The sequence below is a fragment of the Pelodiscus sinensis genome, chromosome 1 (genome assembly GCF_052426305.1).
Source record: "Pelodiscus sinensis isolate ZL-2025 chromosome 1, ASM5242630v1, whole genome shotgun sequence".
In the NCBI taxonomy this organism is placed as follows: Eukaryota; Metazoa; Chordata; order Testudines; family Trionychidae; genus Pelodiscus; species Pelodiscus sinensis.
Window position 1 is genome coordinate 350,894,192 of NC_143052.1, and position 132,933 is coordinate 351,027,124.

General features: G+C 48.7%; 13 protein-coding genes across 13 annotated transcripts; 10 read left to right on the forward strand and 3 right to left on the reverse strand.

Annotated features, from left to right (window-relative positions):
- Positions 1-11,002: 11,002 nt before the first annotated feature.
- LOC102460468 (olfactory receptor 51G2-like) lies at positions 11,003-11,941 on the forward strand. The gene has a single exon (XM_006132540.4). It carries the CDS (start codon positions 11,003-11,005, stop codon positions 11,939-11,941), a length of 939 nt encoding a protein of 312 aa, XP_006132602.3.
- Positions 11,942-17,702: 5,761 nt separating this feature from the next.
- LOC102460226 (olfactory receptor 51G2-like) lies at positions 17,703-18,638 on the reverse strand. The gene has a single exon (XM_075921578.2). It carries the CDS (start codon positions 18,636-18,638, stop codon positions 17,703-17,705), a length of 936 nt encoding a protein of 311 aa, XP_075777693.2.
- A 17,106-nt stretch (positions 18,639-35,744) lies between these two features.
- On the forward strand, positions 35,745-36,680 carry LOC102459740 (olfactory receptor 51G2-like). The gene has a single exon (XM_006132537.3). The coding sequence runs from the start codon at positions 35,745-35,747 to the stop codon at positions 36,678-36,680; it is 936 nt and encodes a 311-aa protein (XP_006132599.3).
- A 5,805-nt stretch (positions 36,681-42,485) lies between these two features.
- LOC102459511 (olfactory receptor 51G2-like) lies at positions 42,486-43,502 on the forward strand. The gene has a single exon (XM_006132536.3). It carries the CDS (start codon positions 42,486-42,488, stop codon positions 43,500-43,502), a length of 1,017 nt encoding a protein of 338 aa, XP_006132598.3.
- A 6,315-nt stretch (positions 43,503-49,817) lies between these two features.
- On the forward strand, positions 49,818-50,825 carry LOC102459266 (olfactory receptor 51G2-like). Its single transcript, XM_006132535.4, has one exon. The coding sequence runs from the start codon at positions 49,818-49,820 to the stop codon at positions 50,823-50,825; it is 1,008 nt and encodes a 335-aa protein (XP_006132597.4).
- Positions 50,826-59,640: 8,815 nt separating this feature from the next.
- On the forward strand, positions 59,641-60,576 carry LOC102459028 (olfactory receptor 51G2-like). Its single transcript, XM_006132534.4, has one exon. The coding sequence runs from the start codon at positions 59,641-59,643 to the stop codon at positions 60,574-60,576; it is 936 nt and encodes a 311-aa protein (XP_006132596.3).
- A 7,116-nt stretch (positions 60,577-67,692) lies between these two features.
- LOC102458791 (olfactory receptor 51G2-like) lies at positions 67,693-68,628 on the forward strand. The gene has a single exon (XM_006132533.3). It carries the CDS (start codon positions 67,693-67,695, stop codon positions 68,626-68,628), a length of 936 nt encoding a protein of 311 aa, XP_006132595.3.
- Positions 68,629-75,898: 7,270 nt separating this feature from the next.
- Positions 75,899-76,834, forward strand: LOC102458556 (olfactory receptor 51G2-like). Its single transcript, XM_006132532.3, has one exon. It carries the CDS (start codon positions 75,899-75,901, stop codon positions 76,832-76,834), a length of 936 nt encoding a protein of 311 aa, XP_006132594.3.
- A 10,618-nt stretch (positions 76,835-87,452) lies between these two features.
- LOC102458312 (olfactory receptor 51G2-like) lies at positions 87,453-88,388 on the forward strand. Its single transcript, XM_006132531.3, has one exon. It carries the CDS (start codon positions 87,453-87,455, stop codon positions 88,386-88,388), a length of 936 nt encoding a protein of 311 aa, XP_006132593.3.
- Positions 88,389-95,261: 6,873 nt separating this feature from the next.
- LOC102458071 (olfactory receptor 51G2-like) lies at positions 95,262-96,197 on the forward strand. The gene has a single exon (XM_006132530.3). It carries the CDS (start codon positions 95,262-95,264, stop codon positions 96,195-96,197), a length of 936 nt encoding a protein of 311 aa, XP_006132592.3.
- Positions 96,198-105,596: 9,399 nt separating this feature from the next.
- On the forward strand, positions 105,597-106,532 carry LOC102457816 (olfactory receptor 51G2-like). The gene has a single exon (XM_014578282.2). The coding sequence runs from the start codon at positions 105,597-105,599 to the stop codon at positions 106,530-106,532; it is 936 nt and encodes a 311-aa protein (XP_014433768.2).
- A 7,195-nt stretch (positions 106,533-113,727) lies between these two features.
- Positions 113,728-114,663, reverse strand: LOC102457561 (olfactory receptor 51G2-like). Its single transcript, XM_006132528.3, has one exon. It carries the CDS (start codon positions 114,661-114,663, stop codon positions 113,728-113,730), a length of 936 nt encoding a protein of 311 aa, XP_006132590.3.
- An 8,438-nt stretch (positions 114,664-123,101) lies between these two features.
- LOC102457306 (olfactory receptor 51G2-like) lies at positions 123,102-124,037 on the reverse strand. The gene has a single exon (XM_006132527.3). It carries the CDS (start codon positions 124,035-124,037, stop codon positions 123,102-123,104), a length of 936 nt encoding a protein of 311 aa, XP_006132589.2.
- Positions 124,038-132,933: the final 8,896 nt, after the last annotated feature.

A 132,933-nucleotide genomic window follows, 5' to 3' on the forward strand; every position in this document is an offset into this window, starting at 1 on the left:
AATTGACAGGTAATTAATTACCTCACCCCCTCTTCTTTTTCTATTATACATTGAGAGGTTCCCTCCTTTTCTCTGCACTCTTCTCATCTGATGACGGGAGTTTTGTGAATGAAAGCTCATGATACTATCTATCTATCTATCTATCTATCTATCTATCTATCTATCTATCTATCTATCTATCTATCTATCTATCTATCTATCTATCTATCTATCTACATTTGTTAGTTGCTAAGGGTACATCCACACAGCACTCTAAACTTTTCACTCAATGAAACAGATGAGGAATGGAGTTAAAAATGTTGCAGGTGTGGGGGGAGTTTAACATATGAGCCCACACTTGATGACTGTCTCAGCTTCTTATTTCAAATCCATGTCAAGCAAACAGGGCAGGAGAAGGGAAGATTTTGGTGTATTTCCAATGTGGACCACTTGAGAAATTCTGACTGAGGTTATCAGGGTTTTAACACTGAGCTTTGTTTGAGTGCCAGATTTCTGTGCAGCTTAAATAACCTACTGTCAATCCTGGGTATATAGAGGGTAGGGTTCCCGAGCTACCTAGTGCTGCTGCCCTTCAGCCCCATCACTGAGTCACCCCAACAGCCCAGCTGAGTCCTCTGTCGCTGCACAGAACATCTACCAATGGAAACAGCCAGCAGCCTTTGCCCTGCACTTGCCAACGTATCCAGTTCCTGCTAGAAGGGAGCCGCTGGCACCACAAGTCCTAAAGCACAAGGAGTCACCGGAGAGGTTGCACGGGCAGCAGGCAGTGTGTGTTCAGATAGGGAGGCAACTGCCTTTATGCAGCATGTTTGTACCTTCCCTTGGGGCCACTTAGCCTTCGGGGAGTCTCGGCTGTTTGGCTTTGTGTTCACCAGCTTTAACTCCGTCATGTCCAATAGTGAACTACAGAGGCCAAATCCCAGTGGATGCAACCTTACTGCAGGCTCCATTCTTGTTCTTATGGTTCTGATGGGACACATGGGTCCCTGAGTTGTAGTGATGCTATCAGAGATCTGACCTTGGTGAATTAAAATACAATATTATGTCTACACTGCAAGGTTTTTGTGCAAAAAAGGCCATTTTTGCAGAAAAAAACAGCGGCGCATCCACACCTCAAGCGTATTTTTGCACACACAAAAAATACAGTAAATCGACAGGACAGAGGGCTTTTGCCAGTAAAGCTTTTCCTCTCCCCATGAGGAATAACTCCTTTTTTGGCTACAGCTCTTGCACAAAAGGTCACGTGTGGACTCTCCGCAGAGGTTTCTTGTGCAAAAAGAGCCTATCAGAAAAAGCACATGTGCTCTGATGGCCATTCTGTTAATTGCAATCAGAACTTTCTTGCACAAGAGTGTCCATGCAATGTGGATGCTCTCTTGTGCAAAAGAACATCACTTTCGCAATGCGCTTTTGAAGTGCGGACACCCTTTTGCCCAAGAAGATTTTTTTGTTGAAGATCTATTCCGCAAAAAGCTTCCTGTGCAAAAACCCTGCAGAGTAGACAAAGCCTATAAGAATAAGAATAAGAATAAGAATAAGAATAAGAATAAGAATAAGAATAAGAATAAGAATTGACCAGATTTCTCCCCGGAAGCCTCATTTCCTGCATTACAAACCCAACGTGCAGGCTGGTGGAGGAAGATTCCACAAGGTTCCCTGTATGGAAATTTCCCTTGGATTGTTCCAAAGGGGGAGGTGCTTTCTTTTCTCCCTGAAGATTGAAACAGAGGACCCAGGACCAGGGCCAGATTAAGGCATGGGCTAGCCGGGCAGCTGCCCGGGGCGCCAACCTGTGGCGGGCGCCTGATGGCAGCTGTAAGGGACACGCAACGCCCCTTATAGCTACCATCAAGCGCTGCGCGCCCGGCTCCCGGCTCCCGGCTCCCGGCTCCCAGCTCCCAGCTCCCGTATCGCGGGCTTCAGCAGCTCCCAGCGGCCACCCTGCAGTGGCCACCTGGGATGGGGGCCGCGTTAACCCCTGCAGCACTGGCCAGCAGCACCCTTGCCCTCATGGCTGCAATGTCATGCATGGCCAGCCTTGTCCTGCCCTGGGCGGCCCCGGGTTGCGCACCATCAGTGGTAGCTGGGCTGGGCTGGGCACATGCGTCCTGCCGCTGCCAGCTCCGCGCGCCCTCCCCCACGCATCAGCAGGGGGTGGGGCCGCGCATGCTCCCTTCCCCAACCCGGGGCACAATTAAACTTTGTACCTGGGGCACAGGAATGGCTCAGTCTGGCCCTGCCCAGGACCCAGGGATCCCTAAAGTTAGGAAGAGGCCTCAGTTACCCATTGGTATTTACGCTCCACTGCCCAGTTTTTCTGTGATCTCTCACTGTGTGGCATCTTCTCCAGCTCTTCAGTCAATCTTTGTGGTCTTGCTTCGTACCCTCTCCAACTGTCTAATACATGGACTGGACCTGTATGATGTAGTCCAGCATTGGTGACACCAATGCTATGTACAGAAGATCACCATCCACCATCTATTCATTACAGCCTTGTTTAGACAGCCAAGGGTAAGTTGGAAACCATAGAGGAGGAAAAGACCTGGGTGTATTAGTCCATCCTAGGATGACTAAGCCACCAATGTGATATGACTGTGATCAAGGAGCATGAGATCACTTTTGAGGTGCGGATGCGCTTTTGTGGAAGATCTCTTCCACAAAAAGCTTTTTGCACGAAAACCCTGCAGTGTACACAAAGTCTATAAGAATAAGAAATGACCAGAATTCTCCCCAGTAGCCTCATTTCCTGCATTACAAACCCAATGTGCAGGCTGGGGAAAGAAGATTCCACAAGGTTTCCTGTACAGAAATTTCCCTCGGATTGTTCCAAAAGGCGAAGTATTAATATCCTTATACCAGGCAATGGTGAGACCTCAGCTGTGGAACAGTATACAGTTCTCATAATTCCTATTCAAGAAACATGAATTCAGACTGGAACAGCTAAGACGTGTTCCTATGATGCTATAGACTACAAAGACAAGGCAGATGAGGCTTTCTTTGGCCAGCTAACAGAAGTTCTAGATCAATAGTTGGCAGCTGATTTCAAATGGAATGCCTGTGGGGTCATTGGGGCCAATTTTGGTTAACATCATCAGTAATGATCTAGATGGTGGGCTGGACTGCACCCTCAGTGTTGGAACTGAACGTTTTATTCTTTTTATATTTGTATTTTAGGTTTAATAGGATAGTAATGTAGTTTAATGATGTAGCAATATACGGTGCATGTTAATACACATTTAATATTTCATTAAATGAAGTCCTTTTAGTTAAATGTCTATTTCTTTGTCCTAAAGTTGAGTGAGTTTAGTAAATGGGCCTAAGTAAAAAGATAGTTTTTGATATTGTGTCTGTGTTAATGAGACTAGAAAAATGTTGAAGGCTAAAGCCTTAATTGTTTGATTTACAGCGCCTCTTTGCTTTGCCCAGTGTAGATATTGATGCTATGCCCTCCCTTGAGAAGTAAAGATTGTAAAAGATTGTTTATGTGTGAAAGAAGAATATATGTGTTGAGATAAATGTGCAAAAGTTATTGCTCAAAACCAGATGGCCAAAGAAGGAGGGGTAAGCATGGGCGAAAATGAGACGGCCCGGCGTCAAAGAAAAACCATCTATAACCATCGATGCATACCCCTACTCACAAGACGATTGGCTATTGGCAGATTGATGGCCTTAAAGTGGAGTTATCACCTTTGAAAGATGATTGATTACAGGATGAGCTTTGGAAAATGTTTTGGGAACACTGACACCAAAGAGATAACACTCCGGTCACGGGTTGATACAGTGAAATCCATAGACTTCAACAGAGAAAAGGATTATAAAAGCAGGGTGCTTTGCTATGGAACTTTGGGTTTGTCTTGCCACCAACTCCAGAAGAACATCGAATCGGTCGACTGACAAAGGCCCTGCTCTCCCTCTGTGTTCAATCTAGCTCGCCACTAGACTGATACAGAATCTGGACTGGTAACTATAACATCGTCTGGCGGGACTGTGTGTGTGTACGGTGTTTGTGTGTGAGTGGTTGAAAAGCATATGCAACTGTTGTATTCTCAATAAATGCGACATACTGCCTATAAAAGATCCTGTGTGCTTCATTTAAGCAGATAACATCAGGAGGTTTGCAGATGACCCTCAGCTAGGGAGAGACAAGAAGCTGGATATGAGTCAGTGTACCCTTGTTACCAAGCAGACTAATATATTGAGGTGCATTAGGAAGTGCATTGCCAGGAGATCAAAGGAAGTGATTATTCCCCTCTATGTATGTCTACACTGCCATCCTAGTTCGAACTAGGGTGGCTAATGTAGTCATTCGAACTTGCAAATGAAGCCTGGGATTTAAATATCCCGGGCTTCATTTGCATGTTCCCGAGCGCTGCCATTTTTAAATGCCTCGTAGTTCAAACTACCTGCCCGCGGCTACAAACGGGAAGAATAACGGTAGTTTGAATTAGGAGCTTTAATTCGAACTACCTAGCCCATGCTGCGTGTAGTCGTGAGCTGGAGTTCGAACTACGGGGCATTTAAAAATGGCGGCTCCTAGGAACATACATATTTAAATCCCAGGCTTCAATTGCAAGTTCGAATGACTACATTAGCCACCCTAGTTCGAACTAGGGTGGCTAGTGTAGACATACTCTATTAAGCACTGGTGAGGCCACATCTGACCAATTACTTCCAATTCTGGTTCTCCTATTACAGAAAGAATGTAGATAAATCAGAGATAGTCCAGCAGAGGGCAACAAAAATAATGAGGAGACTGGGGCACATGACTTATGAGGAGAGGCTGAGGGATTTGGGCTTCTTTAGTCTGCAGAAGTGGGAAGGGGGATTGGATAGGAGCCTTCAACCCTCTGAAGGGAGGGTTTCAAAGACAATGGAGTCAGATTGTTCTCATAGTTGGCAGATGACAGAATAAAAAGCAAAGGTCTCAAGTAGCAGTGGGGCAGTTCTAGGCTGGATATTTGGGAAATGTTATTTAGGGGAAGTGCTGGGGAAGGAAGTTCCCTAGGAGGGGGTCGAATTTCCATTGCTAGCGGTTTTTAAGTCCCATCTTGACAAAGCCCTGGCTGGGATGATTGAGTTGGGTTTAGCAGGGAGTTGGAATCATTGACCTCCTGAGGTCTCTTGGCCACCCTAATCTTCTACAACTTTGTCATGGACTGAGGAGATCTTGCATGGTTTAACCTAAAACAACACAGGCTGAACAGGACTCAGATTTCTCTTAGAAGCTATAGGATTAACCCCAGCATAATTTTTGAGTAAGATCTGCGTTATATATTGACCTAGCTGTGTGGCTGGTCCATTGCGATTGGAAGGACCTTTTGTGAGACTGGTTGTAAAGAGCCACTCACCTTAAAACCAGTGGTTTGGGGGGGATACAACGCTGGACTGCCCCCCAAAAAATTGATTTTATGACTTCTTGTTAGTCCGTGTGGTGAGACAGAAGTTTATTTCTGTGATAGAAATATAGCCATGTTCGTCTGGTGTAGCTGAAACAAAAAACAGGACTATGTAGCACTTTAAAGACTAACAAGATGGTTTATTAGGTGATGAGCTTTCGTCAGCCAGACCCACTTCCTCAGATCAAATAGTGGAAGAAAATTGTCACAACCATATATACCAAAGGATACAATTAAAAAAATGAACACAGACATTTACATCCCCCCCCATTCCCCTTCTGTTCTGAAATTGTCTCAACGACTTGATTACCTGCATCCTGCTTCAAAGGCCTTTTAAGACTTCACTTGAAAGAGAATCCTCTGAACTGTCATTCATGCTTAAATTCGACACTTTTCGCTCAAGTTTGAATAAAGACGCTAATTATCTTACCCATTACAAAGATAGCTTCCCCAATTATCACCTCTAATATCATTAGCTCACAGACATTTACCTCCCCCGCCATCCCCCTTCTGTTCTGAAATTTGATTTGTCCTTTTTATATGTGTTCATTTTTTTAATTGTATCCTATGGTTGTGACAATTTTCTTCCACTATTTGATCTGAGGAAGTGAGTCTGGCCTACGAAAGCTCATCACCTAATAAACCATCTTGTTAGTCTTTAAAGTGCTACATAGTCCTGTATTTTGTTTATTTTTGTGACTGATTTGGCATACCTTGGGGTGTATTTCCCTACTTCTAAGCAGTATGGCCTTTAACTTGGTGTCTCAGTTGTGAACCACAAAGGCCCCATGACAGGAGCCTTGTGGAATCGCCCTTCCCTGAGTTTCTAATGCAAGAAAGGAGGCTGGTGGGGGAAAATCTGGTTCCATTCTATTCTATTTGTTGGCAGCATCTCCGTTACCATTCAGCTGCCCTTGAGAGAACCTTGTGACTAATCAGAACCATATGAACAGTAATAACCTTGGATTCCAGGAATGGAGCCTGCAGCAGGGCTGGTGCTGCAGGCCAGTTGTTTAGCATCATCCCCCATCCACTGGGATTTGGCCTCCTGCCGTTTGCTGTTGGCCATGATGGGAGTTAATGCTGGTGCACACGAAGCCAAGCAGTCAAAGTTCCCTGATGACCAAGTGGTCCCCAAGCGAAGGTACAAACATGCTGCATAAAGGCAGTTGCCTCCCTACCTGAACCCTCACTGCCTGCTGCCCGTGCAACTACGCTGATGGCTCTTTATTCATTGGGGTGAAGACCTCTGATGCCAGCGGCTCCCTTCTAGCAGGAACTGGGTACGTGGGCAGGTGTCACTGTCTGTAACATGCCAAGTGCAGGGCGAAGGCTGCAGGCTGTTTGCATTGGCAGCTGTTCTGTGCAGCGGCAGAGGACTCAGCTGGACTGTTGGGGTGACTCAGCGATGGGGCTGGAGGGAAGGCAGCTCTAGGGAGCTTGAGACCCCTCCCCTACATTTGCCTGTTACCCACGTTGGGTTATTCATCTTACACAGAAATCTTCCCTTGCAAGTGAGCTTGGGGTGCAAAACTCATTGCATGAGTCAGGATGTTTCACGTTTTCCCATTTCTGTGAGTGCCATGGAACTGATCCTGTTGGGGCGATGAGCGAGAAGAGACCCCACAGAATCTTAGCGACTTCAGATTTATCAGGTGCCGGAAATTTAATCAGCAAATGTAATTTCCAAGGTTTTATTCTCTGTATGGATTGTGAAGTCAGGAACTCAGAGCTGCATTGTTCTGTGGTAACAGGCCTGACAGAGCATATTTCTTTGTCTTTGTCTCTAGCACTTCGCTGTACCCACCCCTCAGAGTTATAGGGCTACGTGCATTTCTGTCCTTCTTTGGTCTGCCGGTGACCGTGACAGGCCTCGGAGCATCCCTTCCTATGGGGTGGAATCCCACAATAGTCCCTGGGCTAGAGCACACTGCGGGTCGACTGTGTTTGCCCAGCAGCTGTGAGTGAGTTTGGCACTTGTGGATCTTTGGGAGGCTGTGACGAGTGGGGAGGTGAGTGACCAGCCAGCCTTCTCGAACCAAAATCCTGTTTATTCCGGCTGTTCAGATTAAAGTGTAACATGGGAGAACAAGAGGGTTTTCAGACAACAGTCCGTGCAGGTCTCTGCCCCCAGGCTGCCCCCCACTCTGACAGGGACCCAGGCAGGCCAAGGGCCTTCAAACTTCCCCAGCGGTGTCTGTGCCTGTCAGTCTGAAGAGCTGCTCAGCAACAGCTGCCCCCCCTCTAGACAGACTCCCAATGCTGGCAGAACAAGCTGGGTAACAAGGCTGGAGCCTGGAAATTGGCTCTTCCCAGCTTGTAGCTCTGGTCTCTCAGCCTCTCTGAAGTGCTCACTGAGTGACGGCTTTTCTCGAGCGGTTGCTTCCCTTCCTGCTTGTTTTCCAGCTGCCTGCTCTTAAACCAAGAAGAGACACGATGGCTTCCCCTAATACAGCCCTAACATCAACATCCCAATAGTTAACCCAATATAGCTAAGCAGCAAAAATCCCAGGGACTGGTTTTAATAGCCACACTCAATATGGTGGCACAGTGCCATGCCTTTGACAGTGCCATTCCTGGATTTATGAACTCTATGAGGAAGAGGGATGGCTCAGTGGTTTGAGCATTGGCTTGCTAAGCCCAGGATTGTGAACTCAATCTTTGAGGGAGCCATTTAGGGATCTGTCAGGGATGGTACATAGTTATGCCATGAGGGCAGCGGACTGGACTCAATGACTTCTTAAGGTCCCTTCCATTCCTATGAGATAGACATATCTCTATATTATTATGAATATTTAAGAGAGGGAGAGCAACAGACCACTCTCATGTCAGAAATGAAGTTCCATTTCTGTTACACTCAGGCATTTGACTCTGAAATTCATTTCTTGCAAACCCGCATCGTGCCTGAATACTAGGTACTGGGGTCACTATGATCTAGAGAGGGAAAGCTCAAGGAATTAATATTTTATGTACTGGGAAGACTGAGAGGGGATATAACAGCTTTCAAGTACGTAAAGTGTTGTTGGAAGGAGGAAGGAGAAAAATTATTATCTTTAACCTTTGATGCTAGGATAAGACACAGTGGGCTTAAATTGCAACATAGGAGGTTTAGGTTGAACATTAGGAAAAACTTCCTAACAGTCAGGGTGGTTAAGAGCATTGGTCAGGCAAAACCCTTCAGCTTGTCTCTGAGAGATTTTTGGTATCAGAATGTATCCTAGATAGCCTTTGGTAAAGGGAAATTAATAGAACCTGATTCTGATCAAATTTATGCATGTAAATCAGAAGTGACAGCGTTGACGTAAATGTTAATGAATTAGGAAACAGGCCCCCAGAATTAAAGAGGGAGTGGCATACTTTGAAATCTCAGGGATGGAGAAAAATTATTATATACAAAATGAGGCAATAAAACACATTTATAATTAGCTTAAAGGGAAGACAGTTCATTTGACTTGTGTTTATTCCACATGCCATGAAACAAGGGGCCATACTCAGAAATGGAGACCCAGAAAGGGTGCCTGTGGGAAGGTCACAATTGTAACAATGCACGGTGCTCAAGTAGTCTGCAGGATTACCACTGCAAGATCTCAATGGGGCAAAGAGCTTAGCAGGACTCAAAGTTATGTCTACACTGTGCAATAATTTTGGAATAAGCTATTCCATAAGTACATGAGAACATAAGAACGGCCGTACTGGGTCAGACCAAAGGTCCTTCTAGCCCAGTATCCTGTCTGCCGACAGTGGCCAGCACCAGGTGCCCCAGAGAGGGTGGACCGAAGACAATGATCAAGCGATTTCTCTCCTGCCATCCCTCTCCAGCCTCTGACAAACAGAGGCCAGGGACATCAATTCTATCCCCTGGCTAATAGCCTTTTATGGACCTAACCTCCATGAAATTATCTAGCTTCTCTTTAAACTCTATTATAGTCCTAGCCTTCACAGCCTCCTCTGGCAAGGAGTTCCACAGGTTGACTACAAGCTGTGTGAAGAAGAACTTTCTTTTATTAGTTTTAAATCTGCTACCCATTAATTTCACTTGGTGTCCTCTAGTTCTTCTATTATGGGAACTGATAAATAACTTTTCTTTATTCGCCCTCTTCACACCACTCATGATTTTATAGACCTCTATCATATTGCCCCTCAGTCTCCTCTTTTCTAAACAGAAAAGTCCCAGTCTCTCTAACCTCTCTTCATATGGGACCCATTCCAAATCATTTTAGTTGCCCTTTTCTGAACCCTTTCCAAGGCCAAAATATCTTTTTTGAGGTGAGGAGACCATATCTGTACACAGTATTCAAGATGTGGGCGTACCATAGTTTTATACAGGGGCAGCAAGATATTCTGGGTCTTATTTTCTATCCCTTTCTATCCCTTCTATCCAGAAGAAATACTCTGAAATAGCTTATTTCAAAATAGTGCGTCTACACTACAGGAAAGCCTAGGAATTAGTCAGAGGCAGGCTCCCCTAATGTGGACGTGCTACATCAATTTGGAGCCCCAGGAAGCACTGGGCAGTAATTACTTTGAATGGCCTGGGGGAGGAGCTATTTAGAAATAGCATCAGTGGAGCATCCACACTACTGCTATTCTGAAATAGCTATTTCAGAAAAGATGCTATTCCTCATAGAATGAGGTTTATGAATGCCAAAATAAGCTGCCCGTTATTTAGAAATTATTTTGAAATAATGGGCTAGACGAGTAGACATACCCAAAGAGATTCTGGATAATTATACGGGAAACTAGAAAATCCAATTGCAATAGTGAGGATTGTTATAAACAAATCTTAGAAGGACTCTAACCTTTCCTGATTTATACCATGGCTGTGTCTAGACTGGCAGGTTTTTCCGCAAAAGCAGCTCCTTTTGCGGAAAAACTTGCCAGCTGTCTACACTGGCCGCTTGAATTTCCGCAAGAACACTGACGATCTCATGTAAGAAATCAGTGCTTCTTGCAGAAATACTATGCTGCTCCCGTTCGGGCAAAAGTCCTTTTGCGCAAAAGCTTTTGCACAAAAGGGCCAGTGTAGACAGCTCAGATTTGTTTTGCGCAAAAAAAGCCCCAATTGTGAAAATGGCGATCGGGGCTTTTTTGCGCAAAAGAGCATCTAGATTGGCCACGGATGCTTTTGCGCAAAAGCATCCGTGCCAATCTAGATGCCTCTTTGCCGCAAATGCTTTTAACGGAAAAGCTTTTCTGTTAAAAGCATTTGCAGAAAATAATGCCAGTCTAGAGGCAGCCCATGAAAATATGTCTAATTTTGAGTGTTAGGGGAAACTTTCCCTGGGAGCAGGTTATCTCATAGCTGCCTGCATTAGGGCTTTCTCCATCTTCCTCGGAAGCCAGTGCTGGCCACAGGATACGGAGCTAAGTAAGCATTGCCAGAGTGGATCAGACCTCTTGTCTATTTCCCTATTGCCAATGTAAATGCAAGACTATGTTTTTGCTGAATTTCTTGTGCTCCTGGTCTTTGCTGATCTTCCATGAAATACTTGGTGTCTCTAGACTTGTACTGAGAGCAGAAAGATGTCTCATTAAATATCATCTAGTCTCCTCTTCTGTTTTGTTTCAGCAAGGACATTTCAAAACTCCTTGGATGTGTCCAGTACATGATGTCAGCTGTTAATGACACCAAATCGAACCCCACAGTGTTCTTTCTCACTGGGATACCTGGGAAAGAAGACATCTATCTCTGGATCTCTATCCCATTCTGCTTAACATATGTTATCTCAATAGTAGGAAATTCAGTCATTCTGTTCATTATAAAAACAGACGCAAGCCTCCACGAACCCATGTACATTTTCCTTTCCATGTTGGCCATCACAGACCTTGCCTTATCAATAACCACCATACCGACAATATTGGGTATATTTTTGTTTAACTCTAGGGAGATTAGCTTCAATGCCTGTTTTGCCCAATTGTTTTTCATCCATTCACTTTCATACATTGAATCCTCCGTGCTCTTGTTAATGGCCTTTGACCGCTTCATCGCAATCTGTAACCCGTTGAGATATGCTTCCATCTTAACTCTGCCAAGAATAGCCAAGATGGGACTGGTGTGTGTGCTAAGAGCGGTGGCCCTAATATTCCCACTCCCCTTTCTCCTGAAACGGTTCCCATACTGTCGAGAAAAAGTCCTCTCCCATTCCTACTGTGTGCATCAAGAGGTCATGAAGTTGGCTTGTTCAGACATCATAGTCAACAGCATCTATGGCTTGTCTATTGCTCTCTTATCAGTGGGGTTAGATTCATTGCTCATCTTCCTCTCGTATGCGATGATCCTCAAAACAGTGTTGAGCATCGCATCCCGTGGGGAGTCCCTTAAGGCCCTGAACACCTGCATTTCTCACCTGTGTGCTGTCCTGCTCTTCTATATACCCGTCCTGGGTTTGCCTGTGACACACAGATTTGGGAATAGCTCTTCACACTTTCTTCAGATAGTCTTGGGCTACATCTACCTGCTGATCCCGCCCCTGATGAACCCGATCGTGTACAGTGTGAAAAGCAAACTCCTGCGCAGGAGGATAATCAAGGTGTTTCTCAAGTAAAGTTCACTGCCCACCTCTAGCACTGGTGACACAGAAGCTGAAAAAACACTGGCCCATGGCCAGCTATTCTATCCGGGACCTTGACGGAAAATAGTATGAGGCACTCTCCACTCCACAGAGAGGTTTGCAGAAGGTTCAAGGGCTGGTGCAATGGGAGAGGGGCTGTCCCCACCCACTGGTGAGGTAGGGACCATGCAATGGGGGAAGGAGACTGACCAGGCATTTACAAAGTGACTTTCTTTGTGGAAAGCCACAGGCCCAGTGGGATGTTGACGCAAAAGAAGCCATGTCACTGGCTGCTCCGAATTCAGAATTCCTGTTGATACATTCAATAAAGAGAAGACATGTCGATGTTGTCACTGTCACTGTCCCATCTTTGGTTAAAATGTATGGACCATGGAAGAGTTGTTCTCCAGTGGCAGTCTTAGCCCTTCCTGAGCACCCTGGGTGCTGTGCGATGCATGGGGCTGCCCCAGCTGTGACCAGGGGCTATTCAGGGTTCACAGACACCCACCCTTCCCCCACGCCCTCAGCCAGGTGCTTGTGACTGGGTCATGTCAGAAACATGGTTAATTCAGGAACCCAAGGAGCAGCATTTCAGGCAGCCTCCTCCCGCACATCGATGGCTTTGCACAGCTGCTGACCCCACTTATGAAGGGTAGAGCTGCATGTTTGGTGTCTGACACAGAGAATTCCTGGAAAGATACCTAGATCCAGGGATTTGCTTTGCTGCCCTGTTCTCCCCCCAGCCTGAGGGGCTGCATGGATCTCCACTGGGTGGCAAAGGCTTTGAAGAGTGGAAACCTCTCTGACCAAGACCCTGCAGATGAGGGTCAACCCAGAGTGCCCCCTTGTGCCCTGAGGTAGCCCGGCAGGTGCCCTGCCATTTAAGCTCCTTGCAAAGACTGACTCTCAGCCTAGGGTGCTCAAAACAAGAGCCCCCTTTAAGAGGTTACTTTAAATCAGCCAACGCAGGCTCTCCTAGCCTCTGGCCCCATCCTCCTCCATTACTCAAGAGCCCACCACCTCCTGGCTTTCTGGGTGTCTACATTGGTGGAGACCTGCAAATTCACAGATTTCCACTTTATTTCCATGCATCTCCATGGATGAAGATAGCACACACCATTTCCGGAGATAGCAGCACGGATGCAGATACAAAACTTTGTATTCTCACAAGGCTCTGAAAGTCAGGATCCTCCACCTGTCCGGGGTGGAAGGTTTGTGGGGTAGGGATAGGGGCTGCTTTGGCTCCATGCCCAGAGCAAGTGGAGTGTCTGCCATAGTTCTGCACAATTGTATGTGTGGCTTTCCCTGACTGAGCTCCATCTGGGTATGGGGATGGTTAGATGGCTCAGAGCTGCAGCAAGGCCATAGTAAAAGCTGGGAGGGTAGCAGTGCGGAATCATGGTGAACTCTGCATCTACTCTGGGAGGGGGTCCTGAACAGCCGTTAGGTCACTCCCCACCCCCAGAGCCAGTCCAGAATGGAGCCCAGACAGGAAGCTGCAGAAGACCCTCCACCTGCTCATGGAGGGCGGGGGGATTCGAGGGGTGGCAGAATTCCCTGCCAGTGTCTTCATGTCCTAGGCTCCCTGCCCAGCTGAGAGCGGGACAACTTCAGATGGGCTCCCCCCAACTGCTCATGTGGCTCCCCTCACTGGGCTCTGCAGCTGGTTGTGGGAGTGTGTGCTTTGGAGGCTCAGTCTGGCCCCAGGTGCAGAGCCCTTCAAGTGGAAGTTAGGAATCATTAAAACAGGGATAGAAATTAAGACAAAGAATATCTTATCACCAAAACTACGTACACCAGCATCTTGAATATTGTGTACAGATGTGGTTGCCTCATCTCAAAACAGATATCTTAGCATTGGAAAAGTTTCAGAAAGGGTAACAAAAATGATGAGTGGTTTGGAACGGCTGCCATATGAAGAGAGATTAAAAAGACTTGGACTTCTCAGCTTAGAAAAGGAGACTAAGGGGGGTTATGATAGAGGTCTATAAAATCAAGGCAGTTATGGAGAAAGTGAATAAGGAAAAGTTATTTACTTGTTCCCATAACATAAGAACTAGGGATCACCAAATTAAATTAATAGGTAGCAGGTTTAAAACAAAGGAAGTTTTTCTTCACAGAATGCAGTCAACCTGTGGAACTCCTTGCGAGAGGATGTGATGAAAACTAGGAAAATTCAGGGAGGATAGATCCATCAATGGCCAGGATGGGTAGGAATAGCCTCTGTTTATCAGAGGATGGGAATGGATGACAGGAGAAGGATTATCTGTTCAGTTCATTCCCCGGGGGGTACCTAGTATTGGCCACTGTCAGAAGATGGGATATTGGGCTGGATGGACCTTTGGTCTTACCCAGTATGGCTATTCTTATCTTCTTATCTGTGGATCTCATGGAGATCGGGAGAGGTCCCAGATGATTGGAAAAAGGCAAATGTAGTGCCCATCATTAAAAAAGGGAAGAAGGACAATCCAGGGAACTACAGACTGGTCAGCCTTACCTCAGTCCCCTGAGGGGATCCTCAGGGAATCCATTTTGAAGTACATAGAAGAGGGAAAAGTGATCAGAAATAGTCAACATGGATTAACCAAGGGAAGTCATGTTGACCAACGTGATGGCCTTCTATGATGAGGTAACTGGTTCTGTGGACACGGGGAAGTCAGTGGATGTGATCTGCCTTGACTCTAGCAAAGCTTTTGATAGGGTTTCCCACAATATTCTTGCCAGCAAGTTGAGAAAATATGGACTGGATAAATGGACTGTAAAGTGGACAGAAAGCTGGCTACATTGTCAGGCTCAATGGGTAGTGGTCAACAGCTTGATGTCTGGTTGGCGATTGGTTTCTAGCGGAGCGCCCCAAGGGTCTGTTCTAGGGCTAGTTTTGTTCAACATCTTTATTAATGACCTGGATGAGGGGATGGATTGCACCCTCAGCAAGTCTGCAGATGACTAAGCTGGGGGAGAGGTAGATATGATAGAGGGTAGGGGTAGGGTCCAGAGTCACCTAGACAAATAGGAGTGGTCCAAAATAAATATCATGAGGTTCAAGAAGGACAAATGCAGAGTTCTGCACTTGGGTCAGAAGAATCGCAAGCACTGCTAGAGGCTGGGAACTGACTGGTGAGGCAGCAGTTCAGCAGAAGAGGACCTGGGAATTACAGTGGATGAGAAACTGGGTATGAGTCAACAGTGTGTTCTTGTAGCCAAGAAGGCAAATGGCATATTAGATTGCATTAGGAGGAGCATTGCCAACAGATCCAGAGAAGTAATTATTCCACTTTATTCGACACTGATGAGGCCACATCTGGAGTATTGTGTCCAGTTCTGCCTCCCCCCCCCCACCCTGTACAGAAAGGATGTGGATGCTTTGAAGAGGTTCCAGCAGAGGGCAACCAAAATGATTAGGGGGCTGGAGCACATAGCCTATGAGGAGAGGCTGAGGGATTTGATAACAGCTTTTATCTACCAGAAGGGAGGTTCTAAAGAGGATGAAGAGAGGCTGTTTGCAGTAGTGACAGATGGCAGAATGAGGAGCAATGGTCTCAAGTTACAGTGGGAGAGGTCCAGCTTGGATATTAGGAAAAACTATTCCCTTAGGAAGGTGGTGAAGCACTGGGATGGGTTCCCTAGGGAGGGGGTGGAATCTCCATCCCTAGAGGTTTTTAAGCCCTAGCTTGATAAAGCCCTGGCTGGGTTGATTTAGTTGGAACTGGTCCTGCCTTGGCCAGGGGGCTGGACTCGATGACCTTCTGAGGTCTCTTCCAGCCCTAGGATTCTATGATCTCTGATAAATATTGTAGATCACAGATTGCATGAGGATACACGTTTGTGAATGTGCCCAAACATTACTTCAGGATTGCTGCACTCCTGGAGACTCCAGTCCTACTGTATCTGATCCCACTGGGTCTTTCCCCCAGCTCATCCACTTCCACCAAGGCCCCGTGTGCAGGGCCTGGAAAGGGCTACCCAGGGAGCAAAGGACCCAGACTCTGCATTCTGATAATGCATTTTGCATTCATGAACATAAGAACGGCCGTACTGGGTCAGACCAAAGGTCCATATAGCCCAGTAGCCTGTTTGCCAAAAGTGGCCAAAGGCAGGTGCCCCAGAGGGAGTGAACAGAATATGTAATCATCACATGATCCCTCTCCTGTCATCCATTTCCAGCTTCTGACAAACAGAGGATAGCAACACCATTTCTACCCATCCTAGCTAATCACCATTGATGGAGCTAACCTCTATATCTAGCTCTTTTTTGAACCCTGTTAATGTCCTGGTCTTCACAATATCCTCTGGCAAGGAGTTCCACAGTTTGACTGTGCACTGTGTGAAGAAAAACTCCCTTTTGTTTGTTTCAAACCTGCTACCTATTAATTTAATTTGGTGACCCCTAGTTCTTATATTGTGGGAACAAGTAAATAATTTTCCTTATTCACTTTTTCCACATCAGTCATGATATTATAGACCTCAGTCATATCCCCCCTTAGTCTCCTCTTTTCTAAGATGAAAAGTCCTAGTCTCTTTAATCTTTCGTCCTATGGGACCCATTCTAAACCCCTAATCACATTTGTTGCCCTTTTCTGAACCTTTTTCAATGCCAAGATACCTTTTTTGAGATGAGGTGACCACATCTGTACACAGTATTCCAGATGTGGGTGGGCCATGGTTTTATATAGAGGCAATAAAATATTGGACACAAGCTGGGGTGGGGGGGTCTCACAGGTGCACCCAACCCACTGACCACCTCAGGCTCCCTGGGCACCTCTTACCATTGACCAGCCCTGTCCTGGAGAGCGTAAGGAGGCTTGGGTAATGAGAAGGAACAGGGGATGGGGTTTTGGGGAGGAAGACATGGGGAAGAAGGAGGGATAGAGGGGAAGTTGCTGCCTGTATGGGCTTGTCTGTGGCTGGACTAGGAGTTACCCATGGTGGAGGGCGGGGGAGACCAAGGACTATTCCACCTCTTACTGAGCAGCTGAGGCAGCCCAAATGGGGTGGGGAGGTGTGAGAGAATCTAGGTTTCAGTCTCTGCCTAGGAACATTGTGTGTCAATGCTCGCTCTGCGCTACTGTAGGCTCCTTAGGCATGGTGTATGCAGAGCGGTCAATGGGGCTGGGAGGGAATGGGGTGGGGGTGGGCTGCGTGAAAGGCTTCTCCTGTGGCTCCTGCATAAATCACGTCTCTGACACGACTCAGTCACAAACACCTGGCTGGGGGGGAAGGGTAGGTGTCTGAGCCCCTTGAATAGCCCCCGCCCTCAACTGGTACAGCCCCATGGGTCACGCAGCACCCAGTGTGCTCAGGAAGGACCAGGACTATGACTGCAGAACAGCCCTGCAGCTTTTTCGTTTGTTTGTTTGGCTTGTAGATGTTTAACCATAGATGTAACAGTAACAGGCCAGATGCCATGGAAAACCAGAGCCACATCCCTTTTCTTTATTGACAAATCAAGAGGAATTCTGAGATTGGAGCAGCCACCAACATGGTCTTTAAGGGCCAACATCCCACCAGTACCATGACTCTCTGAAAACTCACTCACTTTCTAAATGTTGCTGCCTGACTTTGTCTCCTTCAACCAGTTCACTGTTGTCCCTCACCAGCAAGTAAGGACATCTCCTCTTCCATTGCGTAGACCCCATCCGAATCTCTATAGCTCATGTTATCTCAGGTGGAAGGGTGCAGACTGGGACAGGCAATCATAGACTGTATTTTTGTCTTCTGTGTGACTAGTGCTGAAGCCATGTGATGAACTGACCCTTCACTTGATGAACACCCTCATTATCCTGGCACGGAGGTGTTTGCTTTTCACGCTGTACACGATCGGGTTCATCATGGGTGGAACCAGCAGGTAGACGTAGCCCAGGAGAATATGAAGCAAGGGAGAAGAGCTAATCCCAAATCTGTGTATCACAGATAGGCCAATCATTGGTGTGTAGAAGAGCATGATAGCACAGAGGTGTGAGACACAGGTGTTCAGGGCCCTGAGGCGCTCCAGATAGGATGCGATGCTCAGCACTGTTTTGAGGATCATCACATAAGAGAGGAAGATGAGCAGCGTATCTAACCCCAGTATTAAGAGTGTATTAAACAAGCCATAGATACTGTTGACTCTGACATCTGCACAAGCCAACTTCATGACATCCTGGTGCAGGCAGTAGGAATGGGAGAGGATGTTGGCTCGACAGTATCGATACTGTTGCAGAAGAAGAGGCAGTGGGCATATTATGGCTACTCCTCTTACCACACACACCAGTCCCATCTTGGCTATTCTCGGCAGGGTTAGGATGGAAGCGTATTTCAGTGGGTATCGGATCGCGACGAAACGGTCAAAAGCCATCAACAGGAGCACAGAAGATTCAATGCATTGAAGTGAGTGGATGAAGAACAGCTGGGCAAAACAGGCATCCAGGCTGATCTCCCTAGAGTTAAACAAGAATATGCCTAGAGTGGTTGGCATGGTGGCTATCGATATAGCAAGATCTGCAACAGCCAACATGGAGAGGAAAATGTACATGGGCTCATGGAGGCTTGGGTCTGTTTTTATAATGAAGAGAATGACTGAATTTCCTATTATTGAGATAGCATACGTGAAGCAGAATAGGACAGAAAACCAGAGAGGGACGTCTTCCTGCCCAGGTATCCCAGTAACCAGGAACACTGCATGTGTGAATTTGGTGTCATTGACAGCTGACATAATGAACTGTGTAAGTCTGAAGAGATTTGAGTTTTCGTTCCTGAAAGGAAAAAGAGAAGAGTAAATAGTATGTAATGAGACATCTTCTTTCTGCTCTTGGTGCAAGTCTAGAGACTTCTACTAGCTCAAGAAGGATCAGGATACTCATTGACTTGGATTTGCACAACCAATAGGACAGTCGGCATTGCTGGTGGAGGTCAGACTTGAAGTCCATCTAGACACTTCCTGCTGTTTCAGAAGAAGGTAGAAGAAGTCCTGTAATAGGCAACTTTGAGAAAACCTCCTCCCACTGATAGTTTCCCCTGGCAACCACTAATCAAACATATTTTGTGGGGTAAATCAGGAAAGTTTAGAGCTATTCCAAAAAACCTCCCTATATCATTGGATATTTTGGTTACCCATATAAACACCCAATCCCTCTGTGAATATTGCTACACTCTTTGTGCCATAATATCTTGTGCCTGGGAGTTCCACAGCCTACTTGAGCACTGTGCGATTTTACAGTTGTGACCCTTCCACACTTTTTGAACCCTTCACTTCTGACATATTGAATATATGGCAAGTGCACTATTGAATGATCTCTTCTGCAATGAAGCTATTTATAAACCTGCCTCATTGCCGCATTACATATGTACTTTTTATACTTTCACCACTCATGAGAGTCCAAATTATGCCACTGCCTCTTTGCAGCACTCAGGATGAATTGTATGGACAGGTTTCTCAATTCAGTATCATTGACTTCAACTAAGTCACTCCAGATTTAAACATGTCAGTTCTATCAGAGCCAGGCTGTATCAACCTCCACTTATCATTGCTCCCAGTAACACACTCGGATTCAGAAGAATCCCTCCCAGAGAAGCTGAAGGGCTTTCCCTTGCCAGCATTGATGGAATCTGGGATGTTCAATCATCCTGCAGGCTCCTATATATATAACACCTGAATTAATTACTTCACCTGGCAAGGGCACACAAGGATGACTAATGTGAACACAAGGCATACACTAATACCCAGTTGATTGAACAAGCTACTTCACCCTCGTGTATGTGTAACAGGTGATGGGTATAAATAATTTACACTATTTCACTCCCCTTTCCTGCACCTCATCTCAACTCTTGGCTGAAACACAAATCAGCAGTTCTGTGCTCCTGACACGGAATATGACTGTTAGAAACCACTTCTGGGGAGTTACCAGGTGACAGTATCACACAACTATACACTGAACAGAGTTACTGGTACAAACACATTGCATACTGTATTCAGGGTACTTCTGTAATACAATCAAAGCAAAAGGCACTAAGCCGCAAATGTATCACTGCTCCTTCCTGTAGAGATCTGCTGGCTTTCGAGATACACATCCGGAAGGTTTAGTTACCAATAATTGTATTATTAGGAAAAGTTTTGCCATATGATTTACACATCTGTTCTTTAGCACAGGCATGTCGACCCATTTTCCCCTCTGATCGTCTTTCAGAGACAATTTCTCAGCCCTCATTCAATCACTTGTCAGTGATTAAATCTAGTAACTGTTCTGTCCAACAGCTGACTGGCACTTGTTGGGTTTTGCTCTGTCAGTCTATAACTTACAAGTAAGGAGCCTTTATCTGGGGCATGGTACAGAGACTTGCAATCAGTGCATAGTACGCAGTAACACCAGCACCTGTTCTTCAGGCATGAGGAGGTTTTGCAGGAAGCGGGTTTCAAAGTCAAATGCCTGAGAATTCATGGAAATGGAACTTTATTAAACACATGAAAATAACCTATTGCTCCATCTCTCTCTCTCTCTCTTGCTCTCTCTCTCTTCTGTATTCATAACACCCAAATTCCCTGAGAACTGCACGGTGACAGACATGGAGCTGAGCTGTCAGACTGGATGTGTACGTCAGATACAGTCCATGGGATATTTGCTGTAAAGCTACATTAGATTCACTATTGGGATGCTGATGTTATCATTGTATTAGGTGAAACCAGTCTGGCCCATCTTAGTTTAAGAGCAGGCTGCTGCAAAACAAGCAGGAAGGAAACAAGAGCTTAATAAAACCATTGCTCAGTGAGCACCTCAGGGAGGCTGACAGACCACACCGGAGCTACAAGCTGGAAAAAGCCTGTAGCTGGGCACCAGCAATATTATCTAGCTTGTTCTGCCAGTGCTGGGAGTCTGCCCAGAGGTGGGGCAGCTGTTGCTGAGAAGCTCTTCAAACTGACAGGCACGACACAGCCCTCAGCCTGCCTGGGTCCCTGTTAGAGTTGGAAGGGCCTGAGTCAGAGACATGGACAGGCTGTTGTTTGAAAACCCTCTTATTCTCCCTTCCTGCTGTTCAGATTACACAGTATTTAGGTTGTAGAAGGCTGGCTGGTCACGTCTACTCACAGAGGAAAGAACCCATGGGGGCTGAACCCACTAGGGCCTGCTGGGTAGGTCCAAGCAAGCTGTAGCCAGAGCCCGATCTCTGGGTGGGAGGCTCGTGAGATTCCCCCCATAAGAAGGCAGGATACAAGATCAGATACTCACAGACCAGAGCAGGGCAGTGATGCCGGTAGCCCTGTGCCTCTGAAAGGTATTTACAAGGCAGAAAGCCTGGAGCCCTCCGCTAGTCAGGAAGAGAAATGTCTTACCACAGCAGAAGGAAGCTCTGAATTCCGAATGAAGCCGGAGAGCGAAATCTTTGAAAAGGCATTTGATAATGAGATTTCTGGGAGTCAACAATCCTGAGGCAATTTTGGAACCAATCAGTAATATTCTCTGGGTCTCCTCTCATGCAGCTCCATGGTAGGATCTCGCCCAGAGCACATGGCCCTTCTAGAAATGGGACCCATCAAGAAATCCCAACTCGGGACATTGGCGGTTTAACACTCTGAGCTGGCTTTGAATGTCAGATTTGTGTGTAGCTTGAACAAACCACTCTGGGGCATGAGCAGAGGTAGGAGAGGGTTCCCAAGCTACCTAGTCCTGTCTGCCTCCAGCCCATCACTGAGTCACCCCAACAGCCCACCTAAGTTCTCTGCCACTGCACAGAACAGCTGCCAATGCAAACAGCCTGCAGCCTTTGCCCTGCACGTGGCATGTTACAGACAGTGAAACCTGCCAACGTACCCAGTTCCTGTTGGAAGGGAGCTGCTGACACCATCCTAAACGACAAGGAGTGATCAGAAAATAGCACGGGCAGCAGGCAGTGTGTGTTCAACTAGGGAGGCAGCTGCCTTTATGCAGCATGTTTGTACCTTCCCTTGGGGGCCACTTGGCCATTAGGAAGTCTCAGCTGTTTGGCTTCATGTGCACCAGCTTTAACCTTGTCACAGCTAATGGCAAAAAGCCGAATCACAGGAGATGGGGGGTGATGCCAAACAACTAGCCTGCAGCGCCAGCCCTGCTGCAGCCTCTGTTCCTGGAATCCGAGCTCATCAGCACTGTTCTTATGGGTCTGATTAGTCCCCTGGCCATAAACCCACAATCTCTGGGCCTCCACGACTGCTCTAGGACACTCTCCAACTCCTGGTTAGGGCAGGCTCGTCAGAGATGTGCTACCAGGGCTTGTCACAGTAGGCACTGCCCACACGATCTGCTGAAGGGGTTGTATACATGTTGGAGCATGCTACATTGAGATGGGAAGGCTGGTTAGAGTAGCTTGGGTCACAATCCCCAGCCAGTGTCTGGTCAGGAGGGTTGGAGAGTGAGGTACCACCTGAAAACCCATACGTTTGAGTCCTTTATGGTGCTGATCCATCGGTAGGGGTGTGTGGTCTGTAATGAGCCCAAAAGTGCGTTAGGGCCTCTATTGACCACTTTGCCATCAAGGCTTCCTTTTCAGCAGTGGAAAGTTTCACTTCACGGGGAAATAGTTTTCGGTGTAGGTAGAGTACAGGGTGTTCTTCCCCCTCTCATGGCCTGCCGCCCCACTTCCGAGGAGTCTGTAAGATGACTGGTTTTGAGATGTTTGGTTGAAATAGGACCGGCTGTTGGGTAACTTGCTCCTTCAAGTCTCTTTCACACTCCTAAGACCCCCAGATGTTCTGTGGTCCAGAGTTGTTCCTGTGGTTGGATTCCTTGAAGAGTTAAACCAGAATATGCCCAAGGTGGTCGGCATGGTGGCTATCAAAATAGCAAGATCTGTGACAGCCATCATGGAAAGGAAAACATACATGGGCTCATGCAAGCTTGGATCTGTTTTTATAACAAATAGAATGACTGAATTGTCTGTTATTGAGATAGCATACAGGAAACAGAATAGGACAGAGATCTAGAGATGGACTTCTTCCTGCCCTGGTAGGAAGTGAGTAGGGTCACTGCCGAGTTGAATTGGGTGTCATTGACAGCTGGCATCCTATACTTGGCAAGTCTGAAAGGAGAGAAAATAGAAGAGTACCTAATAGCTAACAAGACATCTTTCAGTTCTCAGTGCAAGTCTAGAGACTTCCACTAGCTCAAGGAAGATCAGCAAAATCATATTCTTGGTTTTACACCACCTATAGGATAATTGGCACTTCCAGCATGGGTCAGACTTGCAGTCCAATCAGACAATTTCTGCTCATTCAGAGGAAGGTGGAAGAAGTCCCGCAATAGACAGCTTTCAGATAACTTGCTCCCAGGGATAGTTTCTCCTGACAACCACTAATTAGACATAATTTGTAATGTAAATCAGGAAGGTTTAGAAAAAAACAGCAAGCAAATGGTCTGGTAGCACTTTATAGACTAACAAAACATGTAGATGGTATCGTGGGCTTTCGTGGGCACAGCCCACTTCTTCAGATAACTGGAGTTATGACTAGGGCTATGTCTAGACTGCAGGCTTCTTTCGAAAGAGCCTCTTTCGAAAGATCGCGCCTAGACTGCAGGCGGATCTTTCGAAAGAGAAATCCGCTTTTTCGAAAGAGAGCACCCAGCGAGTCTGGATGCTCTCTTTCGAAGACGGCCTCTTTACATTGAAGAACGCCTTCTTTCGAAAGAGGAACTTTCGAAAGAAGGCGTTCTTCCTCGTAAATTGAGGTTTACCGCCATCGAAAGAAAAGCCGCGTTCTTTCGAAATAATTTCGAAAGAACGCGGCTTGAGTCTGGACGCAGGGGAAGTTCTTTCGAAAAAAGGCTACTTTTTTCGAAAGAACCCCTGAGTCTGGACACGGCCTAGGGGATAAGAAAACTCGAAATAAATAGGAGAAGGGAAGGGAGGGAGAGAAAGATGCTCTGTCGCCCACCCACCTACCTCTATACATATCCGCTACGTCTACACTGGCCCCAAATTCCGGAAAAGGGATGCAAAGCAGGCAAGTCAGAATAGGGAAATCCGCGGGGGATTTAAATATCCCCCGCGGATTTAAATAAACATGTCCGCCGCTTTTTTTCCGGCTTGGGGAAAAGCCAGAAAAAGCATCTAGACTGGCGTGATCCTCCGGAATAAAGCCCTTTTCTTGAAAGTAGGAATAAGAGATCCTCTGGAAAAGGGCTTTATTCCGGAGGATCGCGTCAGTCTAGACGCTTTTTTCCGGCTTTTCCCCAAGCCGGAAAAAAAGCGGCAGACATGTTTATTTAAATCCGCGGGGGATATTTAAATCCGCCGCGGATTTCCCTATTCTGACTTGCCTGCTTTGCATCCCTTTTCCGGAATTTGGGGCCAGTGTAGACGTAGCCAAAGTATCAGGAGAAAGGGTGCTAAACCTGAGTAGATAAAGATCAAAGTCAGTGGATGGATTGCTAAGGCAGGAAGGATACCATTCAGAAAGCTGTTAGTACCTTTAGTGATAAAGGGTCCACCACTTCATAGCTTGATTAAGTCCATTAGTAATTGAATTGAATTTGCATATGTATTGTCATTCCAAACTTTCGCTATGTATTTGGCTTGAGGAGCTGGCCTGTAACAAGACGGCCACCTTCAGATCTGTGAGATTTTGGTTAGGTAAACAGAAATGTTCTGCCACTGGCTTCTGAGTATTTTCTTGACGTATATCCGATTTGTGTCCATTGATTCTTTCCCGGAAGGTTTAGAGCTGTTCTAACACATTAAAATAAACCCTCACTACTGCCATTGGATGTTCCGGTTGCCCATGTGAACACCCACCCCCTCTTTGAATCTTTCCAAGTTTCTTGTGCCATTTATATCTTGTGGCCGGGAATTCTGGAGTCCACTCGATCACGGTGTGATTTTACAGTTGTGACTTTCCTACTGAAACCTTGTCTAGCCTTTCGCTCCTGCGGGTGGCATATTGTGTTATGGTGTGTGGTAGATACATGGCATGAGCACCATTGTACTTATCTGTCCTTCACTGAAGCATTTCCAAATGTGCCTCATTGCCTCATTATATAGTCGTGTTTTTATCTTCTCTGCAGCCATAGGCTCTGTCAGTGAAACCTTTGTTACAGGGTAGCTGAAATGAAAAACCTATGGGGATCCAGGCAGCGGTAGCTGGGCAGCCTCATGGCAGTCGAGCTTTCAGAGGAAAAAGGATCCATTTTCTATGCAAATTCAATCCAGAAAATGGATGAAAAGGAAACACTTTCATTTGAGTCTATATTGTACCTTTTGGGGGGGGGGGGACTCTGTTTTCCAGCTTAGTTCTCAGTCAAACCACGAGCCTCTGTTCCCCATGCTATATGATCATGTCCTGATGTGGGAACACTCCCCACATTGGCCTGCACCACTTTGCAACCTCTTAGAGTGACCGTATTTCCCAAAGAAAAAATGGGAGACACCGAGTCATTGTCTCAAATATGCCCCTCCTTTCTGTGACTCTGTCACCCTCACTTGAACCTGGAGGCTTCCCCTAAGGTCTGAGGAGGCTGTCACCTAGAGCTGTCCCCTCTAGGTCTGCCTCAGAGGCTGGTATCTCGACTAGCCAGCCCCAAACATTCCTCTGCTCGCTCCCCTCTTTTCCATTTTTTCACAGAGTTGGGCATTAGTCTCATTTCCTCTTCCTGGCTGAGCGAGTCAGCAAGGGCATAAGACCATAAGAACATAAGAATGATTAAAGGTCTAGAGAACATGACCTATGAAGGAAGGCTGAAAGAACTGGGTTTGTTTAGTTTAGAAAAGAGAAGACTGAGGGGGGACATGATAGCCGTTTTCAGGTATCTAAAAGGGTGTCATAAGGAGGAGGGAGAAAACTTGTTCATCTTGGCCTCTGAGGATAGAACAAGAAGCAATGGGCTTAAACTGCAGCAAGGGAGGTTTAGGTTGGACATTAGGAAAAAGTTCCTACCTGTCAAGGTGGTTAAACACTAGAATAAATTGCCCAGGGAGGTTGTGGAATCTCCATCTGTGGAGATATTTAAGAGTATGTTAGATAAATGTCTATCTGGGATGGTCTAGACAGTATTTGGTCCTGCCATGAGGGCAGGGACTGGACTCGATGACCTCTCGAGGTCCCTTCCAGTTCTAGTATTCTATGATTCTATAAGAAGGGCCATACTGGATCAGACCAAAGGTCTGTTTAGCTCAGTGTTCTGTCCTCTGACTGTGGCCAATGCCAGATGCTCGAAAGGGAATGAGCAGAACAGGTGATTACCACGGTCATGTCTACACTACGCAGAAGATCGATGCTGCCACAGTCAATCTTCCGGGTTTGAACTAGCCAATCTAGTGAAGACTTGTTCACTCAAACTGAGAGAGCTCACCCATTTGAACTAGATCTAGACCACACCAGAGCTACAAGCTGGGAAGAGCCTATCTCCGGGCTCCGGACACGTTACCCAGCTTGTTCTGCCAGCGCTGGGAGTCTGCCCGGGGGAAGGACCTGTTGCTGAGAAGCTCTTCAGACTGACAAGCACAGACAACGCTGGGCATGTCTGAAGGCCCCTGACCTGCCTGGGTCCCTGTCAAAGTGGGGGGCTGGGATCAGAGACGTGGACTGAGTGTTGTTTGGAGCCCCTCTTCCTCGCCCATGTCCCACTTTCTTCCTGGTGTTCAGATTGCACAATATGTGGTTCAGTAAGGCTGGGTGGTCATGTCTCACCGCTGATCACTGACTCCCAAAGGGAAGAATTGCAGGTGCTGAGCACACCCAGATCCGCTGGGCAGGCCCAGTCAACCCTCAGTGTCCTCTAGCTCTGGGGCAAGTGTGAAGGGTGTTGGGTATCGCAGGAGAAGGCAGAGTACCAGGCCTGACACCTGGCACTTGGAGATCAGAGAGGAGGCAGAGAAGCCGGTAGCCCTGTACCTCTGAGGAGTGGGAGAGAAATGTCTTATCCTGCCTGTTACCACAGAGGGAGGAACATTTGGCTGCTGGAGGCTGGGAGCAGTTGACACTGGATGGATCCGTTGATAATTGCCCCATTTTCTTCATGGTCTCTGAAGTATCTGCATGGTCAGTCCTCGGACGGCAGGACCCTGGGCTTCATGGACCTCTGGTCTGACCCCACAGGATTGCTGCCATGGTCTGACATAGTTCCCCTGCTGGATGGGCTGCTGCAGACAAGCCTTTCCCAGGCTCTCCCTGAGCTAATGAGCTGTCATCGTCACCCGACCAAATGTCCAGTGGCTGCCAAGTGTGGCAGGATGATGGCGGGGTGCGGAGGGGAGAGCGCTGTCACCCATGGGTGTGATCATGTAGCAGGAGGGACAGAGGCTCATGGTTTGAGCTAGAGCTGGGCTGGAAAATGGAGACAAGTCACCTCCCCGCCGACCCCATGCACATGCAGAAGGTTTTGAAACACACTCAACTGTTTCCTGGTTGCTCGTTTTGTGGGGTGAGTTTTCATTAAAAAAGGGATCCTTTTTTTCTCCAAACACCCAGCTTCCTGAGGCTGCCTGGCTATAGCTGCCTGGATCCCCAAGAGAAACGGGAGGCTTTTCAGCTGCCTCTCCCTTGTAATGTCAATGAAGGGGACGCTGACCAAGTCTATGACTGCACTCTGGGGATGGAAAGGTCAAAACCTCCCGCCTAGCATACAGCTGGGGTATCGGGCCCATGAGCGACTCTAACCAGCCCTCCCACCTCTGTCCAGCCCCGTCCTGTGGGCAGTGGCTGCTGTGACAGCACATCTGTAGTGAACCTGCTTCAGCAGGGAGCTGGGGAGGGGCTCGTAATGCCGGAGGATCTGCTGGCGAAATTTAGACATAACTTGTTATTCTTCTTATTTTATTTCAGTCAGACTATAGCTGTGATAACTCCCCTCCCCCGCCTCGAGGCAACCATGGGACTAATTGGACCCATCGGAGCAGTGTTGACTTGCGCTACAGGACTGTTGTTTAGCACCACTGCCCATCCCTGTGATTTGGCCTCCTGCTGTTTGCCATGACGGGGTTAAAGCTGGTGCACACGAAGCCAAGCAGCTGAGGTTCCCTGATGGCCAAGTGGCCCCAAGGGAAGGTACAAACTTGCTGCATAAAGGCAGCTGCCTCCCTATCTGAACACACACTGCCTGCTGCCCGTGCAACCTCCCTGATGACTCCTTGTGCTTCAGGGTGAAGACCTCTGGTGCCAGCGGCTCCCTTCTAGCAGGAACTGGGTACGTGGGCAGGTTTCACTGTCTGTAACATGCCAAGTGCAGGGCGAAGGCTGCAGGCTGTTTGCATTCTGTGCAGAGGCAAAGGACTCAGCGGGGCTGTTGGGGTAATCCAGTGATGGGCTGGAAGACAGGCAGCATTAGGTAGCTTGGGAACCATCCCCTACAACTGTTCTTGCTCCACAGTGGGTTATTCAACCGACACAGAAATGTGACATTCAGAGCCACCTTGGAGTGTTAAAACTCGGATGCACCACATTAGAATGTGTCAGAGGGTGCCATGTGTAGAGGTGCTGAAAGCTCTTAACACTATCCTAAAAGAGGCTGAGCCATAAGATACCCCACGGAGTATCCGTGACTGGTTTTCTGTGTTTATTGGCTCCTGGAAATGTAATCAGCAGTTGAGTTTTCAGAGGTTTTATTCTCTGGCTCCAATGCAAAGGCAGGAACTCAAAGCTGCATTGCCCTGTGGTAAAAGTCTGGTAGGGCATATTTCTACTCCCTGATTGGCTGAGAGCTCCGGACAGTCTGCCCTGTCGATACCCCTCCAAGTTACAGGACTATCACTATGCCTTTGTAGGTCGCAACAGGGAATGCCAAATTCAGGTTACACCGCTGAGAAATAGGGCAAAATACACCCTGAAATGCTGGTCATGATTCTCTCATAAGATAAACCACACCAGCCAGACAAGTAACAAGAAATCCTAAAAGCAGTTTCCAAAGGCATTCCGGTGTTCATATTGCCAACGAAAACATCGGATTCAGAGATGAGCCATTCTTTAAAACCAGTCTTATCAAGTAAAAGTGTCGTCTGATCGCCATACACCCAGGTCAATATATCACTTTGATCTGATTTTTTTTTTAAATCATGCTGTTGCCAACCCTTTAGTATCTAAAATCTAAAGGATTCTTTATAAAGAGAAAGAAAGGTGGGAGAGAAAATTTGTTAAAGGAATCAAATACATTCATGGCAACATTCTGGGTTCAGGCTTATAGCAGTGATGGAATAAATTGCTGGTTTATGCCAAATCTCTGGTCACTCTCCAATTATTGGACATGCCTAAATCCCTTAGACAGAAGCCTGCCATTAATATAAGTCCTCCAGAGGTCTGAGCTCCGAGTGGCTGACACAGGAAAGACACAAATCGGGGATGCTTCCATGGTCTTTTACAGCTTCTGCCATGTGGAGAGACGCCCGTTGTTTCAAACAAAGATCTCAGCACGGAGAGGCACAAATAGCATAACCATATTCAGACATCTCCTGTGCCACGTTCTGTACAAGAGTTGTTGCCAGTCTGTAACAGAGGTTACCCCAATGATCAATATGGTCATATTTTAAACAGATAACAACTCACCCACACAGCAACATTTCTTCAAGAAGGGGTATCCCAGACATTGCTGGATATACCACAGGGACTTTCTATCCCAATATTAGAAGTATCCGTGTATAATAGAAAGGGTTGATCAAAATCATGTGTGTCTAAAAAAGATTCTTCATTGTCAGGCTCATTAAGGAAGTAACAATATTATTAAATCTTTTTATAAAACCAAGATAAAGCTTGATTAGACCAATGGTGGGTTGGATCTACTCTTGCAGCATGATTGCGGTAGTGTTTACGTGATGTTGCCAAAGGCCAAAGGAAATAGCTAGCTTACTCATACAAGGTGTGGTAAATGTTAGGATCCCAATTAGCACTCAGTCACTGTGTGTTCTCCATAGTGTAGGAATCTTGGCATTTATCCAGGAAAGCAATATGGTAGTGTACTTCAGTTTCCCTTTTCCATATAGGTGTATAATGTCTTTTTTGCTGTGTACAGCTGCAAGGATAGTTACAGACACTTAGGATATGTCTAAACTACATGGCTCCGTCAACGGAGCCATGTAGATTTGTTTGTTTGGCAAAAGGAAATGAAGCCGCGATTTAAATAATCGCAGCTTCATTTAAATTTACATGGCTGCCGCGCTGAGCCGACAAACAGCTGATCAGCTGTTTGTTGGCTCAGCACGCTAGTCTGGACGCTCCTCTGCCAACATGAAAGCCTTTTATCGACATCCCCGGTAAACCTCATCCTACAAGGCATAACGGGGAGGTCGATAAAGGCCTTTCAGGTCGGCGCGGGAGCGTCCAGACTAGCGCACTGAGCCGACAAACAGCTGATCAGCTGTTTGTCGGCTCAGCGCGGCAGCCATGTAAATTTAAATGAAGCCGCGATTATTTAAATCGCGGCTTCATTTCCCTTTGCCGATCAGCCTAATCTACATGGCTCCATCAATGGAGCCGTGTAGTTTAGACACACCCTAACTGTGAAATGTCAGCGTGACAGGGACTTTAACATAAAGTGTGTACTTATATAGAACTCTTAACTTGTTCTAAGGTTTTTCCAAAAGATTAAGCATATTAGACATTTTTACAGGTTTTGGTACCAGCAACACAGTCACAGAAGTTGATATTAGCATTAATATGAAATCAATTCCATTGCAAGTGTACATTTGCAATCAGTTTTTGTTGTTGCACACCTTCTATTCAGTACACTTGGGGTTTGGGCATTTGGGGATTAACCTATTGGTTTTATTTGTAATTTTAAATTTTTCACTTCCTCTATGTTCTGGAGGAATCTGAGTTCTCTTGTGTGACAGAATCCACTGACTGGCGAGTGTTAGGGTTAGGATCAACTTTTACTAACAACAAATCTTTCTTTCCCTGTTAGTCGGGTAATTTGCATCAACCCAGACATGACCATGTTTATCAGTTTTCAGAGTCTTAACCATTACCAACTGCAAGGCTAGAATCTGTCTTAAAGAAATACCAACCATTTTCACTAGCATGTTAGACAAGATGTTTTTGTGGTTCCATTCCCAACCTCTGCTTGCGCATGGAATCTGATGTTAAGTCTACTAAGAGATTACAAGACATCCAAGTTTCTAGAGATGAGACTTTGCCTGCCACCCCCTGTATTCTCAAGAGATTAACTGCCCAGCTATTCTGTGCTACAAATTCAACTACCCTCTGAACCTGAAACACACACTGTCCACTTACAGAATCAACATGGAGGCATTCCTTTCCCAACAGCATCCTCTTCCTTCCCAGCCAGCTAGCTGAACACAGCCACTTGGTTACCATTGAGCTAATGAGGCTAATTGAGTGAGCTGGAAGTGTCCCATACTTAGCATTTGCTGTAAATAAACCATGAATCATATAGAATCATGAACTTTCGTGGGCAAAACCCACTTCATCAGATGAGATGGAATGAAAATAACAGAAACTAAGATTTATTTAGAAGAAGTACTTGTCAATTGTAGGAACCGTGTTAATGAAGCTAATTACATGGACTGGAAGTGTCCCAGACATAGCTTTTGATGTGAAAATGTGAATGTTAAAGGCAAGAGAAAATGGGTCTGCATTTTCACATTAAAAGCTATGAATGGGACATAGAAGCCCATCTAGTTAGCCTCATTAAAATGGGTCCTCCATTTGACAGATACTTCTTTTGCTGTTATAAATCTCTTGGTTTCTGTTATTTCCACTCCAACTCATTTGATGAGTGGGTTTTACCCACAAAAGTTCATAATTCTATATGATCCATGATTTATTTACATCAAATACTAAGTATTGGGACACTTCCCGCCCACTCAATTAGCCTCATTAGCACCAGCACCACAACTGATAGGTGGTTCCCTCCTGCCCCTTTTCTATTTCTTCTTTTTTTGTTATAAATTCTGGGTTCCAGCTTCCAGCTCAACTGAAGAAGTGGGTTTTATCCATGACCAAGTTCTTTATATATGTTTATATTAGTCTCCAAGGTGCCTCGTTTATTTTTAAAAGTTACAGGCTAACATGGCTCTCCCTCTGAGACTTTTTAACATGACTCTCTATATTTTGTGAGTCTCTAAGTTGCTACAGGGCAACTCACTACCTTCCCAAGGTTACAGTTACCCTATCCCTGGTCTGCCATCTTTGTCCATGTGCAAGATACAGGCTCTCTCTTAGGGCTTGCAGATTAGTTGCTACTGCAGTATTAGGTAATGATGGTCACCAAGACTTCTTATTCCTGGCCACTAGCAAGGATTTCAGTTCTTGCTGTGGGGCCTTTCTCTTAAGAGACAAACCCCTCTCTAAGCACAATTCTTTAAGGCTTTTTTCTGTCAAGTTCTTCATATTTGATTGGTGATAGAAATGTAGCCGTGTTAGTCTGGTGTAGCTGAAACAAAATACAGGACTATGTAGCACTTTAAAGACTAACAAGATGGTTTATTAGATGATGAGCTTTCGTGGGCCAGACCCACTTCTTCAGATCAAATAGTGGAAGAAAATAGTCACAACCATATATACCAAAGGATACAATTAAAAAAAGGAACACATATTAAAAGGACAAATCACATTTCAAAACAGAAGGGGGATGCGGGGGGAGGAGGGGAAAGGTAAATATCTGTGAGCTAATGGTATTAGAGGTAAGAATTGGGGAAGCTATCTTTGTTATGGATAAGATAGTTAGTGTCTTTGTTGAGACCCACGCGTAGAGTGTTGAATTTTAGCATGAATGACAGTTCAGAGAATTCCCTTTCAAGTGCAGATTTAAAAGGCTTCTGAAGCAGGATGAAGGTTGTGACTGTTTTCTTCCACTATTTGATCTGAGGAAGTGGGACTGGCCCACAAAAGCTCATCATCTAATAAACCATCTTGTTAGTCTTTAAAGTGCTACATAGTCCTGTATTTTGTTTCATATGTGATTGCTCACTCATTATCACTGCTCATTAACCACCAAATCTGTCAATATCAACATTCCAGTTTTGAATACCACAGGGTTCCGATCCAAAGCTTAGTTAGTCTAGTTCTTGGGTACTGCCAACTAAGCTAATGAAATCGTAACTTTGTGGGTCACAACTGAGAATGCCAAATTCACATCACACTGCTTAGAAATAGCCCATATATACTCCAAAATGCTGGCCATTATTCTCCCAAATTAGCCACAAACATAAACGATCTCACCACACTGGCTAATACAAGGTCATAAAGGCACTTTCTTTAGGCATTCCAGATTTATATCACCAACAAACACATGAGTTTCATAGATGAGTGATTTGTTAGAGCTAGACTAATCTCTAACAAAATGAGATCAAAATGAGATCAAACTAGCTACAGGCATAAAGGGAAACAAGAAGACCTTTTATAAATACATTAAAAGCAAGAGGAAGACCAAGGACAGGGTAGGCCCACTGCTTAGTGAGGAGGGAGAAGCAGTAACAGGGAACTTGGAAATGGCGGAGATGCTCAATGACTTCTTTGTTTCAGTCTTCACCGAGAAGTCTGGAGGTGTGCCTAACGTAGTGAATACAAGCAGAGAGAGGGTAAGTTTAGAAGATAGGATACACAAAGAACAAGTTAAAAATCACGTAGGAAAGTTAGATGTCAGCAAGTCACCAGGTCCTGATGAAATGCATCCCAGGATACTCAAGGAGCTGATAGAGGAGGTATCTGAGCCTTTAGCTATGATCTTTGAAAAATCATGGCAGACAGGGGAGATTCCAGAAGACTGGAAAAGGGCAAATATTGTGCCCATCTATAAAAAGGGGAATAAGAACAACCCAGGAAACTACAGACCGGTCAGTTTAACGTCTGTCCCAGGGAAGATAATGGAGCAGGTAATTAAGGAAATCATATGCAAACACTTGGAAGGTAATAAAGTGATAGGGAATAGCCAGCATGGGTTTGTGAAGAACAAGTCATGCCAAACTAATCTGATAGCTTTCTTTGATAAGATAACGAGCCTTGTGGATAAGGGAGAAGCGGTGGATGTCATATACCTAGACTTTAGTAAGGCATTTGATACGGTCTCGCATGATATTCTTATTGATAAACTAGGCAAATATAACTTAGATAGGGCCACAATAAGGTGGGTGCATAATTGGCTGGATAACCGTAGTCAGAGAGTTGTTGTTAATGGTTCTAAATCCTGCTGGAAAGGGATAACAAGTGGAGTTCCTCAAGGGTCTGTTTTGGGACCCGTACTGTTCAATATCTTCATCAACGATGTAGATATTGGGATAGAGAGTACGCTTATTAAGTTTGCAGATGATACCAAACTGGGTGGGGTTGCAACTTCTTTGGAGGATAGGGACATAATTCAAAATGACCTTAGCAAGTTAGAGAAATGGTCAGAGGTAAACAGGATGAGGTTTAATAAAGAGAAATGCAAAGTGCTCCACTTAGGAAGGAACAATCAGTTCCATACATACAAGATGGGAAGCGACTGTCTAGGAAGGAGCATGGCGGAAAGGGATCTAGGGGTCATAGTGGACCACAAGTTGAATATGAGCCAACAGTGTGATGCTGTTGCAAAAAAAGCAAATATGATTCTAGGTTGTATCAACAGGTGTGTTGTAAGGAAAACTCGTGAAGTCATTCTGCCGCTCTACTCTGCACTAGTTAGGCCTCAGCTGGAGTACTGTGTCCAGTTCTGGGCGCCACATTTCAAGAAAGATGTGGAGAAATTGGAAAGGGTACAGAGAAGAGCGACAAGAATGATTAAAGGTTTAGAGAACATGACCTATGAAGCCAGGCTTCATGAACTGGGCTTGTTTAGTTTGGAAAAAAGAAGATTAAGGGGGGACATGATAGCGGTTTTCAAATATCTAAAAGGGTGTCACAAGGAGGAAGGAGAAAATGTGTTCCTCTTGGTTTCTGAGGACATGACAAGGAGTAATGGGCTTAAAGTGCAGCAGGGGAGGTTTAGATTGGACATTAGGAAAAAATTCCTAACTGTCAGGGTGGTCAAATATTGGAATAAATTGCCAAGGGAGGTGGTGGAATCTCCCTCTCTGGAGATATTTAAGAACAGGTTAGATAGACATCTGTCAGGGATGGTGTAGATGGAGCTTGATCCTGCCTTGAGGGCGGGGGGCTGGACTCGATGACCTCTCGAGGTCCCTTCCAGTCCTATTATTCTATGATTCTATGATTCTATGATAATCACATAAAAGGTTCCTCAAATCCCAAAGGATTAGCCACACACCCAGGTCAAATATAATTTAGATCTTACCCCAAAATCATTCTGTTGCCAATCCTTTAATATCTAAAATCTAGAGGCCCTGTCTACAAAAGTTGAGGAAAATAATTTATCTCCCTCGTACTTGTAGCAATCTTTCAGGGACTTGAAAGTTATCATGTCCCTTCTCTGTTTTCTCTTTTCTAAACTAAACAAGCCTCATTCCTTCAGCATTGCCTCATAGCTCATGCTTTCTAGACCTTTAATCATTTTTGTTGCTCTTCTCTGGACCTTTTCCAATTTGTCCAAATCTTCCCTGAAATGTGGCACCCATAACTGGACAGAGTGACAAGAGAATTCAATGACAGTAATGAGAATTTGTTTAAAAATGTCACTAAAGGATTCAACGCCTTCCTGATTTCCATTATGAAAGATTTCTAAGTAGCAGTTGTCAGTGGGAAAATTTCTCTGGGACCAAGAGACCTTACTGCTGCCTGTTGCATCTGGACCTGACCACTGGGCTAGCTGAATTGTAGGTCTGATCCAATCTAGCACTGCCTGTCTTCCTGTTGGTGTTGTAAATCCAAGACTGATCGTCAGAGTAGAATCTTGTCTTCTTCAGTATCATCTCATCTGTTCTCTTTCCTTTTAGGAAGAAAAGCTCACAGCTCCTCAGACTTCCCCTGCACATTATGTCAGCTGTCAATGACAGCAAATTCAACCCTGCAGTGTTTCTTCTCACCGGGATACCTGGGCAGGAAGACGTCTATCTATGGTTCTCTATCGCCTTCTGCTTCACATACATTATTTCGATAGTTGGCAATGCTGTCATTCTCATCATTATAACAACAGATTTAAGCCTCCATGAGCCCATGTACATTTTCCTTTCCATTTTGGCTGTCACTGACCTTGGCTTACTGATAGCCACTGTACCAACGATACTGGGAGTGTTTCTATTTAACCATAGAAAGATCAGCCACAATGCCTGTTTTGCCCAGATGTTCTTCATCCAGTCACTTCAATACATTGAATCCGGTGTGCTCTTGTTAATGGCCTTTGACCGCTTTGTTGCGATCAGTAACCCACTGAGATACGCCTCCATCTTAACCCTGAGAAGAATAGCCAAGATGGGACTGGTCTTTGCACTAAGAGGGGTGGGTGTCATACTCCCACTCCCCCTTCTCCTGCAACGGTACCACTACTGTCGAGCCAACATCCTCTCCCATTCCTACTGCCTGCACATGGAGGTCATGAATATGGCTTGTGCGGACATCACCGTCAACAACATCTATGGCTTGGTTATTACAGTTCTCACAGTGGGGTTGGACTCGCTGCTCATCTTCGTGTCTTACGTGATGATCCTCAAAACGGTGCTGAGCATCGCGTCCCGTACGGAGTTCCTCGTGGCCCTGAACACCTGCGTCTCCCACCTCTGCGCTGTCCTGCTCTTCTACACGCCCGAGTTCAGCCTGACTTTGATGCACAGATTTGCCAAGAGCTCTTCTCCCTTGCCCCATGTGGTGCTGGGCTACATCTACTTACTGGTCCCGCCCCTGATGAACCCCATCGTGTACAGCGTGAAAAGCAAACACCTGCGCGCCAGGATCGTCCGGGTGTTCATCAAGTGAAGGGCCAGTTTATCATCCCGCTGCAGCGCAGATGAGATGAGAGACAAGAATCACAGATCCCGGCAAGTGATCCCATCCCGGACCCTTACACCTGTAATGCCTTGATCCCCGCTGTGTAGAGACAGGTTCAGATGGACTCTTAGGCCTGAAGAGCTGCTAGAGGGGCTGTCCCCGCCCACTGGGGGAAGAGACCAAGGCAGGTGTTGTATTGGCAAAGTGACTGTGCGCCTGGAGAGCCAAGGGATTGGTGGGACATTGGCCCCTAAACTAGAATTTCCAGGCTGCTCAGCCTCCCAATTCCTGTTGCTTTTGTGAATAAAGAGAAGGGAGGTGGCTGGTGTTTCCTGTGACCCCTGGCCTGTCCCCGTCCCATCTGGTTAAAGATCCTGGAAATGGCTCCAGCAAGGTGTTGAGTTGTCTCAGTCCTGGCCCTTCCTGAGCACTCTGGGTGCTGTGTGATCCCGGGGCTGCCCCAGCCGTGGGCAGGGGCTGCTCAAGGGGCCCAGACTCTCACACCCTCAGCCAAGGGCTTGTGACTGAGTCGTGTCAGAGACATGATTCACGTAGGAGCCGGGCCGGCAGCCTCCCCCACCACCGGGATAGCTCCGCACGTCACACGCCTGCCGAGCCCACTCCCTCCTGAGGGGGAGCAGGGCTGTGGGGGTGGGGGAAGGTCTTGCACACAGGAGCCCTGGCAAGAGGCTTGGGCCCAAATTCCCTTCCCCTCCATTTACATTTTCCCAGCGATGCAAAGGGAGAGAAATTGGCCTCGGCACCTCACAGAGGCCCAGCGAGTTCCGGTCCCAGCCCACCCCATTCAGAGTAGGGTGCCCCCCCCTTTTCACAAGGCAAAAGCAGGACCCATGCAGGAAGCCCCACCTCCTTCATGGTCTCACCCATGTCCCCCTTCATTCCCCAGAACTGTCAACTCCTGCTTCCTCTCTGGCCGGGCTGGGTGTCAGAGCCCCAGTAAGGAGAGCCCAGGGAGCAGGTGCTGTTCTGGGGAGCCCTGGATGTTCCACCATCACCAGTCAGGGGTCACGATGCGGGGGGGGGGGGGAGAGAAGAGGATTAGGGTGAGGCCCCATAGCGAGGGGGTGCAGGACCTCCTCAGACCCACCCCAGGCATGGACAGGATGGCGTGGCCTGCTAACTGTGGGTAGCACCACCGGGAATTCAGGACCAGCACCGCTGTGGAGATTTTCAGCCCACACCTGGGCCTGAACTCTGCATTTTGAGACACTCCTGCTCAAAGTGCACCCTCATCCAGTGGCCGTTAGGGATAGAAGGGATTGGGCGAGGGGCGATCAATCAGTCAGCCCCGAGCCATGGTTTGACTAAGGGTCCATGTGTTGCGGCTGACAGAGGCCTAGCTCTGGGAAATCCCAGGTCACTGCTTTTCAAAGGACCTGGGACAGGAGGCTGTTAGGGCCGGGCATGGCTCCTTTCCCTCTCTGCCATGAGGAGGAGCTTTAGGAAGGAGCGCAGGCTGCGTTCCCTCTCCTAACCTGGGTGACACCAGAGGGGCGCAGACAGCTGCCCATGCTCCGCCCGGGGCAAGGGACCGAGGTATGTGGAGAAGCCAGTCTAGCTGCAGCTAGCTCGAAGCAAGGCTGCCCCCAGCCAGCAGGGAGGTGGGATGTTCCTGAGTGAAGGAGGAGGATGGGGCCTGGGCTTTGGAAGAGACGGGGTTAACAGGGCCCCGCAAAGGGGCTTTTGTTTTAAGAGTCCCAGGCTGCGAGTCAGGCATGAGAAGGACCTAGGAGGGAAGGGCAGGGGGCCGGAAGGGCTACCTCTGGCCACAAGGGGGCGCTCCATGGTGGTCACTATCCTCCGGACTTGGCCCCAGTGGGCCGTGCTCTTGGCAGCCGTTACCACCAGGGATAGCTCACCCCAGCCCCCTGCTCTGCACTGCACTGAGGGAGGGAGAGAACCGGCCAGAAGGGAGCCCTGTCTCACTGAGCCTGAAGCGACGGGAGATAGATGTGTGACAGCCGCCGGTTATTTCAAAACCGTTGCCTCTGCCCTGAGCCCTGGCTGATGGATCTGTCCCTCAGGGGATCCAGGAGAAAGCAGGACTCAGCGTTATCATCTGGAACAGGAATTGTTCTTGGGTCCCTGACTGGTGATGTCACAGGAGTGTGATTCCCAGAGTTTCTGGCAGTCTCAGCCTGCTGAGCTACCAGCTGCCCTCTCCCAGCCACTAGCCCCAGAGAGGAAGGAGGGTTCAGAAGTTAACGTGCTGGCCTGGGACTCAGCAGAACTGGTGCCAGTTCCAGGCTCTGCCACAGTCTTCCCCTGTGACCTTGGGCAACTCAGTTAGTCCCTCTGTGACTCACCACTAATCTGTTTTAATACAGCTCAATGTAAAGGTGTGGCTATAGAAACACAGACACAGGCCATCCTGACCAGATGGGGGACTCACTCCAGGGAAGCAGACACTGAAAAAGTCTTGAGGGATCCTGCATAAAACCCCTTTAGCAGATCAAGGGGACAGAGGCTCTTGTGACAGGCCCCGGTATCACATCTCTGATGGGCCTGTGCTAGGAGGGACTGGGAGAGAGCTCTGGAACAACTGTGGAAGCCCAGAGATTGTGGGTGGCTGGGCCTGGCTACCAGTGGATCAATGAGATCTCTGCCTAATTTGGAGATCCCTGGGTCCCTTTTTTCATTGCTCTTGGAGAAAGGGATGGACCAATGGAAATTCTCATGAATGGAGCCTTGTGGAATCCCTTTTCTGGCAGTGCCCTGGGCTTTTAAGGCAGGGAAGGGGGCAGCTGAGGAGGCACGTGCTCCTGTGTTATCATTGTTATTTTATTTTACATCAGCAAGATCCTAACTGTGACGGCATCAAGGTTGCCACTCGGCTGTCTTCGAAGGAGCCAAGTGATTTATAAGGACCACACAAAAAGTGCCGACATGCGCAGATTCCAGGAACGGAGTTTGCAGCAGGGCTGGTGCTGCAGACCCCTTGTTTAGCATCATCCCTCGTCCCCTGGGATTTGGCCTCCTGCCGGTGGCCACCGGCTGTAATGGGGTTAAAGCTGGTGCACAAGAAGCCAAGCAGCTGAGGTTCCCTGATGGCCAAGTGGCCCCAAGGGAAGGTACAAACATGCTGCATAAAGGCAGCTGCCTCCCTATCTGAACACACACTGCCTGCTGCCCGTGCAACCTCTCTGGTGACTCCTTGTGCTTCAGGGTGAAGACCTCTGGTGCCAGCGGCTCCCTTCTCGCAGGAACTGGGTACGTGGGCAGGTTTCAGTGTCTGTGACAGGAGCCCTGACAGAATAAAGCCGTGAGCTGTTTGCAATTGCTGATGTTCTTTTCTGTGGCAAAGGTCTTGGTTGGGATGTCGGGATGACTCAATGGCAGGGCTGGAGGGCAGGGAGTGCTAGGGAGCTATTCACTCTTTGTTCACTGCACAGTTGCATGATACTGTCTCCTGGTTACTGACCAGAAGCTGTTTCTAACACTTACATTCTGGGGCATGAACATTAACCCTATGCAATACCTGGGCAAGATTTTCCAAAACATCCTGAGAGAACAGAACTGCTGGTCTGTTGTAGCAAAGAGTAGAGCTAAGGGGCAGGACAAGGGGGCGTAATAGTGGTTGTCTGTAATTTTTCCCATCATCTATTACGCACACGTAGCTGAAATAACTTGCACGTTCAAGTGGATTTTAGTGCAAATCCAGTGTCTGCCACTATTAGTTTGTGAGCTCTCCACTGCAAAGCTGAGGTAACTGTCTGTGTCAATCAGAAACGTTGCAGACATCTACTGACCCATGCATGGGGAGAGGAGTCAGATCCTAGGAGGATGAAGAGAAAACCGTAGCAGAACCAAACTCTCAGGCTTCAGTCAACACTGGCCATGAAAAGCTCTTCAACTTCTCTTACAGTGGTTCTCGGGGGTCTAAGTGTATCACTCAGACCATTGGTTCAAGGGAAGTTGTATTCTCAGGAATGGGAAAATAGAAAATAAATACATATAATGTGGTAAAGAAATGTGTTTATAAGTAGCTTCAGTGAATGGAAAAAGGCAAAGGCAGTGCCCATCTTTAAAAAAGGGAAGAAGGACGATCCAGGGAACTACAGACCAGTCCATCTTACCTCAGTCCCCAGTAAGCATGGAGGGGATCCTCAAGGAATCCATGTTGAGGCACTTGGAAGGGGGGAAAGTGATCAGGAATAGTCAACATGGATTCCCAAGAGCAAGTCATGCCTAACTAACCTGGTTAGCTACTATGATGAGATAACTGGCCCTGTGGTCATGGGAAAGTCAATGCATGTGATATACTTTGACTTTAGCAAAGCTTTTGCTATGGTCTCCCACAATATTCTTGCCAGCAAGTTAAGGGAGTATGGATTGGATAAATGGACTGTAAGATGGATAGAAAGCTGGCTATATTGTCAGGCCCAATGAGTAGTGATCAGCAGCTCGATGTCAGGATGGCGGTTGGTTTCTAGCGGAGTTCAAGGACCGGTTTTGTTCAACATTTTTATTAATGACGCAGATGAGGTAGATGGAATGCATCATCAGCAAGTTTGCAGATGACACTAAGCTATGGGGAGAGAGAGGTATGCTGAAGGGTAGGGATGGGGTCCAGGGTGACCTAAACAAATTAGAGGATTGGGCCACAAGAAATCTGATGAGGTTCAACAAGGAGAAACGTAGAGTCCTGCACTTGGAAAGGAAGAATCCCAAGCATTGTTACAGGCTGGGGACCGAATGGCTGAGTAGCAGTTCGGCAGAAAAGGACCTGGGGGTAACAGTGGATGAGAAGCTGGATATGAGTCAACTGTGTGCCCTTGTAGCCAAGAAGACTAATGGCATATTAGGTTGCATTAGGAGGAGCATTGCCTGCAGTTCCAGAGAAGTGACTATTCCCCTTTATTCGGCTCTGGTGAGGCCACACCTGGAGTAATGTGTCCATTTGTGGGCCCTCCACTATAGAAAGGATGTGGATGCGTTGGACAGGGTCCAGCAGAGGGCAACCAAATGATTAGGGGGCTGGAGCACATGATCTATGAGGAGAGACTGAGGGATTTGGGTTTCTTTAGTCTGCAGAAGCGAAGAGTGAGGGGGGATGTGATAGCAATAGAAATATTTGTACCAGGGAAGTCGTATTCTCAGGAGCGGGAAAATAGAAAAAAATACTTATAGTGTGGTAAAGATGCATGTTTATAAATAGCTTCAGTGCAGGACTGATACATTTATTGAGCATTTCACCATGCAGCTGCCATCTGTTTCCACACCTGTAATGATACAATGGGCCACATGCAGAAGTGCAGGGCCAGTAACAGTGTGTAGAGGGAGGTCACAACTATAAGATCAGAGAAAGCTCAAGAGGTTGTGGAACTCCAAGCCACAAGATACTCAAGCGGGCTAATGCTTAACAAGATTCAAAGAGGGACGGGATGTTTCTCTGGTTCTATGTAATTGTAGTAGCAAGGATTCAAAAAAAGGTCCTTAAGGGCTCTACTCCTTCTTGCTTCACGCCACAAAATATTTATCACTTGTGGGTGTCAGGGAGAAAATTCCCCTGGGAGCAGGCTGTCTGACTGCTGCCTAGTACAGGGATTCTTTCACCTTCCTCTGCCCATCTGGTATTGGCCACTGGACACTGGGTCTCCCTTTCGGTTGTGTAAATCCAAGCCCATATGTTGGGAAATCTTCCTTGAGAACATGGCTGTTCCACACTTGCAGGAAGAGCAGAATCACGTTTCTTTAAATGTCACCCACTCTCCTGTTATTTCTCATTTTAGGAAAGAAAGGTGAAAGCTCATTGGATCTGCCTAGAACATGATGGCCGCTGTCAATGACACCACATTCACACACGCCGTGTTCCTGCTCACCGGGATACCCGGCCAGGAAGACGTTTATCTCTGGATCGCTGTCCTCTTCTGCACATTGTATGTTATTTTGATAGTAGGCAATTCAGTCATTCTGTTCATTATAAAGACAGATTCATTCCTCCATGAGCCCATGTACATTTTCCTCTCCATGCTGGCTGTCACAGACCTGGGACTGTCGATAGTCACCGGACCAACAATACTGGGCGTGTTTTTGTTCAACTCTCGGGAGATCGGCTTCCATTCCTGTTTTGCTCAGATGTTCTTCCTCCACTTCCTTCAAAATGTTGAATCCTCTGTGCTCCTGCTGATGGCCTTTGACCGCTTTGTTGCGATCAGTAACCCGCTGAGATACGCTTCCATCTTAACCCTGCCGAGAATAGCCAATATGGGGCTGGTGTGTGTGCTCAGAGGGGTGACCGTCAAACTCCCACTTCCCCTTCTCCTGCAACGGTACCGCTACTGTCGAGCCAACGTCCTCTCCCATTCCTACTGCCTGCACCAGGACGTCATGAATATAGCTTGTGCGGACATCACCATCAACAGCCTGTATGGCTTGGTTATGACAGTTCTCACAGTGGGGTTGGACTCGCTGCTCATCTTCATCTCTTACCTCCTGATCCTCAAAACGGTGCTGAGCATCGCGTCCCGCACGGAGTTCCTCGTGGCCCTGAACACCTGCGTCTCCCACCTCTGCGCCGTCCTGCTCTTCTACACGCTGGAGTTCAGCCAGACTTTCGTGCACAGATTTGCCAAGAGCTCTTCTCCCTTGTCCCATGTGGTGCTGGGCTACATCTACCTGCTGGTCCCGCCCCTGATGAACCCCATCGTGTACATTGTGAAAAGCAAACACCTGCGCGCCAGGATCGTCAACGTGTTCGTCAAGTTATGGGGCAGTTTATCACCCCGCTGTGGTGCAGGTGAAATGAGAGACAAGAATCTCAGACCTCAGCAGGTTATGCCATCCTAGACCCTTACACTTGTGATGCCTTCAGCTACTGATCCCCACTGTGTAGAGATAGATTCAGATGGGCTCTTAGGCCTGAAGTGCTGTTAGAGGGGCTGTCCCCGCCCACTGGGGGAAGAGACCAAGGCAGGCGTTGTATTGGCAAAGTGACTGTTTCCCTGGAAAGCCAGGGGATCGGTGGGACATTGGCCCCTAAACTGCAATTTCCAGGCTGCTCAGCCTCCCGATGCCTGTTGGTTTTGTTAATAAAGAGAAGGGAGGTGGCTGTTGTTTCCTATAATAACAATATATACCTATCTCACAGAACTGGAGGAGGTCATTAAGTCTGGTCCCCTTCCCTCATGAGAGGAACAAGGAGCATCTGTAACAGACGTGCCAGAGATCTAATAGCCCACCCCAGGAACTAAACTCAAAAGCCTGGGTTTAGCAGACCAGAGCACAAACCACTGAGCCAGCCCTTCTCTGTGGCCTGATGCTGTCCCATCTGGTTAAGCATCCACGTTTCCTGGAACAGGCATCAGGTCTGTTTAGTTGTCTCAGTCCTGGCCTTTCCTGGGCACTCTGGGTGATGTGTGATCCCGGGGCTGCCCCAGATGTGGGCAGGGGCTGTTCAAGGGCCCAGACCCCCACCCTTCCCCCCACGACTGCAGCCAGGGGCTTGTGACTCAGTCGTGTCAGAGACGTGATTCGTGCAAGAGCCCGGCCGGCAGCCTCCCCCACCACCGGGATGACTCTGCACATCACACGCCTGCCGAGCCCACTCCCCACCGAGGCGGAGCAGAGCTGGGAGCGTGGGGGAGGGTCTGACACACGGGAGCCCTGGCAAGAGACTCAGGTTCCCAGTTTCCCTTCCCCTCCATTTCCACTGCACCAGCATTTAAAAGGGAGAGAAATCGGCCTCAACTCCTCTCAGAGGCCCAGCGAGCTCCTGTCCCAGCCCAGCGCATTCAGAGCATGGTGGCTCCCATGGCCTTGCACAGGACCCATGCAGGAAGTCCCACCTCCGTCATGGCCTCCCCCATATCCCCCTTCTTTCCCCAAAACTCAACTCCTGCCTCCTCGCTTCCCCCCAGCCCTGCCCACTGGCCAGCATGGATGTCAGAAGACCGGTAAGGAGAGCCCAGGGACCACATGCTGTTCTGGGGAACCCTGGATGCTCCCCCTTCTCCAGTTAGGAGGCACAGATGGGGGGGAGCAAGGTGAGGCCCCATAGCGAGGGGTGAAAAACCTCCCCAGAGGCACCCCAGCAAGGAACAGGATGGCGTGGCCTGCTGGCCGTGGGTAGGCATGGATCAGTGCTGCCGGGAGTTTCATTTCCCATTTTGCTGCCCAGTCACTTAGTTTGGTGAGATCTTTTTGAAGGTCTTCAAAGACTGCAATTAAGCATTTATCATAGGGGGGTTGTTGTTCACAGCTTGAAGAGTAGGACAACTGTGAGATTCCCCCAACGAAGGAAAAGGGCTCAATTTACAGCAGAGATCAGGAACCACAGCTCAGATCCACATCACAGCTTCATTTAGTTTCATACCAGGCGCTCGGGGGGAATTTCTTGCCTACTCTGACCCTGCTCTGGGTCTTCACCGGTGGATTTGTCCCTCAGCAGACCCTTGGAGAAAGTAGAACTCGGTATTATTGTCTGTAATGGAATTGTTCTTGGGCTCCTGGATAGTGACATCATGGGAGTGTAATTCTCAGAGTTACTGCCAATTTCATCCTGCTGAGCTGCCAGCTGCCTCCTCCCAGCCACTAGCCCCAGAATGGAAGGTGGGGTCAAGAGTTATGTTGCTGGCCTGGAACGCAAAAGACTTGATTCAATTTTCAAGCTCTGCCACAGCCTTCTCCTATGACCTTGTGCCACTCACTTAATCCTTCTATGCCTCAGCACTAAAGAGATGCAGCCCTTCCTTACCAGATGGGTGACCAGACCCTGGGAAGCAATGACTGTGAGACAGTCTTGAGGGATGCTGCAAAGCACCCCTTTCGCAGATCCTGTGGGCCCCTGGAGCTGTGACATGCCCTGGTAGCACAGCTCTGATGAAACTGTGCTAGCAGGGAGCTGAAGAGGGTCCTAACACAGTAAAGAAGGGCCAATGTAAGGAGCCTTGTGGAATCTTCCATTTCTGGCAGCACCCTGGGCTTGTAATGCAGGGAAGGGGGGTGCTGAAGAGACACGTGCTCCTGTGTTATCATTGATATTTTATTTCACATTAGCATCAAGGTTACAGCTGTGACAGCATCAAGGTTACCGCTCGGCGGCTCTTGGAGGAGCCGTGTGATTTATCAGCTTCACACAAACAGGGCCGGCGAGCCCAGGTTCCGGGAATGGAGCCTGCAGCAGGGTTAGCGCCACAGGCCTGTTGATTAGCATCATCTCCATCCCCTGGGATTTGCCCTCCTGACGTTTTCCTGGAAATTGCAGTTTAGGGGCCAATGTCCCACCGATCCCCTGGAGAACAGTCACTTCGCCAATAAACCGCCTGTCTTGGTCTCAATGTATCCCTAGGTGGGGATCCAGGAACAAGAGGCACAGGCCAGATGGAGGGACTCAATCCTGGGAAGCTGGGACTGAAAAAGTCTGGAGGGATCCCTTCATAAAACTCCTTTAGCAGATCAAGGGCGGCAGAGGCTGCTGTGACAGGCCCGGGTAGCACATCTCTGATGAACCTGTGCTAGCTGGGAGCTGGAGAGGGTCCTAGAGGAGCTGCGGGGGCCCAGAGATTGTGGGTGGCCGGGTCAGGTTACCAGTGGATCACTGAGACCTTTGCCTAACTTTGGTAATCCCTAGATCCAGGGGCCGCTTTTCATTGCTTATGGAGAAAGGGACAGACTGATGTGGGAGACATTCCCATGGAAGGAGACACGTGCTCCTGTGTTATTGTTATTTTATTTTCCATTAGCAAGTTCATAATTCTGACAGCATCAAGGTTACGACTCGGCTGCCCTCAAAGGAGTCCTATGATTTATCGGACCCACACAAACAGGGCCAGCAAGTCCAGATTGCAGTCACGGACCCTGGAGCAGGGCTGTTGCTCCAGGCCAATTATTTAGCATCCCCCCATCCCCTGGGATTTGGCCTCCTGCCGTTTGCCATTGGCTGTGACGGGGTTAAAGCTGGTGCCCACGAAGCCAAGCAGCTGAGGTTCCCTGATGGCCAAGTGGCCCCAAGGGAAGGTACAAACATGCTGCATAAAAGAGCTGCCTCCCTACCTGAACACACACTGCCTGCTGCCCAAGTAATGTCTCTCCAGTGATTCCTTATGCTTCAGGGTGAAGACCTCTGGTGCCAGCGGCTCCCTTCTAGCAGGAACTGGGTACGTGGGCAGGTGTCACTGTCTGTAACATGCCAAGTGCAGGGCGAGGGCTGCCGGCTGTTTGCATTGGCAGCTGTTCTGAGCAGCGGCAGAGGACTCCGGGGCAGGGCTGGAGGGCAGGCAGCGCTAGGGAGCGTGGGAATCTCTCTCCCATATTCGTGAGCTTTCCAGTGGGTTGCTCAAGCCATACAGCAACCTGGCATGAATCAGCCAATGCCCTTACGGCTACCGCATCGCTGCACCTCTCTGCTCTGCCAGTGCCTGATGTCAGGCCTCCTAGCCTAATCCACCCTCCCTCAGACCGGGCCTTGGGCTACAGCGCACTGTGGGGCGACTGGGCTTCCCAGCACGTCCAAAAGGGTTCAGCACCTCTGGTTCCTAAGTTGGGAGCCTGCTGGGAGTAGTGGGGAGACGAGTGACCTGCCAGTCTTCTAGAGCCAGAATCCTGTTTAACCTGAGCCCCAGGAATAACACGGGTGAATAAAAGTGTTTTCCATCCACAGTCTGTACACGCCTCTGACCCCAGAGCATCCCTCTCTGACAGGGAGCCAGGCAAGCCAAGGGCTTTCAGCCTTCCCCAACCCTGTCTGTGCCAGTCAGTCTGAAGTGCTTCTCAATCACCGCTGCTGCCCCAGGCTCCCTGCTCTGGCAATACAGCTGGAGAACATTGCAGGAGCCTGAAAATAGGGGCTTCCTCAGTGGCTGCTCTCATGTCAACTCTCAGTGTCTGTGAGCAGCTGTTTCCCTTCCTGCTTGTATTCCAATTGCCTGCTATCAAATTAAGCGGGGCCGGCCAGACTTCCAGATCACCAACAGTGAAGCCAATGTAGCTGTACAGCAAGCATCCGATTAAGTTATCACCCTCAATTCAGGCTTCAGGCTGACAAAACAGAAACCGAGGAGAACCAGTCTGCTATGAATCCAGGGAAGGAGGAAATACTAGACTTGTATTTGCCAGCAAGTGGCAGATTGGGTGCTGAGATGCTGCAATCCTATGACTTCTGCGGGAAATTTGAACAAAAAATGTGTTTGTTTAGTCTTTAAAAAAGAAAACTAAGAGCATTTGACTCACCTAAAAGGCTGTCACAAGGAGGAGGGAGATGACATATTCCCTTTAAACTCAGATGTTGGGACAAGAAGCAATGATCACAAACTGCTTAGGTTGTTGGACATTCGGAAAAAAGTCCTAATTGTCAGGATTGTTAAGCACTGGGAGAAATTGCCTTGAGGGTTGTGAATCTCTGTCACTGGAGATTTTAAGAACAGGTTACACTATGGGGGGAACGACCTTTTTGGGTTGGGGGCCTCTGATCCACAGGAAAATCATTTGTATCCAGCCCCCGGGTCTTAGGTTCCCCATCCCAGGTTAGATTAACACCTGTTGAATGGTGTTTGGTCCCACCATGTGTGCAGGGGCCTGGATTTGATGACGCCTCGAGGTTGATTCCGGTTCTGTGCTTCCATGACGTTGTCAGGTTCTGCAGAAATCCAGATGACAGATCCTACATTGTAAGACAATTCCAACCTGGGAAATTGCGCCTGAAATGAGAAAAGAGGGGAAGGAATGGATTGAGATGTGTGCACCAAGTTACCAATGTGTAGAAATTATGGCAAAGCCTTTCACTGTATTACAAATATCGTTAACCAATATTTCACGATACGTGTGTATTTAGAAAGCCATCAGCAGAGCTCTTGGATTCTCTACAGGAAGGAGCAGCAGTAACTTTTACTTTTGAAACCATATCACATGTACCCCAAATACTGTTTGCAGCAGGTTGGTGCTATTCACTCTTTGTTAGGTGCACAACTGCATGATACTGTCTCCTGGTTACTGACCAGAAGCTGTTTCTAACACTTACATTCTGGGGCATGAACATTAACCCTATGCAATACCTGGACAAGATTTTCCAAAACATCCTGAGAGAACAGAACTGCTGGTCTGTTGTAGCAAAGAGTAGAGCTGAGGGGCAGGAAAAGGGAGTGTAAGAGCGGTTGTCTGTAATTTTTTCCATCACCTATTAAGTGCACATAGCTGAATTAACTTGCATGTTCAAGTGGATTTTAGTGTGAATCCAGTGTCTGCCACAATTAGCTTGTAAGCTCTCCACTGCAAAGCTGAGGTAACTGTCTGTGTCAATCAGAAACGTTGCAGACATCCACCGACTCTTGCATGGGGAGAGGAGTCAGAGCCGAGGACGATGAAGAGAAAACCGTAGCACGACCAAACTCTCTGGCTTCAGTCAACAGTAGCCATGAAAAGCTCTTCAACTTCTCTTACAGTGGTTCTCGGGGGTCTGAGTGTATCACTCGGAGTATTTGTACCAGGGAAGTCGTATTCTCAGGAATGGGAAAATAGAAAAAAATACATATAATGTGGTAAAGAAGCGTGTTTATAAATAGCTTCAGTGCAGGACTGATACATTCGATGAGCCTTTCACCATGCAGCTGCCATCGTTACCACACCTGTAATGTTACAATGGGCCACATGCAGAAGTGCAGGGCCAGTAACAGTGTGTGGAGGAAGCTCACGACTATAAGATCAGAGAGAGATCAACAGTTTCTGCAACTCCCAGGCTCAAGATACTGATGCAGGCCAATGCTTAACAGGATTCAAAGAGGGACGGGATGGTTCTCTGGTTCTATGTAATTGTAGTAGCAAGGATTCAAAAAAAGGTCCTTAAGGGCTCTACTCCTTCATGCCACAAAATATTTCTCACTTGTGGGTGTCAGGGAGAAAATTATCCTGGGAGCAGGCTGTCTGTTAGCTGCCCAAAACAGGGTTTCTTTCACCGTCCTCTGCCCATCTGGTATTGGCCACTGGATACTGGGTCTCCCTATCGGTTGTGTAAATCCAAGCCCATATGTTAGGAAATCTTCCTTGAGAACATGGCGGTTCCCGCGCTTGCAGGAAGAGCAGAATCACGTTTCTTTAAATTTCATCCACTCTCCTGTTATTTCTCGTTTTAGGAAAGAAAGGTGAAAGCTCATTGGATCTGCCTAGAACATGATGGCGGCTGTCAATGACACCACATTCAGACACGCCGTGTTCCTGCTCACCGGGATACCCGGCCAGGAAGACGTTTATCTCTGGATCGCTGTCCTCTTCTGCACATTGTATGTTATTTTGATAGTAGGCAATTCAGTCATTCTGTTCATTATAAAGACAGATTCAGTCCTCCACGAGCCCATGTACATTTTCCTCTCCATGCTGGCTGTCACAGACCTGAGCCTGTCAATAGTTACCGGACCGACAATACTGGGCGTGTTTTTGTTTAACTCTCGGGAGATCAGCCTCCATGCCTGTTTTGCTCAGATGTTCTTCATCCACTTCCTTCAATCCATTGAAACCTCTGTGCTCCTGTTGATGGCCTTTGACCGCTTTGTTGCGATCAGTAACCCGCTGAGATACTCTTCCATCTTAACGCTGCCGAGAATAGCCAACATGGGGCTGGTGTGTGTGCTAAGAGGTGTGACCGTCAAACTCCCACTCCCCCTTCTCCTGCAACGGTACCGCTACTGTCGAGCCAACGTCCTCTCCCATTCTTACTGCCTGCACCAGGACGTCATGAATATGGCTTGTGCGGACATCACTGTCAACAACATCTATGGCTTGGCTATTACAGTTCTCACAGTGGGGTTGGACTCGCTGCTCATCTTCATCTCTTACCTCCTGATCCTCAAAACGGTGCTGAGCATCGCGTCACGTACAGAGTTCCTAGTGGCCCTGAACACCTGCGCCTCCCACCTCTGCGCTGTCCTGCTCTTCTACACGCTGGAGTTCAGCCAGACTTTGGTGCACAGATTTGCCAAGAGCTCTTCTCCCTTGTCCCATGTGGTGCTGGGCTACATCTACCTGCTGGTCCCGCCCCTGATGAACCCCATCGTGTACATTGTGAAAAGCAAACACCTGCGCGCCAGGATCATCAAGATGTTCATCAAGTTATGGGGAAGTTTATCACCCCGCTGTGAAATGAGAGACAAGAATCACAGGCCCCAGCAAGTTATTCCTTCCTAGACCCGTACACCTGTGATGCCTTCAGCTACTGGTCCCCGCTGTGCAGAGATAGATTCAGACGGGCTCTTAGACCTGAAGTGCTGTTAGAGGAGCTGTCCCCACCCACTGGTGCGGGAAGACAAGGCACTGGGGGAAGAGACCAAGGCAGGTGTTCTACTGGCAAACTGACTGTGCACCTGGAGATCTGTGGGACATTGGCCCCTAAACTACAATTTGCATGGTTGCTCAGCCTCCCAATTCCTGTTGATTGTGTTAATAAAGAGAAGGGAGGTGGCTGTTGTTTCCTATTATAACAATATATACCTATATGAGGGTATGTCTACAAAACCACCCTAGCTAGAACTAGGGTGGTAGTGTAGACATACCCTTACAGAACTGGAGGAGGTCATTAAGTCTGGTCCCCTGCCCTCATGAGAGGAACAAGAAGCATCTGTAACAGACGTGCCAGAGATCCCTAATAGCCCACCCCAAGAACTAAACTCAAAAGCCTGGGTTTAGCAGACCAGAGCACAAACCACTGAGCCAGCCCTTTCCTGTGGCCTGATGCTGTCCCATCTGGTTAAGCATCCACATTTCCTGGAACAGGCAACAGGTCTGTTTAGTTGTCTCAATCCTGGCCCTTCCTGGGCACTCCGGGTGCTGTGTGATCCCGGGGCTGCCCGGGGCTCCCACCCTTCCCCCCATGACTGTAGCCAGGGGCTTGCGACTGAGTCGTGTCAGAGACGTGATTCGTGCAAGAGCCGGGCCAGAAGCCTCCCCCACCACCGGGATGACTCCGCACATCACACGCCTGCCGAGCCCACTCCCCACCGAGGGGGAGCAGAGCTGGGCGTGTGGGGGAGGGTCTGACACACGGGAGCCCTGGCAAGAGACTCAGGTTCCCAGATTCCCTTCCCCTCCATTTCCACTGCACCAGCATTTAAAAGGGAGAGAAATCGGCCTCAGCTCCTCTCAGAGGCCCAGCGAGCTCCTGTCCCAGCCCAGCGCATTCAGAGCACGGTGGCTCCCATGGCCTTGCACAGGACCCATGCAGGAAGCCCCACCTCTTTCATGGCCTCCCCCATATCCCTCTTCTTTCCCCAAAACTCAACTCCTGCCTCCTCGCTTCCCCCCATCCCTGCCCACTGGCCAGCATGGATGTCAGAAGCCCGGTAAGGAGAGCCCAGGGACCACCTGCTGATCTGGGGAACCCTGGATGCTCCCCCTTCTCCAGTTAGGAGGCACAGATGGGGGGAGCAAGGTGAGACCCCATAGGGAGGGGTGAAGAACCTCCCCAGATGCACCCCAGCAAGGAACAGGATGGCGTGGCCTGCTGGCCGTGGGTAGGCATGGATCAGTGCTGCCGGGTGTTCAGGACAAATGAATGTAAGAACATAAGCACAGACATATTGGGTCAAACCAAAGGGCCATCTAGCCCAGTATCCTGTCTGCCAACAGCGGTCAATGCCAGGTGCCGCAGAGGGAGGAAACAAAACAGGTAATCCTCATGTGATCCCTCTCCTGTCATCCATTTCCAGCATCTGACAGAGTGTGGCTAGGGACACCATTCCTACCCAGCCTGGCTAATAGCCATTGAGGGACCTAATAACCATGAATGTATCTAGTTCTTTTTTGAACCTTGTCATGTCCTAGTCTTCACAACAGCCTCTGGCTAGGAGTTCCACTGGTTAACTCCGCGCTTCATGAAGAAAAACTTCCTTTTCTTTGTTTTAAACCTGCGGCCTATTCATTTCAGTTGGTAACCCCTAGTTCTCATGGGAAAAATAAATAACTTTTCATTTTTCTCTTTTTCCACACCAGTCATGGTTTTATAGACCTCTATCATATCCCCCTTTAGTCTGCTCTTTTCTAAGATGAAAACTCCACCCCTTTTTAATCTCTCTTCATATAGGACCCATTCCAAATCCTTAATCATTTTTGTTACCCTTCTCTGAACCTTTTCCAAGGCCAATATATCTTTTTTGAGACGAGGTGACCACATCTATACACAGTATTCAAGAAGCGGACATGCCATGGTTTTATATAGAGGCAATAAGATATCCTCTGTCTTATTCTCTATCCCTATTTAAAATATTACTCACGTTCTATTTGCTTTTTAACTGCTGCTGCACACTGCGTGGATATTTTCAGAGGACTATCTACAGTCACTGCAAGATCTCTCTCCTGAGCAGTTGTCACTAAATCATATGATATGGATAGTTGGGATTTTTTTTTCCAGTGTCCATTACTGTACATTTATCAACATGAACTTTCACTTGCCATTTTGCTGCCCAGTCACTTAGTTTGGTGAGATCTTTTTGAAGGTCTTCAAAGTCTGCAATTAAGCATTTATCATAGGGGGGTTGTTGTTCACAGCTTGAAGAGTAGGACAACTGTGAGATTCCCCCAACGAAGGAAAAGGGCTCAATTTACAGCAGAGATCAGGAACCACAGCTCAGATCCACATCACAGCTTCATTTAGTTTCATATCAGGCGCTCGGGGGGAATTTCTTGCCTACTCTGACCCTGCTCTGGGTCTTCACCGGTGGATTTGTTCCTCAGCAGATCCTTGGAAAAAGCAGGACTCAGTATTATTGTCTGTAATGGAATTGTTCTTGGGCTCCTGGTTAGTGACATCATGGGAGTGTAATTCTCAGAGTTACTGCCAATTTCAGCCTGCTGAGCTGCCGACTGCCTCCTCCCAGCCACTAGCCCCAGAATGGAAGGTGGGGTCAAGAGTTAAGGTGCTGGCCCGGAACGCAAAAGACTTGACTCAATTTTCAAGCTCTGCCACAGCCTTCCCCTATGACCTTGTGCCACTCACTTAATCCTTCTATGCCTCAGCACTAAAGAGATGCATCCCTTCCTTACCAGATGGGTGCCCAGACCCTGGGAAGCAGTGACTGTGAGAAAGTCTTGAGGGATGCTGCAAAACACCCCTTTTGCAGATCCTGTGGGCCACGGGTGCTGTGACATGTGCTGGTAGCACAGCTCTGATGAAGCTGTGCTAGCAGGGAGCTGGAGAGGGTGCTAACATAGTAGAGAAGGGCCAATGTAAAGATCCTTGTGGAATCTTCCATTTCTGGCAGCACCCTGGGCTTGTAATGCAGGGAAGGGGGGTGCTGAGGAGACACGTGCTTCTGTGTTATCATTGTTATGTTATTTTACATTAGCAAGATCATCACTGTGACAGCATCAAGGTTACCGCTCGGCGGCTCTTGGAGGAGCCATGTGATTTATCAGCATCACACAAACAGGGCCGGCAAGCCCAGGTTCCGGGAATGGAGCCTGCAGCAGGGTTAGCACCACAGGCCCGTTGTTTAGCATCATCTCCATCCCCTGGGATTTGCCCTCCTGCCGTTTGCCACTGGCTTTGACGGGGTTAAATCTGGGGCACATGAAGGGTGGGGGTCTGGGCCCCTTGAGCAACCCCTGCCCACGGCTGGGGCAGCCCCGGGATCACACAGCACCTAGAGCGCTCAGCAAGGGCCAGGACTGAGATCACCAAACACCCTGCGGGAGCCATTGCCAGGATCTTTACCCAGATGGGACGGGGACAGGCCAGGGGTCATAGAAAACAACAGCCACCTCCCTTCTCTTTATTCACAAAACCAACAGGAATTGGGAGGCTGAGCAGTCTGGAAATTGCAGTTTAGGGGCGCATGTCCCACCGATCCCCTGGAGAACAGTCACTTCGCCAATAAACCGCCTGTCTTGGTCTCAATGTATCCCTAGGTGGGGATCCAGGAACAAGAGGCACAGGCCAGATGGAGGGACTCAATCCTGGGAAGCTGGGACTGAAAAAGTCTGGAGGGATCCCTTCATAAAACTCCTTTAGCAGATCAAGGGGAGCAGAAGCTGCTGTGACAGGCCCGGGTAGCACATCTCTGATGAACCTGTGCTAGCTGGGAGCTGGAGAGGGTCCTAGAGAAGCTGCAGAGGCCCAGAGATTGTGGGTGGCCGGGTCAGGTTACCAGTGGATCACGGAGACCTTTGCCTAACTTTGGTAATCCCTAGATCCCGGGGCCCCTTTTCATTGCTCTTGGAGAAAGGAACAGACTGATGTGGGAGACATTCCCATGTAAGGAGACACGTGCTCCTGTGTTATTATTGTTATTTTATTTTCCATTAGCAAGTTCATAACTCTGTCAGCATCAAGTTTACAGCTCGGCTGCCCTCAAAGGAGTCCTATGATTTATCGGACCCACACAAACAGGCCGGCAAGTCCAGATTCCAGCCACAGACCCTGCAGCAGGACTGTTGCTCCAGGCCAGTTATTTACTATCCCCTGTGATTTGCCCTCCTGCCATTTGCCATTGGCTATGACGGGGTTAAAGCTGGTACACACGAAGCCAAGCAGCTGAGGTTCTCTGATGGCCAAGAGCCCCCAAGGGAAGGTTCAAACATGCTGCATAAAGGCAGCTGCCTCCTTGCCTGAGCACACACTGCCTGCTGCCCGTGCAACCTCTCCGGTGACTCCTTGTGCTGTGGGGTGAAGACCTCTGGTGCCAGCGGCTCCCTTCTAGCAGGAACTGGGTACGTTGGCAAGTGTCACTGTCTGTAACATGCCAAGTGCAGGGTGAAGGCTGCAGGCTGTTTGCATTGGCAGCTGTTCTGAGCAGCAGCAGAGGACTCCGGGGCAGGGCTGGAGGGCAGGCAGCGCTAGGGAGCGTGGGAATCTCTCCTCCATATTCACGAGCTTTCCAGTGGGTTGCTCAAGCAGTACAGCAATCTGCCATGAATCAGCCAATGCCCTGACAGCTGCCGCATCGCTCCCCCTCTCTGCTCTGCCAGTGCCTGATGTCAGGCCTCCTAGCCAACCCTGCCATACAATGGAATCGTACGATCCAGCCACCCTCAGCCCGGGTCCTGTGCTACAGCGCACTGTGGGTCAACTGGGCTTCCCAGCACATCCAAAAGGGTCCAGCACCTCTGGTTCCTCCATTTGGGAGCCTGCTGGGAGTAGTGTGGAGATGAGTGACCTGCCAGTCTTCTAGAGCCAGAATCCTGTTTAACCTGAGCTGCAGGACTAACCCGGGTGAATAAAAGTGTTTTCCATCCACAGTCTATACACGCCTCTGCCCCCAGAGCATCCCTCTCTGACAGGGAGCCAGGCAAGTCAAGGCTTTTCAGCCTTCGGCAGCTGTGTCTGTGCCGGTCAGTCTGAAGGGTTTCTCAGCAGCCGCTGCCCCAGGCTCCTGGCATTGGCAAACAGCAGCAGAACATGGCTGGAGCCTGCAAATAGGGGCTTCCTGAGTTGTTGCTCTCATGTCAACTCTCAATGTTCCTGAGCATTTCCCTGAGCGACGGCTTTTCTTCCCCTGTTGCTTCCCTTCCTACTTGTATTCCAACTGCTTGCTATAATATTAGGAGAGGCCTGGCAGGTTTAACCCAACACAGCCAGAACATCAACACCTCAACAGTGAACCCAATACAGCTGTACAGCAAACATCCCATTAAGTTACCACCCTCGATTCAGGCTACAGCCTGGCAGAACAGAACCTGAGAAAAATCAGTCACCTAGTAACCCAGGGAGAGAAGAAATACTAGACTTTTTTGCCAATAAGTGGCAGATTAAGTGCTGAGATGCTGCAATTTCATTACCTCAGGGTTTGTTTAGTCTTTAAAAAAGAAAACTAAGAGGGCAACATGGTAATAGCTCTGAAGTAGCTAAAAGGTTGTCCCAAGGAGGAGGGAGATGAATTATTCTCTTTAAACTCTGATGGTGGGACAAGAAGCGATGAGCGTACATTTCTTAGGTTGGACATTAGGTAAAAATGTCCTAATTGTCAGGATTGTTAAGCACTGGGAGAAGTTGTCTTGAGGGTTGTGGAATCTCTGTCACTAGAGATTTTAAGAACAGGGTACACCATGGGGGGGAGCCTTTTTGAATTGGGGGTCACTGACCCACAGAAAAATCATTTGCATCTGGCCCCCGGGTCTAGGTTCCCCACCCCAGGTTAGATTAACACCTGTCAGATGGCGCTTGGTCCCATCATGCGTGCAGGGGACTGGATTTGATGACCACTCAAGGCTGATTTCAGTTCTGTGATTCCATGACCTTGTCGGGTTCTGTAGAAATCCAGATGACAGATCGTACATTGTAAGTCCAACTCTAACCTGGGAAATCATCCCTGTAATGAGAACAGAGGGAAAGGAATGGATTGAGATGTGTGTGCAAAGTTTCCAATGTGTAGAAATTATGCCAAAGCCTTTCACTGTATTACAAATATCATTAATCAGTCTCTCATGATACGTGTGTATATAGAAAGCCATCAGCAGAGCTGTTGGACTTTCTACAGGAAGGAGCAGCAGTAACTTTGCTATTTAACAACTTTTACTTTTGAAACCATTTCACATGTACCCCAAATACTGTTTGCAGCAGGTTTGTGCTACTCACTCTTTGTTCAGTGCACAATTGCATGATAATGTCCTCTGGTAACTGACCAGAAGTTTCTAACACTTACATTCTGGGGAATGAACAATAACCCTCTGCAATACCTGGGCAAGACTTTCAAAAACATCCGGAGAGAACAGAATTGCTTGTCTGCATTGCAGCAAAAAGTAGAGCTGAGGGGCAGGAAAAGGGAGCGTAATAGTGGTTGTCCGTAATTTTTCCAATCACTTGTTACACACAAGTCGCTGAATTACCTTGCACGTTCAAGTAAATTTTAGTACAAATCCAGTGTCTGCCACTATTAACTTGTGAGCTCTCCACTGCAAAGCTGAGGTAACTGTCTGTGTCAATCAGAAATGCTGCAGACATCCACCGACCCTTGCATGGGGATAGGAGTCAGATCCTAGGAGGATGAAGAGAAAACCGTAGCACGACCAAACTCTCTGGCTTCAGTCAACACTGGCCAAGCAAAGACCTTCAGCTTCTCTTGCAGGGATTCTTGGGGTCAGAGTGTATCACTCAGACCATTGGTTCAAGGGAAGTTGTATTTCAGGTATGGGAAAATAGAAAATAAATACATATAATGTGGTAAAGAAACGTGTTTATAAGTAGCTTCAGTGACTGGAAAAAGGCAAATGTAGTGCCCATCTTTTAAAAGGGGAAGAAGGATGATCCAGGGAACTACAGACCAGTCCATCTTACCTCAGTCCCCGGAAAAAGTATGGAGGGGATCCTCAAGGAATCCATTTTGAGTCACTTGGAAGAGGGGAAAGTGATCAGGAATAGTCAACATGGATTCCCAAAGGCAAGTCATGCATAACTAACCTGGTTAGCTACTATGATGAGATAACTGGCCCTGTGGACATGGGAAAGTCAATGGATGTGATATACCTTGACTTTAGCAAAGCTTTTGCTATGGTCTCCCACAATATTCTTGCCAGCAAGTTAAGGGAGTATGGATTGGATAAATGGACTGTAAGATGGATAGAAAGCTGGCTATATTGTCAGGCCCAATGGGTAATGATCAACAGCTCGATGTCAGGTTGGCGGTCGGTTTCTAGCGGAGCGCCCCAAGGGTCTGTTCTAGGACCGGTTTTGTTCAATATTTTTATTAATGACCTAGATGAGGGGATGGATTGCACCCTTAGCAAGTTTGCAGATGACACTAAGCTATGGAGAGAGAGAGTTATGCTGAAGGGCAGGGATGGGGTCCAGGGTGACCTAGACAAATTGGAGGATTGGGCCACAAGAAATCTGATGAGGTTCAACAAGGACAAATGTAGAGTCCTGCACTTGGAATGGAAGAATCCCAGGCATTGTTACAGGCTGGAGACCGAATGGCTGAGTAGCAGTTCGGCAGAAAAGGACCTGGGGGTAACAGTGGATAAGAAGCTGGATATGAGTCAATAGTGTGCCCGTGTAGCCAAGAAGGCTAATAGCATATTAGGTTGCATTAGGAGGAGTATTGCCTGCAGTTCCAGAGAAGTGACTATTCCCCTTTATTCGGCTCTGGTGAGGCCACACCTTGAGCATTGTGTCCATTTGTGGGCACCCACTATAGAAAGGATGTGGATGCATTGGACAGGGTCCAGCGGAGGGCAACCAAAATGATTAGGGGGCTGGAGCACATGACCTATGAGGAGAGACTCAGGGAGTTGGGTCTGTTTAGTCTGCAGAAGCGAAGAGCGAGGGGGGATTTGAGAGCAGCCTTCAACTTGCTGAAGGGAGGTTCCAAAGAGAATGGAGAGACGCTGTTTGCAGTGGTGACGGATGGCAGAACAAGGAGCAGTGGTCTCAAGTTGTGGTGGGAGAGGTCTAGGTTGGATATTAGGAAAAACTATTTCCCTAGAAGAGTGGTGAAGCACTGGAATGGGTTCCCTAGGGAAGTAGTGGAGTCTCCATCCCTAGAGGTGTTTAAGTCTCAGCTTGACAAAGCCCTGGCTGGGTTGATTTAGTTGGGATTGGTCCTGCCTTAGGCAGGAGGCTGGACTTGATGACTCCTGAGGTCTCTTCCAGCTCTGTGATTCTATCATTCAAAGAAGGACTGAATGCCTCTATGGTTCCATGTAATTGCATTAGGTCCTTAAAGGCTCCACTCCACAAAATATTTCCCACATGTGAGTGTCAGGGAGGAAATTTCCCAGGGAGCAGGCTGATTGCTGCCTAGTGCAGAGATTCCTTCACGTTCCTCTGCCCATTTGGAACTGGCCACCGGATACTGCAAGATGGCCTGCCGGTCTGATCCAGTCTGGCAGAGCCTGTTTCCCTATCGGTTGTGTAAATCCAAGCCCATATTTTGGAAAATCTTCCTTGAGAACATGGCAGTTCCCACGCTTGCAGAAAGAGCAGAATCATGTTTCTCTAAATGTCACCCACTCTCCTGTTATTTCTCGTTATAGGAAAGAAAGGTAAAAGCTCATTGGACCTGCCTAGAACATGATGGCAGCTGTCAATGACACCACATTTACACATGCCATGTTCCTGCTCACCGGGATACCCGGGCAGGAAGACGTCTATCTCTGGATCGCTGTTCCCTTCTGTGCATTGTATGTTATTTTGATAGTAGGAAATTCAGTTATTTTGCTCATCATAAAAACAAATTCAGTCCTCCACGAGCCCATGTACATTTTCCTCTCCATGCTGGCTGTCACAGACCTGGCCTTGTCGATAGTCACTGGACCAACAATACTGGGCGTGTTTTTGTTTAACTCTCGGGAGATCAGCCTCCATGCCTGTTTTGCTCAGCTGTTCTTCATCCACTTCCTTCAATGCATTGAATCCTCTGTGCTCCTGTTAATGGCCTTTGACCGCTTTGTTGCGATCAGTAACCCGCTGAGATACGCTTCCATCTTAACCCTGCCGAGAATAGCCAACATGGGGCTGGTGTGTGTGCTAAGAGGGCTGGCCGTCATACTCCCACTCACCCTTCTTGTGCAACGGTACCGCTACTGTCGAGCCAACGTCCTCTCCCATTCCTACTGCCTGCACATGGAGGTCATGAATATGGCTTGTGCGGACATCACTGTCAACAACATCTACGGCTTGGTTATTACAGTCCTCACAGTGGGGTTGGACTCGCTGCTCATCTTCATCTCTTACCTCCTGATCCTCAAAACGGTGCTGAGCATCGCGTCCCGCGCAGAATTCCTCGTGGCCCTGAACACCTGCGCCTCCCACCTCTGCGCCGTCCTGCTCTTCTACACGCCTGAGTTCAGCCTGACCTTGATGCACAGATTTGCCAAGAGCTCTTCTCCCTTGCCCCATGTGGTGCTGGGCTACATCTACCTGCTTGTCCCGCCCCTGATGAACCCCATCGTGTACAGCGTGAAAAGCAAACACCTGCGCGCCAGGATCGTCCGGGTGTTCGTCAAGTGACGGGGCAGTTAATCATCCTGCTGCAGCGCAGGTGAAACTAGAGACAAGAATCACAGGCCCCCGCAAGTTATTCCATCCCAGACCCTTACACCTGTGATGCCTTCAGCTACTGATCCCCACTGTGTAGAGGCAGGTTCAGATGGGCTCTTAGGCCTGAAGTGCTCTTAGAGGGGCTGTCCCTGCCCACTGGGGGAAGAGACCAAGGCAGGTGTTGTATTGACAAAGTGACTGTTCCCCTGGAGAGCCAAGGGATTGGTGGGATATTGGCCCCTAAACTGCAATTTCCAGGCTGCTCAGCCTCCCGATTCCTGTTGGTTTTGTGAATAAAGAGAAGGGAGGTGGCTGTTGTTTCCTGTGACCCCTGGCCTGTCACTGTCCCATCGGGTTAAGCATCCACAGGCCCTGGACATGGCACCAGTAGGGCTGTTTGGTGGTCTCAGTCCTGGCCCTTCCTAGGCATTCTGGGTGCTGTGTGATCCCGGGGCTGCCCCAGCTGTGGGCAGGGGCTGTTCAAGGGGCCAGACCTCCACCCCTCTCCCACACCCTCAGCCGGGAGCTGGTGACTGAGCCTTGTCAGAGACGTGATTCACGCAGGAGCCACAGGAGAAACCAGGCCGGCAGCCTCCCCCACCACCTGGATGATGGTGCACGTCACACGCCTGCCGAGCCCACTCCGCACTGGGGGGGGGGAGCAGGGCTGGGGGATTGAGGGAGGGTCTGACACATGGGCGCCCTGGCAAGAGACTCAGGCCCAGATTCCCTTCCCCTTCAGTCACACTGCCCCAGCGCTGTGAAGGGAGAGCAATCGACCTCCGCTCCCCTCAGAGGCCCAGCGAGCTCCCGTCCCAGCCCAGCCCATTCAGAGTAGGGTGCCCCCCCTTTTCACAGGGCAAAAGCAGGACCCATGCAGGAATCCCCACCTCCCTCATGGTCTCACCCACGACTCCCTTCATTCCCCAGAGCTCTCAACTCCTGCCTCCTCGCTTCCCCCCAGCCCTACCCACTGGCCAGGCTGGGTGTCAAAGCCCCAGTACAGAGAGCCCAGGGACCACCTGCTGTTCTGGGGAACCCTGGATGCTCCCCCTTCACCAGCTAGGGGGATGGATGGGGGGATAGTAAGGTTAGGTCCCATAGCGAGGGGTGAAGAACCTCCCCTGACGCACCCCAGCAAGGAACAGGATGGCGTGGCCTGCTGGCCCTGGGTAGGCATGGATCAGCGCTGCCGGGAGTTCAGGACAAATGAAAGTAAGAACATAAGAACAACCATATTGGGTCAAACCAAAGGGCCATCAAACCAAAGGGCCATCTAGCTGCTGTCTGCCAACACTGGTCAATTCCAGATGCCGCAGAGGGAGGAAACAAACTAGGTAATCCTCATGTGATCCCACACATCCTGGCTAATAGCCATTTAGGGTCCTAATCTCCATGAATGTATCTATTTCTTTTTTGAACCCTGGCAATGTCCTAGTCTTCAAAACATCTTCTGCCTAGGAGTTCCACAGGTTAACTCTGCCCTTCATGAAGAAGAACTTGCTTTTCTTTGTTTTAAACCTGCAGCCTATTCATTTCAGTTGGAGACCCCTAGTTCTTATGGGAAAATATAAATAACTTTTCCTTAGTTACCTTTTCCACACCAGTAATGGTTTTATAGCCCTCTATCATATCCCCCTTTAGTCTGCTCTTTTCTAAGATGAAAACTCCACCCCTTTTTAATCTCTCTTCATATAGGACCCATTCCAAATCCTTAATCATTTTTGTTACCCTTCGCTGAACCTTTTCCAAGGCCAATATATCTTTTTTGAGACGAGGTGACCACATCTGTACACAGTATTCAAGAGATGGGCGTACCATAGTTTTATTCAGAGACAATAAGATATTCTCTGTCTTATTCTCTAACCCTATTTAAATGATTCCTAACATTCTATTTGCTTTTTTGGCTGCTGCTGCACACTGAGTGGATGTTTTCGAGGACTTTCCACAATCACTGCAAGATCTCTCTCCTGAGTAGTTGTCACTCAATGAGTCCCAATCATATGGTATGGAGAGCTGGGATTATTTTTTCCCATTTCCATTACTGTGCGTTTATCAACATGGCATTTCATTTGTCACTGTGTTGCCCAGTCACTTAGTTTGGTGAGATCTTTTTGAAGCTCTTCACAGTCTGCAATTAATCATGTATCGTAGGTGGGTTGTTGTTCACAGCTTGAATAGTAGGACAACTGAGAGATTCCCCCAAAGAAAGGAAAGGTCTCAATTTAGTGCATAGATCAGGAACCACACCTCAGATCCACCTCACAGCTTCATTTAGCCTCATATCAGGCGTTCGGGGGCAATTTCTTGCCTACTATGACCCTACTGTGAGTCTTCACCGATGGATTTGTCCCTCAGCAGATCCTTGGAGAAAGCAGGACTCTGTGTTATTGTCTGTAATGGAGTTGTTCTTGGGCTTTTTTTTAGTATCATCATGGGAGTGTAATTCTCAGAGTTACTGGAAACATCAGCCTGCTGAGATGCCAGCTGCCTCCTCCCAGCTACTAGCCCCAGTGCAGAAGGTGTGGTCAAGGGTTAATGTGCTGGCCTGGGACTCACAAGAACTGACTCAGTTTCCAAGCTCTGCCACAGCCTTTCCCTATTACCTTGGGCCACTCACTTAGTCTCTCTATGCCTCAGCACTATGTGTTTTAATACAGCTCAAGAGATGCAGGCAATCCTTACCAGATGGGTGACCAAACCCTGGGAAGCAGTGAGGAAGTCTTGAGGGATGCTGCAAAACACCCCTTCTGCAGATCCTGTGGACTGCGGGTTCTGTGACAAGCCCTGGTAGCACAGCTCTGATCAACCTGTGCTAGCAGGGAGCTGGAGAGGGTCCTAACACAGTAGAGGAGGGCCATAGATTGTGTGTGGCTGGGCCTAGCAACCAGTGAGTCCCTGAGATCTCTGCCTAGCCTTGGAAACCCCTGGATCCTTTTCATTGCTTGTGGAGAAAGGGACAGACTGATGTGGGAGCCTTGAGAAATCTTCCATTTCTGGAGGCATCCTGGGCTTGTAATGCAGGGAAGGGGGCTGCTGAGGAGACACGTGCTCCTGTGTTATCATCGTTATTTTATTTCACATTAGCAAGATCATAACTCTGACAGCATCAAGGTTACCACTCGGCTGCCCTTGAAGGAGCCATGTAATTTTTCAGGACCACACAAACAGGGCCAGTAAGCCCAGGAATGGAGCCTGAAGCAGGGCTGGTGCCACAGGCCAGTTGTTTAGCATCATCTCCATCCCCTGGGATTTGGCCTCCTGCCATGCCATTGGCTGTGATGGGGTTAAAGCTGGTGCACACGAAGCCAAGCACCTGAAGTTCCCTGATGGCCAAGAGGCCTCAAGGGAAGGTACAAACATGCTGCATAAAGGCAGCTTCCTCCCTATCTGAACACACGCTGCCTGCTGCCCGTGCAGCCTCTTTGATGACTCCTTGTGCTGTAGGGTGAAGACCTCTGGTGCCAGCGGCTCCCTTCTAGCAGGAACTGGGTACGTTGGCAGGTTTCACTGTCTGTAACAGGAGCGATGAAGGTTGTGAGCCGTTTGCATTTGCTGATGTTCTTTTCTGTGACAAAGGTCTCATGGGGGCTGTTGTGGTGACCCAGGTTATACCTAGACTGCAGACTTCTTGTGCAAGAAGCTTTCTGTAGAAGAGATCTTCCGCAAAAACTTCTTGTGCAAGAGCATGTCCACACTGCAAAAACACATCAGGAAAGCAATGAGCTTTTGCGCAAGAGAGGGTCCCAGCTGCTTGGACACTGTCTCACAAGGAAACTCTGATTGCTGGTTACAGAATGGCCACCAGGGTACCTGTGCTTTTCCCTCTTCCCTCTTTTTGTGCAAAAAACCCCTGGTCCCTGTCCATACGTGACTTTTTGTGCAATAGCTCTTGTGCAACCAGGAGTTATTCCTTGTAGAAAGAGGAATAACTCTTGCACAAAATCTCCTCCGCTTTTTTGATGTTTTTGTGCAAAAACATGCTTGAAGTGTGGATGATCCGCAAGCGTTTGTAGAAAAACAAACAGGGCTGGTCTAGGGACCATGGGACCTTCTCCCCCATGTTTCTGGTGGGTTGCTCAAGCCGTACAGCAATCTGACATGAATCAGCCAATGCTCTCAGCTGCCGCATCGCTGCACCTCTCTGCTCTGCAAATGCCAGACATCAGGCCTCCTAGACGGCCCTTTCATGGGCTGGAATCGCACAGTCCATCCCCTCTCAGCCCGGGCTACAGCGCAATGTGGGTCGACTGGGCTTCCCAGCACGTCCAAAAGTGTCCAGCAACTCTGGTTCCTCAGTTGGGAGCCTGCTGTGAGCAGTGTGAAGTTGAATGACCTGCCAGCCTTCTAGAGCCAGAATCCTGTTTAACCTGAGCCCCAGGACTAACACGGGCGAATAAAAGGGTTTTCTATCCACAGTCTGTACACGCCTCTGCCCCCAGACCATCCTGCCAAGTGTTTTCAGCCTTCCCCAGGCCTGTCTGTGCCTGTCAGTCTGAAGGGATTCTCAACCACCGCTGCCCGAGGCTCGCTGCCCTGGCAAAACAGCTGGATAACATGGCTGGAGTCTGCAAATAGGGGCTTCCTGAGTTGTTGCTCCCATGTCAACTCTTAACTCTTAGGCTGTGTCTAGACTGGCCAGTTTTTCCAGAAAATCAGCTGCTTTTCTGGAAAAACTTGCCAGCTGTCTACACTGGCCTCTTGAATTTCCGCAAGAACACTGACGATCTCATGTAAGATTGCCAGTGTTCTTGTGGAAATACTATGCTGCTCCCATTCGGGCAAAAGTCCTTTTGTGCAAAACTTTTGCACAAAAGGGCCAATGTAGACAGCCCAGATTTGTTTTCTGCAAAAAAGCCCCGATCGCGAAAATGGCGATCGGGGCTTTTTTGCGGAAAAGCACGTCTAGATTGGCACGGACGCTTTTCCGCAAATAGTGCTTTTGTGGAAAACCGTCCGTGCCAATCTAGATGCTCTTTTCCAAAAATGTTTTTAACGGAAACTTTTCCGTTAAAAGCATTTCCGGAAAATCATGCCAGTCTAGACGCAGCCTTAGTGTCTGTGAGCATTTCCCTCAGAGATGGCTTTTCTTCCCCAGTTGTTTCCATTCCTGCCTGTATTCCAGTTGCCTGCTATAAAATTAAGAGGGGCCAGACAGGTTTAACCCAAAACAGACAGAACATCAACACCCCAACAGTGAACCCAATGTAGCAGTACAGCAAACATGCCAGTAAATTACCGCTCTTGATTCCAGCTACAGACGGACAGAGCAGAACCTGAGGGAAACCCGTCTGCTCTTAATCCAGGGACAGAGGAGAGACCAGACTTTTATTTGCCAACAAGTGTCAGATTGGGTGCTGAGATGCTGCAATCTCATGACCTCTGAGGGAAGATTAAAAAAAATGGGTTTGTTTAGTCTTTAAAAAAGAAAACACAGAAGGGGACATGGGAACAGCTTTCAAGTACCTAAAAAGTTCTTACAAGGAGGATGGAGATAAATTGTTCTCTTTGAACTCTGAAGGTGGAACAAGAAGCAATGAGCTTAAATTGTAGCAAGGGAGACTTGGATTGGATGTTAGGGAAAATGTCCGAATTGTTGGGATTGCTAAGCAATGGGAGACGCTGCCTTGAGAGTTGTGGAATCTCTGTCACTGGAAATTTCAAGAACAGGTTAGACTATGGGGGAACCCTTTTTTGTCGGGGGCTGTTGACCACAGAAAAATCTTCTGCATCCGGGCCCCCGTTTTAGGTTCCCCAGCCCGGATAAAACTAATAACTGTGGGAGATGGTGTTTGGTCCTGCCAGGAGCGCAGGGATCTGGATTTCATGACCACTTGAGGTTCCTTCCCGTTCTGTGATTCTATTGTATGATACTGTGCCCTGGTAACAGAGCAGAAGCTGTTTCTAACACTTACATTCAGAGGCATGAAAAATAACCCCCTGAAATACCTGGGCAAGACTTTCCAAAATGCCCTGAAAGAACAGGACTGTGTTGCAGCAAAGAGTAGAGCTGATGTGCAGGAAAAGAGAGCGTAATAGCGGGCATCCGTAATTTTCCCCATCATCTGTTATGTGCACGTATGTGAATTAACTTGCACATTCAAGTGGATTTTTGTGCAAATCCAGTGTGTGCAATATTAACCTGTCTGCCACGCCACCTCTCCACTGCAAAGATGAGGGAACTGTCTGTGTCAACCAGAAACTCTGCAGACATCTACTGACCCCTGCATGGAGAGCGGAGTCAGATGCTAGGAGGATGAAGAGAAAATCGTAGCACGACCAAACTTTCTGGCTTCCGTCAACACTAGCCAAGGAAAGCCCTTCAGCTTCTCTTGCAGGGATTCTTGAGGTCCGAGTGTATCACACGGAACATTTGTTCAAGGGAAGTCGTATTCTCAGGAGTGGGAAAATAAAAAAATACATATAGTGTGGTAAAGAAATTGTATGTTTGTAAATATAAATGTTTGTAAATAGCTGCAGTGCAGAACTGATAAATGCAATGAGTGTTTTCATCATGCAGCTGCCATCTGTTTCCACACCTGTAATGATACCATGGGCCCTGCCGAAGTGGAGGGCCAGGAACAGTGTGTGGGGGAAGGTCACACACAGCTCAACAGGCTGTGGAACTCCTGGCCACAAGATATCCAGGATTCAAAGAGGGACTGGATGTTTCTATGGCTTAGAAGGAGCTGCAGTTACAATAGAAAGATCTATAAAAAGTCCTCAAGGGCTCTACTCTGCTGCCTCACACCACAAAATATTTCTAACCTGTGGGTGTCAGGGAAAAAATTCCTCTGGGAGCAGGCTGTCTGATAGCTGCCTAGTGCAGGGCTTCTTTCACCTTGCTCTGTAGCATCTGGCACTGGGCGAGGTGGCCTGAGGTCTGATCCAGCCTGGCAGTGCCTCTTGCTGTCGGTGGTGAAAATCCAAGCCCATATTTCTGGAGCTCTTCCTTAAGAGCTTGGGAGTTTGTTCCCACACTTGCAGGGAGAGCAGAATCGCGTTTCTCTAAATTTCATCCCTTCTCCTGTTATTTCTTATTTTAGGAAAGAAAGATAAAAACTCTTTGGACCTGCTCAATATGTGATGGCAGCTGCCAATGACACTACATTCACACACACCGTGTTCCTGCTCACCGGGATGCCTGGCCAGGAAGACGTCTATCTCTGGATCGCTGTCCTCTTCTGCACATTGTATGTTATTTTGATAGTAGGCAATTCAGTCATCCTGTTCATTATAAAGACAGATTCAGTCCTCCACGAGCCCATGTACATTTTCCTCTCCATGCTGGCTGTCATAGACCTGTGCTTGTCTATAGCCACCGGACCGACAATACTGGGAATGTTTATATTTAACTCTAGGGAGATCAGCCTTGATACCTGTTTTGCCCAGATGTTCTTTATCCACTTCCTTCAAAATGTTGAATCCTCCGTGCTCCTGTTGATGGCCTTTGACCGTTTTGTTGCGATCAGTAACCCGCTGAGATACGCGTCCATCTTAACACTTCCACGAATAGCCAACATGGGGCTGGCGTGTGTACTAAGAGGGCTGGCCGTCATTCTCCCACTCCCCCTTCTCCTGCAACGGTACCGCTACTGTCGAGCCAACGTCCTCTCCTATTCCTACTGCCTGCACCAGGAAGTCATGAATATGGCTTGTGCGGACATCACCGTCAACAGCCTGTATGGCTTGGTTATTACGATTGTCACAGTGGGGTTGGACTCGCTGCTCATCTTCGTGTCTTACGTGATGATCCTCAAAACGGTGCTGAGCATCGCGTCCCGTACGGAGTTCCTCGTGGCCCTGAACACCTGCGTCTCCCACCTCTGTGCTGTCCTGCTCTTCTACACGCCCGAGTTCACCCTGACTTTGATGCACAGATTTGCCAAGAGCTCTTCTCCCTTGCCCCATGTAGTGCTGGGCTACATCTACCTGCTGGTCCCGCCCCTGATGAACCCCATCGTGTACAGCGTGAAAAGCAAACACCTGCGCGCCAGGATCATCCGGGTGTTCTTCAAGTGACGGGGCAGTTAATCATCCTGCTGCAGTAGGTGAAACAGGAGACAAGAATCACAGGCCCCATCTCGGACCCTTACACCTGTGATGTCTTGAGTTACTGATCCCCGCTGTGTAGAGGCAGGTTCAGATGGGCTCTGAGGCCTGAAGTGCTGTTAGAGGGGCTGTCCCTGCCCACTGGGGAAAGAGACCAAGGCAGGTGTTGTATTGACAAAGTGACTGTTCCCCTGGAGAGCCAAGGGATTGGTGGGATATTGGCCCCTAAACTGCAATTTCCAGGCTGCTCAGCCTCCCGATTCCTGTTGGTTTTGTGAATAAAGAGAAGGGAGGTGGCTGGTGTTTCCTGTGACCCCTGGTCTGTCACTGTCCCATCTGGTTAAACATCCACGTGCCCTGGCTCCAGCAAGGTGTTTAGTTGTCTCAGTTCTGGCCTTTCCTGGGCACTCTGGGTGCTGTGTGATCCCGGGGCTGCCCCAGCTGTGGGCAGGGGTTATTCAAGGGACCCAGACCCCCACCCTTCCCCCCACACCCTCAGCCAGGAGCTTGTGACTGAGTCGTCTAAGAGACGTGATTCATGCGGGAGCCGGGCCGGCAGCCTCCCCCACCACCTGGATGGTGCCGCATGTCACACGCCTGCCGAGCCCACCCCTGAACAGGGCTGTGGGGGTGGGAGAGGGTTTGACACACGGGAGCCCTGGCAAGACACTCACGCCCAGATACCCTTCCCCTCCATTCACAGCGCCCCAGCAATGCAAAGGGAGAGTAATCGACCTCGGCTCTCCTCAGGGGCCCCGCGAGCTTCTGTCCCAGCCCAACCCATTCAGTGCAGGGTGCCCTCCGCCCCTGCTTTGCACAGGGCAAAAGCACAACCCATGCAGGAATCCCCACCTCCTTCATGACCTCACCCACAGCCCCCTTCTTTCCCCAAAACTCTCAACTCCTGCCTCCACTTTTCCCTCGAGCCCTGCTCACTGGCCAGTCTGGGCTTCAGAGCCCCAGTAAGGAGACCCCAGGGAGCAGGTGCTGTTCTGGGGAGCCCTGGGGCACGTCCAGACTACAACGAGTTTTTGAAAGAGGGTATGCAAATGCCACGGGATTTGCATATCCTCTTCCGGTCCTCTTTCGGAAGTGAAAGTAGTCTGGACAGAGGGTTTTATTGGAAAAAAAAAAAGCCCGTTTTTCACCCCCCACCCCCTAAGTCTTCCTTTAAAAACGGAGGTTTATGCGGGTTTTTCGGAAAAAAAAGTGGGTTTTTTTCAGAAAAACCTCATCCAGAACGGGGATATTTTCAAAAAAATCTCATCCTGGCTACTGGCCCTTTCGAAAGATCCTCTTTCAAAAGTGAGCTCAGAAGAGGATATGCAAATGACCACAGAATTTGCATACCCTGTTTCGAAAGTTCTTTGTAGATTAGATGTGCCCCTGGATGCTCCCCCTTCAACCGTCAGCGGGTGAGGCCGGGGGGTGGGGGAAACGGAGCAGAATAAGGCACCACAGTTTAGCAAAGAACCTCCCAAGATCTACTCCAGCCATGGACAGGGTAGCGTGGCCTGCTGACAGTGGGTAGGCATGGATCAGCACCGCAGGGCATTCCTGACACGAGAACATAACATGTAAACGACCATGCTGGGTCAGACCAACAGTCCATCTGGCCCAGTGTCCTGTCTGCTGGCAGTGGTCAATGCCAGATGCCCCAGAGGGAGAGAACACAACAGGTAATCCTCACGTGATCCCTTTCCTGTCACACATTTCCAGACAAACAGAGGCTTGGGACACCATTCCTACCCATCCTGGCTAGTAGCCATCTATTTATGGATCTATTTAGCTCTTTTTTGAACCCTGTTAAAATCCTAGACTTAACAACATCCTCAAGTCCAACCCACTGCCCAAAGCAGGACCAATCCCAACTAAATCAACCCAGCCAGGGCTTTGTCAAGCTGAGACTTAAAAACCTCTAAGGATGGAGATTCCACCTCCTTCCTAGGGAACCCATCCCAGTGCTTCACCGCCCTCCTAGGGAAATAGTTTTTCCTAATATCCAACCTAGACCTCCCCCACTGTAACTTGAGACCATTGCTCCTTGTTCTGCCATCTGTCACTACTGAGAACAGCCTCTCTCCATCCTCTTTGGAACTTCCCTTCAGGAAGTTGAAGGCTGCTCTCAAATCCCCCCTCACTCTTCGCTTTTGCAGACTAAATAAACCCAAATCCCTCAGTCTTTCCTCATAGGTCATGTGCTCCAGCCCCCTAATCATTTTGGTTGCCCTCCGCTGGACCCTCTCCAATCCTTTCTATAGTGGGGGGCCAAGAACTGGACACAATACTCCAGCTATCAGAGGGGTGGCCGTGTTAGTCTCGATCTGCAAAAGCGACAAGGAGTCCTGTAGCACCATATAGACTGACAGATGTATAGGAGCATAAGCTTTCGTGGGCAAACACCCACTTCGTCAGATGCATGACAAAGTGGGTCTTTGCTGATGAAAGCTTATGCTCCTATACATCTGTTAGTCTATAAGGTGCTACATAACTCCTTAATACTCCAGATGTGGCCTCACCAGAGCCCAATAAAGGGGAATAATGACATCTCTAGATCTGCTGGCAATGCTCCTCCTAATGCAACCCAATATGTCATTAGCATTCTTGGCTACAAGGGCACACTGTTGACTCATATCCAGCTTCTCATCCACTGTCATCCCCAGGTCCTTTTCTGCAGAACTGCTGCTTAGCCATTCGGACCCCAGCCTGTAAGAATGCCTGGGATTCTTCCGTCCCAAGTGCAGTTGAATGTTATCAGAATGAGTTGGTATACTGGCCAGATTTTCTGCTATTACAGTCTCATCAGATTTCTTGTAGCCCAATCCTCTAATCTGTCTAGGTCACTCTGGACCCTATCCCTGCCCTCGAGCATACCTACCTCTTCCCATAGCTTAGTGTCATCTGCGAACTTGCTGAGGGTGCAATCCATCCCCTCATGCAGGTCATTAATAAAGATGTTGAACAAAATCAGTCCTAGAACCAATCTTGAGGCACTCCGCTAGAAACCGACCGCCAACCTGACATTGAGCCGTTGATCACTACCCATTGTGCGGGACAATATAGCCAGCTTTCTATCCATCTTACAGTCCATTTATCCAATCTATATTCCCTGAACTTGCTTAACTTGAAGCTCTTTAGTCTTCATTTAAGCATTTATTGCAGGTTGGGTGCTGTTCACAGCTTGAAGAGTGGATAACTGAGATTTCCCCAAAGGGAGGACAGGGCTGAGTTTAGAGCAGAGGTAGGGAACCTATAGCCCGTTGCTTGGATTAGCCCCGTGGTTTAATTTGATTGAGGTTTAATTTTGCCTCATATCAGGAGCTCAGTCGGAGTTGCTTGCCCACTATGACCCTGCTTTGGGCCCTGGCCAATGGGTTTGTCCCTCCACAGATCCAGGAGAAAGCAGGACTCAGCATTATCGACTGGAACAGGAATTGGTCTTGGGCTCCTGTGTAGTGATGCCACAGCAGTGTAATTCCTGGAATTTCTTCCACTCTCAGCCTGCTGGCTGCCCCCTCCCAGCCACTAGCCCCAGAGCAGGAGGAGGGTTCATGGGTTAACATTCTGGCCTGGGACTCAGAAGAGAAGGCTTCAGTTCTAGACTCTGCCACCGACTTACCCTGTGACCTTGGGCAACTCCCTTAGTCCTTTGGTGCCTCAGCAATGTGTGTTTTAATACAGCTTAGTGTAAAGGGGTGCATCTGGGAACAGGAGACGCAGGCCGTCCTTAACATACGATGGACTCAGTCCTGGGAAGCAGTGACTGTGAAAGTCTTGAGGAATCCTGCATACACCACCTTTAGGACATCAAGGGGCTGGCACCGGTGACAGGCCCTGGTAGCACATCTCTGATGGGCTTGTCCTAGCAGGGAGCTGGAGAGAGTTCTACAATTGTAGAGGATGCCCAGAGATTATGCGTGGCTGGGCCTACCTACCAGTGGGTCACTGAGATCTCTGCCTAACTTTGGGAATCCCTGGATCCCGAGTCCCGCTTCTCATTCCTCATGGAGAAAGGCACAGAGCGAGGTGGGAGACATTCCCATGTACGGAGCCTTGTGGAATCTTCCATTTCTGGATGCACCCTGGGTTTATAATACAGGGAAGGGGGCAGCCGAGGGTTATTTTATTTCACATTAGCAAGATCAGAACTCTGACAGCCTCAAGGTTACGGCTCGGCTGCCCTTGAAGGAGCCATGTGGGCCGACAAGCCCAGATTCCAGGAATGGAGCCTGCAGCAGGGCTGGTGCTGCAGGCCAGTTGTTTAGCATCACCCCTCATCCCCTGGGATTTGGCCTCCTGACATGCCATTGGCTGTGACGGGGTTAAAGCTGGTGCACATGAAGCCAAGCAGCTGAGGTTCCCTGATGGCCAAGTGGCCCCAAGGGAAGGTACAAACATGCTGCATAAAGGCAGTTGCCTCCCTATCTGAACACACACTGCCTGCTGCCCGTGCAACCTCTCCGATGACTCCTTGCACTTCAGGATGAAGACCTCTGGTGCCAGCGGCTCCCTTCCAGCAGGAACTGGGTACGTGGGCAGGTTTCACTGTCCGTAAAAGGAGCCCTGAAAGGAGAAGGCTGGGAGCCGTTTGCACTTGCTGATTTTTTTTCGATGGCAAATGTCTTCTTTGGCCTGTCGGGGTGACTCAGGGGCAGGACTGGAGGGCAGGCAGCTCTGGGGAACGTGGGAACCTCTCCCCCATATTAGCGAGCTTTCCGGTGGGTTGCTCAAGCAGTACAGCAATCGGCCATGAATCAGCCAATGCCCTGACAGGTGCCGCATCGCTCCCCCTCTCTGCTCTGCAAGTGCCTGACGTCAGGCCTCCTAGCCAGCTCGTTCATGGGCTGGAATCGCACAATCCATCCCCCCTCAGCCCAGGCCCTCGGCTACAGTGCCCTGAAGGTCGACTGGGCTTCCCAGCACGTCCAAAAGGGTCCAGCACCTCTGGTTCCTCCATTTGAGAGCCTGTGGTGAGCAGTGTGGAGACAAGGGACCTGCCAGCCTTCTAGAGCCAGAATCCTGTTTAACCTGAGCCCCAGGACTAACAAGGGGGAATAAAAGGGTTTTCCAACCACAGTCTGTACATGCTTCTGCCCCCAGACTGTCCCTCTCTGACAGGGAGCCAGGCAAGCCAAGGGCTTTCAGCCTTCCCCAGCCCTGTCTGGGCTTGTCAGTCTGAAGCGTTTCTCAACCACCGCTGCCCCAGGCTCGCTGCCCTGGCAAAACATCTGCAGAATATGTCCGGAGCCTGCCAATAGGGGCTTCCTGAGTTGTTGCTCCCAAGTCAACTCACAGGGTAAGTCTAAACTACATGGCTCCATGGATGGAGCCATGTAGATTTCTTTGTCTGGCAAAGGGAAATGAAGCCGTGATTTAAATAATCGCGGCTTCATTTCCCTTTGCCTACAACCCTCATCAACATGGCTCCATCCATGGAGCCATGTAGTTTAGACACAGCCACAGTGTCCCTTAGTGACGGCTTTTCTTCCCCAGTTGCTTCTCTTCCTATTTGTATTCCAATTGCCTGCCATAAAATTAAGAAAGGCCAGACAAGTGTAACCCAACACAGCCAGAATATCAACACCCCAACAGTTAACCAATGTGACTCTACAGCAAGCATCCCATTAAGTTACCACTCTTGATTCAAGCTACAGATGGACAGAACAGAACCAATCAGCTCCTAATCCAGGGAGAGAGAAGATGCTAGACGTTTCTTTGCCAACAAGTGGCAGATTGAGTGCTGACCTGTTGCAATCTCATGACTTCTGAGGGAAGAGGGAATGAACTGAGTTTGTTTAGTCCTTAAAAGAGAAAACTCAGAGGGGGACATGTTAACACCTTTGAAGTAGCTGAAAAGGTGTTACAAGGAGGAGGGAGATAAATTATTCTCAGATCTACATTGTAAATCCAACTCTCACCTGAGAAATTGTCCCTGAAATGAGAACAGAGGGAAAGGAATGAATTGATATGTGTGTGCCAAGGTACCAATGTGCAGAAGTTGTGCCAAAGCCTTTCACTTTATTACAAATATTATAAACTATTATAAATATTATAATCTTTCATGAAATGCTTGTATATTGAAAGCCATCAGCAGAGCTGTTGGATTCTCCACGGGAAGGAGCACAGGGAACTTTGCTTTATAATGGCTTTTGCTTTTGAAAGCATTTTACATATACCCCAAATATGGTTTGCAGCAGGTTTGTGCTAGCAACTCTTTGTTCAGTGAACAATTGTATGAGACTCTTTTCTGGTAATTCTTTCCTGGTTTCTAACACATATTTGGGCATGTCTAGACTACATGGCTCCATCTACAGAGCCATGTAGACTTGTTTACTCGGCAAAGGGAAATGAAGTGGGGATTTGACGCTCCACAGTCGACATCAAAGGCATTTGTCGACCTCCCCGGTAAACCTCATCCCACAAAGCATACCGGGGAGGTCGACAAATGCCTTTGATGTCGACCACGGAGTGTCCAGACTACAGCGCTGTGCCACCAAACAGCTGATCGGCACAGCGCGGCAGCCATTTTAATTTAAATGAAGTGGTGATTATTTAAATCGCCGCTTCATTTCCTTTTGCCTACATCCCTAATCTTCTCCGTTAAAAGCATTTGCGGAAAATCATGCCAGTCTAGATGCAGCCTAAGTGTTTTCAGCCAGCAGCTGCCTCGTGTTTAGAAACATGTATTGCTATACCTGGCCACCATCAGAAGTGGAAGGCCAGTGGCTACGTCACAGCTGTAACATGACACGGTGCTCAATCAGCGATCGAACCCCTGGCCACAAGATATCCATGGGGTCCAGCACTTAACAAGCTTCAAAGAGGGACTGGATGGTTCTCTGTAATTGTAGTAGCAAAGATTCAAACAAACTCCACAAGATCTCTACTCCTTGTTGCTTCATGCCACAAAATATTTCTCACTTGTGGGTGTCAGGGAGAAAATTTCCCAGGGAACAGGTGGTCTGATAGCTGTCCAGCGCAGGGCTTCTTTCACCTTTCTCTGCAGCATCCTCTGGTCACTGAGCAAGGTGGCCTGAGGTCTGATCCAGCTTGACAGTGCCTCTTGCTGTCAGTGAAAATTCAAGCCCATATTTCTGGAGCTCTTCCTTAAGAGCTTGGGAGTTTGTTCCCACACTTGCAGGGAGAGCAGGATCGCGTTTCTCTAAATTTCATCCACTCTCTTGTTATTTCTCATTCTAGGAAAGAAAAATAAAAGCTGATTGGACTTGCCCAGTACATGATGGCAGCTGCCAATGACACCGCATTCACACACGCCGTGTTCCTGCTCACCGGGATACCTGGCCAGGAAGACGTTTATCTCTGGATCTCTATCCCCTTCTGCGTATTGTATGTTATTTTGATATTAGGTAATTCAGTCATTCTGTTCATTATAAAAACAGATTCAGGCCTCCATGAGCCCATGTACATTTTCCTTTCCATGTTGGCCCTCACAGACCTTGGTCTGTCGATAGCCACCGTACCGACCATACTAGGCATGTTTTTGTTTAACTCCAGGGAGATCAGCCTCAATGCCTGTTTGGCCCAGATGTTCTTTATCCACTTTCTTCAGTGCACTGAGTCCTCTGTGCTCCTGTTGATGGCCTTTGACCGCTTCGTTGCTATCACTAACCCGCTCAGATACGCTTCTATTCTAACCCTTCCAAGAATAGCCAAGATGGGGCTGGCGTGTGTGCTAAGAGGGGTGGCTTTTATACTCCCACTCCCGCTTCTCCTTAAGCAGTACCGCTACTGTCGAGACAACGTCCTCTCCCATTCCTACTGCCTGCACCAGGAGGTCATGAACTTGGCTTGTTCAGACATCACAGTCAACAGTGTCTATGGCTTGTCTGGTTCACTTTTAACAATGGGGTTGGATGCCCTCCTGATCTTCCTCTCTTATGTGATGATCTTCAAAACTGTGCTAAGTGTTGCTTCCAGGGCAGAGAGTTTCAAGGCCCTGAAAACCTGCATCTCCCACCTCTGCATTGTCCTGCTCTTCTACACATTAGAGATAAGCTTGTCTGTGGTCTACAGATTTGGGAGCAGCTCTTCTCACTTGCTTCAGATCATCATGGGCTACATCTACCTGCTCGTCCCGCCCCTGATGAACCCAGTGGTGTACAGCGTGAAAAGCACACACCTCCGTGCAAGGTTAATCAGGCTATTTGTCAAGTGAAGGGTCCGTGCACCACCAGGCTCTGGTTGTGGTGACAAAGGAGGCAAAATCCACAGGATGTGACTACTTATTCTATCCTGGAACCCTATTTCCAAGATGAGATGAGGCCCTCACGTCTACTCTCCTGTGTTTGTGGAGAACTAGGGCACTGGTAGGATGTTGTTCCATGAAGACTTGCATGAGTGACTTTTCTATCTCAGAATTCCTATTGATACCATCAATAAAGACAAGTTTTGGGGATACTCGTGACACCTGGCCTGTCACTGTCCTTTCTCTGATGAAACTTCCATGGGCAATGAAAATAGCTGCAGAGCTTTTCTGCAGTCTCAGTCCTGGCCCTTCCTGAGCACGTTGGATGCTGCGTGATCCAGGGGGCTGCATCTGATATGAATAGAGGCAGTTCACGGGGCACAGACACCCATCCTGCCCCTATGTCCTCAGCCAGGTGCTTGTGACTCAGTCATGCTGGAGACATGATTTAGCCGCAGGAGAAACTGTCCAGGCAGCCTCCATTCCCCACGGAGCCTTTTCCCCACCAGGGCAGGGCAGAGTTGTGTGTGAGGGATGGCCTGACACACAGGAGTCCTGGGAAGAGACTCTAGCCCCGCCTCTTTGTGCTGCCCCAGGCAAGGGGTGGAAAAGGGCCTCAGCTCCCCACAGTGGCATGTCTAGCTCCTCACCCAGCACAAATCATTCAGTGCAGGGTGACCCCTGCCAAAAGGCAAAAGCAGAACACAGGCAGGTGCCACGTCCCCATACTCACTCCACACCTGCTCCTCCTCTTGTCCTGAGGTACCTCCGTCTGCTGCATCTCTCCCCCAAGCTTCTTCCCCCTTCCTGTTGACCTGAGGCTTTGCCCCCACTCCAGGCCTGATACCAGGGCTGGGACATGGTAAGAGCTGCCCTAGGAGGCAAAGTCACTGTGAGGAGCCCCAGTCCCCTTAGGGAGATTGCAGAGTCTGGGTCTCCCCACAGCAGCCTGGGCTCCCGAGGTAGCTGTTACATCATTTGCAGTTCCAGCATTTTGAAAGAAACCCATGGAACACAGAGAGCCTGAGCAGTTGCAAGTGTCCATTTGTTCCATAACACAGAACTCACTAGAACCAGCCCAAACCGGCTGGGATGACCCCTAGTGACCTAACTCAGTTACTATAACAACAAGATGGATATCTACAACCACCCACTACACAAAAGCCCGGCTCCAGCCTGGCCTGGGACTAGGGCCTCAGGGGAAGTTGGGGGAGCAGGGGACAGGACCTCAGGGGAAGGCATGAGACAGGGGGTGAGGCAGGCCTGAGGGGAGGGCCTCCTGCGGGTAGCAAGAGGATGGGGCCAGAGGGCAGCAGGGTGCGGGCTTTGCAAAATACAGAGCTAATGTGCCCCCCCCAAAGGGGCTTTTGTTTTAAGTGTCCCAGGCTGAGAGTCAGTCCTTCCTGGTCCAGGGTAGAGATCATGGACCTTATTCAGGTTTGGGGGGATGCCCCCAACGTTCATGATCTCTGCACTAGATGGAGGAACGCCGACGTCTATGGCAGGACAGCTGCCAGCCTGGCCACCAAAGGCCACATGGGAACCCAGGAGCAGGTTAGCATGAAAATCAAGTTGGTCCAGCGAGACCCCCAACCCTGAGCCCTGAGCTTCCCCTCCCCCTTCTTCCCCTTGCTTCTCCCTTCCAGCTTCCTCCTCTCAGATTTTCCCCTCCAGTCTCCCACCCTTTCTTCTCTCCTCTCCTGCCTCCTTTCCCCAGTCTCACCAGTTTCACACCACCCCCCAGTTTTGTTAAATAAAGAGAGTTTGTGTACATGAAAATACGTGTATTTTATTTGACATCAGGAAAGGAGGCGGGGGGGAGGGGTAAGTGGAAGGACGTGAGGGAGGAATGAGGCACAAGCCCCCAGTGGGGCAGACCAGGGAGGTTCTTCCTCAGGGTGGAAGCTCTCCTGTAGGGCCTCCTGGATTCTGACAGCCCCCCGATGGACCTCCCAGATGGCAGCCTGCAGAAAGTGCAGCCAGGCTCACAGCAACATGTCCAAGAGAAGCACCAGAGTGCCCAGGGGCAGCTCTGGCTCCATGTTGCAGAGTGCTGTGGTGTCTTGAGTGAGGGCAACCAGAGTTCGCAGAGACAAAATGCTTTGCTGTCCCTCATCGAGTTAGGCAAGCAAGCAGGGAAACCTGAGAACTGGCTGTCCAGCGGGGGTCCCTTTAAGCACAGGCCTCAGAGAGCCTCAGGTAGCAGCCACACAAAGTAACTCCTGACTTGATGCCCTGCCGGACCTGGTTCCAGCCGGCCTTAAATGAGATTCAGCATCCACTCGGAGTGAATGTGCTATTTCAAAAGAGCAAAAAGCTATTTCGAAATGCATTTTGTGTGTAGACGCGCTATTTCGAAATAAGCTATTCCGAAATAAGATATTTTGAAATAACACTGTAGTGTAGACATACCCTAAGAGAGTAGCCCATGGTCACAGCAGTCATCTGTGGAAGAGCCTAGAATTGGAGCCATCTAGCTGAGCCTCCAGCTATCATCTTTGGAAAATCATGGGAGACAGGAGAGATTGCAAAAGACTGGAAAAGGCCAAAAGGGAAATAAGAACAACCCAGGAAACTACAGACCAGTTAGTTTAACTTCTATGCCAGGGAAGATAATGGAGCCAATATAAAGGAAATCATCTGCAAACACTTGGAAGGTGGTAAGGTGATAAAAAATAGCCAACATGGATTTTTAAAGAGCATATTACGTCAAACCAATCTGATAGTTTTCTTCGCTAGGATAACAAGTCTTGTGGATAAGGGAGAAGCGGTGGATGTGGTATACCTAGACTTTAGTAAAGCATTTGATACGGCCTCGCATGATATTTTTATCTATAAATTAGGCAAATACAACTTAGATGGGGCTACGATAGGGTGTGTGCATAACTGGCTGGATAACCGTACTCAGAGAGTAGTTATTAATGGTTTTCAATCCTTCTGGTAAAGTATAACAAGTGGGGTTCCGCAGGGGTCTGTTTTGGGACCGGCTCTGTTCAATATCTTCATCAACTATTTAGATATTGGTATAGAAAATATGCTTATTAAGTTTGCAGATGATACCAAACTGAGAGAGGTTGTGACTGTTTTGGAGGATAGGGTCATAATTCAAAATGATTTGAACAAATTGGAGAAATGGTCTGAGGTAAACAGGACGAAGTTTAATAAAGACAAATGCAAAGTGCTCCACTTAGGAAGGAACAATGAGTTTCACACATACAGAATGGGAAGCGACTGTCTAGGAAGGAGTACGGCAGAAAGGGATCTAGAGGTTATAGTGGACCACAAGCTAAATGTGAGTCAACAATGTGAAGCTGTTGCAAAAAAAGCAAACATGATTCTGGGATGCATTAACAGGTGTCTTGTGAACAATACACGAGAAGTCATTCTTCTGCTCTACTCTGCACTGGTTAGGCCTCAATTGGGCTGTGTCTACACTGGGCCACTTATTCCGGAAAATCAGCCGCTTTTCCGGAATAAGCTGCGAGCTGTCTACACTGGCCCTTGAATTTCTGGAAAAGCAACGATGCTCTACTGTACAAAATCAGCCGCTAGTCCGGAAAAACTATTCTGCTCCCACTCGGGCATAAGTCCTTATTCCGGAACACTGTTCCGTCTACATTGGCCACGGACGCTTTTCTGGAAAAAGGGCTTTCCGGAAAAGCAGCCTGCAAATGTAGACGCTCCTTTTCCGGAAAAACTGAAAACGGAATAGTATTCCATTTTAAGCAGTTCCGGAAATTCATGCCAGTGTAGACACAGCCTTGGAGTATTGTGTCCAGTTCTGGGCGCCGCATTTAAAGAAAGATGTGGAGAAATTAGAGAGGGTCCGGAAAAGAGCAACAAGAGTGATTAAAGTTCTAGAGAACATGACCTGTGAAGGAAGACTGAAAGAATTGGGTTTGTTTAGTTTAGAAAAGAGAAGATTGAGGGGGGACATGGTAGCAGTTTTCAGGTATCTAAAATGGTGTCATAAGGAGGAGGGAGAAAACTTGTTCATCTTGGCCTCTAAGGATAGAACAAGAAGCAATGGGCTTAAACTGCAGCAAGGGAGGTTTAGGTTGGACATTAGGAAAAAGTTCCTACCTGTCAGGGTGTTTAAACACTGGAATAAATTGCCCAGGGAGGTTGTGGAATCTCCATCTGTGGAGATATTTAAGTGTAGGTTAGATAAATGTCTGTCAGGTATGGTCTAGACAGTATTTGGTCCTGCCATGAGGGAAGGGGACTGGACTCGATGACCTCTCGAGGTTCCTTCTGGTCCTGGTATTCTATGATTCTATGATTCTGAGTCCCAGGCCAGCACGTTAACCCCTGAATCCTCCTTCCCATCTGGGGTTAGTGGCTGGGAGGGGGCAGCTAGCAGTTCAGCTGGCTGAGCTTGCCAGAAACTCTGGGAATTATACTTCTGTGACATCACTAAACAGGAACCCAAAAAGAATTCAGTTCCATATGATAATACTGAGTCCTGCTTTCTCCTGGATCTGCTAAGGGACAGAGCTCTTCCCAAATCTGTGGAGCATCATGCACGTCCCCTGGAATTTGGCCTCCTAACATTTGCCATTGTCTGTGGTGGGGTTAAAGCTGGTGCACAAGAAGCCAAGCAGCTGAGGTTCCCTGATGGCCAAGTGGCCCCAAGGGAAGGTACAAACACGCTGCATAAAGGCAGTTGCCTCCCTATCTGAACACACACTGCCTGCTGCCTGTGCAACCTCTCTGATGACTCCTTGTCATTTACAGTGAAGACCCCTGGTGCCAGCGGCTCCCTTCTAGCAGGAACTGGGTACGTTGGCAGGTTTCACTGTCTCTGAAAGGAGCCTTGAATGGTGAAGGCTCTGAGTGGTTTGCATTTGCTGATGTTTTTCTGTGGCAGAAGTCTTGGCTGGGCTGTCAGTGTAACATAGCGACAGGGTTGGACGGCAGGCTGCGCGCGATAGCATGGGAACCCTCCTCTGCATTAGCCCATGATTTATGGCAGGGTGGGTCAGGCTGCACAAAAATCTGACATTCACCGTGAGCTCAGTGCAGTAACACCCAGCTGCACTGAGTCAGCATCTCTCAGGGGGTTGCATTTCTAGAGATGCCGGGAGCTCTGGGCTCGAACCTGTCAGGGGCTGACTGAGAGGAGACCACATGAACCCCAGAGCACATAGAACCTTGTGGAGCCCCGCTTGGAACATAGAATCATAGAATCATAGAATACCAGGATTGGAAGGGACCTCGAGAGGTCATCGAGTCCAGTCCCCTGCCCTCATGGCAGGACCAAATATTGTCCAGACCATCCCTGACAGACATTTATCTAACCTACACTTAAATATCTCCACAGATGGAGATTCCACAACCTCCCTGGGCAATTTATTCCAGTGTTTAACCACCCTGACAGTTAGGAACTTTTTCCTAATGTCCAACCTAAACCTCCCCTTGCTGCAGTTTAAGCCGCTTGCTTCTTGTTCTATCCTCAGAGGCCAAGATGAATAAGTTTTCTCCCTCGTCCTTATGACACCCTTTTAGATACCTTTAGAGAACATCAGCACTGACTCCCCAATCCCCTCAGGCGAATTTGCTCCCACAACTGTAACCCGCAAAGGCCTTTACCGGGATTTTATTCTCTGGCTGGTTTGTAATTCAGGGCTACACTGCTCTGCAGTAGTAGGTCTGACAGGGTGTATTTCTGTGTCCTGGCTAGATGGCTCCACTATTTCTGCCCTGTCGAGCCCCTCAGAGTTACAGAGCTGCCAGCACCTCTGCCCCTCTCGGCTCTGCCAGTGCCAGATGTCAGGCCTCCGACCAAGCCCCATCGTGGGCTGGAATGGCACAATCCACCCACCCTGAGCCCGGACTCTGCCCTACAGCACACTGAGGGTCGACTGGGCTTCCCAGCACGTCCAAAAGGGTTCAGCACCTTTGGTTCCTCCGTTTGAGAGCCTGCTGGGAGCAGTGGGGAGACGTGACCAGCCAAGCTTCTGGAACCTAAATACTGAGTAATCCGAACAGCAGAAATCAAGCGAAACATGGGAGAACAGGAGGGTTTTCAAACAACAGTCAGGCCAGGTCTCTGTTCCCAGACCATCCCACTCTGACAGGGACCCAGGCAGGCCCAGGGCCTTCAGACTTCCCCAGCCGTGTCTGTGCCTGTCAGTCTGAAGAGTTTCTCCGCAACAGCTGCCCTGCCTGTTGACAAACCCCCAGCGCTGGCAGAACAAGCTGGGTAACGTAGCTGGAGCCCAGAAATAGGCTTTTTCATAGGTTGGAGGAGACAAGTACCGGCCGCTCCACCAGGGTTTGCCCCTGGCGGGCCCTCTCCCCTATATTTACCTGCTCAGCCGCAGGTACTGGCGATTGCAGCTCCTGTTGAATGTGGATCTCTGTTTCCGGCCAATAAGACATACCGAAAATGGTGTCCCGGCCTGTGACATTTCCTGCCGCTCTCCTTGTCCAGAATGGTGATGCACATCCAGCGGGAGCTGTGATCCCCCAAACCTGTGTAGGGAAATGTAGCAGAAGCAGAACTTTGGAGCTAACTCTGGAGACTCACCGCTGTGTTATTACCTAACCCTGCCCTAGGTTGTACCTCCTCTGTCAACTTTCACTCTCCCTAAGAACTCCTCTGAGCGATAGCTTTTGTTCTCCCTTCCCGCTTACATCCCAGTAGCCCGCTATTAATTAAGAGAAGCCAGATTGGTTTAACCCATACAGCCATAACATAAACATCCCAATAATGGATTCAATATAGTTATACCGCAAACATCCCCAGGCATGGACTGAAGAGACACACTCTTTAAGTTACCTCTCTGGATTCAGGCTATGGATTGATAGAACCAGTCAGCTGGGGAGAACCGGCCAGCTGTTAACCTCGGGAGCGGAACAACTAGATGTCTATTTGCCAACAAATGGCAGCATGAGCACTGAGATCTTGGAATCTCATCACCTAGGAGTGAAGATGGAAAGATTTGGGTTTGCTTAGACTGTAAAAGTGCAGACTCGGAGGGGACGTGATAACAGCATTCAAGTACCTAAAAGGTGGATACAAAGAGGAGGGAAACAAAACATTGTCTATAATCTGACGAGAGGACACAAAGCAATGGGCTTAAATTGCAACATAGGAGGTTTAGTTTGGACATTAAGAAAACTTCCTGACAATCAGGGTAGTTAAGCACTGGAATAAATTGCCCAGGGAGGTTGTGGAATATCCGTCATTAGAGATTTTAAAGAACAATTTACAATAAAACCTGAAAGGGAAGGTCTAAAATCATGTTTGTCTTGATATTATGAGTGTAAGAGACAGGGTTTGGTGATGTCTCACTATTCCTTCCAGATCTATGATTCTATGATGTTGTCATGTTCTGTAGAAATCTAGATGTCAGAAGCTACATTGTTAGATCCACTCTAACCTGAGAAATCTTCCCTGTCCGAGGGGAAAGAATGGCTGGATATGTGTGTACCAAGGTATTGGTGGGCAAAAGTTATGCCAAAGCTTTTCACTGTATTACAAATACTATAAATCAATCTTTCATTCCATGCTTGTATATTGAAAGCCATCAGCAGAGCTGTTGGATTCTCCAAAGGAAGGACCAGAGGTAACTTTATATTTAATGCCTTTGGCTTTCAAAAGTATTTCAGAAGTACCCAGATACTGCTTGCAGCGGGTTTGTGCTATTAACTCCTTGTTCAGCACACTGTTGTATGACACTGTCTGCTGGTATCATATATTCATGGGTGTGACCATATGTCTAGACTATATGGCTCCGTCGATGGAGCCATGTAGATTTGTTTATTGGGAAAAGGAAAATGAAGCGGCGATTTAAATAATCTATTTACGGAAGAGTTCTTGCACAAAAAGTCTTCCACAAGAGTGTGTCTACACTGCCATGTGTTTTTGCACAAGAAATGTGCTTTTCCGCAAGAGCATCCATGGCAGTGTAGACGCTCTCTTGCCAAGAAAGCTCTGATGGCCATTTTAACCATAGGGGCTTCTTGCGCAAGAAATTCATGTTGCCTGTCTACACTGGCCTCTTCTGGAAGAGCTCTTGAGCAAGAGGGCGTCTTCCTGAGAGGGAGAGTCAGAATTCTCATGCAAGAAGCCCTGATTTTCTACAGTACATCAGTTTACTTGTGCAAGAATGCACGGCCAGTGTAGACAGGTGGCATGTTTTTGTGCAAGAGCGACCATTTTCATGCAAGAGCCGCACCAGTGTAGACACAGCCTAGCAGTAATGCAAGTGCCTGCAGGGATTTTACCCTGGAAGAAGTTAGCTTTGGCAGGAGTGGCATAATTAAAGGTTAATCATATAGGGTATGTCTACACTACCCTCCTAGTTCGAACTAGCGGGGTAGTGTAGACATACCCCCATATAGTAGCCCATTGTCTGTGAGTCTGTAACGCTGACGTACACGGCCACGCCTCCTGGCCGTGTACGTCAGCGCCCCACCCCTCTTCTCCTCCCTCCGTGGTGGTTCAGCCAGCCCCACGGCCCCCCGGCCCCTCCTCCCCGCCAGCGCTGCTTCCCTCTCCCTTCCTATAGCCCCCCAATCCCCCCAGCTCTGTTTTCCACCCCCCTTCCAGCCATCCCTGCCTCCTTCCCCTCCCTCCATGATGCGCTGTGGTGCTCCCAGCAGGGGAGCAAGTGGTGGCAAGCGGCCCTTTGGGAGGTGGAGGAGAGATGAGAGAGAGGCGGGGAGGCAGTAGGAGGAGAGAGCGAGAGAGAGCGCAGGAAAGAAGACCTGAAAATCCCGTCTTATGACGGGCTAATTGGCTAGTATATATATAAAACCCTGTATATGGATTTTAGAAGTTGTGAAAGGGTTTGTCGTGATATCTTCACTTGGGCCAGAACACTCATAACAGCCAGCCTAGTGTGATTAGATGTGAGTCAATACCTCGTGAGATCTAAAAAGATCTAAATATGCAAGACCCAGCCAAACTGGCTTCCTGACCAAGGAACCAGAAGGCATTATAATACTTGACTACAAGTTCCTTTTTCCCACTTCAGGAAACTGGTCCAAAAGGGCATCAAGTTATTTTTTTCATGCATATTAAAGGATGCCCCAATTTAATCAGCCAATCAAATATGTGTAATATGTGTACCCTCAAGTTTTCAGGTGAGGAAATCTGTTTTTGGCTTAAAGGGATTAGCAAAAGATGATGCAAAGGGGACCCATAAAAACCTATGGAAGTAATTGTCTGACAGGATTTTACTTCCTCACTAAGAACATTGGGTGTGTCTAGACTACAGGATTTTGTCGAAAAAGTGGACTTTTGTCGACAAAACTATACCTGCGTCCACACTGCCTTAGAGTTATGTCGACATAACGTCGACAAAATTCAGCAGTTTTGTCAACGTATGTAAACCTCATTCTACAAGGAATAACGCCTTTTATCGACAGAGTTCTGTCGATAGAAGGCATTATTGCATCTACACTGTCCTTTGCGTCCACACTGTTATGTCGACAAAGTAGCTTGCTTTGTCGACAGAACTGGCTGTAGTCTAGACACTCTTTGTCGACAGAAGCTTTGTCGACTGCATCTGTTGACAAAACTTCTGTCGACAAAACCCTGTAGTCTAGACGTACCCTTTATGTCTACCTCAAACCCTTTCCTTCCTTATTCTTTCTGAGGCTAAATCTATACTATAGGGGTGTTTTTTTCGGAAAAAGCTACGCAAATTTTGCTCCGCAATTTGTGTAGCTTTTTCAGATTGCTTTTCCGGAAGAGGCTTTTCCGCCAGTTGGCCCTGTCTAGATGGGGCCAAATGGCAGAAAAGCCTCCACTTTTGGAGGAGCCCTTATTCCTCCTAAAAGCATGTCTGCTCTTCCGCGAAAAAAAGCAGAAGAGCCAACTCGTTCCCTGGACGCAGCAGGGTTTTTCCAGGATAACTCTGGTATCCCGAAAACTCCCACAGTGTAGACATAGCCTGGGTTTCTCTACTGTTGTACTCTGTAATAGTTCTTCACCATTCACTGAGATCCACATTCCACCAGTGGAGACAGGCTGGTCCTCCACAATTTGGTTCTCCAGGACGGTTTACGTGAGGATCATGCTATACTAGGTAATTGTAGCTGTCTACTTAGATCAATTACAATTCTATAATCAGGGTTCATTTATGCTATCCTCTGGAGTGATTGAATCCATTTGCGTGATCCTTGCTGTGTGGTTTGCATTGTTTGCAATCTTAATACCAATCATAATAAAAATCATTTGAATGTGGCACCACTCTCGGTTTAAGCGTGACTGCTGCAAGCTCCCAGACCCTCCTCTAGAAATAGAGCTACAAAGCTCCCAATCTCTGTGACCAGGGTAGGAGGACAAACCTAGAATATTCTAGTCAGATTAGGCTCATACCCATATCAATTGCCATATTCTTAACCCCTGGCAAGGATACTGCGACACAGGGACTACAGATCTGATCCAATCTGGCAATGCCTATCTTCCTAAATCCAAGACTATGTCTTTAGTACTCTTCCTTGAGACCCTGGGAGCTTCTACACTTGTGTGGAGAACAGAATCATGTCTCATTAAATATCATGTAATATCCTGTTATTTCTCCTTTTAGGGAAAAAAACCATAACACTGATTGGACCAACCCAGTTCATCATGTCAGCTGTCAATGACAGCAAATCCACACATTCCGTGTTCCTTCTCACCGGGATATCTGGGCAGGAAGACGTCCATCTCTGGATCGCTATCCCCTTCTGTTTAGTGTATGCTATTTTGATACTGGGCAATTCAGTCATTCTTTTTATTATAAAAACAGACCCAAGCCTCCATGAGCCCATGTACATTTTCCTTTCCATGTTGGCCCTCACGGACCTTGGCTTATCCACAGCCACCATGCCGACGATACTGGGTGTTTTATTGTTTAATACTAGGGAGATCAGCCTCAATGCCTGTTTCACCCAGCTCTTCTTCATCCATTTTACTCAAACCACTGAATCGTCTGTGCTCCTGTTGATGGCCCTTGACCGCTTTGTTGCTATTAGTAACCCACTGAGATACACGTCAATCTTAACCCTGCCAAGAATAGCCAAGATGGGGCTGCTGTGTGTGCTAAGAGGGGTAGCCTTTATACTCCCGTTCCCGCTTCTCCTGGAACGGTACCAATACTGTCGAGACAATGTCCTCTCCCATTCCTACTGCCTGCACCAGGAAGTCATGAAGCTGGCTTGTGCGGACATCACAGTCAACAGCATCTATGGCTTGACTGGTTCACTTTTAGTAATGGGCTTAGACGCCCTCCTGATCTTCCTCTCTTATGTGATGATCCTCAAAACAGTGCTGAGCGTTGCATCCCGGGCGGAGTGTCTCAAAGCCCTGAACACCTGCGTCTCCCACCTCTGCATTGTCCTGCTCTTCTACACCCCAGAGATCAGCTTGACTGTGATACACAGATTTTGGAACAACTCCTCTCACTTGCTTGAGATAATCCTGGGCTACGTCTACCTGCTGGTCCCTCCCCTGATGAACCCAGTGGTGTACAGCGTGAAAAGCAAACACCTCCGTGTGAGGTTAATCCGGCTATTTGTCAAGTGAAGGGGCAGTTTATCATCAATTGTGTGGAGCCAGCAGAAATAATCCACAGGGTGTGGCTATTTGTTCTATCCTGGATCCTTACTGCCAAGAAGAGAGGAGGCCCTCACGTCCACTCTCCTGTGTTTGTGGAGGACTAGGGCACTGGTAGGATGTTGTCCCATAAAGACTTGCATGCGTGGCTGCTCTAATGTCAGATTTCCTGTAGCTACAGTCAATAAAGAGAAGGGCTGTGGCTGTTGTTTCCCATGACCCCTGGGCTGTCTCTGGCTTGTCTGTTGTATAACCGGCAATGAAAACAGCGGCAGAGTGGCTATTCAGTCAACGTTCTGGTCCCTCCTGAATACTCTGGGTTCTGTGTGATCCAGAGCTGCTGTGCCAAATATAAACAGACGTTGTAAAAGGGGCCCAGACACCCACCCTCCCCCTGCACTCCCAGCCAAGGGCTATCGACGGGGTCATGCCAGAGACAGGGTTATCACAGGAGCCCCCAGGCCAGCCAGTCAGGAAGCCCCCACCTGGCACGGATGTCTCTGCACATCACACCCCTGCAGAGCCCACCCCACCGAGGCAGGGCAGAGCTGTGTGTGTGGGCAGGGGCCTGGCACGCAGGAATCCTTGGAAGAGATTCAGGCCCCCTCCATTTGTGCTGCCCCAGCTGCTTGCAGAGGGGTGGAAATAGGAATCCGCTGCCCCACACTAGCACGGCGAGCTCCTGCCCCGATCCTAGCCCAGCCCAGCCCTTCCCGTGCAGGGGGAACCTCTTTTCAAAAGGTAAAAGCAGAGCACAGGCCGGCACCACAGCCCCATTCTCATTCTGCACCGGCTTGTCGTCTTCCCCCGAGGCACCTCCCTCTGCTGCTTCTCTCCTCGCATCTCCCCTCACCCTTCCTGTTGACCTGAGGCTCTGCCCCCTCCCCAGGCAGGCCAGAGCTGGGCCATGGTAAGAGCTGCCCTGGGACGCAAAGTCACTGTGAGGAGCCCCAGACCCTCCTCCTGTCCTGGGCAGATGGCTGAGGGAGGAGGGTCAAGGAGTAGCTGCAGCGTGTGTCCCTGCAGCCCTAGAACATACTCTTAGGGAAATTGCAGAGTTTGGTTCTCCTCACAGCAGCCTGGGCTCCCGGGGTAGCTCTTATCACAGCCCAGCTCTGCCCTACCTGGGGGGAGGGCCTCAGGCAGGGGTTACAACAGGCCTGAGCCTGTGCTCCCCACAGCAAGCAGGGGAGGGGCTCCTGCCAGAGGGAGGAGGATGGGTCCGACGGGCAGCAGGATGCGGGCTCTACAGAATACTGAGCTAATGTGTCCCCCTAAAGGGACTTTTGTTTTAAGTGTCTCAGTTGAGCGTCAGGCATGGCAAGGATCCATGGCAGGGCTCCTACAGGGTTACCTCAAGCCCCATGGGGACACACCTCTGTGGCCACTGTCCTCAGTCTGTGGTATTGGAAGCCGTTACCAACAGCCCAGGCTGCTCTACACTCCACTGAGGCAGGGAAGATCAGGCCTACAGGTCATTGTCTTCTGGACATCTGGTCCACACAGAACGGGCACCTCCCATCTCTTGCCTCTTCACATCCCCTGCACATCTCCACTCACAGAAAGACTGGGAAATGGTACCCAAGACCACAGAGCCGGCCTTGCCATGAGGCGAACTGAGGCGGCCGCCTCAGGTGCCAGACTGTGGGGGGGCGCCACTGGGACCCAGAGTGTAGAAAATTGTGTCTGCTGCTGGTGCATCTGTATTCTCTCTGCTCTAGATGCACAGACATGGGGGGTGCTGTGCTGGGGGAAGGAGGGCACAAGAGACAGAACAGGCAGGCAGGAGGAAAGGGGGCATGGTGGCGTCATTTGAGCTCCCTGCCTCAGGTGCCAAAACGTTGTGGGCTGGCCCTACAAGACCACTCTTCTTCACAGAGCAATGGTTTCTGGTAGAGCAAGAAAGTGCAAATAAAACAATTCCAAATGATTAATTTAAAAAAAAACAACACACTTACAAAAATGAATACAAATATGGCCACTTCAAATGATTATTCTTTAAAACAATTTTCACAGGGAGCTCTTCGGGACTTCACCCGATTGCCCTATATTACTTGAACTGCAGCATCACACTGGGATTTCATGTTCAGCTGATGATCCACTATATCTCCCAAGAGTGTTTCAGACTCACTGCTTCCCAGGATTGGGTCCCACATCTGGTGAGGGTGGCCAGCATCCCTTGTTCCTAGATACTCACCTTTACATTGTGCCATATTCAAACACATGTTATGGAGGCACTGATGGACTAAGAGAGTTGCCCAAGGTCACAGAAGTGAACTGTGGCAGAACCTGGAACTGGAACCTGTTCTTCCAAGTCCCAGGCCACCAGATTAATCCCTGAACCCTCCAGCCTACCTGGGGCCAGTGACTAGGAGCAGGCAGCCGGCAGCTCAGCAGGCTGAGATTGGCAGAAACTCCGGGAATGACACTCCTGTGAGATCACTAAACAGGAGCCCCAAAAGAATTCAGTTACAGACGATAACACTGAGTCCTGCCTTCTCCTGGATCTGCAGAGTGACAGAGCTGTTCCCAAATATGGGTAGAATCATGCACATCCCCTGTGATTTGACCTCCTGCCATTTGCCGTGAGGGGGTTAAAGCTGGTGCACAGAAAGCCAAACAGATGAGGTTCCCTGATGGCTAAGCGGCCCCTGAGGAAAAGTGCCTGCATGTTGTATAAAGGCAGCTGCTTCCCAGTCTGAACACACACTGCCTGCTGCCCCTGCAACCTCTCCGATGACTCCTTGTCATTTACGGTGAAGACTTTTGGTCTTAGCAGCTCCCCTGGTAGCAGGAACTGGGTACGTTGGCAGGTCTCACTGTCTTTGAAAGGAGCCCTGAACGGAGAAGGCTGGGAGCGGTTGGCATTTGCTGATGTTCTGTGCAGCGGCAGAGGACTCGGCTGGGATGTGGGGTGATGCAGGGACAGGGCTGGAGGGCAGTGCTAGGTGGGGTGAAAACCTGCATCTTAGCCCATGCGCTAGGGTGGGTGGGTCAAGCGTCACAAAACTCTCACATTCACAGCGAGCTCAGAGCGCTAACACCCAGATGTGCTGAGTCAGGATGTCTCAGGGGGTTGCATTTCAAGAGGTGCCGTGAGCTCTGGGCTCCAACCCGTCGGGGGCTGACTGAGAGGAGACCCCATGGAGCCCAGAGCACATGGAACCTCACGGAGCCCCGCTTGGAACTTCAGCACTGACTCCCCAATCCCCTCAGGCGAATTTGCTCCCACAACTGTAACCCGCAAAGGCCTTTACCGGGATTTTATTCTCTGGCTCGTTTTTAATTCAGGGCTTCACTGCTCTGCAGTAGTAGGTCTGACAGGGTGTATTTCTGTGTCCTGGCTAGATGGCTCCACTTCTTCTGCCCTGTCGAGCCCCTCAGAGTTACAGAGCTGCCACTTCCTCTGCCCCTCTCTGCTCTGCAAGTGCCAGATTTCAGGCCTCCGACCCAGCCCCGTCATGGGCTGGAATCACACAATCCACCCACACACAGACTGGGCTCTGGACTACCGCACACTGCAGGTCGACTGGGCTTCCTAGCATGTCCAAAAGGGCCCAGCACCTGTTTTTCCTCCATTTGAGAGCTTGCTGGGTGTTGTGTCGTGGGGAGTTTCACAGTATAGGAAGAAATCAGTGGAAATACAGAGAGCTGGAACAGTTGCCAGTGTCCATTTTATTGCATAGCACAGAACTAACTAGAACAAGCCCAAACCAGCTGGGATGACCCGAGTGACCTAACTGTGATCACCCATACCAGGAGCTGTGCAGGGAAATATAGCAGTGGTAGCATGCCCGGGTCTCACCCTTGCAAACCATTGTCTCTATTATAGCTCCCCCGTTGACTGTCAGGCTGTGTCTAGACTACACCTCTCCATTGACAGAGAGATTTAGATTAGGCATGTCGAAATTGCTAATGAAGTAGGGATTTAAATATCCCGTGCTTCATTGGCATAAACATGGCTGCCGCTTTTTTCTAAACGGAGCTCTTTCGAAAAAAACCCTGCAGTCTAGACAGGGATCTGTTGAAAAATAAACCCTTTTTCAAAAGATCCCGTAAACCTCATTTTTTGAGGGATAGAACCTGAGAAATCTTCCCTGTAGTTAGATTGGAGGCAAAAGAATGGGTTGTTATACGCGTACCAAAGTATAGATTTGCAAAAGTTACACCAAACTTCTTCACTGTATTACATAGACTATAAAGCAATCTTTCATGCCATGCTTGTATATTGGAAGCCATCAGCAGAGCTGTTGGATTCTCCACAGGAAGGAGCAGAGGTAACTTTATTATTCACTGCCTTTTGCTTTCAAAAGTATTTCGGAAGTACCCAAATACTGTTTGCAGAGGGTTTGTGCTACTCACTCTTTGTTCAGTGAACAATTGTATGATACTGTCTCCTGGCGACTGACCAGAAGCTGTTTCTAGTAATTGGAATTGAAGCGAGCAAGGGCTGTGAAGGGTAAAAAGAAATGTTTCTACAGGCATGTTAGCAAGAAGAGGGTGATCAGAGAGGGTGTGGGGCCCTTCCTGGATGAGGGAGGTAACCTCGTGACAGATGATGTGGGAAAAGCTGAAGTACTCAATGCTTTCTTTGCCTTTGTCTTTACAAGCTAGGTAAGCTCCCAGACTACTACACTAGGCAACACAGTATGGGAAGGGGGTGGGCAGCCCTTGGTGGAGAAAGAACAGGTTAAGAACTATTTAGAAAAGTTAGACATCCACAAATCCAAGGTTGCGGATTAAATGAATCCGAAGGCACTGAGGGAGTTGGCAAATGTCATTGCAGAAACTTTGGCCATTATCTTTGTAAATTTGTAGAGATCGGGAGAGATCCCAGATGATTAGAAAGAGGCAAATATAGTGCCCATCTTTTAAAAGGGGAAGAAGGACAATCCAGGGAACTACAGACCAGTCAGCATTACCTCAGTCCCCGGAAAAGTCATGGAAGGGACCCACAAGAAATCAATTTTGAAGCACTTGGAAGAGGGGAAAGTGATCAGGAATAGTCAACATGGATTCACAAAGGGCAAGTCATGCCTGACCAATCTGATTAGCTTCTCTGATGAGTTAACTGGCACTGTGAATATCAGAAAGTCAGTGGATGTGATACACCTTGACTTTAACAAAGCATTTATATACTGTCTCCCACAATATACTTGCCAGCAAGTTAAGGGAATATGGATTTGATAAGTAGACTGTAAGATGGATAGAAAGCTGGCTAGACTGTCAGGCCCAATGTGTAGTGTTCAATGGCTTGATGTCTGCTTCGTGGTCAGTTTCAAGTGGAGTGCCCCAAAGATGGGTTCTAAGGCTGGTTTTGTTCAGCATCTTTATTAATGACCGGGATGAGGGGATGGATTGCATCCTCAGCAAGCTTGCAGATGACACTAAGCTAGGGGTAGAGGTAGATTCACTGGAGGGTGCGGAAAGGGTCCAGAGTGACCTAGACAGATTAGAGGATTGGGCCACAAGAAATCTGATGAAATTCAAGAAGGACAAGTGTAGAGTCCTGCACTTGGGACAAAAGAATCCCAGGCATTGTTATGGGCTGGGGACTGACTGGCTAAGTAGCAGTTCTGCAGAAAAGGACCTGGGGGTAACAGTGAATGAGAAGCTGGATATGAGTCAACAGTGTGCCCTTGTAGCCAAGAAGGCAAATGGCATATTAGGGTGCATTAGGAGGAGCATTGCCAGCAGATCTACAGAACTAATTATTGCCCTTTATTTGGCTCCGGTGAGGTCACATGTGGAGTGTTGTGTTGATTTAGTTGGGATTGGTCCTGCTTTGGGCAGGGGGCTGGACTTGATGACCTCCTGAGGTCTCTTCCAGCTCTATGATTCTATGATTCATATGTGTGAACATTAACCCTCTGCGATATCCATGCAAGGCTTTCCAACATAATCTCAGCAAACAGAACTGCTGGTGAGCATTTCAGCAAAGATTAGAGCTGGGAGGCAGGAAGGAGCAGTATCATAGTAGTTGTACATAATTTTTCCAGAACCTGTTCCACACACCTGTGGCTGAATTAATTTGCACACTCCCATGGCTGTTAGAGCAAACCTAGTGTTTTCAGTATTTTATCACGTGAGATGTCAACCTCTCCACTGCCAAGCTGAATTAATACTCTCTGTCTTCTGGAGACTTTGCAGATATCTGAAAACTTTCTCATGGAAGAGGTTTCAGGTCCTGAGAGGATGAAGAGAAGCGAGTAGAATGATGGAAATCTCTGGATTCAGTCAGCGCTGGCCAACAGAAAACCTCAGATTCTCTTGCAGGGATTCTACAGGGTCAGAATGTATCACTAGGAGCATTTTATAAGGGAGCAGCAATAGAGCCTGGGTCTGATTGAATTTACACATGTAAATGTAAAGTGTTGTCACAGACGTCACTGTTAGAGAGCTGAGATCTTTCCCCTAAGAATTTATCCCATGTACTGAAGAGGAGCAGTGGCATAATTTGTACTTAGATGAGTGGGAAAAGAGGAAAAAAAACATATGATAAGGGAAAGCAACACGTTTATAAATGGCTTCACATCACATCAGGGAGAAAATTTGTCTGGGAGCATATTATCTGATAGGTGCATATCACCGGCCATCTTTCACCTTACACTTCACTATATGGTACTTGCTACCGGCCACTGGGATAGAGGTTTAACAGGTATGATTCAGTCTTCCTAGTGGTGATGTAAATCCAAGACCTAGTTTATGGGGATCTTTCTTGAGATCTTGGGAGTTTCTCCACGGGCACTGAGGGAAGACTTATGTCTCATTAAGTATCATGAAATCTCCTGGTCTTGTTCTAGAAAAGAAAGGTAAACACTGATTGGACCAGCCTAGTACATCATGTCAGCCGTCAATGACAGCAAATCCACACATACCATGTTCCTTCTCACCGGGATACCTGGGCATGAAGACGTCCATCTCTGGATCGCTGTCCCCTTCTGTTTAATGTATGTTATTCTGATACTAGGCAATTCAGTCATTCTGTTCATTATAAAAACTGATTCAAGTCTCCATGAGCCCATGTACATTTTCCTTTCCATGCTGGCCGTCATTGAGCTTGGTTTATCGATAGCCACCATGCCAACAATATTGGGCGTATTTTTCTTCAACTCTAGGGAGATCAGCCTCGATGCCTGTCTTGCCCAACTTTTCTTCATCCACTTTCTTCAGTGCACTGAATCCGCTGTGCTCCTGTTGATGGCCTTTGACCGCTTTGTTGCTATCAGTAACCCGCTGAGATACACTTCCATCCTAACCCTGCCGAGAATAGTTAAGATGGGGCTGGTTTATGTACTAAGAGGGGTGGCTGTCATACTCCCACTCCCCCTTCTTCTGAAACAGTACCGATACTGTCGAGACAATGTCCTCTCCAATTCCTACTGTGTGCACGCAGACGTCATGAAGCTGGCTTGTTCAGACATCACTGTCAACAGAATCTATGGCTTGTCTGGTTCAATTTTAATAATGGGGTTGGATTCACTATTGATCTTCCTCTCTTACGTGATGATCCTCAAAACAGTGCTGAGCATCGCGTCCCGGGCAGAGAGTCTCAAGGCCCTGAACACCTGCATCTCCCACCTCTGTGCCGTTCTGCTCTTCTACACCCCAGAGATAATCTTGGCTGTGATACACAGATTTGGGAGTAGCTCATCTCATTTGCTTCAGATAATCCTGGACTACCTCTATCTGCTGCTTCCACCTCTGTTGAACCCAATTGTGTACAGCGTGAAATGTAAACACCTTCGTGCGAGGTTAATCAGGCTATGTGTCAAGTGAAGGGTCAGTTCATCACCAGACTCCAAGTATGGTGACAAGGGAGAAAAAATCCAAAGGACGTGGTTATTTATTCCTTCCTGGATCCTGCTTCCAAGACAAGATGAGGCCCTGACCTAGAATCATAGAACCATAGAGCTGGAAGAGACCTCAGAAGGTCATCAAGTCCAGCCCCCTGCTCTAGGCAGGACCAATCCCAACTAAATCAACCCGGCCAGGGCTTTGTCAAGCCGAGACTTAAACACCTCCAGGGAAGGAGACTCCACTACTTCCCTAGGTAACCCACACTCTTGTGTTTGTGGAGGACTAGGGCACTGGTAGGATGTTGTCCCATAAAGACTTGTATGAGTGGCTGCTCTAATGTCAGATTTCCGTCAATAAAGAGAAGGGCTGTGGCTGTTCTTTCCCATGACACCTGGCTTGTCTTGTCTTTATTTAACGTCCATGGGCTGCTGTGCCAAGTATAAACAGAAGTTGTAAAAGGGGCCCAGACACCCACCCTCCCCTTGCAAGCCCAGCCAGGTGTTTGCGACAGGGTATTGCCAGAGACAGGATTATCACAGGAGCCCCCGGGCCAACCAGTACCCAGGCTCCAACCTGGCACTGATGTCTCTGCACATCACACCCCTGCAGAGCCCACTGAGGCAGGGCAGAGCTGTGTGTGTGGGCAGGGGCCTGGCACACAGGAGTCCTGAAGAGAGACTCGGGCCCACTCCATTTGTGCTACCCCAGCGCATGCAAAGGGGTGGGAATAGGAATCCACTCCCCCACACTGGCACAGCGCACACCTGCCCCTGATCCTAGCCCATTCACTGAACGCATGCAGACGCCACATCCCCATAGTGACTCTGCACCCTCTTGTGGTCTTCCCTCAAAACACCTCCCCTTGCTGCATCTCTCCCCTAAGCTCCCCCCACCCTTCCTGTTCACCTGAGGCTCTGCCCCCTCCCCAGGCCTGAAGCCAGAGCTGGGCCATGGTAAGAGCGGCCCAGGGAGGCAGAGTCACAGTGAGAAGCCCCAGACCCTCCTCCCCTGGGCATTTGTCTTGGGGGGCGGGGCGGGGAGCAACCGGAGCGTCTGTGCCTGCAGCCCCAGAACATACCCTTAGGGAACTGCAGAGTCTAGGTCTCCCCTCGGCAGCCTGGGCTCCTAGGGCAGCACTTACCATAGCCCAGCACTTACCATAGCTCCAGCCTGGCCTGGGGCACGGCCTCCGGGGAAGCCGAGGATCGGGAGGCAGGGCCTCTGGGGAAGCCGAGGATCGGGAGGCAGGGCCTCTGGGGAAGCCGAGGATCAGGAGGCAGGGCCTCTGGGGAAGCCGAGGATCGGGAGGCAGGGCCTCTGGGGAAGCCGAGGATCGGGAGGCAGGGCCTCTGGGGAAGCCGAGGATCAGGAGGCAGGGCCTCTGGGGAAGCCGAGGATCGGGAGGCAGGGCCTCTGGGGAAGCCGAGGATCGGGAGGCAGGGCCTCTGGGGAAGCCGAGGATCGGGAGGCAGGGCCTCTGGGGAAGCCGAGGATCAGGAGGCAGGACCTCCGGGGAAGCCGAGGATCGGGAGGCAGGGCCTCTGGGGAAGTCAAAGATCGGGAGGCAGGGCCTCTGGGGAAGTCAAGGATCGGGAGGCAGGGCCTCTGGGGAAGCCGAGGATCAGGAGGCAGGGCCTCTGGGGAAGTCGAGGATCAGGAGGCAGGGCCTCTGGGGAAGTCGAGGATCGGGAGGCAGGGCCTCTGGGGAAGCCGAGGATTGGGAGGCAGGGCCTCTGGGGAAGCCGAGGATCGGGAGGCAGGGCCTCCGGGGAAGCCGAGGATTGGGAGGCAGGGCCTCAGAGGAAGGCATGAGGCAGGCGTTGCAGCAGGCCTGAGCTAGTGCTCACCACAGCAAGCAGGAGAGGAGCTCCTGCCGGAGGGAGGAGGATGGGGCCGGAGGGCAGCAGGGTGTGGGCGTTGCAAAATACTGAGCTAATGTGCCCCTCCCAAAAGGGCCTTTGTTTTAAGTGTCCCAGACTGAGAGTCGGTCATGGCAAGGGTTTAGGAGGGGAGGGCAGGGCACCTGTAGGGCTTCTACAGGCCCCATTGGGACACACCTCTGTGGCCACTGTCCTCAGGGACTTGGCAAGAACAGTCTGTGGTATTGGAAGCTGTTACCAACAGCCCAGGCTGCTCTACACTCCACCGCGGCCAGGGGAGACCAGGCCTACGAGTCATTGTCTTCCGGACATCTGGTCCAGACAGTATGGGCACCTCCCATCTCTTGCCTCTTCACATCCCCTGCACGTCCCCAGTCAGACAAGGAAAGGGAAATCACACCACAGACCAGCCTTCTTCACAAAGCAAAGGTTTCATGCAGAGCAAACAAGGACAAATAAAATGGTGCCGCTTTCTTAATTAAACACATTCCTCAGAATGAATACAAATAATAAAAATATGGCCACTTCCAATTATTCTTTAAAACAATTTTCACAGGGAGCTTTCAGGACTTCACCCGATTGCACTATTTTTTATTGAACTGCAGCATCACACTGGGATTTTGGTTTCAGCTGATGATCCGCTATCTCTCCCACGTGTGTTTCAGACTCACTGCTTCCCAGGATTGGGTCCCACATCTGGTGAGGGTGGCCAGCATCCCTTGTTCCTAGATACTCACCTTTACATTGTGCCATATTCAAACACATATTACGGTGGCACCATGGGACTAAGAGAGTTGCCCAAGGTCACAGAAATCATCTGTGGCAGAGCCTGGAATTGGTGCCACTTCTTCCAAGTCCCAGGCCACCATGTTAACTCCTGAATGCTCCTTCCTACCCGGGGCTATTGGCTGGGAAGGGGCAGCTCACAGTTCAGCTGGCTCCTTTGAGATCACTAAACAGGATCCCAAAAGGAGAATTCAGTTACAGACAATAACACTGAGTCCTGCCTTCTCCTGTATCTGCTGAGGGACAGGGCTGTTCCCAAATCCAGGTAGAATCATGCACATCCCCTGGGATTTGACCTCCTGCCATTTACCTTTGGCTGTGAGGGGGTTAAAGCTGGTGCACAGGAAGCCAAGCAGCTGAGGTTCCCTGATGGCCAACAGGCCCCTGAGGAAAAGTGCCTGCTTGTTGTATAAAGGCAACTGCTTCCCAGTCTGAACACACACTGCCTGCTGCCCGTGCAACCTCTCTGGTGACTCCTTGTCATTTATGGTGAAGACCTCTGGTGCCCGCAGCTTCCCTGGTAGCAGGAACTGGGTAGGTTGGCAGGTTTCATTCTTTGAAAGGAGCCCTGAACGCAGAAGGCTGTGAGCTGTTGGCATTTGCTGATGTTCTTTGCTGTGGCAGAGGACACAGGTGGGCTGTGGGGGTGACTCAGAGACAGGGCTGGAGGGCTGGCAGCGCTAGGTGGGGTAGACACCCCCTATTAACCCAGGCTTTATGGTGGGTGGGTCAGGTTTCACAAAAATCTGACATTTCTAGCGAGCTCAGAGTGTTAAAATGAGGATGCGCTGAGTCAGGATGTCTCAGGGGGTTGCATTTCTGAGGTGCTGTGAGCTCTGGGCTTCAATCTGTCGGGGCTGTCTGAGAGGAGACCCCATGGAGCCCAGAGCACATGGAACCTCATGGAGCCCCGCTTGGAACTTCAGCACTGACTCCCCAATTCCCTCAGGCGAATTTGCTCCCACAACTGTAACCCGCAAAGGCCTTTACCGGGATTTTATTCTCTGGCTCGTTTGTAATTCAGGACTTCACTGCTCTGCAGTAGTAGGTCCGACAGGGTGTATTTCTGTGTCCTGGCTAGATGGCTCCACTTCTTCTGCCCTGTCGAGCCCCTCAGAGTTACAGAGCTGCCAGCACCTCTGCCCCTCTCGGCTCTGCAATTGCCAGATGTTAGGCCTCCGACTCAACCCCATCATGGGCTGGAATCACTCAATCCACCCACACTGAGCCCAGGCTCTGGCCTACAGCACACTGAGGGTCGACTGGGCTTCCCAGCACATCCAAAAGGGTCCAGCACCTCTGGTTCCTCCGTTTGACAGCCTGCTGGGAGTAGTGGGGAGACGTGACCAGCCAGGCTTCTAGAACCTAAATACTGAGCAATCCGAACAGCAGAAATCAAGCGAAACATGGGAGAACAGGAGGGTTTTCAAACAACAGTCGGACGAGGTCTCTGCTCCCAGACCATCCCACTCTGACAGGGACCCAGGCAGGCCGAGGGCCTTCAGCCGTCCCCAGAGTTGTCTCTGCTTGTCAGTCTGAAGAGTTTCTCCGCAACAGCTGCCCTGCCTGTTGACAAACCCCCAGCACTGGCAGAACAAGCTGGGTAACGTGGCTGGAGCCCGGAAATAGGCTTTTTCATATGTCAGAGGAGGGGAAGTACCGGCCAGTGGGGTGGATCCGCTACACCACGGTTTGCTCCTGGTGGGGCCTTATCCCTATATTTAACTGCACAGCCGCCGGTACAAGCGATTGCTGCTCTTAGTGGTGTGGATCTCTGTTGCCTGTGAATGGAGATGCAGAATGTGGTGTCCCGGCCCATAAGAATGTAAGAACAGCTGTACTGTTTCAGATCAACAGTCCATCCACTCCAGTGTCCTGTCTCCCAACAGTGGCCAATACCAGATGCCCCAGAGGGAGGGAACACAACAGGTAACCCTCAAGTGATCTATCTCCTGTCACCCACCTCCAGACAAAAAGAGGCTAGGGACACCGTTCGTACCCATCCTAGCTAATAGCCATTGATGGCCCTAACCTCCATGAATCTATTTAGCTCTTCTCTGAACCCCGCCAAAGTCCTAGCCTTCACCACATCCTCAAGCGAGGAGCTCCACAGGCCGACTGTGCTGAGTGAAGAAAAACTTCCCCTTGTTTGTTCCAAACCTGCTGCCTATTAATTCCATTTGGTGACCCCAGTCCCTATACCTTGGGAACAAATAAATAACTGTTCCCCATTCACTCCCTCCATACTAGTCTTGATTCCACAGACCTCCATCCTATCCCCCCACTAGTCTTTTCTTTTCTAAGTTGAAAAGTCAAAGTCTTTTTATCTCTGATTAAATGGGACCCGTTCCAAACCCCTCATCGTTTTTGTTGCTCTTTTCTGAACCTTTTCCAAGGCCAATATATCTTTTTGGAGATGAGGAAACCACATCTATACACAGTATTCAAAATGTGGGTGTACATTGGCTTTATATAGAGGCAAGTAAATATTCTCTGTCTTATTCTTTATCCCTTTTTTAATGTTTCCTAACATTCTATTTGCTTTTTTTCCTGCCACAGCACACTTAGAAGATGTTTTCAGAGAACCATCCACAATGACCCCAAGATCTCTCTCTTGAGTAGTTGTAGCTAAATTAGTTCCCATCATCTTATATGTATAGTTGGGATTATTTTTTGCCAATGTGCATTACTTTACATTTATCAATATTAAGTTTCATTTGCCATTTTGTTGCCCAGTCTCTTAGTTTGGTGAGATCTTTTTGAAGCTCTTCACGGTCTGCTTGGTCTTAACTATCTTGAGCAGTTTAGTATCATCTGCACATTTTGCCACCTCACTGTTTATTGCTTTCTATAAATATTTATAAATATGTTGAATAGGATTGGTCCCAGTACAGACCCTTGGAGGACCCCACTAGCTACCTCTCTCCACCCCGAAAACTGACCATTTATTCCTACCCTTTGTTTCCTCGCTTTTAACCAGTTATCAATCCACGAAAGGACATTCCCTCTTATCCCATGACAACTTACTTTACATAAGAGCCTTTGATAGGGGACCTTGTCAAAGGCTTTCTTAGTACACTATATCCACTGGATCCCTTGTCCACATGTTTGTTGACGCCTTCAAAGAATTCTAGTAGATTAATAAGGAGTGATTTCCCTTTATAGAAACTATGTTGACTTTCCTCCAACAAATTATGTTAATCTACGTGTCTGACAATTTTATTCCTTTAAAAAAAGATGCTTCCTACCGCTCTCATTGCCTAAAATGGTGATGCACATCCAACAGAAGCTGTGATGCCCTACATCTGGGGCTGTGCAGGGAAATATAGTGGAGGCAGCACGCCAGGACTTACATTGGCAAACCACTGCCATATCCTCTGTTGTAGCTGCCTCGTTGACTCTCAGTCTCCCTAAGAACTCCCCTCAGCGATGGCTTTTCTTCCCTGTTATGTCCCTTCCCACTTGCATCCCAACAGCCCACCGTTACGTTAAGAGAAGCCAGACTGGATTATTCCAAAACAGCCGTAACATAAACATCCCAGTCGTTAATTCAGTATTGTCATCCAGTTCACATCCCAGGGCCTGAGTTTTACAGACAAGCTCATTTAGTTACCACTCTGGATTCAGGCTACAGGAAGATAGAACTGAACCTGGGGAGAACCAGTCTGCTGTTAACCAGATGCTACATTGTAAGTCCCGCTCTAACTTGAGAAATCTTCCCTGTAATTAGCTCAGAGGCAAAAGAATGGCTGGATATGTGTGTACCAAGGTACTGGTGTGCAAAAGTTATGCCAAGGCTTTTCACGGTATTACATAGACTATAAACCAATCTCTCATACCATGCTTGTATATTGAAAGCCATCAGCAGAGCTCTTGGATCCTCCACAGGAGGAATCAGAGGTAACTTTATTATTTAATGCCTTTTGCTTTTAAAAGTATTTTAAAAGTACCCAAATACTGCTTGCAGCGGGTTTGTGCTACTCATTCTTTGTTCAGCGAACAATTGTACGACACTGTCTCCTGGTGACTGACCAGAAGCTGTTTCCAATACTTTCAATACTTTCAAGTAGGAATAAGAGATCCTCCGGAAAAGGGCTTATTTTCCGGAGAATCACGTCTAGACTTGCGCTTTTCTCCCACTTATCCCCAAGCTGGAAAAAAGCGGCAGCCATGTAAATGCAAATGCCGCGGGGGATATTTAAATCCCCCGTGGAATTTGAAGTTCCGAAGTCTACATTAGCATCCCTTTTCCGGAAAGGGGTGCCAATGTAGACACAGCCCCTGAGTGAACAGAACTGCTCTTGTGCATTTCAGCAAAGAGGAGAGCTGAGGGGCAGGAAGGAGGAGTGTAATAGTGATTGTATGTAATTTTTCCATAACCTGTTACACACACCCGTGGCTGAATTAATTTGCACACTCACCTGGCTATTAGAACAAACCTAGTGTTTCCTCTATTCTCTCACATGAGATGTCAACCTCTCCACTGCCAAGCTGAAGTAATACTCTGTGTCATCTGGAGACTTTGCAGATAGCTAGAAACCTTTTCATGGGAGAGGGTTCAGGTCCTGAGAGAATGAAGAGAAGCCTGTAGAATGATTGAACTCTCTGGATTCAGTAAGTGCTGACCAAGAAAAAACCTAATTTTCTTGCAGGGATTCTAGCAGGTCAGAATGTATTACTGGGAGCATCTCGAAAAGGAGAGTTAAGAGAGCCCGGGTCTGATTGAATTTACACATGTAAAGGTGGAGTGTTGTCACAGAAATCACTGTTATAGAGTAGAGATCCTTGCTCTAAGAATTTATCCAATGTACTGCAGAGAAGCAGTGGCATAATTTGGACTTAGATGAGTGGGAAAAGAGAACAAAAATATACATAATGAGGTAAAGCTACATGTTTATAAATGGCTTCAGTGCAGGAACAGGGAGAAAATTTCTCTATGAGTATATTATCTGATAGCAGCATGTTGCAGACCTTCTTTCACCTTCCTGTGCGCCATGTTGTACTGCCTTCTGGTCACTGGGATAGAGGGTCAACAGGTATGATACAGTCTGCCAGTGCTTATCTTCTTAGCGGTAATGTAAATCCAAGACCATAGCATTATAGAACACTAGGATGGGAAGGGACCTCGAGAGGTCATCGAGTCCAGTCCCCTGCCCTCACGGTAGGACCAAATACTGTTTAGACCATCCCTGATAGACCTTTATCAGACAGATGGAGATTCCACAACCTCCCTGAGCAATTTATTCCAGTGTTTGCCTACCCTGACAGTTAGGAACTTTTTCCTAATGTCCAACCTAAACCTCCCTTGCTGCAGTTTAAGCCCATTGCTTCTTCTTCTATCCTCAGAGGCCAAGATGAACAAGTTTTCTCCCTCCTCCTTATGACACCCTTTTAGATACCTGAAAACTGCTATCATGTCCCCCTTCAATCTTCTCTTTTCTAAACTAAACAAACACAATTCCTTCAGTCTTTCCTCACAGGTCATGTTCTCTAGACCTTTAATCATTCTCATTGCTCTTCTCTGGTCCCTCTCCAATTTCTCCACATCTTTCTTGAAATGCAGTGCCCAGAACTGAACACAATACTCCAACTGAGGCCTAATCAGCACAGAGTAGAGTAGAAGAATGACTTCTCGTGTCTTGTTCACAACACACCTGTTAATGCATCCCAGAATCATGTTTGCTTTCTTTACAACAGCATCACACTGCTGACTCATATTCATCTTGTGGTCCACTATGACCCCTAGATCCCTTTCTGCCGTACTCCTTCCAGACAGTCGCTTCCCATTCTGTATGTATGAAACTGATTGTTCCTTCCTAAGTGGAGCACTTTGCATTTCTCTTTATTAAACTTCACCCTATTTACCTCAGACCATTTCTCCAATTTGAACAGATCATTTTGAATTATGACCCTATTCTCCAGATTAGTCGCAACCCCTCCCAGCTTGGTATCATCTGTAAACTTAATAAGCGTACTTTCTATACCAATATCTAAATCAGTGATGAAGATATTGAACAGAGCTGGTCCCAAAACAGACCCCTGCGGAACCCCACTTGTTATGCCTTTCCAGCAGGACTGTGAACCATTAATAACTACTCTCTGAGTACGGTTATTCAGCCGGTTATGCACTCACCTTATAGTAGCCCCATCTAAGTTGTATTTACCTAGTTTATCGATAAGAATATCATGTGAGACTGTATCAAATGCCTTACTAAAGTCCAGGTATACCACATCCACCGCTTCTCCCTTATCCACAAGACTCGTTATCCTATTAAAGAAAGCTATCAGATTGGTTTGACATGATTTGTTCTTTACAAATCCATGCTGGCTGTTCCCTACCAGCTTGTCATTTTCCAAGTGTTTACAGATGATTTCCTTAATTACTTGCTCCTTTATCTTCCCTGGCACAGACGTTAAACTAACTGGTCTGTAGTTTCCTGGGTTGTTCTTATTTCCCTTTTTATAAATGGGCACTATATTTGCCCTTTTCCAGTCTTCTGGAATCTCTCCTGTCTCCCATGATTTTCCAAAGATGATAGCTAAATGCTCAGATACCTCCTCTATCACTATGTTTAGAGTGATCTTCCTCGAGATCCTGGGAGTTTCTCCACTTGTACTGAGGACAGACTTATGTCTCATTAAGTATCATGTAATCTCCTGGTCTTGTTCTAGGAAAGAAAAGTAAACACTGATTGGACCAGCCCATGATATCATGTCAGCCGTCAATGACAGCAAATCCACACATGATGCGTTCCTTCTCACCGGGATACCTGGGCATGAAGACGTCCATCTCTGGATCGCTGTCCCCTTCTGTTTAATGTATGTTATTCTGATACTAGGCAATTCAGTCATTCTGTTCATTATAAAAACTGATTCAAGTCTCCATGAGCCCATGTACATTTTCCTTTCCATGCTGGCCATCACTGACCTTGGTTTATCCATAGCCACCGCACCGACAATATTGGGCGTATTTTTCTTTAACTCTAGGGAGATCAGCCTCGATGCCTGTCTTGCCCAACTCTTCTTCATCCACTTTCTTCAGTGCACTGAATCTGCTGTGCTCCTGTTGATGGCCTTTGACCGCTTTGTTGCTATCAGTAACCCGCTGAGATACACTTCCATTCTAACCCTGCCGAGAATAGTTAAGATGGGGTTGGTTTATGTACTAAGAGGGGTGGCTGTCATACTCCCACTCCCCCTTCTTCTGAAACGGTACCGATACTGTCGAGACAATATCCTTTCCCATTCCTACTGCCTGCACCAAGAGGTCATGAAGCTGGCTTGTTCAGACATCACAGTCAACAACATCTATGGCTTGTCTGGTTCAATTTTAATAATGGGGTTGGATTCACTACTGATTTTCCTCTCTTATGTGATGATCCTCCAAACAGTGCTGAGCATTGCATCCCGGGAGGAGTGTCTTAAGGCCCTGAACACCTGCATCTCCCACCTGTGCATTGTCCTGCTCTTCTATACCCCAGAGCTAATCTTGACTGTGATACACAGATTTTGGAACAACTCATCTCACTTGCTTCAGATTATCCTGGGCTACCTCAATCTGCTGCTTCCTCCTCTGCTGAACCCAATTGTGTACAGCGTGAAATGTAAACACCTTCGTGCGAGGTTAATCAGGCTATGTGTCAAGTGAAGGGTCAGTTCATCACCAGGTTCCAGATATGGTGACAAGGAAGACAAAATCCATGGGACGTGGCAACTTATCCCAGCCTGGATCCTTACTTCCATGATGAGATGAGGCCCTCACTTCCACTGTTCTGTGTTTGTGGAGGATAGAGCACTGGTAGGATGTTGTCCCATAAAGACATGTATGAGTGGCTGCTCTGATGTCTGATTTGCTGTTGATAGCATCAATAAAGAGAAGGGAGCTGGCTGTTGTTTCCCTTGACCCCTGTCCTGTCACTGTTCTGTCTCTGCTTAAACATTCATGGGCAAAGAGGAAAGCTGCGGGGCTGTTCTGCAGTCACAGTCCTGTTCTGCTGTCTCCCACCCTTCCCCTACACCCTCCCCCAGGTGCTTGTGATGGGGTCGTGTCAGAGACAGGATTATCACAGGAGCCCCTGGGGAAGCCAGTCCACAGTCTCCCACCTGGCACTGATGTCCTGGGACGCAAAGTCACTGTGAGGAGACCCAGACCCTCCTCCTGTACTGGGCTTTTGTCTGGGGGGCCCAAGAGCAACTGCAACTTCTGTCCCTGTAGCCCCAGAACACATCCTTAGGGAACTGCGGAGTCCGGGTCTCCCCACAGCAACCTGGGCTCCCGGGATAGCTCTTACCACAGCCCAGCTCCACCCTGGCCTGGGGGCAGGGCCTCAGGGGAAGAGGGAGAGCAGGGAGCCGGGCCTCAATGGAAGGCATGAGGCAGGGCTTTGGCAGGCCTGGGCCAGGGCTCATCACAGCAAGCGTAACCCCCTCACCTAGTGTGGGTCACTGTCCCATAGAGTGGCACTTATAGACTCATAGACTCATAGACTTTAAGGTCAGAAGGGACCATTGTGATCATCTAGTCTGACCCCCTGCACAGTGCAGGCCACAAAATCTCACCCACCCCTCTTAAAATAATCCTCTCACCTATATCTCAGATATTGAAGCCTTCAAATAGTTTGAAGACCCCAAGATGCAGAGAATCCTCCAGCTGTGATCTGTGCCCCATGCTACAGAGGAAGGCGAAAAACCTCCAGGGCCTCTGCCAATCTACCCTGGAGGAAAATTCCTTCCCGACCCCAAATATGGCGATCAGCTAAACCCTGAGCATGTGGGCAAGACTCACCAGCCAGACACCCAGAAAGTTCTCTATAGTAACTCCTATCATCCCTCCATTGGCCTATTTACCACTGATAATGAATGGTCAATTAGTTACCAAGATCATGTTATCTCATCAAACCATCCCCTTCATAAACCCATCTAGTTTAATCTTGAAACCAGATAGATCTTTTGCCCCCATTACTTCCCTTGGAAGGCCGTTCCAGAACCTCACTCCTCTAATGGTTAGAAACCTTCATCTAATCTCGAGTCTAAACTTCCTACTAGCCAGCTTATATCCATTTGTTCTTGTGTCCACATTGGTATTAAGCTTAAATAATTTCTCTCCCTTCCTGGTATTTATCCCTCTAATATATTTAAAGAGAGCAATCATGTCCCCCCTCAGCCTTCTTTTTGTTAAGGTAAACAAGCCAAGCTCCTTGGCTATGTCTAGACTGCAGGCTTCTTTAGAAAGAGGCTCTTTCGAAAGCATCTTTCGAAAGAGCCTCTTTCGAAAGATCGCGTCTAGACTGCAGGCGGATCTTTCGAAAGAGCAATCCGCTTTTTCGAAAGAGAGCACCCAGCGAGTCTGGATGCTCTCTTTTGAAGAAGCCCTATTTACATTGAAGAACGCCTTCTTTCGAAAGAGGAACTTTCGAAAGAAGGCGTTCTTCCTCGTGAAACGAGGTTTACCGCCATCGAAAGAAAAGCCGCATTCTTTCGAAATAATTTCGAAAGAACGCGGCTTGAGTCTGGACGCAGGGGAAGTTTTTTCGGGAAAAGGCTACTTTTCCCGAAAAAACCCCTGAGTCTGGACACGGCCCTTGAGTTTCCTTTCACTTAGACCACTTGCAGCCAGAGACAAGAACAAGGGAGCTCCAGCTGGCTTTATAGAGGTTCCGGTGCTCAGCTACAGCAGTTCCGAGTTCAAATCTGCCCAGTGGTGGTTGCATGAGCAAAGGGAGTGGCACATGTGGGCAGCAAGAGGATGGGGCCAGAGGGCAGCAGGGTGTGGGCTTTGCAAAATACTGGGCTACTGTCCCCCCACAAATGGGGCTCTTGCTTTAAGTGCCCCTGGCTGAGCATCAGGCATGGCAAGATTTAGGAGGGGAGAGCAGGGCACCTGCAGGGCTACCTCATGCCCTATGGGGACACACCACTGTGGCCACTGTCCTCAGGGACTTGGCAAGAGAATGGGATATGCTCTTGGAATCTGTTACCAACGGCTGCTCTAAACTCCACTGAGGCAGGGGGAGACCAGGCCAGTGCGTTAAACCCCTATGCCTGGCTCCTGGTCATCCCTGATCTTCAAAGTGCACCAGAGAATGCAGCTGGCTCTGTCATCCCTTGCAAGTCTGGCCCTGTGGTCTTGGCACTGCTCCATGACTCAGGACAGCTGGGTTTGATTCCTATGGCCTGTGTGACCATGGGCAAGCCATTGGCCATCTTTGAGCCTCTGCACAGGTGGCTAATAGCCCTGCCCCTGCCTCACAATGTCAGGAGGAAGAATGTGCTGAGATGCTCCAATCAGTGTATAGTACCCCAAGATGACTGGAGAAAATACCTGACATTGGGAGACTTCGAGAGCCGCTCCTGCTTAACTTACAGAAAGGAAGACCTGAGAGATGACTCTAACAGTGTACAAGCAGGCTACATCTAGACTGGCCCCTTCTCCAGAAGAGGCATGCAAAGCAGGCAAGTCAGAATAGGGAAATCCACGGGGGATATAAATATCCCCCGCGGGATTTAAATAAACATGTCCGCCGCTTTTTTTCAGGCTTGGGGAAAAGCCGGAAAAGAGCGTCTAGACTGGCGCGATCCTCCGGAATAAAGCCCCTTTCCGGAGTATCTCTTAGCTGTGTATAGTTCTCTGGACTACATCATGTAATGGCTCTTTCTGGCCTTTAATTCTATGACTATGAATGGTTGTCTTGAAGGGATAGTCATCTTGGATGCAATATGAACAAGGTGTTCCTCTGAATGCTGATAGGCACTCAGTAATGACAAAGGATTCCCAAGAAATGGGATTGTCTCAGTAAAATTGGGATACTTGGTCTTTTTACCCTCTAGAACAGTGGTCTCCAACCTTTTTACACCCAAGATCACTTTTTAAGTCTCAGAACAGGCGAAGATCTACCTCCCCGCCCCTTCCTTGAAGCCCCGCCCTCTCTAGTCTCCTGTCCATCACTGGCTATCCCCAGCCCTTATACACTCTGTTAAACAGTTTATTTTTAAATTATGCAATATATACAATTAAAATCACATGTTTATAGTTATGAAATAAATGGTCTGTTTTTAATTCATGCTATTTAAATGTCAAATGAAGCATTTACAATTATACATTTTGTTCTCTATTTTGTAAATCTAAAATCAAGTATTGAGAATTATATATTTTTTCTTCTAATAACAATCTCAGTGTCACACCTGGGACTGAACAGTATCTGCCAGTGTCTTGAAGTCTGGGTGGTAGTCTGAGATTGCTAGTCATATACAGTCTGTCGGATGGGCATCTGTGATCCTGCGCTCAGCCTGGGAAGCTTGCTCCAACACAGCTGGAGCTAGATGCAGCCTCCCTGGGCTGAGCGCAGGGCAGCCGAGCTGGAGGGAAGAGAAGTGGCTGCCCGGCCAGCTGGCCATGGCGCTCAGCCAGGGTGCACCAAGCTCCACGTGGGCAGGCGCAGAGGAGAAGCCGCCAATCAGCTGGAGCGCGGGGCAGCCGCTTTCAGCAGAAAGCCACAGTCAGCTTGCTGGGGTGTTTCAGCCCTCCCGACCTCCCAGCTCCCACCATTCCTCGCAGCTACTCACCTGTGCTTTTGCTCGGTGAGTAGCTGGTCCTCAAATGAGGAAATCTAATGTAAATGTACTGTGCAGGCGCGCAGTTCAGAGAGGGCTCAAGAGCTACTCTTAGAGCCCCTGAGATCTACCGGTAGATCACGAGCTACTGGTTGGTGACCATGGCTCTAGAAGATCCTTTCCTGTCTTGGGTTGAGTCTCAAAATTGACCCGCTCTTCCAGCTGGGAACAATACCTCATCTATGCTTATCATTGTGCAGGTCTGACAGGAAACTTTGGTCTCTTCCCGTCAGGTGCTTGTGACCAGCATTCTACAGGAGAAGTTCTACAATTTCATGACACTGAGACCTTTTTCTAACAACAAAATATGCTGCCTGCCCCAAGTATTTCTCCTTCCTCCGGGTGGGGAGGTACAAAGCCAAAGCCCAGCCCCCACTGTATGGGGGTATGTCTACACTACAAAGTTAATTCGAACTAACGGACGTTAGTTCGAATTAACTTTGATAGGCGCTACACTAGCGCTCCGCTAGTTCGAACTAGGTAAACCTCATTCTACGAGGACTAAGCCTAGTTCGAACTTACTAGTTCGAATTAAGGGGTGTGTAGCCCCTTAATTTGAACTAGTGGGAGGCTAGCCCTCCCCAGCTTTCCCTGGTGGACACTCTGGGCACCACCAGGGAAACTCGTACGCCCTCCTCCCAGCCCCGGAGCCCTTAAAGGGGCAAGGGCTGGCTACGGTGCCCGTGCCAGGTGCAAGCCTGCCAGCACCCAGCCAGCAGACCCTGCACCTGGCACAGACCGAGCCAGCCACCCGATGCCCCCCAGCCATCCCCCTCTTCCCGGGACCAGGCTGGCGGCTCCCGGGAGCTTGCCCGGGACCGCAAGAGGCAGGCACCCGCCTGGTCTAGTGCGGACATCGTGGACCTCGTCCATGACCTCCGCACTAGGCATAGGAAAGTGGCCGTCTAGGGCAGGAGAGCTGCCAGCCTGGCCACCCAGGAGCAGGTGTGCATGAAAACTAAGGTGGTCCACTGAGACCCCCGACCCTGAGCCCTGAGCTTACAATGGCCGTCCTGGGTCAGACCAAAGGTCCATCTAGCCCAGTAGCCTGTCTGCCGACAGCTGCCAACCCTAGGGACCCTGGAGGGGATGGACCGAAGACAGTGACCAAGCCATTTGTCTCGTGCCATCCCTCTCCAGCCTTCCACAAACTTTGGGCAGGGACACCACTCCTACCCCCTGGCTAATACCACTCCATGGACCCAACCTCCATCACTTTATCTGAGTTCTCTTTAAACTCTGTTCTAGTTCTAGCCTTCACAGCCTCCTGCAGCAAGGAGTTCCACAGGTTGACTCTTTGCTTTGTGAAGAACAACTTTCTGTTACTAGTTTGAAGCCTGCTACCCATTCCTTTCCTTTGGTGTCCTCTAGTCCTTCTATTATGGTAACTAATGAAGAACTTTTCTGTATGCACCCTTTCCACACCACTCATGCTTTTATAGACCTCTATCCTATCCCCCCCTCAGTCTCCTCTTTTCTAAACTGAAAAGTCCCAGTCTCTTTAGCCTCTCTTCATATGAGACCTGTTCCAAACCTCTGATCATTTTAGTTGCCCTCCCCTCTCCCACCTTCTCTCTTCCCCTCTCCCACCTCCTTTTCCCAGTCTCCCCGTCTTTTGTTCAATAAAGAGAGATTCTATTTTTGACCACACGTTTTCTTTATTTTGTACATCAGGAAGGGGGGTTAGGGAAGGATAAGTGGAAGGAGGTGAGGGAGGAATGGGGTACGAGCCCCTGATGGGGAGGACTGGGCTGGCTCTGCGGGCTTCTGGGGGTGGAAGCTCTCCTGCAGCCCCCCAATTGCCCCCTCTTCCCAGATGGCAGCCTGTGGCAAGTGCAGCCAGGCTGATGGCCGAGTGGTGTGATGTGCCCAGTGTGGGCACTCAGGGCACTCCAAGCCAGGACTGCTTTGCAAGCGGGGCACCCCTGAGAACTGTCTGTCTGGGGTGGGGGTCGGGTCCCTTTAAGGACAGCCCTCGGCTAGCCTGAGGCAGCAGCTCCACGCTCTAAGTCCTCATCTGATGCCCTGCCGGCACTGCTTCTGGCCATCCTTAACCCCGGTTCAGGGTCCACTTAATGTGGACATGCTAGTTCGAATTAGCAAAATGCTAATTTGAACTAGTTTTTTAGTCTGGATCTGTTAGTTCAAATTAGCTTAGTTCGAATTAGCTAAGTTAGTTCGAATTAGCTAAGTTAGTTCGAATTAGCGCTGTAGTGTAGACATACCCGGGGGGGCAGGGGCGATCTCACAGGCTTCAGACCCAGGCACATAGCCTATAACTTTATCCGCACCACCCACAGTTGGAGCCCTAGGCCTTTGACTTTGGCCATGATTGATGGCTTCACCCTGGACCATAGCACATCACTGTGGGACTCCAACCATAGTTTGAGAACTGCTGCTATACAGTCATCCCAAGCCTTGTTAACAGGAGTATGTTTATTGGTAAATAGCACAAGGCATTAGAGATAATTGTTTTAAAATGACAGGCAGCTGTCACATCTACACTCATCTAGCTCACGTAAGCTAAGTCAGACAGGGTTTGCTTTGGAGATGCAGGAAGAGAGCTGGCCCAGTTTATGTTCTTTTGGGGAGCCAACAAGTTCCTGGGACCCAACCTAGATCCCTGCATCTCTGAGAGGATCTTCCCCTCTGTTTGCCCCGTTCTTGCGGAAGCAGCCTTTGCTGAAACTGTGGGAGCCTGGGGCCAGTCCCATAGTGCTCAGCCATGTCCATGTTACAGGCCAAGGTGGGAAACTGAGCTTTGCCCTCAGACTGCTTCCTCCCAGCCAGTGATTAGCGATAATTCTTACATGGCGTTTTCTCCATTGCTTGGCAGTTAACCCCATTCAGCCTTAAAGGCTTGCAAACACCTGTCTTGTGACTGTGCTGAAACTCCCATCATCCCTGTGCCTCTCCAACACTCCCCTCAGAAATCTACTACATAACCCTCACTTTCAGCCTCGAACACTCCCAGGTCTGCCACAGAAACTAAGAGGCTGGAGTCATGGGTCTTCCTGGAAACAAGCTGTTTCAGGAAGCTCTGGCTGTCTGGGTGCCCGGCCCTGAAGAGTGGGGGTAGAGTCTTGGAGAAAGAAGAGGAGTAGGGGTGAGGTCATGAGGGAAATCTAGTCCAGGCCTCAGAGGAAGATGATTCAGGATGGAAGAGGTGGCTGTTGCTGTAGCTGTTGGTCTCCTGTATCACGAGCCCTGAATATGGGTCATGAACAGTCGCTTCATTTAAAAAATGCCCTGATGATCTTTGCACGCAGGTGTTTGCTCTTCACACTGTACACTATCGGATTTATCAGGGGAGGGACCAGCAGGTAGATGTAGCCCAGGAAAATCTGAAACCAGTCAGAAGAGCTGTTTCCGTATCTGTGCGTCACAGCCAGGCCTATGTCTGCCGTGTAGAAGAGCAGGACGGCACAGAGGTGGGAGACGCAGGTGTTCAGGGCCTTGAGGCGCTCCATGTGGGATGCAACGCTCAGCACAGTTTTGAAGATCATCACATAAGAGAGAAAGATAAGGAATGAGTCCAACCCCACTGTCAAGAGTTTAACACACAAGCCATAGACGCTGTTGATGGTGATGTCCGAACAAGCCATCATCATGACCTCCTGGTGCAGGCAGTAGGAATGGGAAAGGACATTGGCTCGACAGTATCGGTACCGTTTCAGGAGAAGGGGGAGTGGGAATATTAGTGTTACCGATCTTAGCACACACGCCAGTCCCATCATGGTTATTCTCGGCGGAGTTAAGATGGAAGCGTATCTCAGTGGGTTACAGATGGCAACAAACCGGTCAAAGGCCATCAGCAATAGTACAGATGATTCAATTTTCGAAAGTGTGTGGATGAAGAAAAGCTGGGCCAAACAGGCGTTGAGATTGATTTCCCTAGAGTTAAACAAAAATATGCCCAGTATTGTTGGCATAGTGGCTATTGATAAGCCAAGGTCTGTGATGGCCAACATGGAAAGGAAAATGTACATGGGTTCGTGGAGGCTTGTGTCTGCTTTTATAATGAACAGAATGACGGAATTGCCTAGTATTGAAATAACATACATTAAACAGAAGAGGATAGAGATCCAGAGATAGATATCTTCCTGCCCAGTTATCCCAGTGAGAAAGAACACCACAGAGTTGGATTTGGTGTCGTTGACAGCTGACATAATGTACAGGGCAAATCTGAGGAGGTTTGAGTTTTCCTTCTTGAAAGGAAAAAGAACAGGAGTCTAGATATGACAGCTGACAATGTTTTGGGCGTGTCTGAGATGTTTTGAACTTTCCTTCCTAAAAAGAAAAAAACATCATTCTGTTGTCAGTGCATGTCTAGAGATGCCCAGGAACTCAAGGAAGATCAGCAAATAGTTAGTCTTGGATTTTCACCACCAATAGAAAGATAGTCAATGTCAAACTGGATCAGACCCCAGAAATGGCAGGTAAGTATTCTAATGTTGTGTGTGTGATTTTCACCACTTCTAAGAGTTCAAATTATACCACTGCCACTTTACAGTACATGGGCTAAATTTTTAGGATAGGTTTTTAATTCAATAGCATTTAGTTCAATTGCTTCACTCCAGAGTCTCACTGAATTCAGTGAGAACAAGACTCTATTAGCTTTCCCTTAACAAATGCTTACCATGATGGATTCTGACCCCTAGGATTCTCTTTACGAGAATCTTAGTTTTGCCTGGACAATGTTGACTGAATCTAGACAGTTTGATCATCCTACAGATTTGTCGTAATCCTCACACAACCTGCATCCTCTCCCCATGGAAAGATCTGTAGATTTCTGGCAAGTTACAAGCTAACACTGACAGTTACTCTAGCTGGAAACGGGAGGGGACGGCAGCACAAATAGGTGAACAGTGAAAATACTAGGTTTACACTAATATCCACTGGAGTGTGCAAGTTACTTCTGCCACGCCTATGTGTGATGGATGGGAGGAACGTTGCCTTTTTCTAAACATCCCAGCATTCAGTAACTAAAGGGTTAAAGCTAGGTTGCTAGGAATGTTGGCAGGGAGCCAGGAGAACCAATGGGAAGAAAGTGTTAACATTTGAATTGAAAGGGAATCTTCCTTCTGCTTCTGTTTGGGGGAGTTTAAACCAGGGACTGGCAGGAGAAGAAGATGAATTGAACCAGGCAGGAATAACATGCCTAGAAAAGGCATACCTTGGCCTAGAATTGGACTGGACCTTGGAAGTACAGCTTTGTGAGTAGATAGGGAATGTTTTAGTTAGATACGATCAGGTTATTTTCCTTGTTTTGTTGTTTGGTTAAACTACTCTGTGCTAAATCCATGTGCCTCCCACCACCCCATACACTGTAACAAGCTGAATCCCAGGGAAGCAATTCTCTGTGTTTTAATCTGTTCTTTTCTCAGTTGCTCTATACCACTTAGCAACCAAGTCTGCTTTGCCAAGTAGATTGTTTTGTTTTGTTAATAAAATCACCTTTTTTAAGGCTATGATCTGATTCTTGTGTCCTGGAAGGTAATAGGAGGTCTGTGTATTCATGCCTAAGACTGAGAGGTCACCTGTCATCGATTACAGTTTGTTTGCCTTTTTTTAAAGCTCTCTTGTGGTGAACGTTCCCTCTGGAAGAAGTTCCCAAGTGACTCTTCCTGGGTTCAAGAAGAAAGGTATTTTTTCCCCACTTGTGTGGTAGCAGGAACGCTCCCAAGGCTGGGGAACTGTGACCTTAGGGAGTTTTAAAACAGAAGCCTAGAGAGTCAAGGTATATTAAGGTCTCTTGTGGGCCCCCACCTTTTGCACACCATGTACAAGGTGATGAGAGTAAAATACATACAAAGACTATTACACTCCCCTTTCCTGCACCTCAGCTCTACTCTTTGCTGAAACACAGACCAGCGGTTCTGTTCTTTCAAGACCCGGAGTGGCGAGAAGTATGGTTCCATGGAGCCAGAGATCCAGAAAAAGCAGGGTCTTGGGTGCCCAGTTCCACCAATGTCAGAGCTGGGTTTCTCCTCTACCTTGCAAAATTTGAATTGCTTATCCCCAGCCTCAGAGCCTTCAGGCTCCAAACCCAACCTTCTGCCCCAGCCCTGAGCCCCTCCCACACCCCAAACTCCTCATCCTACCCCAGAGTCTGCACCCCCTGAATCATAAACCTCTGCCTGAGCCCTGAGCCCCCTCCAGCACCATATATCTTGCTGGGGTACGTAAGGATCAAGTAACAGCCTGGGTTACCATTTCCATGGCGATCAGGGGTATAACATGAGCATGAACTGCTCCTATTGCTCCATAGATACATTTTGCTACCCTTTCTCTACCTTCTTAGGGTATGTCTACACTACCCCGCTAGTTCGAACTAGCGGGGGTAATGTAGTCATCCGCAATTGCAAATGATGCCCGGGATTTGAATTTCCCGGGCTTCATTTGCATAAAGCCGGCCGGCGCCATTTTTAAATGCCGGCTAGTTCGAACCCCGTGCCGCGCGGCTACACGCGGCACGGAGTAGCTAGTTCGGATTAGGCTTCCTAATCCGAACTAGCTGTACTCCTCATTCCACGAGGAGTACAGCTAGTTCGGATTAGAAGCCTAATCCGAACTAGCTACTCCGTGCCGCGTGTAGCCGCGCGGCACGGGGTTCGAACTAGCCGGCATTTAAAAATGGCGCCGGCCGGCTTTATGCAAATGAAGCCCGGGAAATTCAAATCCCGGGCATCATTTGCAATTGCGGATGACTACATAACCCCCGCTAGTTCGAACTAGCGGGGTAGTGTAGACATACCCTCACTTACTAAGGATAGATGAGTGTGCTGCAGGCAAGGAATGTAATTATCTAATTATCATCCTGGGTGTAAAGTAGTGTGATTTTCTCCTTCCCTCCCCCCCCCCCCCCAGTCACCTAAAATGTATTTGGAGTTATGGCTCCTTCCTACCCTCTCTGTAAGCTGCTGATTAAGGGAATGTATGCTACAAAAACCATATGCTTAAGCGAAAAGTGCTGTAAACAGGACGCAGGGTGTGTATGATTATATTCCTCATATGGCTATTCCTATTCATTGCATGGGCATTCATATTACTAAATAAGGGTTCTGGGGAAGCTGAAATAGGTATGTGTATTTACATACTCACTTGGATAAAAGAGTGTACCTGTGGTTAATGTGTTGCTCACTTGAATGATTAGGGTTGAGATGGAACGAGTAAATGCAATAAAGAAGTCTATCTACTCCGTCTGCTTCTGGGTCCCCCTGTCATCCCCAGCCCCACACCACACCCCTCACCCATGCCCCCCAACACTCTGTCCTTACAAGGCATCTATGGGGGGTGGGACTTAGGCCCATAATGGACACCAACAAAAAAATACACAAACCTGCCCGCCTCTTTTGGAAAGTCCTGCACAAGTTTTGAGGCATGACTGAATGCATGACGTTGAATGCAAGTTTTAGAAACAGATCCCCTTCTCTTCCTAGGAGACAGCATCAGACAGCTGAATGAAGAGTTAATAGCACAAACCCATGGCTAACAGTATGTGGAGAACTTTTGAAATACTTTCTAAAGCAAAATCCATTAAGCAGTAAAATTACCACAGCTCCTTCCTGTCCAGAAAACCCCATGATGGCGTTCAACATGCATTCAGTTCATCAAAGTTTAGTTTGTATATTTGTATAACCCTGGAAAGGTTTGACTGAACATTTACACACCTGTACTTTAGCACACACATGTCAACCACGTCTCTTCCCTGGGCTCCTCTTTCAGAGATGATGTCTCAGGTTAGGGTGGGACACAAAATGAAGTGTCCATCATCTGGATGTCTTCACAACCTGAAAGGATGGCAGTGTCTCAGCCCTTGTTCAGTCATGTATCTACTTAGCAACGACTAGTATCTCCTCCATTTGTGGGTTAATAACTGACTGGTTCTCCTCAGGTTCTGTTAGGCTCTAGCTTGTATCCAGAGCAGGAACAGAAATTTGGACCAGTATATGAAATATTCCTTCCCTGAGCGCTCAGTCTCTAATACATAGTAACCTCAACACCTGATCTTCAGCCACAATGGGAGAGAAGTAGATTTCAAAATCAAATTCATGAATATTCATGAAATGGAACTTCATTTTATACATGAATATGGTCTGTTGCTCTCTCTCTATCTCTGTCTGTGCCTTGTATTCATAAAATACATCACACCTGCCGACAGCATTAGGACGGACACAGTGCTGAGGTGCGATAATAAATGTGTCTGTTAAGCGCCGTTCTGGAGATCTTTGCTGCAGAGCAAGATTGGGCTAACTGCTGGGGTATTTATGTTATGGCTGTATTAGGTGAAACATGACTGACTTCCTTAGTCAGCGCTTTAACGACAAACAGAACATGTAGATGGTATCATGAGCTTTCATGGGCATGATGGCTGGTCATCTGAAGAAGTGAGCTGTGTCCACGAAAGCTCATGATCCCATCTACATGTTTTGTTCGTCTATAAAGTACTACCAGACCATTTGTTGTTTTGTAAGTTTTTCCTGTTACAGACTAACTCAGCTGCCCCCCTGAAGCTGTCTTAGTTTAGTAACAGGCTGCTGGAAAGCAAGCAGGAAGGAAGCAAGAGCTCAAGAAAAGCCGTCGCTCAATGAGCACCTCAGGGAGGCAAGAGACCAGACCGGAGCTACAAGCTGGGAAGAGCCTGTTTGCAGTCTCCAGCCAAGTTACCCAGCTTGTTCTGCCAGTGCTGGGAGTCTGCCCAGAGGGGGGGCGGCTGTTGCTGAGAAGCTCTTCAGACCGACAGGCACAGACACCTCTGGGGAATGCTGAAGGCCCCTGGCCTGCCTGGGTCCCTGTCAGAGTGGGGGGATGGGGTTAGAGACATGGACAGGCTGTTGTTTGAAAACCCTCTTATTCCCCCATGTTACGCTGCCTTCCTGCTGTTCACATTGAAGAAGGCTGACTGGTCACATGTCTCACCACTACTCACCGACTCCCAAAAGAAGCATCTGCAGGCGCAGAACCCACTCGGAGCTGCCCGGCAAGCACAGCCGACCCACAGGGCTCTGTAGCCCAGGGCCCAGTCTGAGGACGGCAGGGTTCCACCCCGTGAGAGGGCCAGCGACAAGGCCTGACATCGGCACTTACACACCAGCGAGGGGCCGAGCTGCTGGTCACCCTGTACCTCAGAGGGGTGTCCACAGGACAAAAGTGCTGGAGCCCTCAGCCAGTCAGGGAGCTGAAATAAGCCCTATCGGGCCTGTTACCACAGAGCAACTCAGCTCTGGATTCCTGTCTTCACAAGTGAGCCATGTGACAAAACCTGTGAAAATGCTTTTGGTGCTAAATTTCCAGGAGCAAATAAACCTGCGGTGATAAGGGAACAAGTCACCAATGTTCTGTGGGGACTCAGGTTGCTCGGCCCCTGGCAGGACATGGCACCTCTAGGACTTCTCCCTCCTTCAGACGTTCTGAGACAGGGCTTCCAGGTTTTAACATTAGGAGGTTGCTTTCAGCGTGTGACCTTTGTGCAGTTTGTACAGCTCCCTAAGGAGCATGGGCAAATGGAGGGGAGGGTTCCCAAGCTCCCTAGTGCTGCCTGCCCTCCAGCCCCATCACTGAGTCACCCCGACAGCCCCTCTGAGTCCTCTGCCGCTGCACAGAACAGCTGCCAATGCAAACAGCCTGCAGCCTTCGCCCTGCACTTGGCATGTTACAGACAGTGAAACCTGCCCTCGTACCCAGTTCCTGCTAGAAGGGAGCCGCTGGCACCAGAGGTCTTCCCCTACAGCACAAGGAGTCATCAATGAGGTTGCACAGGCAGTAGGCAGTGTGTGTTCAGACAGGGAGGCAGCTGCCTTTATGCAGCATGTGTGTACCTTCCCTTGGGGCCACTTGGCCATCAGGGAATCTCAGCTCCTTGGCTTCGTGTGCACCAGATTTAACTGCACCATGCCCAATGGCAAACGGCAGGAGGTGAAATCCTGGGGGATGATGCTAAACAACCGGAGTGCAGCACCAGCCCTGCTGCAGGCTCCATTCCTGGTATCCAAGCTGGGTTATCATTGTTTGTAACGTTCTGATTACTCATACGGCTCCATTGATGGCGGCCAAGAGGTAAAGATGATGCTGTTTCAACAATGTTCTGGTCTTGCTGAAATAATAGTAATAATAACAATAATAATAATACCACAGTTCTCCCCGACCATCCCCTCCCCTGCATTACAAACCTGGGCTACAAGCAGGGAAGGGAGATTCCACAGGTTCCAGACATGGAAAATTTCCTCAGATTGTTCCAGAAGGGGAGGTCCCTTCCCTTCACACTGAGGAGTAAAAAAAGGGACCCAGAAACCTGGGAGTCCCAAAGTTAGGCACAGAACTCAGGGATCCACTGGTAGCTCAGCCCAGCCACCCACAATCTCTGGGTCTCCCCAGCTGCTCTAGGACCCTCTCCAGCTCCCGATTAGTTCTGATTCATCAGAGATGTGCTACTAGGGCCTGTCACAGCAACCACTGTCCACAGGATCCGCTGATGAGGGCGTTCTATGGGGTAGAGGGGGCTGCACAGAGATGCGAAGGCTGGTTGCAATAGCTGATGGGCACAATACCTCAGCCAGAGACTGGTTAGGGGCTTTCAACCTTTCCATACCTAGAGTTCAGCCCTAGGCTCACTCAATTCAACTTTGTTTATGTTAAGGGAAGCAGGTGAAAGGCCTCCCATGTCTCTTGGGAACTTGAACGGTTGAACTGGGCAGCATCATGGCACCTGAGCTATCAGAGAAAATGTATCCATTTCTGTGAAAAATGGGTACAAATGAGATGTTCTATTTTGTGTTTTTCTAGATTGGATGAACATTTTTCATGGGGGAAAATGTTCTGCTTTCCAGCTCAACTCTAGCTCAATGCAGTGAGAAGTCCTCCTCAGCGTGCCGTGTGGTGCATAATGGGCAACTCTGACCCATCAGGAGATAGGCCTGGAGGGGACCTCTGGGCTCAATGATCCCAGTTCCTCGTTATGGTCAGTGACCCCAGCATGGTGCAGAAGCCTTTATAAGCTGGGTCTGAATGATTCTACCCTGACAGAGAGCTGGGTAGGGACCAGTCTTTAGAAGCAAACTGCATTTACATGAACACACCTTCTCTGACTAGATATGCAACCACGAGAGTGCGGGATTGCACAAAGTGATCGACTTCGGCTGGTGTTGGGTTCCAAAATCACTGTAGTACTGAATGCAGGAGTAGTGAAATGTGATTAATGTTGTTGTCTTTATTTTTGTGTTTTGACTAGCACATTTACCCCGGCGTTACTTGGGTCCTTAAAGAGGGGCAGAGGGCTGAAGGTGGGGGGAGGTGCAGGAGACAGGGTTGTGGGGTGAGGAGGAGCTCTGGGCAGGCGAATCTGTGTGTGTGTGCAGGTGTGTGTGTGTGGTGGGTGGGCATCCTAGCAGGACTGCTTGTTCTTCCCCTTCCTTTTCCTGTCAGAGCACGAGAGCAAAGTGCACGGCTCGTCTGCTCCTTGCGCTCCACAGACAGAGTGAGAAAGGCAGCAAAGCGTGCACTTTCCCCTCATTCCCTGATGAAGGGCAACAGCCTGCATCTTCCCATCTGTTTGCCCTGTTCTCATGGAAGAAGCTTTTTCTGAGACATGGGTTTCATGTGTGAGCCCGGGGCCTGTCCCTGCAGTGCTCAGCTGTGTCCATGTTACAGGGCGGAGGTATGAAGCTGACCTTTGCCCTCAGTCTGCTTCTTCTTAGGGAGACCTCCAAGAAGGTCTGTGGCTCCATGGTTTGGTATTTCAACCCATTCAGGCTCCATGGCTTGCAAACATCCATCCAGTGAGTGCTGAAACTCCTGGCATCCCCGTGACACTGCCACCTCCCCTCAGGAATCCACCAGCTACCCCGTGTGTCCAGAGTGACCTGCCTGTGTTCTGTTTTGGCTTTTGGAAAGGGGTTCGCCCTGCACGGTACGGGCTCGGCCGGAGCTCGCCGTGCCAATGTGGGGGAGCTGATTCCTATTCCCATCCCTTGGCAAGCAACTAGGGCTGCCCAAATGGAGGAGACCCGAGTCCCTCTTCAGAAGTCCTGCATGCCAGACCACTGCCCACACACACAGCTCTGCCCTGCCTTGGTGGGGTGGGCTCTGCAGGGGTGTGATGTGCAGAGACATCAGTGCCAGGTAGAGGCCTCCTGACTGGCTGGCCCGGGGGCTCCTGTGATAATCCTGTCTCTGGCACAACAAGCCCCTGGCTGAGAGTGCAGGGGGAGGGTGGGTGTCTGGCCCTCTTTTACAATGTCTGTTTATACTTGGCACGGCAGCCCTGGATCACACAGAACCCAGAGTGTTCAGGAGGGACCCGAACTTTAACTGAATAGCCACTCTGCCAACTTTTTCATTGCCCGTTAAACAAGAGACAAGCCAGAGACAGCCCAGGGGTCATGGGAAACAACAGCCACAGTCCTTCCCTTTATTGACAGCAAATCTGACATCAAAGCAGCCACGCATGCAAGTGTTTTTGTACCAATGCCCTAGTTCTGCACAAACACAAGAGAGGAGAGGTGAGAGCCTGCTCTAGTCTTGGAAGTAAGAATCCAGGATGGGATAAGTAGCCACACCCCGTGGATTTTGTCTGCTGGCTCCACACAATTGATGATAAACTGCCCCTTCACTTGACAAATAGCCTGATTAACCTCACACGGAGGTGTTTGCTTTTCACGCTGTACACCACTGGGTTCATCAGGGGAGGGACCAGCAGGTAGACGTAACCCAGGATTATCTGAAGCAAGTGAGAAGAGCTCTTCATGAATCTGTGTATCACAGTCAAGCTGATCTCTGGGGTGTAGAAGAGCAGGACAATGCAGAGGTGGGAGACGCAGGTGTTCAGAGCCTTGAGACCCTCTGCCTGGGAAGCGATGCTCAGCACTGTTTTGAGGATCATCACATAAGAGAGGAAGATCAGGATGGCGTCCAAACCCATGGTGGAAAGTGCACCCGACATGCCATAGATGTTGTTGACCGTGATGTCTGCACAAGCCATGTTCATGACTTCCTGGTGCAGGCAGTAGGAATGGGAGAGGACGTTGTCTCGACAGTATCGGTACCGTTTCAGGAGAAGCGGGAGGGGAAGTATGACGGCCACTCCCCTTAGCACACACACCAGCCCCATCTTGGCTATTCTTGGCAGGGTTAAGATGGAAGCATATCTCAGCGGGTTACTAATAGCAACAAAGCGGTCAAAGGCCATCGACAGGAGCACAGCGGATTCAGTGGTTTGAGTAAAATGGATGAAGAAGAGCTGGGTAAAACAGGCATCCAGGGTGATCTCTGTAGAGTTAAACAAAAATATGCCCAGTATTGTCGGCATGGTGGCTGCCGATAAGCCAAGGTCTGTGAGGGCCAACATGCAAAGGAAAATGTACATGGGCTCATGGAGGCTTGGGTCTGTTTTTATAATGAACAGAATGAGTGAATTGCCCAGTATCAAAATAGCATATATTAAACAGAATGGAATAGAGATCCAGAGATAAACGTTTTCCTGCCCAGGTATCCCGGTGAGAAAGAACACGGTATGTGTGACTTGTGTGTCATTGACAGCTGACATCATGTACTGGGTTGGTCCAATGAATTTTTACCTTTTTAAATTACCTTTTTTTTCCTAAAAGGAAAAAGAACAGGAAATTACATGATACTTCATGAGAAATCATTTTGCTCTCAGGGTAGAAATTTCCAGTATCCCCAGGAAGACAAGCAAACACATAATCTTGCATTTGCAGCACTGATAGCAAGGTATAATACCATGAAAATCTTTGGCAGAATTTTTACACATCTATATCTTGGTATGCACATATCAGTCCTTCCTTTCGCATCTGATCTAATTTCAGGGATGATTTCTCACATTAGAGTGAAACTTACAATGTAGCATCTGTCATCTGGATTTCTGCAGAATCTGACAAGATCATAGGCACAGAGAACTAGAAGGAATCTCGACAGGTCATCAACTCGAGTTCCCTATACTCACGGGAAGACCAACAGCATTAAGACCATCTCTGACAGGTGTTAGTCTAACCTTTTCTTAAAAATCTCCAATGACAAAGATTCCATAACCTCCCTAGTCAATTTATTCCAGTGCTTAACCACCCTGACTCTTAGCAAGGTTTTTTTCCCCTAATATCCAACCTAAACCTCCTTTGCTGCAATTTAAGCCCTTTGCTTCTTATCCTATCTTCAGAGGTGAAGGAGAATAATTTTTCTCCCTCCTCCTTGTAACCACTTTTTATGTCCTGGAAAATGCTTATGTTGTGACATTATTGGCTTCCGATGTGAACATGTATATCATTGTTGCCACCACCGCTATTATGTGTGCACCAAATCTTCTACAAAATGGGCCAACTAGCCAAAAAAAGGTGTCTTTCAGAAGCTTACAATTCGCTGATTCTGTTTATGCTATTCATGTGCATGTATCATTTTTGCGTTTGAACTTCTGAGTGTTGCTTAATATATTTTATTTCAAATGTTTGCTTCTGGAGACCTCAGCAGGAGTCTTGGACATCTTTTGGGTCAAATCTGAGGTATAAATGTACCTAGGCACACGGCTGGTCTGTTAGGATCAGAAGAACTTGTTTGGCTTGGCTGAGATTGGTTTTTATAGCCTCTCATTTTGCTAGCCTGTATGGCAAATAGAAGCGTTCTTTGTGACTGGTTTGTATGCCTTATAGTAGAGGATCCCCTGTCTTGAACTTTAAGTAGCCCTGTCTGTAAGCAATTACCCCTGATTTGGCCTTCTCAGTGCTGCCCCCCCAAAAAACACCCCATGTCACACATTTCCCCTCTCAGTCTTCTGTTTTCCAGACCAAACAAACCCAGTTCTTTCAACGTTCTCTCATAGGTCACGAGATCGCAGCAGCTCAGTGCTTATCCTGCCACTTGCCAGCAAACAAAATCTAGAAACTCTTCTCTCCCTGGGTTCATGCTGGGTGGTTCCCCTCAGGTTCTGTTCTGTCAGCCTGGAGCCCGAATCCAGAGTGGTAACTTAATGAATGTGTCTGTTCAGCACTGGCGTTGGGAGGTTTATGTTAGGGCTATACTGAGTTAACTACTGGGATGTTTATGTCATGGCCGTATTAGTATGAACCAGTGTGGTTTCTCTTAGTTTACGAGCAGGCTGCTGGAAAACAAGCAGGAAGGGAAGCAGCAGCTGAAGAAAAGCTGTCACTCCATGAGTACCTCAGGGAGGCAAGAGAGCAGACTGGAGCTACAAGCTGGGGAGAGCCTGTTTCCAGGTTTGAACCATGTTACCCAGCTTGTTCTGCCAGCACTGGGAGTCTATCCAGGGGTGGGGCAGCTGTTGGAAGACCACTGGGGAAGCCCTTGGTCTACCTGGATCCCTGACAGAGTAAGGGGGCCCGGGGTGAGAGGCGTGGACAGACTGTTGTTTGAAAACCCTCTTATTCTCCCATGTTACACTTCATTCCCACTGTTCAGATTGACCAGTATTTTGGTTCAATAAGGCTGGCTGGTCACTCGTCTCCCCACTGCTCACGGGCTCGCAAAGGGAAGACCAACAGGTGCTAGACCCTTTTGTAAGTACAGGGCCAGCCCAGTCGACTCACAATGACGGGGCTGGGTCAGAGGCCTCACGTCTGGCACTTGCGGAGCAGAGAGGCACAGAGGTGCCGGTGAGACTGTAACTCTCAGGGGGCTCTACAGGGCAGAAATAGTGGAGCCATCTAGCCAGGAAACAAAAAATACACCCTATCGGACCTCCTACTGCAGAGCAGTGAGGCTCTGAATTCCCGTGTTCACAAATGAGCCAGAGAATAAAATCCCGGTAAAGGCCTTTGCGGGTTACAGTTGTGGGAGCAAATTCGCCTGAGGGGATTGGGGAGTCAGTGCTGAAGTTCCAAGCGGGGCTCCATGAGGTTCCATGTGCTCGGGGCTCCATGGGGTCTCCTCTCAGCCAGCCCCCCATAGGTCGGAGCCCAGATCTCCCAGCACCTCGAGGAACAGGAGTCTGTGAGAAATCCCGACTCAGGGCATCTGGGTTTTTGCCCTCCAAGCTCGCTGTGAATGTCAAATGTCTGTGGAGCCTGAACAACCCACCGTAAAGCATGGGCTAACATAAGGGAAGGGGTTCCCACAGCACCTCATGCTGCCTGCCTTCCAGCCCTGTCACCCCCCAAAACCCAGCCAAGCCCTTTGACACAGCAAAGAACATCAGCAAATGCAAACTGCTTACAGCCTTCACCGTTCAGGGCTCCTTTCAAAGACAGTGAAACCTGCCAACGTACCCAGTTCCTGCTAGAAGGGAGCCGCTGGCACCAGAGGTCTTCACCCTGAAGCATCGGAGAGGTTGCACGGGCAGCAGGCAGTGTGTGTTCAGACAGGGAGGCAACGGCCTTTATGCAGCATGTTTGTACCTTCCCTTGGGGCCACTTGGCCATCAAGGAACCTCAGCTGCTTGGCTTCGTGTGCACCAGCTTTAACCCCACCACAGCCAATGGAAAACTGAAGGAGACCAATTCAAAGGGGATGGGCAGTGATGCTACCCAGATGGACTTCAGCACCTGCCCTGCTGCAGGCTCCATTCCTGAAATCTGGGCTTGTCACCATTTTTCATATGGTTCTGATACACCACACGGCTGCTTCGGGGGCAGTCAATTGGTAAACTTGATGCTGTCATAGCTGTGACCTTGGTAATGTAAAATAAAAAAGCAGTAATAACATAGGACCACATTTCTGCTCAGCAGCCCCCTTCCCTGCATTGCAAACACAGGGCGCAGCCAGAAAAGGAAGAGTCCCCAAGGCTCCAAATATGGACATTTCTCTCACATTGTTCCAGGAGGGGAGGCCCCGGAGGAATGAAAAGGGGGCTCCAAGACCTAGGGATCCCCAAAATTAGGCAGAGATCTCAGTGTTCCACTGGTAGCTTGGCCCAGCCACCCACAATCTCAGGGCCTCTGCAGCTGCTCTAGGACCCTCTCCAGCTCCCGGCCAGCAAACGTTCTTCACAAATGTGCTACCAGGGCCAGTCAGGCTATGTCTACACTCACAGCTTCTTGCTCAAGGACAGCCGTTCTTGCGCAAGAATCTGCAGAGCGTCCACACTGCCCGCCCGCTCTTGCACAAGTAAATTTACAGTACGGCGTGGTAAGAGAAGGCTCCTTGCACAAGAGTTACACTCTTTTTTGACAGGTGTAAGCCCTCTTGCGCAAGAGCTCTTGTGCAAGAGGGCAGTGTGAATGCTCAGCAGGGATTTCTTGCACAAGAAAGCCCTATGGCTAAAATGGCTACCAGAGCTTTCTTGCACAAGAAAGCATGCACACTGCCATGGGCGCTCTTGCGCAAAAGCACAGCTCACACATAGAAGTGTGGATGTTTTCTTGCACAAAAGTTCTTGCACAAGAACACTTGCGCAAGATGTTCTTGCTCAAGAAGCTGCGAGTGTACACATAGCCTCAGTGTGGCCAGCGCCCTGTGGATCTGCTACCAGGGTTTTGTGCAGGGATCCTCCAAGACTTTTTCACAATCACTGTTTCCCAGGATTGAGTCCTCCATCTGGTAAGGATGGCCTGCATCTCATATTCCTAGATATACACCTTTACATTGAGCTTCACAGACAAGGTCAGCTCCCAGACTAATGCACTAGGCAACGCAGTATTGGAAGGGAGTGGACAACCCTTGGTGGGGAAAGAACAGGTGAGGATCTATTTAGAAAAGCTGGACATACACAAATCCGAGGGCACTGAGGGAGTTGGCAAGTGTCATTGCGGAGCCTTTGGCCATTATCTTTGAAAACTCATGGAGATCGGAGGGTGGTGGGGGAGGGGTGGTCCGGGATGATTGGAAAAAGGCAAATGCAGTGCCCATCTTTTAAAAAGGGAAGGTCCAGGGAACTACAGACCAATCAGCCTTACCTCAGTCCCTGGAAAAATCTTGGGGTGGATTCTCAAGGAATCCATTTTGAAGCATTTGGAAGAGGAGAATGTGGTTGGGAAAAGTCAACATGGATTCACAAACGGCAAGTTGTGCCTGACCAATCTGATTAGCTTCTATGATGAGGTAACTGGCTCAGTGGACATGGGGAAGTCAGTGGATGTGATATACCTTGACTTTAGCAAAGCTTTTGATACGGTCTCCCACAATATTCTTGCCAGCAAGTTAGGGAGTATGGATTGGATAAATGGACTGTAAGATGGATAGAAAGCTGGCTAGACTGTCAGGCCCAACTGGTAGTGATCAATGGCTCAATGTCAGGTTGGTGGTCAGTTTCTAGCACTAAGCTAGGGGGAGAGGTAGATACGCTGGAGGGCAGGGACCAAAAGAAATCTGATGAGGTTCAACAAGGACAAGTGTAGAGTTCTGCACTTAGGGTGGAAGACTCCCAGGCATTGTTACAGGCTGAGGACCAACTGGCTGAGTAGCAGTTCTGAAGAAACGGACCTGGGGGTGACAGTGGATGAGAAGCTGGATATGAGTCAACGGGGGCCCTTGTAGCCAAGAAGGCAAATGGCATAATGCGGTGCATTAGGAGGAGCATTGCCAGCAGATCTGGAGATGTGAATATTCCCCTTTATTCAGCTCTGGTGAAGGATCTGAAAGGGTGAACTAGAGAGAATACAGATTGTCCCCGACTTACGAATGAGTTATGTACCAAACACTTGGTCATAACTCAATCTTCTCGTAGGTAGGATCCCATTCATTTAAATGTGACCGTGCTGTTCATAAGCACAGATAGCGCGTTCGTAACTCGGGGACTGGCTGTAATGCGTTTAATGGGAGGTTGGTCGTAAGGACAAAAGGTCGCAAGTCGATGCGTTCATAACTCAGGGACCACCTGTATTAAATGTGAATATTCATATAATATGTATAATAATATAATAGGTTTTGGAGGTTCACTGGTATCCCACATTTTATATTTACCCATAAAAATCTGTCTTTCTGGAGATAATAAACTTCACTTATGTTTTCTTAGAACCAGTGTGTTTTGAGTGAAGTGGCTGGAAAAATCTAAGCTCTTTAAGTTAGAACAAGAGGAAGCTGCATATCAAATTGGGAGGTCCTGGCTCTTTCTGTTTAGGAGGAGTTTGTGAACAAATGGACTCACAGACAGACGCACATTTCTAAAATACAGAGTAAGCTATATAGGCTGGTGCAATCAGACCATCTCCAGGAGCTCCGGTAGTTGTCGGGGGTGGCTAAGCATGGGGGCACTGATGGGGGGCTAGTTCTGCCACCTAGGGGTGTGGGCCGGTGGAACAAGAGCTACTCATTGTTTCAATGAGAGCTGGACTGGAACATAGAATCCCCTCCCCCCCTTTTTAAAGTTTTTATCTGAACTAAAAAGTTTCCTTTTCATCCATTTTTAGGTGAGTTTTCATAGAAAACGGATCCATTTTTCTCTGAAAGCTCCGCCACAGAAGTGGGGTCCAGATGCAGCTTCCTGGATCCCCAAAAGAAATTGGCGACTTTTCATCTGCCTCCCCCTCGTATCATAAATGATGCTGGCACTGACAGAGGCTATGGCTGCTCCCTGGGTGTGGAAAGGCCCAAACCTCCTGACGAGTGTCTGACTGGGTTATTGGGGACATCAGCTATTCCAGCCAGCCTTCCCTTCTCTGCAGCCCCGTCCTTCCTGGACGATGCCACTTCAGCAGATCCTGGGGGCAGTGGCTGCTATGACTGGCCCTGGCAGCACATCTCTGACCAGCCTGTGCTAGCAGGGAGCTGGAGAAGGTCCTAGAGGAGCTGTGGAGGTCCAGAGATTGTGGGGAGGTGGACCTAGCTACTTGCAGATCCCTGAGATCTGTGCCTATATTTGGGGATCCCTGGATCCTGGGTCCCCCTTTTCATTCCTTAGAGGGAAGGGAAGGGACCTCCCTTCCTGGAATGATGCAAGGGCACTATCCATGTACGATCTTGTGGAATCTCCTCTGGTCTGTACCCTGGGGCTATGGCTAGACTGGCATGATTTTCTGCAAATGCTTTTAACGGAAAAGTTTTCCGTTAAAAGCATTTGCGGAAAAAAGCGTCGGTGGCCAATCTAGACGCGCTTTTGCGCAAAAAAGCCCCGATCGCCAATTTCGCCATCGGGGCTTTTTTGCGCAAAACAAATCTGAGCTGTCTACACTGGCCCTTTTGCGCAAAAGTTTTGCGCAAAAAGACTTTTGCCTGAATGGGAGCAGCATAGTATTTCCGCAAGAAGCACTGATTTCTCACAGTAGGAAGTCAGTGTTCTTGCGAAAATTCAAGGGGCCAGTGTAGACAGTTGGCAAGTTTTTCCGCAAAAGCAGCTGATTTTGCGGAAAAACTTGCCAGTCTAGACACAGCCTGGGTGTGTAATACAGAAAAGAGGCTGCTGGGCAGAAATCGGCTTCTATATTATTATTACTGGTATTCCCTTTTATTTCATTTCCACAAGATCACAGCCGTGACAGCCTCATTGTTACTGCTCAGCCACCCGCCTGGGAGCCATGTCAGTAGCGGGAAACATACCAATGGATTCCAAGACTGGAGCCTGCAGCAGGGCTAGCGCGGCAATCCTGTGGTTAAGGTCACCCCCATCCCCTGTGATTTGGCCTCCTGCCATTTGCCATTGACTGTGATGGGGTTAAAGCTGGTGGACAGGAAGCCAAGCAGCTGAGGTTCCCTGATGGCCAAGTGGCCCCAAGGGAAGGTACAAACATGCTGCATAAAGGCAGTTGCCTCCTTGTCTGAACACACACTGCCTGCTGCCCGTGCAACCTCTCCGATGACTCCTTGTGCTTCAGGGTGAAGACCTCTGGTGCCAGCGGCTCCCTTCTAGCAGGAACTGGGTACGTGGGCAGGTGTCACTGTCTGTACATGCCAAGTGCAGGGCGAAGGCTGCAGGCTGTTTGCATTGGCAGCTGTTCTGTGCAGTGGCAGAGGACTCAGCTGGGCTGTCGGGGTGACTCAGTGTTGGGGCTGGAGGGCAGGCAGCACTAGGAAGCTTGAATACCCCTTCGCTACATGTGCTCTCCAGTGGGGTTGCTCAAGCTACCCAGAAATCTGAGCTTGGAATGTTAAGCCCCCAATGTCCCGAGTCGGGATTTCCAAGGAGTCCCGGTTCTAGAGGTGGCGTGGCCTGATCCTGAACATGCCAGGGGCTGAACAAAGGGAACACCTCAGAATATCATTAAGCAGTTTCTAAGTCGCCTCTGGTGTATTTGACCTGACAATGGTGCCAAGGTTTTCCCTTCCCTGTCCAGAGAGATGAAGGCAGGAATACAGCGCTGCCTTGCTCTGTGGTAACAGGCCCGCCTGGGCCGGTTTCTGTTTCAGGACCAGCTAATGGCTCTAGAATCTCTTCCCTATAGACACCCCCTCAGAGTTAAATTTCTGCCCTTCTCTGGGCTCTGAGTGCCACATGTCAGGCCTGGTATCCGGCTCTCTCGTGGGGTGGAATCCTGCCATCTTTCCATCCTCACACAGGGCCCTGGGCTACAGCAGACTGCAGCTCGACTGGGCTTGCCCTGCAGGTCCAAAAGGGTTCAGCCCCTGTGGTTCTTCTCTTTGGGAGGCTGTGACTAGCAGTAAGGCGAGTGACCAGCCGGCCTTCTACAGCCAACTTACTGTTTAATCTGAACAGCAGGAACAAAGCATAACACAGGCGAATAGGAGAGTTTTCAAAGGGTATGTCTACACTAGCTCGTTAGCTCGAGCTAGGTAGGGTAATTAGGGCAAACAGAGTTGCAAATGAAGCTCGGGATTTAAATATCCTGGGCTTCATTTGCATGTTCCCAGGCGCTGCCATTTTTAAATCCCCCTTAGTCTGAACTCCGTGCCCGCAGCTACACGCGGCACAGAATAGGTAGTTCGAATTAAAGATCCTAATTCAAACTACCGTTACTCCTCATTCCATGGTTCCTCTTTCCATGAGCCCTAATTACCCTACCTAGCTCGAACTAGCGAGCTAATGTAGACATACCCAAACAGTCTGTCTACATCTCTGGCCTCAGGCCCCCCCCTACTCTGATAGAGACCCAGGCAGCCCAGGGGCCTTCAGACTTCCCCAGCTGTGTCTGTGCCTGTCAGTCTGAAGAGCTTTTCAGCAACAGCTGCCCCCCTTTCCTCTGACAGACCTCCAACTCTGTCACAACAAGCTGGGTAACATGGCTGGAGCCTGGAAATGGGCTCTTCAAAACTTGTAACTCCGATGTGCTCTCTCAGCCTCCCTGAGGTGTTCACTGAGCAACGGTTTTTCTTGAGCTGCTGCTTCCCTTCCTGCTTCTTTTCCAGCCGCCTGCTCCTAAACTAAGAAGAGGCAGGCTGCTTTCACTCAATGTAGGGGTACATCTACACTGCACAGCTATTTTGGGACCCCAGAGGTATCCAGAAATAGCTTCCCTGTGTCTACACAAGCCGCCCATTTTTACGAAATAACAGGTGCATTATTTCGGCATCCTGGTAACCCTCATTCCACAAAGGTTAAGGGATGTCTCAAAATAACCCGTTATTTCAAAATTTGGTGCTGTGTAGAC

Bases quoted from the DNA above. Each gene is read 5' to 3' on its own strand.
- LOC102460468 (XM_006132540.4), top strand. From the start codon at position 11,003: ATGATGTCAGCTGTTAATGACACCAAATCGAACCCCACAGTGTTCTTT.
- LOC102460226 (XM_075921578.2), bottom strand. From the start codon at position 18,638: ATGTCAGCTGTCAATGACACCAAATTCACACATGCAGTGTTCCTGGTT.
- LOC102459740 (XM_006132537.3), top strand. From the start codon at position 35,745: ATGTCAGCTGTCAATGACAGCAAATTCAACCCTGCAGTGTTTCTTCTC.
- LOC102459511 (XM_006132536.3), top strand. From the start codon at position 42,486: ATGGCCGCTGTCAATGACACCACATTCACACACGCCGTGTTCCTGCTC.
- LOC102459266 (XM_006132535.4), top strand. From the start codon at position 49,818: ATGGCGGCTGTCAATGACACCACATTCAGACACGCCGTGTTCCTGCTC.
- LOC102459028 (XM_006132534.4), top strand. From the start codon at position 59,641: ATGGCAGCTGTCAATGACACCACATTTACACATGCCATGTTCCTGCTC.
- LOC102458791 (XM_006132533.3), top strand. From the start codon at position 67,693: ATGGCAGCTGCCAATGACACTACATTCACACACACCGTGTTCCTGCTC.
- LOC102458556 (XM_006132532.3), top strand. From the start codon at position 75,899: ATGGCAGCTGCCAATGACACCGCATTCACACACGCCGTGTTCCTGCTC.
- LOC102458312 (XM_006132531.3), top strand. From the start codon at position 87,453: ATGTCAGCTGTCAATGACAGCAAATCCACACATTCCGTGTTCCTTCTC.
- LOC102458071 (XM_006132530.3), top strand. From the start codon at position 95,262: ATGTCAGCCGTCAATGACAGCAAATCCACACATACCATGTTCCTTCTC.
- LOC102457816 (XM_014578282.2), top strand. From the start codon at position 105,597: ATGTCAGCCGTCAATGACAGCAAATCCACACATGATGCGTTCCTTCTC.
- LOC102457561 (XM_006132528.3), bottom strand. From the start codon at position 114,663: ATGTCAGCTGTCAACGACACCAAATCCAACTCTGTGGTGTTCTTTCTC.
- LOC102457306 (XM_006132527.3), bottom strand. From the start codon at position 124,037: ATGTCAGCTGTCAATGACACACAAGTCACACATACCGTGTTCTTTCTC.